This window comes from Pleurodeles waltl, chromosome 4_1, assembly GCF_031143425.1.
Source record: "Pleurodeles waltl isolate 20211129_DDA chromosome 4_1, aPleWal1.hap1.20221129, whole genome shotgun sequence".
NCBI lineage: Eukaryota > Metazoa > Chordata > Amphibia > Caudata > Salamandridae > Pleurodeles > Pleurodeles waltl.
The window spans coordinates 485,811,816-485,955,994 of NC_090442.1; positions in this window are offsets into that span (position 1 = coordinate 485,811,816).

Sequence of the window (144,179 nt, forward strand, 5' to 3'; positions counted from 1 at the left end):
CTTGAGAAAAATAGGCAGAGTTGCTGGTGCTGGTCACGTTCGGTTGTGGACGGGCACAGCTAGGCTTTGCGTCCCTGGCATGTGCACTACTTAAATAATATGAGACTCAAAAAAGCAAGTGTGCCAACAACCAAAAGTGGCTGCTCTTAATGGAACTCCTATGACGCAAGAAAAGGAGTTCCAGAAAAGAGGCCCAGGCGATGAAAAAGATTCAGCCATTGAACAGACTCATAAAAGTTTCCCACCAGATAAAATTCAGGCTCCCCCACATTCACATAAAAACACAGCTAAAACCAGAAGAATTAAAGCAATGTGTTATATAGCCAGGATTAACTGCTGCGCATCCATGGCATGTGCACCACTCAAATATTATGAGACCTAAAAAAAGCTAAGTCGCTAACAAACAAAAATGGCTGCTCTAAATGAATCTCCCTAATACAAGAAATGGAGTTTGGGTAAAGTGGCTTGTGCGATGTAAAAAATTCAACTATTGCACAGACTCATAAAAGTTTCCCTCAAGATAAAATTCATCTTCCCCCACATTCACATAAAAACACAGCTAAAACCAGAAGAGTTAAAGCAATGCATCATATAGCCAGGACTAACCACTGCACGTTCGCATCATGTGCACCATTTAAATAAAATGAGACCCAAATAAAGCTACTGCACCAACAAGCAAAAATGGCCACTCTCAATGGAACTTCTGTGATGCAAGAAAGGGAGTTAGGGTAAAGTGACTTGTGCAATGTAAACAATTAAATTATTGCAAAGACTCATATATGTTTCCCTCAAGATAAAATTCAGGCTCGTCCCACATTCACATAAAAGCATAGCCAAAACCAGAAGAATTAAAGCAATGCATCATATAGCCTGGACTAACCGATGCTTGTCCACGGCATGTGCACCACCTAAATAATATGAGACACCAAAAAAGCTAGGGCACCAACAACCAAAAATAGTCACTGTGAATGGAACTCCCATGATACAAGAAACTGAGTTTGGATGAAGTGACTTGCGCGATGCAAAAAAATCAATTATTGCACAGACTCATAAAAGTTTCCCTCAAGTTAAAATTCAGGCTCCCCCACATTCACAGAAACACACAGTTAAAACCAGAATAATTAAAGCAATGCGTAATATTGCCAGGACAAATCCCCCATCTCTCTACCCAGACATCTGTCGGCCCACACAATTGCAGATTAGAAATTTACTGCAAAGTTCCATGCAACTTGGCAGCTATCCACCATAAATAAGCATACATTAGTGTCTTCCCTGGCTGTGTTGCCCATGCTTTGGTTTGGTACATCTGGGTAATATTGCATCCAGCTACCCCATACCCTATGTTTTTACAGCCACAATGTACATGTCCATGACCCACCTCTATTCTTGTATTGTTGGGCACTCCTGTCGTCCCCTCCTCCCCAGCCCCAGTGTTTAGCTATGTCCCTTTTGGCCACAATGAGGCCAAGGTTGCAAAGTAGTAGCTGGGCTCGTGGAAGATCTTTATCATTTATCATTTATCAATTATAATTATTATTATTATTATTATTATTATTATTATTATTATTATTGTTATTATTTCTATTATTATCATTAGTAATAATAATATAATTATTACATTTAATATTATTTTGCCAACAAATGGAAGCCAAGATCTTGTCATGGTGAAATGTTGCATAAATGCTCCTTGTAAATGCAGAAACAAGGCAATATTTACAAGGCTCATGGTGCAGGGCAGAAATATGACGTATCTGCAAGATACAGCACATTTCTGTCCTCTCCCCCTGTGCTGGCACACACATTGCTGCCATGTACCAATGCAGGCACCCTTGCAGCATGGTGCAAGGGTGCCTGCATTGTGGAGAAGATTGTTTTTATGCAGGAAACTATACCTTCCTGTACAAAAACAATCAATGGAGGTGATTTCCTCCTTCTACTTGTGCTGCAGCAGCACAGATTGAAAGAGGAGAAAACGGGGAGAAATAAAGATAGTTCTCCCCGTTGCGTCACTCTTGCACCACTCCTGTAGCACAGGGTTTTGTTGCATTCCCAGGTTTACAAAACCTTGTAAATTTGTGAATGCGTCAAAATCCATGGATGTTGTGTGGGAACAGCCATGCAACACCTATGCAAACACCTCCCTGATAGTAAGTAAGGCAACGCAGCGACTTGCACTGTGTCGCCTTACTCCATATCTACAAGGCCATAAAAAGCCATGCAAAGTGGCTTTGCATGGCATTGTAGATATGGGTCAGCAGCCTGCACTGCTGGTGAGTCACAAACATGTGATGCACTGGCCGCTCGTAAATATGGGCAAGAATGTCATCGCCCCATTGAAGGCACTGATGCTTTGATAGTGGTCCATGTTTGATATACCGATTCAGAAATGTTGTTTGGGAGGTTATTTCTTTTGTTTCCTGTTCAGAACTGCCTGAATTCCCTGTCACTCTTGAGCAGGAAAAATGGACAGTGAAATATCCACCCTTAAATGTGCAGATGTTCTGAGACAGATTGATGACCAATTGACCAGTTGCGGGCAGTCTGTCCCTCAAAGGTTTCCATTGGCAAAGGCAGGTGAGGTATCTATCTGCAGAAACCTGGCACTGTGCCTTCCTCTAAAAGCGAAGAGCAAACCACAAGTTTGTCAGATGAGACCTCCCCTACATTTTGATGGATGCCCCACATTTGTCAAACCCAGACACCCAGAATATTTCTTTCTCTGTCTGTATTCTCTTGTAAAGTATGTGACCAACAGTGATCTGGTACATTAAACTGTTTTGAAAGGTAAATGCAGGCAAAGCTCGATTGTAGCTGCTGCAGGTTCTGCTTCCCCAAGCAATATGATCTTCTAGATTTATTCAATATGTAAGAGGTAAATTACCACCTGCCGTACATTATAAAGATATTGTAAGTCTCAGAGGAGTTGCATCACTCTATACATCTTGAAAGCTTTGTGTGTAGCTCTTTCATATGAAAGAGAGAGCATGCTTGTAAACATGAAGAATACAAGTAAAACCTTTAGTACAATTTTAAATACATCAAAAACCTCTTGAATAATTGTTGCAAAAAAATATTAGAAACAGTTCAATACAAGTCAGTTAAAGCAAAAACTGCAATAACTTTTGTGTAGAAACATGCAGAACGATTCTAACTATACCTTTTCTGTAATTATCTAAGGAGTACCAAAATTAAACATTTTCTTTTTGGTTGTCACTGAAATACATGAGAAGGAAGTAGTGCTTTGTTTTGTTCCTTTCTTCAAACAGCTGCTTTAATTATGGTCCATGACCGGACCTGCATTTCACCTTGGCTTCTGGCTTTGGCAGCAGGCATTGTGTGGAGTCAGAAGTGGACTGCAATAATATTACATTGCTTTATAATCGGCATTTGGATAGATCACAAGCCGCCAGTTGGAAGGAAATTTGAGGCAGGCATTTATACATGGATTGCAGAATCCCAGTTACAGTGTAGCAAGAGCCACTAGCAGCAAACACTTGCATTTCAGTTTGTTAGGTAGTACAAGCAATTGCATGGGATTCTAAATGCACAACTTTCCAATTCATAATGCACTCAGGCTGCAAACAATAATCACAGTAATTCTAGCTAATCTACTGGAAGTACCTGGGCCTATCTGCAGGTACCTGATCAGGACTGCTGCAAGCTCATACTACTGATAATAAAGTGACATGTAGATCTCCATCAACTTTTTCCATCAACATAACATAATGTAGCCCAGCATAACATAAAGGCTACTTAAAATGACATCCAGCATAGCATACCTATTTTAATAAGGATTTTCCAATAAAATCATGGCTGGTATTCATAGGGTCATTGGACGTCTCAGGACCAAGGAATTATGAAAGTACAACTTTTGATATTCTTTGTGTGGGGCAGTGATTCAGCAGCTACTGGAAAATGGGCTCCCCCTTTCACATCATATGCTGGGTGAGGTTTTTACAGGTTTTGGCTGCCATGTAAGAGAGTACTCTATCGCCTGTCTAGATCATATAGATACATGGGGGTGGGGGTTAATGCAAATGATGGATAGCAGAGGTCCATTATTGTTTGTTGAAAACATAGATGGTGTGTGAGCTAGGGAGCGACCGGGTAGTATGGTGCTTTGTAGGTGTTGCAGAGCATATTGAACTGAATGGGGAGATATTGTATTTCAAGGAGGCGAGAGGTGATGTAATAGTCAGGCACTGCAGTGCATGATAGTTTGACACATGATGCAGTTGTGCAGAGATGATGTGGTAGAGGGCATTGGTCTGCTAGAGTCTTCATGTGATTATGGCTTGGGAATGGTGTCACAGGTGTTAAGAGGGAGCCAGAAGAAGAGAAGTCTGACTATGCAACATACGTGAAAGCAGGTGGAGGTGAAACAGGGATTTTTGAAGTGTTAGAGTGAGCTAAGTGACCAGGCGGATAGCCAGGTGTCTGGGATGGTCAGAGGGTGAGGTGTTTGGGCCTAGTCGTGTGGGCAACCAGGGTAGGCACATGTTGTACATTATCCTCACTAACATCTAGTGAGGTTCAGCATGACCCATTAATCTAATATACGGGTAGGTATGCTGGCCAATAGCATAAAGTAACAAATGTTGTTGGTGTTTTGTCTTCTGAGAGTCAGTGTATGATGTGGGTGTCATCAGTGTGTGAGATTGAGTAGAGTCCCTTGGTCTGAATGATGATTGCCTGAGCAGTCATGTACAAGTGCAACAGAGGGTGACTGATTGAAGAGAGTAGCGGGACTCTGCAGATTATTATCTTTGGTTCTGAGGAAATGGAGTGAGATTGAGCTGTTGCAGATTTCCAAGTGTGACGGTGGCCATCCCCTTCAGAGATGGCTGTCTGTGTTTACTGTTCTAGACTCTGAGATGAATGAGTGTGCTAGGAGAATACAGGATTCCCTCCAAAAATGTAAGTATTTTATAAACATGTCCTTACTCTTTCCTGCAGTGTATGAAAGGTTGCTTGCTGTGTAGAGTTGTGTGAAAGTGTACCTAATATGACCCCTAGGCCTCATGTTTTTGTACAATTCCATTCAAGACAGTATATTAAGGCACATTGGTGTTCACAGGAAAGGCCTCATCTAGTGCTGCAATCCCTGCTGAGGATTCTGAGAACCCCCCTAGTTGAATTTCAACAGCGAGTGGATGGAGTCAAGAAGTGAGTGGCTGATGAGGTGCCGATGGGGATGAAGACCGCTCTAGAAGGAGTCCTGTTGGACCTGGCCCTTTTGCAGGATTATCCCCAAACCTTTTTCCTTTTACCTCCTATTTTGTCAGACCTGTTCCTGTTGGCTTTAGGAATCGGGGCACTTTCGCACTGCTAGCCAGTGATAAAGTGCATATGCTCTCTGTCTAAAATGCATTGGTGATTGGTTTCTCCTTGATTGGCATATCTGATTTACTAATATGTCCCTAGTGTAGTGCACCAGGTGTGCCAGGGCCTGTAAATCAAATGCTACTAATGGGCCTGTTGCACTGAGTGTGCCACCCACATGAGTAGCCCTACTAACATGTCTCAGGCCTGCCACTGCAGGAACTGTCTGTACAGTTTTAAACTGCTGTGACAACCTGACAAGTGTCCCCACTTGAAAGATCCAAACCTTCCTTTTTATTACTTATAAGTCACCCTTAAGGTGGCCCCAAGGCAGCCCCATAGGCAGGGTGCAGTGGGTTTGAGAAGTTGGACATGTGCAGGTGTGTTTTACATTTCCTTATAGTTCAATACTGCTAACTTAGTTTTTCCTGATTGCAAAACCTATCTCTCCTATAGGGTAACAAGGGGACTGCCTTGAAATACCCTCTAAGTGTAATTTCTCATGGGGAGTAGATAGATATATAAAGTCTCTGAACTCACAACTTAAAAATACATCTTTTGGTGAACTTTTAGAAAGTGCACACTTTTCTTGCTTAACCATTCCGTGCCTCTGCCTGTCTACTCAATACACGTCTGGGTCAGGATGACAGTTGGGCTGTTTCTACATTTACTCTAGAAAGTCACAAAAAGAAAGCTGAGGTGCATATCCTGATGGCCCATCACCAGGCTGATGGGTCTTCCTGTGCTAGAGTGGTGGAAGGAACTGACATTTGCACCTGAGTAGGAATGTCTGTGTTTGTCCTCACAGAAAGCAGTCTCCAGCGCCCTGGAGTGGGTTTGGGGCCAGGGGAGGGAAAGGCAGGCTCTTGTGCCTTTCAAAAACTTCTCTTTGAAGTTTGCCTACTTCAACGAAAGAAATGGGTGCAAGTACTGGCCCAAAGACACCACATAGCTAGAATCTTTCTGGACTGAGGAAATTCTGCCAGAAAGAAGAGCTGGATTCTGTTAGAGAGACTGCCACTCTGCCTGTTGCTTTCTTGTATTGGCCTGCTGCTTCTGTACTGGGAGTGAAAAGAGTGGGCTTGGCTTTCGGTATCCTGCTTCCAAAGGTTCTCCAAGGGCTTGGACCTGTTAAGGAGTCTCAGGGACATCAAAGACTTCACCTGCCAGCGTCTGGGCTCTCTTGCTCAAAGTCCTAACTTGCCAAGTGGTACCAATCCAGTTCTTGGGCCCTTGGTAATGAGTTCCGGTGCAACAAGGAAGAAACTAGTGCATCAACTTTCAGAACAACTTCAGAACCGGCGCTGCTCTCTGGCTCCGCACTGCTGCCTGCACTTGAGCCGTGGTCCCCGCTGAGTGAAACACTTGTTCTAAGCTACCAAGGGGGTGAGCAGGGTTTATCTTAGCTGTGTGACTCCCTTCGCCTGACTAGAATGAGGGTCTCTACTTGTACAGGGTGCAAATCACTGTCAACTAGAAACCCAATTCCCAACAAGTCTGTAGATGAATGAGCCCTAATAAGGATATGACTAAGGCTATTACATACACCTACACTTGACTCCGTTCGATTGATGAGTCCTTAGCTGACATCACTTGAACATCTGCACATTATGCACCAGATGATGGTTGATGTGCCAAATGCATCAAGAATTTAGGTATGCTAACATCACCACAGATGTAAACATGAATATATCCTGTGGGCCTGTTTACATTGCCCCTACATTCACAATTACATGACTCCTTGTCAATTCTAAATTAATCTGTGACCATGTTCTGTTGTGTTGGCACACTGACTGTAAATTGGTTGCAGGTGATTGATACCCCCCAAAAAAATCATCACAATGTTACAAATCACTTAGATCGCACACAAACATCAATCAGCTACATCCATGTATTTATTACACTTACTGGTTGCATTGGGGTCCCAGAATGTCAGCTTCACCCTGGTTGAATAGGAGATGTCCACCTAGCAGACAAAGATTTGGACACTGCATTATAAATAGTCCAGATACACATGGTCCAAATTTCATAATAAATACTATGTCATCCCAGTATTTAAGATATCTTCAACACTCTTGACATATGTATACATTGTATTAATATGGGATGCTGCTAGTCACCTTACAGGACATGAGCTGGCTGGACGTTGAAGTTGAGAGGTATCTATCATCATGTGCCTGAACAATTCCTAAGGCATGAGATGTTTTGTACTGCTGGTCCGCATCATATTTTCCCCCCTTGCACCATGACACATAGGTGACACCATTGGCCCTAGCAGACTGAAGTAGTGCTTTGAAAGGACAGGTGTACACCATATGTGACATTGTAAGGGCCATATCAGAGTTAACATGGCACTGGTGCACATAGTGCTGAATAGCAGCAAAGCATGCTACCTTGCAACATGATGCAAGGGTGGATGCCTTGTAAGCAGATTTGTTTTCTTTTGTCCTGTAGGAGCCACAATACTGCACCTTTACATTTGTCTGAGGCATAGTAATCTATGTATGTGTAATGCACAATGCTACACACAAGTAATGTTTAACATAAATGGAGATTGAAGATATATTTCCTGCTGAGCCCTCAGCTGTGGAGCTGTGGCATGTTTTAAGCATTCCCTTGTCATTCATGTATGTTAAATCAGGGAATGCTCCTAGTTCCATCCATGCTCAATGTATACAACTACCCAAAAAAGCTATTTACTCTGCATTGCTTTATGCTGACCTTATGTAGCTAGTCGAGGCACACAAATTGCCCTTAAAAAATTTCACTTAATTCATTGCACTGCACGTTGCAAGTTGCATGTTGCAATGTAAAACTACATTTCAATTTTACATCACTGCCATAGCTACGTTACTAAATGCAGATGGTACATAAATACATACATATGGGCTCTCCGATCTCCAGTCCATGCAAGTCTACCAGGTCATCCTCCTGTGACACTACGGCAGCCCAACAATGTTTAATTTGGGTGACTGGGCAATCCACTCCAAAATATTTCATCAAATGCCAGTGCACACACTCCAACCTGTCCTTCCAGAACTTGGTAGGGTAACATTGGCTAACCCTATCCCCAGAGGCCAGCATCCTGGGCAGGTAGTGATAGATTAGCCATAGGAGGCCCCCAAACCTTCCTCTGAACAATTCTTACCCCTACCCCTTCCAAACATGTCCTTTTCCCTCCCTGTCATCCAACACCCCAAAAAAAACCTTAAACTTATATCTACCCATAATTTATAAAACCACTTAAAAGATGTGCACCCAAGAATAGAAAGTCAAATATTAATGCACTACAATACAAAAAAACACACAAGACAGGGACAGATCAGACACCGACAAGACCAAAAATCACTCCAAACCTCCAGACACTCTCAAAAACGCCTCCAACACTCAACTCAAACTAACATACTTTAAGAGAAAGTAAATCTAACTTTCACACTTACTAGTATGCAGCCTGCCACACCTGTTGCATAATTTCCTGGTTGTGTCTAGCACTTTTCAGACATTTGCATCAATTATTCTGACACATTGCTAAACAAATGGACATTGTGTGATGGATACACTGCGCAGTAGCACTTCTGCAGTTTAGTTAGTTGCGTGCAATGTGTGGGTCTGGAGCTGCGCAACAGGTGCAAATGCACTGGATCTACAAATAAAAGGATACTTTCTGCTTGACCAAACACCTTAGGACCACTTCCTTAGATCCTGGACTGGTGTGGCCAAACTTGGCAAGTCAGAGTGACAGAAGGCAGTATCTAGGTGTTGAAGCAGGGTAGTTTGTAGTCTTTCATGTTCCTGACACTTAGAGGCCTATTTACAAGCAGAGTAGCATTGCTCTTGCACAGCTGAAGGTGGTCCAATAGCAACACAAGTCCTAAAAGAGATTTATGAAGGCACACAAGACCACTTTGCATGGCCCTGAGGGGTGCCATAAATCTGGAGTAAAGCAACACAGTGCAAATTGTCTTACTCTGCTCTGGGAGGGCATTCCATGGGTGTTGCATGTGTGTTCCCAGGAAACCCCCATAGTATTAGATGCATTCCCACATTACCCATAACTGCTAGACCTGTGAATGGGCAAGAAAGATACACTTTTCCAGGAGAGGTGTATTAATGAGTAATAAATGTTATTATCCTCGTTACTTTCTGTTTCAAAGTGTGCTAAAGTCAGCCACATACATAGGTCAAGGAATATGCCTATCAGGATTGTATATTTGCTTGAAGGTACCCCCTCATGCACAAAAAGCATTCCTGCATCCAAAAAAAGCACCTTTGCACCTTGGTGCAAGGGTGTCTGGGTTGGCACTATGCAGCCATATTGGCACAAGCACTGGGGAAAAAGCAGGAATATGCCATAATATTTCAAATATGGCACATTCCTGACATTTCTGACATTTCCCTGTCATGCAGTGCAGCACAGCAAGGTGACTTGCTGCAGTGTGTGATGATACTTATTAATTTACACCACTTTTTAGCTCTACACTACTTTTGAACTGTTTTAGAGTGTGTCATGTAGAACACCAACTACCAGCAGACACACACATTACCCATGTGCACACTGTTTTACATTTCAGACTATGTGCTGTGTGTGTCTTGCACAGGCACGTGCGTTCTGCACATGTTTTTTGTTATGCTCACATTTCCTGAATAACCTGCTGTTGGGCAGGAGTGAGTGTAATACACAGCAACAGATCTTTTGAAGAGGTGCGTGAGCCAGTAGGCTTCACTGCAGTGATCCAGGGTTGAATGCTGATTTACACTACTACTGTTCACTATACAACATGCTCCTATCCCCACTTTAGCTCTGCCTTAATCCTGTCAAAGGCAGCAGCATACATCTATTATGAGGGACTATGGGTGTGGACTATGTGTGAACTGTGTGTGTGATATGTTTCCTAGTTTAGAAGTGAGTCACTTGCAACCATATTGAGATCTATGGGTTGAAATAGTGACAGTAAGTTTGCCAGTCACTAATTCATTTGACATGATTTGAACTATGATGTGCTTGGTTGCGTACATATTATGCCAGGCCCTTACAAAGTTTGTTATAAATTTGCAGGTCCAGGTGCTTATTAAAAGTTACCATTGTTTGTCATCTGAAATGGATGCTTTGGTTTGAATAATCATCATTCAGGTATTATGTTTACACATGGCAAGTTGTCTACATGTGCTTAGACTTACACAGAGGAATGGAAAGGTGAGATTATTCAGCATGAGGTCCAATTATGTTTTGAAGAATGAATTGCGCCCAGACACCTGTTCAGTAATGCTTATGTCAGTAAATGTATGCATGTGTAATATCTGTTTTGAAGATTCTGTCCTTATTGACCTTGACTCTTACAGTTTTTATCATTTGTATGTAGATTTGTTCTTGTTTATTGAGTTGTTATACCCTTCCATCATCACAATATGACCTAGGTTTGTTCCTACTGTATGACTTCTGGATTGACCTATGCGAGCAATGTGTGTCAATATTTTTGATTAGATGAGATGCTGCAAATGTAGGCAACTTATTACATGTATGTACTCATCTATTAAATTGGTGGAGAATGTTAATATGCCTTATTATGAATGAGAATAATGAGACTTTGAATGCTGTAATGGCTGGTGCACACCTGCCATTTACTCTTTTAGTTTGACTCGTGCACCTAGATTACACATTGTTCTTTTTTTAACCAGCACTTTCAGTCCAACATAGTCATTGATGTTTTGGGGTCCATTCACATTTGTGGTCTTCAGAAAATCATTAGGCAACAAATATACTGGTATCCAAAGTTGACATATAATCCCACCTTGATACACCATCGAGTACACACATCCCACAAAATTTAGATGTTGTTCCCTTCGTGTTGACTTCTGAAGAATTGTGGGGCCCACGTTTTTTAATTTGCTGTGACTTTAATTACACTATCTGTGATTCTGGCAGCACACACAGTATGAGAGTTTCTAGCACCTATCACTGTGTATTTTAACATCCTTTCATTTCTGAATCTGTGAGGTAATCACACATTTAGAGTCCATTGGTTATATGTTTGTGTCACATACTACTGCTAAGTGCACATCACACACAATCCAAACACAAACACACAGAAGGGTATTCAGACATTCATTTAAATTTAGGTGAACTATTGATTAATCTGCTTTCTTTACCAATGAGTAGTCTATTCCCATAACAACATTCTCAAACTGCTCATTGATGAGCCTGTGGTAGAATATGTAGACCTCATGTGCACTTCCAGAGTATTTTGCCAGAATGTTGATGGGGAGTCCCTGATGGTCCACTGTTGCCTGAGCATTAATGGAATACTGATGTTTGTGGTTCCTGTAGAGGTGTGCTGTGTGTGCAGGGGGCACAAATTGCATATGTGTGCCATCAATAGCACTAACTACATAGGGGAATCCTGCTATGTTATAAAACACTTGCTTGGTCTTCAGCTGCTGTTCATTAGTTTTCAGGAAGAGTAGTTACTGTTGGGTCAGTTTGATTATGGCATCCAAAACAGAAGGGAAAAAGGCAGATACCGCACCCTGTGATTTACCCGCCAATCTTGTGGCTGTAGTTTGGAATGATCCAGAGGGCAAGATGTGTAGCACAGTCATCAATTTGACATGTGCATGAATGGTATGGCTCCTTGTAGCTGCTTTCTGAAGACTTGGCCCTATAATCTATAGCAAGTCCCTGATGGACTCCCTCTTCAACCTGTAAAACTGGATAACCACCTCCTTGAGGTCAATGAGGGGTATGCACTGCTGTAACTCATGCCCCCTCCTCACTTCGCTGCTTATGTGGTGTTCTCTTTGCTACTCCTAGTTGCAGTATGATGACTTCATGGTGTAGTTGAGCTTGCCAAAGTGTTTTGCAATGTTCAGGTTTTTATGCCAGTGTGTCATTTCCTATGCCTGGTTTGCCCATGCACAGTTATTTTGGTAATTTCAGGCTTTTTATTGCACTTGCTTAAGAAGTATGATACAGTGGTAAACCCCAAAATAACACTGTGTTGTAGTTACATCAGATTTTGCGGGGTAATGTCTATATTGCATATATACTGCATGCAAATGTTGCGTGACGTAGCTGTGTTCAGTGCAGCTTTTCCCCATGCAACACTTGAAAGACGAGGCATTTTTGCAAATGGGTAATTTTACAAATATGACTTAATACTTGCACTGCTGTTGCATCACAATTTGTGACCAACTGCCGGAATAAGCCGCTCATAATTATGCCCTAAAGTGCTGGGGACCTACCGCTCTACTCAGAAGCCCGCTTTTCAGTCCTGTTGTATGCTAGTGTACCAAATACCAAGGCTGTGTAGTCTTCTTTACACCTCCTGGCTCTTTAATCAACAACCAGACACTCCTGCACTTCTATCTCACTCTTGCAGGTGCCTGCTTTCACTTTTTGTCATGTTTTTTTCCATATTTCTCCTGCTCCTTCTTTCTCCTGATGTGATTTCACACTCTTGCTCTAGGTCAAAGTCTGATGAGGAAAATTAAATGCTGGTCTCCAAAATGAATGCTGGTAGGCTCCACCGGTTCAAATTAAGGCTTGAGCCAAAGCCTCTGCTGAAAAGTGCGCCCTATTATGAAGAATGCACTGCCCTTATGGCAGCCAGAACATGCGCTGCCTTGGAAGCAGCACATTCAAGTGAAATATGGAGCAGCTGTTAAAAAGCTGCTCTGTGTTTCTGTGTGCCCGCGGAAATCCGACTGCACTTTCAAAAGGGATTAGAGATCCCCTTGCAAGTGATGCAATGAGTGACTGCACGCGACGCCTGCAGGAGGCTTCTGCGCCCGTGTCTGTAAGCAAATTGATTCCCTCCTTAGAATGCCCTCTGAGGATACCACTGGCGCTACATGTGCACTAGCACTATCAGTATTACAGAAGGGGCCACTCTTGCATCTGCAGCACCTTCGGTTTTACCAAAGTGCCCCTGGGGCGCACTAAGCAGGAACATATGACCGTTGCACCTCCTGGGCACATTCGGTAATATGGCCCCTGGTGCGCCACTGGGACTGAAGCCATACTGTAAATGAGGACTATGGTGCTTTACAGGTAGATGAACGCACACGCTCAAACACACTCCATTTAATAATGCTTAATTGAATTGAAGCAGAAACTATATTTTGGTTTGTCCTTGGATGTGCTTCACATTTCTCAACAAAATGTAGCGTCTCTCTGATGGAAACGCCCAGTTCACTACATCCTGTAACTCAGTACCTTACTATACACAAAGCAGTCAAAAGACAAACAGATCTAAAATGACTTTGAACTGTTTCCTCTTTCTTGGTATCTCAAGGGAAAATCAGATATAACATAAAACAAACTCTAGAAACGTTTTGATTTCCTAATCTGAGTCATAGCTCGGCATGATTGCCCTGCAATGACTCTGTTATTTCAGTGACAGGGAGCCCAGAGGGCTCTGTTATGCATGAAACATAAGGGATGCATTGTTCTTGAGGGAGAGGGGCATTTAGTCATGCGGTACAACAAAACGTGTAAATGTTGCATGATTAATTTCTCTCATCTCTTCTTTTTTAACGTCCTTGCTCGTGTGTTTGGCATGTCTCGACAATGGTCCAACAAAATTAGCCGCTCATGCTTTTCAACCCTGAAGACGTCATAGGATGTTCTTCCGAATTTTTAATCTGATAACACAAGAAGTATCATTAGATGCTAGACCCTGCTACCATTACAATATCAAGATCGAGGATGTGGAATGAATGAAAAAGTGTACTACCCCTAATTCTCCTCACATTATCCTCACATATAGCGCCAGATTAATTGCCCAAAGTAAGGCTTCAAATCTAGGCCTAAATTTATCAAATTGCAACACAATGCAGCAAGACACTTTGGTGCGCTGTGCTGCATGACAGGGAGTTGGAATGCACTGTATTTAACATTCTATGGCGCATTCCTGTCCTCTCCTTGTGCTGGCGCACAATGTGCAACATGGTGCAAAGTTGCCTGCATTGTAGGCAGGATTGTTTTTGTACACCAAGGGACATCTTCCTGCACAAAAACAATCCTCTGAGGCTTTTTCTTCTTTCTATGAGTGCTGAAGAATGCAGCACACACAGAAGGAGAAAAGAAATGGGGAGAAAAACATGTCTCCTTTCTATGCCTTCCCTGGGAGGGTATAGCTTTTTGATCCAAGTGGGGGATGCGTGGGAACAACCACGCTCCAATCAAGATACGCCTCCCTGGATCAGAGTAATGCAAGGAAGCAACTTGCCAGCGACTTGCACTCCAGATTTACCAAGCACCCAAGGGCCAAGCAAGATAGCCTTGTGTTGCTTGATGAATCTGCCTTTATGATTCAGCCAAAGTGACTTGTCTAGCTTAGTCTGGATATCGCTAAGCTCTGTAAGAAGATGCAGTGCTGTAGGATTGGTCTCATTGTGGGTCATATTTAACACTACCCTCTGGGGCTGTACTCTATTACGTTGTGATTTGGCCTTAATTCTACACAGGTACAAATTGAGAAGGCATTTTGCTTTTTCAGGGGCTACTTCTTGGGATAAGTACAATCTATCTGCGCCTACTGCATGTGGTGACCCGGCTGATGTCTTGGAGCCAACGGCGGTCATGTGCTAATACCACTGTGTAGTGCTTATGGGATGCTAGTGTTGGGTGCACACTAGACTTCATTAGAGCAGACTGTGCTTTGGAAATAGATGGATGCAGTAGCATCTCTGGCAACCAGAGAATGTATGAATCCATGAAAACACACAACTTAGACATCATTGTAGGCCTTGAGGGGATTCCCACTGAGATGTCTTGTGGTTTTCTTTGTGACGGGTGTCTCTGAGTTAGAGCACAGTTCAGAAAAGTCTTTGAAGCAAGGTGTGGTACTGATTCCCAATGGGGGTATGGATGTGAAAAGTCCTTAGGGTGTGTTGTGGCGCTTGATCCTGTTGGATGCGAGAGTTCTTTGGAATTATCTGTGGCTCTTGATCCTGCTCGGGGTTCTGGTGCAGCTGCTGAGAATGTGATGGTCCACTGTAGAGGTGGTGCACCTAACGGCTTGACTGCAGACTTCTTGGGCAAGAGGTATGTTTGGTCGTTATAAAAGAAAAAAACATTGCATATCTGTATGTTGCCAGTTAATCCTTAAGAATTTCTGTGTGTTCCATGAATTTTGGTGAGGCACCAGATGGTATCACCAAATAGGAATACCTTGTTCTGGAAGAAATAGGTTATTTTTATAAGCATTTCATTTTTACACATCATAGGGTCTCCCCACCTCTGGGGTCTCCTTGTATCAGTGCTTAACCAAGTATAGTTTTAGTTAGTGCTATGTTGCTGTTGCCTGGCTGTCAGCACCCTGGTGAGTACAAGGGGGGTGTCATTGGTGCAGGGCGGTGTTTCTAGCCTACACACATGGGGGGATGTTAAAGAGGCAGTCATGCGTGTGTTGTGAGTATTATGTGGTCTGCGCTACCTCGAGCGTATGGGGAGGCTGGTCTCCCAACATTGGAGGACAGCTTTGTTTTGAAACAAAAATGGGGACCTCCATTTGGGTATGGGGCCGCTGAGGATAGTAGTGCTGCTGGGACTATGTGTCAAAGACATTCCTGTCATATTTGTTTGTGAGTTTGAGGACCTGGGGTGCCTGCCTTTTAAGCACCGGTTGGGGAGCTGCCCTGCCCTTCTCCATCAGACTGCCCTCCTCCTGGGTGTGGCCGGCTACCCCAGGGACCTTCGGCAGAGTGGGCGTCTGGGGTCCGTTGGGCACCTTAAATGGCAAACTGTGGTGAGGCTTCCTGATCGACAGCCACACAGCAGCCCTAGATGGCACACTCTAGTGAAGACACCCAGTTGACAGACACACAACAACCCTGAGTTTTCCCCGAAAGCAAGTAAAGGTTTTAAATCCCTGATATTTCCTCATATTTCTTTGAGTTTTACTGAAATGAATTCTTTTAAGGTGCGCTTGAAATGTATACTTTGTGCCAGGGGTGCTAAGGCTTACTGTGCATTTGTGCTCTGCGTCTGTTTGAAGGCATTGCTTTCCCAAGCCGAAACCCCTTCCTGCTGTGCCAATCCTTGTTGGGCTGGGTTCCCAGGCTGTGGCTGCTGATGCTATGCACTGCTCCAACGACCTGACCCCTGTTGTGGCGGTGCAGCAGTGGACTGACATTCTTGCAGCTGGATATACGGTGTGGCTAGGTTTTCCTGAGCTTCATTATGTGGGTGGGATTTCTGTGGGGCCGGGACTGTGCTCATCAACTTCTGTGTGTGGTGTGGCCTTAATCGGCACCTGTCGGCTACGTAGTCCATCCTATGGCAATAGTATGTATAGCGTTTGACTGCTGCCAGCCACCTTGGTTTCCATCACAGTAGCCATTTTGGAATCCTGTGGGGTCCTGCAGTGGAGTGCCCTTCATAACTGGTGCCATTCGCATGCTTGTGGCTAATGTGGCCCCTTCAAGGGTCGTCTTCTTTAGCTCACGTTGGATCAACTTAGTGTTGTCCCTCTGGGCCTGTTCCTGCTTCTTCTTATCCTTTTTCTGTTTTCTCTTGTCAAAGTACTGTATGTGCGCTCGTATCTCTCACTAGGGTTTAGTGTCTAGCCCTACTACAGTGTCCAAACCGATTTGTATTTCAGTGGGCAGCCCCTTCTTGAGGATGTTGTAGAAGAAAATTACTTGAGGACCCGTTTCTATCCACGGCTGTCCTGTCTCCTGTCCCCACCATTCTTTCATCCTGTCTAGGAAGCCTACTATGACCTCCCCAGATTTCATGGTCAGTCAGGGAATATTTCCCTCAGGGCCATCCATATCTGGTGCCTGCATGAATTAAATGCTCCGAGTTGGTCAGCATAACAAGTAGGATGTGGGTGCGGGCAAGCACCTAGTTGGTCTGCTCACCGATAATGCTGCTTAGAAGACTCTTGACATTGCCTTTTGCTAGAGTGAGCTAAGATGTATTCTTCTTGAAGCATGAGATCCATTTCCCGTCCCCGTCCAACAAAGGCAGAAGCTTGGCTCTCAGGCCCTCTTTATCCATCTGAGTCCATGGCACATAGATGATCACTGACATGCCCTTCTGTAGTAGTGGGCATATCCTTGTTTTGGGCATCTCCTCTCATTTTCCATCTATGTAGTGTTCTCATCTCCTCAGACATTCCCTCATGTAAGGGAAGTTTTTCCTGGGATCTCCCCCTCTGTGCTGGATGCAGTCCTTGGCAATTGCTATTTCCCATGGTTAGAAGGATCACTACTCCAGCCAGAGCCTATCGTATCACTTCTCACTGTTCAGCGGGCTAGTAGGTGGCAAAAGGGTAGGGTGAATATTTCACCTTCCTCCTGAGCTACTATGTCCTTTGGGGCTGGTTTACTTTTCCTGTGTTTTCTGGGGGAGTAGCATACATCTTTGTTGCTGCTTTCCTCATGCACATACCGACGGGCCATCTTGGTGCTTAAGCTCAGTCCTCACTACGCTGCCTTGGTCCCTAATTTTCTGGTCAGCACCTTTTCTTCACTGGGTCTCGGGGGAGGCACAGAGCCAGTCAAAAGCTTCCCTTCTGATTCTATCTCAGATTCCTCCATGACTGGGGCTCTGTACCTACTCATGCTTTCCTTATGTGGAGAGCGAGCTACTATACTCTCACGCTGAGCTTCCAGGGTGCTCTCTCTCTCTCCCTTCTCAGTTCATACCTTTCCTCTGACTCCCATCTAGATTGTCTCCTTCGTTCTGAGCTGTGCGCTGTTCTTCTAAGTCAAGACTCGTTTATCTGAGCATACCCTGTGGCTCACTGCCAGATCTCTCAGGACTGAGAACTCTTCCCTCAATGTCTCTAGCAGTCTTGCTGTCCAAGACACCTAGAAATTCCACTTTCACTCGCATTTGCTCCCTGGAACCAGCAGGGGTGAGTGATTTGGTTGAGTTTTTATCTACATTTCTGTGTTTTGTGATCTCATTGACTGCCTTCTTGTACTGTATTCATTGAATTATGTGTTTGTTTCACAGTTATTTGTAGTTATTTTCTATCTAGTGTTAATCACATGCTGATGAAGCATTGAACCGGCAACAGTGATTGTTTGTTCTATGTAAGCTTGGGGGGTTCTTCTAGTTATTACCATTTTCTTTGGTGGTTTATGTTGCTGTCCATTTTGTATTCCGTTAGAGCTGTACTTGAACAACAAAATCATGGCCATGCTTTTGTTAGCTTGTTCTGAATCTTTGTTTGGCTTGGTGTTAATCATACTTTTGACGTTTGGTCTGTCATTTTTGCTTCTGGGTAATCTACGATTTTACTAACTGGTTCTCTTGAGGTCTTTTGTTTCCCTGTCTCCTACTGTTCAACATGACGTTAGTTTGTTGTATGTCCATTGTTCTTCAGGTTGGTTCTCTTGAAATATTAAGAATTTCTTTCATTTGTCTGCATTGTGGTTCAGTCATGATTGTACAATTTAATACATGTTAACTGTGCATTTTTTTGGAGCAAGGCATTGGGAGAGATATTTTGAGCCTGATTGCACCGTCTTTGAAAATTTAATATCACTATGAAGGATTGGTTAAACATTCCTTCCAAGGACCCAATGTGCTTAGTTTAATGGAGAGCAGTAATGGTGATTCGATAAAAATGACAGCAGATTTAACATCAACTTCTGCTCACAGAAATTCTGTCAATTTCGAATATTAGAAATGGCAGACTCCGACATCTAGTCCACCAATCTTCAAAGTTAACTGTGCTAAAATTGTTGACTAGTCAAGCACCCTGATCTAGACTAGTTGACCTGCCTACATATCTGAAGGAGCTTCCACTAAGAAAGACATCCTTGACAAGGTTTCTAAGTGAAAAACTTTGGAGAAAAGACAACTTCTCTCAAAAGTTACACCTGCTTTGAGGAGGCATATATTTTGGGTGAAAAGCCCTGCCTACCATTTTTTAGTAAACAGAGTTGTGCATCAAAATCCATGCAAGCTTCCACCTATGTCCTTGACATAACATTTTGCTCTGGAAAATAAATCCAAATTCTATACTTTGCACCGGTTTGCATAACTTTGTAAGTCAAATCCAGGGCAAAATGTTAGTAAATGTGGGCCCTGGCAATTACTGGATATCTGTGCTCATTTTTCATTGATTTAAATAGGCGCACCAGGATTCAAACTAGAATGAGGCCAAGGGTATCAAGTAATGGTCTGTGGTCTGATCTTTCTGTGGGATTTTAGTCTGATGCCACATCGCATCTCACTTCTGTTATGGAGCCTATTACAACACATAGGCGCTATAAAAAACAAATACATGTGGGTTGCAGTGTGCTAATGTTCGCAAATACTTCTATGTGGATTAAATTTCGAGGGCTTCACAGAGCTTTTGAAAGGTGGGATATTATTATCGCAAAAGTTTTTTAGCAGATTTGAAACCGTCTGAGATGTCATCTCTCTCTCCGGAGCTACTTTTGTAAGTGAGTTTTCACTTTTACATTTCATGCCTGTTTGAGAAACCCGTCCGCTACTCTGAGAGATTCTCTTAGCGAGCTGAGTCAAATGTTTTCCTTTTACTCGCTATTACACGAAGCTCACGCTTTAGGCAGTTACGCCTGGAATCCAAACTTGTTTTCATATTTTCACAAGGTGAATTTAAATAAGTCCTTAAATATATATCTTTAATTGTTATTGCGATTTCAAAGCAGCATTCCTGCACGCCCCTACATGCAATTATTTAGTTCTTCCGAAAAAACTGAACATTTACCAAGGTGACATGAAAGTTTTGATCTGCCTGCATGGCTTCTGTTATAAACTGGGGGACTTATTTACAACTTTTTGGTGTGGGGTAGCACAGCAAGGCTTCTCACTGAGCTGCCCTGCTTCAAAAGAAAAGGGGCAGGAATGTCCTGTATCTATGAAGTACGGCGCATTCATGTTGTCTTCCACTGCCCTGGCTCGCAATTGGCTGTCTAGCTCTAACGCAGTCACCCTTGCACCATGGTGCAAGGGTGTCTGCATTGTAGGAATGATTGTTTTTGTGCAGAAAGGGACAATCAATGGAGGTGTTTTCCTTCATCTATGTATGCTGCAGAATGCATCAAACAAAGAGGAAAGAACAAGGTGAAATAAAGTTATTTCTCTTCGTTATGCCTCCCCTGGGTAGGTGTAGGCTTTTGACACATTCCCAGGTTTACAAATCCTTGTAAATCTGTGAATACATCAAAATTCATGGCTGTTGTGTGCGAACACCCACCGCAATCCATGGAATGCCCCTTTGATGTAGAGTAAGGCAACTCAGCAACTTGCTCTGCTTTACCTTACTCCAAAGTGGCTTTTCATGGCCTTGCAGATATGGGTTTGCAGCAAAATGATGCACTGGTGGTGCAAGCTGCTTGTAAATATGACCCTGGGTCTCTAGTTGGTAGAGGCATGCACCCTATCCATGTAGGGAGTCAGATACACAACCTAAATTAACCTGTGCTGACCCTCCGGTAGCTTGTCACAGAGCACTAAAGCTTAACGAAGAGGCAATGTGTAAAGTATTTGTGCAACACACACACAGTAACACAATGAAAACACCACAAAAAGAACTCCACACCTGTTTAGAAAAATAGAGAGTATTATCTAAGTAAAACGAGACCACATCAACAAAAATTAAATCAGTAGAAGTTGAGATATGATTTTTTAAAGATTAAAGGTAAAATAATGCTTAGAAGTCACTAGCGGTCAAAAGGTTACCCGAGGTCGCGAGGTACCGGTGCAAATCCAAATTTCAGTTTGAATGTGATGGAGGGTAGGCTGGCTACAGAACCCATGCAGGTTGCGCTGAAACAGTATCTTTGGTGGACCAAAGTGTCATTGTCAAGAGCACAATGCGTTGAGTCCTGCGTCAGCGCCGAACTCCACTTAAGTGGATGAGATGTGTCGGCATCGAGCTGTGCAGAGTGTTGTCAGGACAGGCAGGCTGTGAATCCACTATCATTGAACACCCTCTGGAGAGATAGGGTGGAATATTTCCCGTACTCGAGGTGTTGCATTGATTTTTGCAGAATTCAGCTGCAGAACCCACTTCTAAGTCCCAGGACTGGAAGGGGCCCCTTAGACAAGGGTAGGACTCATAGATGGCAGAGTCCATCAGCACCAGGAGAGTTACAAGCAGTCTTTGATGTCCCTGTGACTGCAGAAGAACAGGGGTGAAGTCAGCAATCCCTTGGAGACACTCTCGGTCAGCAAGATGGGTCCAGTTCTCAAGAGGAGAGTTACAAGCAGTCTTTGATGTCCCTGTGACTGCAGAAGAACAGGGGTGAAGTCAGCAATCCCTTGGTGACACTCTCGGTCAGCAAGATGGGTCCAGTTCTTGTCCTCAGCAGGGCAGAGATTAGCAGAGCAGCTTAGCAATGTAGAGAAGCAGTTCCTTGGAACAGTCAGTCCAGGCACACTGGCAGTCCTTATAGCACAGCAGTCCTTACTCCAACAGAGTTTTTCCCAAGCCCAGCAGTGATCTGGTTTCAGGGTGTCAGATCCCCAGTACTTAATCCCAAAAGTGCCTTTGATGTGGGTGATAACTTCAAAGGATCTCTCTGCAGTGCCCATTCCAGCCCTGGCTCCAGACTATCAGTTGGAGGAAACATCACAAAATAAAATGATGAACGGAGTGTTGAAACTTTCCAGTCACAGATCTGGGTTTAATCCATTGTGATTGTGCTTGCCACATCAACCCAGTTTGGACCCAGCCATATGCAAATCAATCTTGAGCCCGAACTACCAAGCTAGGTCCTCCCTGGACAGAATTCCAGCATCCTGGGACCAGTTTCAGGTTATAACCTTTCATCAGGGAGGCTAGCTTGAATCCAGTACAGCAATCATTTGTGGGTAATCAGCCCTTTGTGTAGGGATCAGGCCACTACCCTCTGGAGTGTAAGTGTGAGCCCATTCCCCGACCCGGAAAGACCCATCTGCATGCAGATGAATGCAGATGCAGCTGAGTGTCCTGTGTTGTGGGTATCTGAAGGGAATGCACAAAAGTAGTTGTTACCCAGAACAGACGTGTATTGAAGACAGGCTGTCAGGCACACAGAGTAGTGAGAGCAGAAAAATTTCCACTTTCTAAAAATGACATTTATAAAATAGTAACGATAAATCCCACTTTACAAGTAAAGAAGGTTTCTCATTACCATTCCAATGATATGAAACATGAATCAGCTACTTCTTACTGATCAGGAGTTACAGCTTAAAAGTATCTTAAGGAATTCCCAGTGCCGGCGTATGAGAAGAGCAGGCGTCATAGTAATCAAAAACAACCTTAGAATTATTTTACCACCAGGATATGTAAAACTTAAAACTACATGTCATGTCTTTTACTTACAAGGCACCCTGCCCCATGGGCTACCTACCGCCTACCTTACTGGTGACTTATATGTAAGAAAAGGGGAGTTTATTGCTTGGCAGGAGGCTTGGGTGAGCCGCTTGCTACGGTTGCTGCTTCTCTTCAGCAGCCAACTGTCTTGTTATTGGGAACGGACTTGGTTGTTTTCTGGCATTCTGGAGGGGAAGAGGAAAACGCGAGTAGGAGCAAACTCTGGCAGGTTGTTCCTTTTTTTTTTTTTTTTCTCTCCTCTGTTTAGCACGGAGTGGTTTCCCTTGGGAGAGGCTTTTTTGACTTATTAGAGCTTGGACTCTCAAAATTTGCATACTTGTATACTGTTTTCCGGGCGCTACCAATAAGTGTTTTTTTTTTCTTTTTTTCCCCGGAATACACTGGGGAAATATAGACCAACATAGAGTTGTGTTGTTCATTAAGCTTATAGACTCAAAGATTTTGGGAAATAGTCTTTTTCTCTCAGCTATAGCCGGTTGGGCTTGAGAACATTATGCTGGGTTGATGAGTTAAAAGAACATATTTTGCTACTTGGTTGCCTCATTACTGCATTTCACCCCTGCCGTATTGTCTTTCCCGGCCTAGGTCGGGAAATAAAAAATAAATTAAAAAAACGGCGAATAAGAAGGGGGAGTCATGCGCTTCGGCGAGAGGTGGTGAGGTGGTGGGCTGGAAACAGGTATCAAACTCCAGTATCTGGGCAGAAGCGGTGAGAGGTGTGCGACGTGGGAGATCTTACACCTCTCGCTGTTCTCTTCGTGGGGGCCTACCGGAGACTCCGGGGTTTTCAACTAGGAGAAATTTAAATGGAAGTTTGGTAAGAGGAGATCGCGACAGTATCGGAGCCTCACGGTGTATGTCTCCAATTAAACGTCGCCCCAGGGGTGTACGGGCAGAAGTTAAAGACTTGGTTGGTGTGAAGAAAGGTAAGCCTGGCCCCCTGGGTGTGAGTATTAAGCCTCAGCCATCAGAGACCGTAGCAGCAGCTATAGTAAATTCTGGATCAGAGACTCGCGGCGAGGGCTTAGTAAGGGGGATTGATCATACAGTGTCACACTTGGAGCTGCCCCAACCCTCCCTAGAGGAAGTTCGAATTGAGCCTTTGGGAAAGAATGAGTCTTTGATCACAAGGTATTTCCGGACCACAACTCTTCCACCGCAAGATATGGCAAATGCCCAACCGATCTTAGGCGATTTAGGGGCATCAAATCTAGCTGTATGCTCGGTTCAAAATCCATTAGTTAAGGAACTAGAAGGGCAGAGAGAGGACTCTACCATTACACTAGCCTTATTGGAAGCACAGGGTAATCCTCCTAGTGGATCAGTGACTTACGGTATGGACGTACAGGCTTTGTTAATCTCCCTCACTAAAGAGATTAGGGAGAAATTTGAGATCTCAGAGAATAATCAAACTAGGATTCGGGAAGCCTGTGAAGTTTTGGAAAGCAAAATTAATTTGTTAACAGATCGGTTGGGTAAGCTGGAGGCTGTGGTGGAGGCCCAGGAGGAGCGGGTGTTAGCACAATCCAAGGATATTTTACAATTAAAACGTGGAGAAAAGATGTTACAGGATAAGCTAGAGACATTGGAAAACAACATGAGGAGAAACAATATTAGGCTTTTGGGAGTCCCTGAGGGAATGGAAGGGGAAGAAATTAAGGGCTACGTTTTCGCTCTAATTAAGGAGGTTATCCCGAACATAGCAGTGCTTAATTTGGAAGAGGATATTCAAAGAGTCCATCGGGACCCGTTCAGGAAAATTACCGGAAGGAAAAACCCCAGGAGGATTTTGATAAATTTCAACACATACTCTATCAAGGAAAGAATTTTGTCTGAAGCCCTTAAAGTTGGTGTTTTCTCCAAGGGAGATTGGTCCTTCAGGATAAGATCAGATGTGTCCAAAGCAACGTTAGACAGGCAGTGGAAATTGGGAAATTTTATGAGGGAGCTTCGCTCTCTTGGGGCTACGGTTCAATTAAGGTTCCCCGGCTGCTCTTCGCGTCATGTGGAAGAATAAAATGTATAACATGAGAGATCTGGGGGAGGTTAGTGCATTTATAGACCAGATTAAGGCGTCTCAATGAGATCTAGTGGAAAGTCCCGTCCGACGGGGAGTTCGAATTGAGGATAACAGGATGGTTATCCTAGTAGAAACAGGGAGGGAGGCTGTAAAACTACACTTGGATATCAGGGTTGTAAGTAAGGGTATTAGGAGTACAATCAATCGCGCTTTACTCCTAGATGACTCAATAGTAGAAGTGTTAAAAAAAGATACAAGAGACTTTTTCTACTTAAATCAAGGAACAGCAAGTTTATGGTGTGTTTGGGATGCGTTTAAGGCCTATATTAGAGGGAGGCTTGTGAGCCTGGCAATATATAAGCATCGTGAAGGAAGGGAAAAGCTGGGAGATATGGAATCATCATTAAAAACTCTTCAAGTTTTAATGCATAATGCACGACTAGAAGGGAAGGACGATCTATTAGAGGAGTTGATACGCCAAGAGGAAAAGGTTTGGATTAACTTAGATGCCTTTTTGGAGAAGCGCAATAGGTTAAAGTGGAAAAGTAGTCGATATGCACACTATGAATATGGAGAAGGCTGTAGTAAACTGTTAGCTTGGAAGGTTAAGTCGGACCTTTCTAAAAGGCATATTTTATCGGTTAAATCTGATCTTACGAACCAGATCTGTGTGGAGCAAGAAGAGATTGAGGGGGCATTTGTATCCTTTTTTCAAGAAATGTATTCAGAAAACCTGGTTAATTCAGAGGAGTCGATCAGCGCATTCTTGGAAAAAGCACATCTCCCAGTTTTAGAGGAATCAGAAAAGCTTTCATTGAATTGTAAGATAAATGAGGCTGAGCTTGTTGAAGGCATAAAGGCTTTGAAAAAAGGAAAGGCAGTTGGCCCAGATAACCTACCTAATGAACTATATAAGGTTTTGGGGGAAGAACTTATTCCATTTTTATTAGAATTATTCAACTCTATGCTGGTAGAAGGGGCACAGATACCTAAATCCTGGAGAGAAGCGATAATTTGTTTATTGTTAAAGCCAGGTAAGGACTCAATGTTTTGTTCATCCTATAGACCCATCTCCTTGTTGAATGCAGATTACAAACTGTATACAGGGATTTTATCTAGGAGACTGGGGAAAGCTATAGGTAATCTGATTCACCTGGATCAAAAGGATTTTATGAAGGGGAGGCAACCCCATGAGGTAACTCACGAGTTATTCGCTGCAGTAGTCCTGGCGGAAAAAGAGAAGGCTCCATTAGCGATTTTGACTTTTGATGCAGCGAAAGCTTTTGATCGTGTCAATTGGTCTTTCTTAAGGGCTGTGTTGGAAAAAGGGGGCTTGGGAATTCCTTTTGTTAGGGCTGTTAGGGAATTGTATAGATGCCCCTCTGCGAGAGTCTTGGTTAATGGCCAACTATAACAGGAATTCAGGATCTGGCGGGGCACGCGACAGGGGTGTCCTCTATCTCCCTTGCTTTTCAATTTATATATTGAACCTTTGGCAATTTTACTGCGGTCTTGTAAGGACATTTCCCCATTTCGGATCGGGGGCTGGGAAAAAAAAGTAGCGTTATACTTGGATGATCTTATGTTATACACTAGCGATGTCAGGTCTACTCTACCTATGGTCAATACACTGATGGAGCAATTTGGTAGATTTTCCGGTTACAGTATAAACACAGAAAAGACGGAAATTATGTGTTGGAACTTGGCTTATGCTTCTCCCTTAGTTAAACAAGAGATCAAATACTTGGGAATCCGATTAACAACTGATCTTAATGAGGTAGCTAAATTACATTTTGACATAACTTACAGGGAAACCAAAAAATTGCTAAAGGCGTGGGCTGCTCTTCCACTTTCTATAATCGGAAGATCTAATATTTTGAAGATGTGCATCCTCCCAAAATTCACCTTTTTATTTAACACAATTCCACTAGAGTTTAAGAGGAGCTGGTTTAAAAAACTACAGGGAGATTTATTCTCGTTTGTATGGGCCTCTAAGGGAGTAAGGATTTCGTGGAAAAAGATGAGTAGAAAGAAAGAGTGGGGGGGTATAGCGTCTCCGGATTTTTTTTAGGTATTATTTGGCTTTTCAACTAAAAAATACCAGAATGTTATTGAACAAGAAGTCAGAGTATGATCTGGCCTGGAGAGCTTTAACGGCACATCTTGAGGAAGGAGCAGACCATTTCTTATATACATTTGGACACCCAAAGTACTTTAAGAAGGTACGTTTAAAGCTCCCCAGACAGGCATGTAATGTTTGGATGTATTTTCGGAGGGTGTTAGAGATACCTTATTTTTGTAGTTCTGCTCCAATTTGGGATTCACCCGGTACCCCTGATTGTCTTATTGACAAACTGTCAATTCCTTTGAGAACGAGTGGGATGGTAAGTTGGGGTCAGATTATAGAGGGATCGGAATTGTTAAGCTGGTCTGCATTTCAGGAGGGTACTGAAGGGACAGTTTCTAAATTCAAGTATCTCCAGATTTCTAGTTGGGTGAAATCTCGACGAACAGGAGAAGTAGGGAGGAGTTTATGGGAAGGGAAATTAAACCAGAAAGTCATTAAAAAAGAAGTTGCTTTGTGGTATCATGCTTTGTTGGAAACAGCAGAGGATGGTGCATCCCTTCCCTTGTTGAAGTGGGGGGGGGATTTTTCCAACCCTAGAAGTTACAGCATTGTGGCAAAGGTCTTGTTCAGAACTGTGGTTTACTATTAAACCTGCAGGGTTGAAGAAAAACCATTTGTTTACACTCCACAGGGTTTATTGGACACCGGCTAGATTAACAGCTATTGGGAAAGTTAAGAAAAACTGTCCGAGGTGTGGGGAAGACAAGCAGATGATGTTCACATGTTTTGGCAATGTTCAAGGTTGTTGAAATATTGGGAGGATATAGGAAGCATCCTAAAGGTAATCTTTAATGTAAACTTAAAAATACATTTTTCTATGGTGGTGTTTGGGGTTTGTGAACAGGGTATAAATTATCAGAGAATGTCAGTACATCAGGAGCACTTGTTGTTTGCACTAATGCTTTTAGCTAGATGAGAAATATGTCGTAAATGGGTTGATCCTCTCCCCCCCCTTGTTCAGGATTGGCAGACATCTGTAAATCGACTGTGCAAAATGGAACAACAAGGCCCTTTCTCTAGAAGAGACAATTTTTGGGTGGACTGGGAAAATGTTTATCAATAGTTCATCAAATTTGTGTTTTGTAGGTTCTTTGTTTGGTCTCCTCCTCTTGATACTTAAGTCCAATGATTAGAACTCCCCTCATCCTTTTGGGTGCTGCTTTGGTTACAATCAGGTCTCGAAGAAAATAATAAGACTTGGTTGATGGCATGCGATTGGGAAAAGAGCAGTGAGTAGAACAGGTGGGGCGGCCCAATAGAGGTGTGGACCGCATACCTGGAGACATACTTATTACTCGCCGTGACCATTGCCTTTTCCTTTCAACCAAAGCGTGGGTGACGAAATGAGGACAAAAAAATTAAAAAAATAAAAATAAAAAATAAATGTTTTGTCAGGTGGTTATTAAGTGTAGTAAATCTATACTTAACCAACATTAAATTACCTTCTCAATATTGTGGTAGTCAGGGTTTTGGCCACAACATTTTGGCATGTAGGTCAATGCAATCTTAAGTTTTTTTGGGGCCCAGGGCAAGACATGTTTTGGGATCCACTATTCAGAACAAATTTAGATTTGTTACCCATTGCTATCTAATCCATGCAGTAATAATGCCAAACAATATTGAATTGCACATGAGACTGAAAACTCAAGCTACTTGGTATCTCCCAGCCAATGAGTATCAAATGAAAGCTTGAACTAGCATTGACCAAGTCTTTTCTTTATAAGCTTGGGTTTAGTTTTGTTTGTCTTTCAACAATACTGTACTTGTAACTGTAATCGTAATTCACTGTATAATAAGGCTATTGCTCCTACTTTAGGAATGACATGGTAAGGAATACTTAGTGTATGTATAGTGACCAGTGCATAGTTTTAAAAAGGGGTATGTGCAAATTGAACTTGGAATTATAGTCTAATTTTAAACTTTTCAAGGCAAAACTGTAATTGTAATGTATTTATCGTATAGTAGTAATGACAAATAAATTACCCTTGGCATTCTCATTGTAGCTGGGAAAATCAGTGCATTGCTATGAGGGTTTTCACTATTACATTATTTGAAATTTGTTAATTTTCATCTTAATATTTTCCCCTGCTTTGCCTTGTAATATTCAAAGGTAGGTAGAGAGGAAGAGAGAGCTAGAGACATGGAGCAGAAAATGAAGAGAGCGGGAACGTGGAGTACATGAAGGTGTGAGGCCTGAGAGAAAAAAAAGAGGTACGATAGAAAGAGAGCTGAGTTTGAGACAGATAGAAACACTGAAGGGCAGAGGTAAACAGGTAAAGAGGAAAAGCAGAGAGAGAAATATAGAGAGGTAATGTAACACAGGAGAGGTGAGGTGGAGAGAAGGGCAATATGAGAAGTGAGGTTTAAAAAGGAAAGTGAGGTAGAGAGAGTAGTAAGAGAGGGAAAGGCAGAGACGAGTGAAGGGTAGAAAAAAGATGATGAATAGAGAAAATAGATGAATCAGAGAAAGGGGTCTGGTTGAGAAATAGTTGGGGTTTATGCAGTGATAGAAAGCAGTTGAGGTAGAGAGAGGTAGAAACCATGACATAAGTTAGAAATGTGTATAAATGAAGTGCTATAGAGACTTGAGATTGAGAGGGTGAGTTGAACTAGAGAATGAGGTACAGACAGAAAGGAGGTAATGATAAAAATGAGGTAGAAGACATGAGTAAGTGACAAAAGAGTAAGTTGGTGAGAGAGATATGTGGAAGAAGGAACAAAGGGAAACAAGAAAGGGAAGGAAGAGAGGCCAGGTAGTAAGGTAAATTAGAAGATAACAGTGAGAAACAGATGTAGGTTAGTGAGGTAGATATCAGAAAAGAATGAGGCAGGCAAAGGCGATAAAGTAGAGAGTGGTGAGGTAGAGAGAATGATCTGAGAGAAGTATAGAGGGGTGAATTAGTGAAAGGTAAAGAAAGGTGAAATGGAGAAAGGAGATGTAGATGGAGAAGCGATATAGAGCAGCGATGCATGTTAGTGAGATGGAAACACAGCAGTGTATTGTAGAGAGATAGGTGAGGTAGAGGAAGGAGGTGGATTGGTATAGATGTAAAGGTAGGCACATACAGTGGTAGAGAGTGAGGTTAGGTCATGAGGGACAGATAGATAAAGGTCAGCTAGGGAGGGACAGGTATATTGACAAAGAGGTGAGGAAGAGATGAACAGAAGTCAGATTATTTAGAGAGAGTGGTGGTATACATAGAGAAGGGGTTGCCAACATTTTCTGTGACAAGAGCTACTTTTTTAGCAATGGAAAAAGTCCTGAGCCAGTGACTTTGAAGACTGTTACAGCAATTACCACATCTGAGACAATCACAGTAGTGGATACACCAGGGCACTCTATTGGGCAGATGCTAATATTTTGATGTCTGAAAACAAAATGTCTTAAAGTCCAAAACAAATTTTCAGCTCTTTGAACCGGTAGTTCAGGCTGAGTTGTGGAGATGTATAGATTTTAGTATTTCCTTTCTGCCATTAGTCACTTACTGCTGTGGCTGGTATTTCATTAGGCATACTGAGGCATTTTATTAGGAAAAACCTTTTCCTGACAAGCTGTTAGTAACTCTGTCCATGCGAGGGGTGACTTGTGTCCTACTACAAAACTGATTTTTAAATATCTTCTAGCCAACATATTGCATCCAGAATATAGAGTACTATAATTTGGCAAAAGTAAGTATATGAAGTTAAGAATGTTCTTAACACCACATCTATTTATCTTGACCATATAAATACCTTCACAATACTTAGATGGGGAGCTTAGAATAGTAAATCTATCCTTATATATATATATATATATATATATATATATATATATATATATATATATATATATATATACCTCTATGATACTGTATTATTTTATATTCCGAATGTAATATTTAGGCTTTGCTCAATATTGTGGCATACATCTGAGTGACCACTACTAGTAATCCTGCAAGTTGTAGCCACCTTCTCATCCCCTCTCTCAATTGCAAGCCTTTTATCCCTATTCTAAGTATTCTCAAGGATTGTTAGGGCAGCCCACAAGAAGCTGATCTTTTTTGCTATTTTAAAATGGTTGACTGAACCTACCAGACGTGGGTCCTCAGGTGCTTAGTGGAACTAAAATCTTGCATGCCTTGCATGGCCCTACTTGGCTTGATTAATCGTAAGAGTAATGCAAGGCAGCACAAATTGCTACTTTGCATTACTTTGTGGCAGGGAGGCATTTGATAGGTGGAGTGTGGGTTTTCCCAAGCATCTACCCATTGATTTTGATGCATTACCAGATTTCCCATTAGTGGCAGACCTGGGAATGTGTCAAAACGCCATACCTCTCTAGGTGAGGCTTAATGAGGAGGAATATCTTTATTTCTCCTTGCTTTTCCTCTTTTCATGTGTACTGCATTTTGCAGCACACATGGAAAGAGGAAAATGGCTCTCAGGATTGTTTTTGTGCAGGAAGGCGTACCTTCCTCCACAAAAGCAATCCTGCCTACAACACAGGCTCCTTTGCTTCATGACACAAGGGTGTCCGTGTTTGGCGCTAGGCAGCCAAAAGTGCGCCAGCACTAGGAAAGGACATGAATGCATCTTATAATAGTAAATATGGTGCATTCCTGCTCTTTCATGCAACACAGCAAGGTGGCTTGCTGCGTTGGGCTGTGTGAAAGAGTGATAAATCTGCCTCTAAATCTTCAACGTATACTTAGGATGGGCTTTGCCTTCTCCCCACAGATGTATTACCCTCTGAAACTCATGCTATTGGTTCTTTAGTATTATTGCTCCTCCATTGCATTACTAGCTTCATTGCATTACTAGCATTAGGGACTAATTGACATCTAAAAATACACCAAATCATCACACAATAAGTTCTTTATCAGTTAGGTGGCTCATGTAAAGAAAGATTTTTTTTTTTTTTTTTTTGTTCATTGTAGCAGGTGTTAAAACAATTTAGTCAAGTTTTCAGAACGTAGTACGGACCTAATGGCTTTGCTGGTGCTTGTTTTACCTGGTTGTGAACACTACTTCCCATTATTGAAGTACTCTTGGGGCACTGTAGGACTTAGGGGCTCCTTATGAAGACAGTGGGATTCCCCGCCGTGTTTATGCTGGTGGTCTAAACATAGACTGCCAGCCCCTAGAAGACCCCGCTGGCCCTATAATATACATTCCACTGGGCTCGCGGGCGGAAACAGTGTTTCCGCCCGCCAGCCCAGCGGAATGCTGGGCCAGGACATTGCCGACGCTCCACATGGAGCTGTCGTCAATGCCGGAATGCAGCGGGTTCAGCAGCACCCGTCGTGCATATCACTGCCTGTAAATCGGACAGTGGCCTGCGTGACGGGGCTGTGCATGGGGACCCCTGCACTGCCCATGCCAGAACAAGGGTTCTCTATCCTGAGGGTGGTGCTGCTTGCAGCGCTGCCCTGTCGGATAGAGAAATCCGCCATCGTCAGGCTGCCTGTCGGCGGAAGCCTGGCGGTGGCGGAGGGCCACCTGTGGCGGTCTTCCCTTGGTTGTTATATGGCGGTCCAGACTGCCACGCCGGTGGCGGTAATTTCCCTTAATGAGGCCCTTAGCTTTTAAACCTTTAAATTACTTTAGCATGTGGTGTATGCATGGTCAAGATGGAAGGATCAACAGTGAGAAAAATGGAAATTCTTGGCCTCATTCCCATGGCCATATGTATTTGTAACTTTTGCTTACACAGGAAAGTAATTTATGTGAGCAAACCAACTTTTATAATTCCCTAAAAGTTGCTTGTCCTTCATGGAGGTTTCTATAGAATATGTCTCGTACAGTGGGAGGAGAATGGGAGTTTCAGGGAGGGAGTGCCTTGGAAGTTTGTAGCCACCCAATAAATAAGCATGTTTATAAGTATTCACAAACTCTTCTCCAAACCCTATTCTGCCCAGTAAAAGATCAGAAATTTACACTTTTAGTTTTGCCTAAGGCAAGAGTCAATCCATTTCTACAGCATGAAGGACAAGGGAATGCTGCAATGATTGGTGGGGTGTAATTTGCTGTGTTTCAGGGCAAAATATGGACAAAAATGTTTTAGCAACTTTTTGAAAGTGTAAAGATGGACTTAGCTTGAAGCAATAGAACTTGGTTCTGTTTTTATGACATAATTAGAAAAATGTTTGCTACATTTGATTTTGTAAAAGTGTTCAGAGACTAGGAGTTCTTGCTAACTTTTCTAAAATACACATAACATTAATCCTAAGAAAAATATTGTGTTATCTATGTTTATATATTTAGCAATAGTTCAACAATGAGCAATACAACTTTAGAAATGTGCAAATGGCTGGTTAGGGATAGTTTCAATTCAAGGAAGAAACCTTCAGTTTAAAGTATGGCTAAGAAGAGGAAAATGGGAAGGGATGGATTCAACACAGCTCAGTGTAAGCACAGAGAGTTGAGGATTTCATGGTGGTTGGCAGGGAGGGAAACTGAAGGGTGGAGAAGGGAAGTCCCATTTAGCCTGTATTGGCCTCACACAAAAGAGGACAAGAAAGATTTTTCCAGGGGAATTCAGGGCAAGGTATTTGTAGAACAGAGGATCTGAAGGCTACATAGATTCAAGGGTAGGAGTAAATGTGAGTATATGGAGGAGGGATAGGTAAAACCTCAGGCTGGGGTCCTGGCTGCGATAGGGGTGTTGTGGGGCAGATGGACACAATGCCCAAAGGTGGGGAGTGGGAAAGTTGGATCAGGAGTGAGGAATGATGTAGCAGTGCAAGTGAAGGGAGCATTAAGAATTGGAGCTGATCTAGGGCATTGTGGAAGCACAGATGGATCACCCATTGCCTATGATTTTGAGGACTTTGGTTGCAAGGAATAAGGACGGATGTAGGAAAGAGGTGATTGAGGTATGAAGACAGAAGAAAGATGCGGAGAAAAGAGTGAATAAAAGTTTCCATGGGCAGATTACCTTTTCAAGGATGCAATGTGAGGCTTTAATCCCCTAGCAAGTGAGGACTAGAGGTCTCCATGACCACTATAATGCTTGGTGTTATGTGGTGGGTATGGTTCAAATATAGGTGCAAGTAGATAGCTATATTATTGTGTAATAAATGTTCCTTTTCTCAAACATTGTTCCTCTCCCTCGAAAAGAGCTTGTCTCCATCTATTCAGTCCCTATGCTGCCCACCACTACAATGTCCAGCTTCTCTCTACACTTCCTGTCCAGTCCCTGCCCAGGAAGTGATGTCCTGTGTTTTGCCTATGGACCTGAAAGGACTTTGTACTTCAGGTCCTGATGTTTTAATGACATAACAATAAGCTGCTTGCTATAAAAGGATTTGAAAGAAAAATGTTGAACTTAACTGTTTGTCCATGTTATCCTTATTACCGGTGCAGTGTGAATAAAAAAAAACATATTTGAGTATAAGAGCACATATGTGTACCTGAAAAAGAAGACTCGTGGAAAATCAGTCAAGTGAAAATGTGCAAACTGAAAGTGTGCTCTGACAAAAATGCTACACATAATATATTGAAAGCCATACTTGATATATCTACTCAATACAAACAAAGAGAGTGATTGGTGTTTCAATACTCATAGGGAAAACTCAGATTTATTTGGATAAGAGACTTATTAAGTACTGGATGGATATAAGGAAGAAGTAGTGGTATTTTAATGAGCACTGTTTGCCTAAAGTTTTGCTTGGAGGTACAAAGGTAGAAAAGATATGTTAGGTCACGTTTGGGGCATGGGGGCATCTGTGGTCATTATGACAAATGGCACTGTCAGGTTAGCTCAAAAGGAGGGTGATTGCAAAAGCAAGTGAGGAAGGGTACATGCTAGGATACATTGCATGAACAAGTCATTGAGTTAAGGGAATCAGACAAATACACCATCCCACAAAGTTAGGTCAGGGTGCTGAGGACCAGTTAGTTCTGATGAGTACTTTAGAAAAGCTAGGTCCCTTCCCTCTGCACAGTTACGGATCTTTAAGCTCATAGCCACCGTTAACATTAATGTATTGCAAAAGTAATTGGTAGGTAATATGACATTGTGGATAAAGCCAATTTTCTGGAGTGTGATTTTGTACAGGTTTATTCAGGAACCTCTTCAGGGCATCAGGTAAATTGCTATGAAAATGTCTCTGTGATATACATTTGGATTTGTCTTTTTGCCTGTATGCCTCTACCCCTGCATATAGAATGAGTCTGATTGGGCAGTGATATATTAAGATGTATTATAAATTACATTTAACACCATATTTACCTACTAAACAACTGAAGTGATGTTCTAATACTTTAAATAATAAACACACAAAAGTAATATAAAAACAATAGACCAACATAGATACAAAACCATAAAAAAATGTAATAAAAATATATATACACTTAAAATATATATTCTTAGTCTATAGAAATATATGTTACAGTTAATATAATTGTTAATTAACATCTCCCGAATAAGGAAAACAACCGAACAAAATTCTAAATAAACACAAACTAACCTGTAAAATTAGACATAAAATAAAGTAGCCAGCAGAACACATACTAATTTAATAAGCACTATAAGAAGAGAAGATGCTATAAATAGATGAAACCAAAACGCCAAAGGATTTGCTGGATTCCACATTGAATTTCCAGGAGCTACTCTGCACAATACCACCCATTTACATCACAAAGTAAGAAAGGTAAATCCATTAACTAAACCCAAACTAATTGCCTAATGATTAACATAAAATAAACTGTTAAAATAAATATGTTTCTTTAGAGGTCCAAACTTTAACTACCATTGCAAGATTACAAACAAGAACGCCATCGTGCTCACCACAACACCAACATCCCAAACTACAAATTTGACAGTCTGAAAAAGTAAATATATATAGTTACATGTAGAAGAACTCAAAAGCCCTAAATGTTAACAAAAACTACCAAAGATCACTAAAACTAATGTAACTTTGTTTTAAACATAATATCAAATGTAATCTTATCTAATAGAGAAAAAAAGCAACACCTGACCCACCTCTCAACTGAACTTAATAGAAGAGGAAAAAGGAGCACACTAGAAGGACAGCAACTAGTAAGCATAGAATGTGAGAAACACAAATGCATGTAAAAATGTTAGCTGTTAATATAAAACATTTTAAACATAAGCTCTAGGCAATACATATATACCTCTAACACCAACAGATACAATGTCAAGAACAGTCCGTAAATCATCTTCTAGAAAGGCAAAAAATGATCATTGCACATGGGATATGCATACAGCCGGGAGAGCACAAGGACAAGAGTATACATTGGGAATCTACTAAATACCCTGCTAATGTTTGTTATGGGAGGGGCACAGCTAGAAATGATGTGGTAATTAATGTTAGAGGAACACACATCCCCCAAATATAACATAGATAGAAGTAAGATGTGTTTTAAGACCTCAAAGAAGCACACACTAGCTCCCACATAAGGACATTGATTTCAAGTACAGGGCTATATTTCGCTCTCTGTGAACACCCATGTTTTAACATTTATAAAAATTACGAGTTGTGTGATAGTTATCAAACCCTCACAGTTTTCTCCTGATAAATTACAGAAAGTCCAACCTGCCAAAATGTATTATGGGAAATGACCCAAACAAAAGCAAAACAAGTGTAATTCTGTGTGTTACCTATCGATGGTATGCCTCATTTATAAGTGAAAAAGTCAGAATGGGAAGTGCTAACTCACTCTGGGCCTAATAACGAGTGGGTCAGTGTATTCAGACCCTCTGTGTAAAACCCCTGTTTATGCAGATTGGGAATGTGAGTTGGAAGATATTTAACACATCTGATAAGTATTGCATGGGTTGAATACCCCAACCTTTGTTACGTTTCGGCAGGTCAAACCTTCAGAAATATAAAAGGGGGATGCATGCAGTATTTCCTGTATCGTGTAAATTTTGGTACATTAAATACCAACATCTGCTTGTTATCCCCGACAAACTTGTGACAGGTGCTACTTCTCACACTAGAAAATAACATACTGTTAGAAATGGGGTCTCTAGTTGCCAGTTGGTTTGCACCCTATCCAATAAGGGACCCTCACTCTAGTCAGGATTAGGGAGATACCCAGCTCAGATAACCCCTGCTCACACCCTTGGTAGCTTTGCACAAGCAGTCAGGCTTCTCTCAGAAGCAATGTCTAAAGCATTTGCGCATACCACACAGTAATGCAGAGGAAACACGACAAAAGGACACCACAACAGTTTAGAAAAATAGCCAATATTTAGCTATGTAAAACAAGACCAAAACGACAAAAATCCAACATACACAAGTAAAGATATGAATTTTTTAATTAAAGAGAGTCTCAATCCATAGAAATCAATGGATGCATTGTTTTTACACAAAGTACCTGGTACGCAACAAAAATAAAGCCGAATGGGCGAGTGTGCATCAGAAAAGTAAGCAATGCGTCAATTTCTGACTCACAAGAGAAGCCATGCGTCTATTCCATTCTGGACGAGCGGGCGATGCGTTATTTTTCTCTCCAGCAGAAGAACAATGTGTCGATTTCTGGATGAGCAGCCTGAGTCCGTGCAGGTTCACTGTGGTTTTTTCACCCCATAATGATGCGCGCGAAATCCTGATGCACAATAGTGAAAAGCCACACTACCTGGGTGATGAGTCGATTTCTGCAGTCGCAAGCGTGGTTTGCATCAATTTTCCTGCCACGATGCAGGTGCTGCATCGATTTTTTAGCCGGGAACCAGGTGCTGCCTCAATTTTCCCCCCGCTCCACTCCAGTGCATGGATTTCAGCCTTAGTTTCACCAGCTTCTTGTTTCATGGGCCCAGGTGACTGGATAGGGCACCACTTGGCAGATTAGGAGTCTCAGCAAGAGAGTCCAGGTGCTGGCAGAGGAAGTCTTTGATGGCCCTGAGACTTCAAAAGAAGGGGCAGGCTCAGTCCAAGCCCTTAGAGACACTTCACAAGCAGGAAAACACAGCAAAGTCTAGTCTTTGTCCTCTCTAAGGTAGAAGCAGTAATTGGAAGCCAGCCCAGCAAAACACATTCACAGTCAAAGGGCAGTACTCCTCCTCTCGCTCTTCTTCTTGGCAGAGGTTCCTCTTGATACAGAAGTAATCTAAAAGTCTGAGGTCTTGGGTCCAATACTTATATCAGTCCTGGCATTTGAGTAGGCAAACTTCAAAGGAAAGTCTCTGTTGTTCACAAAATCCTGCCCTACCCTGGGAGACACATCAGGATATGCAGGCTACACCCCAGCTCCCTTTGTGTTACTGTCTAGAGGGAATACACAAACATCCCAACTGTCAGCCTGACCTAGACGTAGATTCCACAGGCAGGCAGATGCACAGAATTGGCACTTTCTAGAAGTGGCATTTTCAAACAGACAATCTAAACACCAACTCTACCAAAATATGTATTTTTAAATTGTAAGTTCAGAGACCGCAAACTCCAAATCTCTATCTGCTGCCATTGGGAAATTGCACTTAAAATATATTTAAAGGCAATCCCAATGTTGACCTATGGGAGAGGTAGGCCTTACAATAGTGAAAAACAAATTTGGCAGTATTTCATTATCAGGACATGTAAACACAACAGCACATGTCCCACCTTTTTAATACACTGCACCCTGCCCATGGGGCTACCTAGGGCCTACCTTAGGGGTGACTTATATGTACAAAAAGGGAAGGTTTGGACCTGGCAAGTGGGTACACTGACCCCGACAGGGAATCCACAAACAGGCAGAGTCACAGAATGGTTTAAGCAAGAAAATGCCTACATTCTAAAAGTGGCATTTTCAAACTAACAATCTAAAAACCAACTTCACCAAAAGATGTATTTTACAATTGTGAGTTCAGAGATCCCAAACTCCTCATTTCCATCTGCTCTCAAAGGAAATCTGCACTTTAATAATATTTAAAGGCAGCCCCCATGTTAATCTATGAGATAGATAGTCATTGCAACACTGATAACCAAATTTAGCAGTATTTCACTGTTAGGACATGTAAAACACATCAGTACATGTCCCACCTTTAACATACACTGCACTCTATCCATGGGCCTACCTAAGGCCTACCTTAGGGGTGCTTTACATATATGAAAAGGGAAGGTTTAGGCCTGGCAAGTGGGTATTGGTTTAAGACTGTACCCACAGACACTGCAATGGCAGGTCTGAGACATGTTTACAGGTCTACTTCTGGGTGGCACAACCAGTGCTGCAGGCCCATTAGTAGTATTTGATTTTTACAGGCCCTGGGTACCTCTTACTAGTAAATCAAATATGTCAATCATGGATAAACAAATTACACATACATTTTACATAGGAACACTTGCACTTTAGCGCTGGTTAGCAGTGGTAAAGTTCCCAGAGTATCACAAAAAGCAAAGACAGAGTCCAGCACACATCAACGACCTGGGAAGTAGAGGCAAAAAGTTAGGGGAGACCAATTCCAAGGAAGCCAAGTCTAACAGCTACTCATATGGGTGGCACAATCAGTGCTGCAGGCCCACTAGTAGTATTTGATCTACAGGCCCTGGGCACCTTTAGTGAACTTTATTATGGGCTTCCTAGTAAATAAAATATGTCAGTCATGGATAAACCAATCACCAATGCAATTTACACAGAGAGCATATGCACTTTAGCACTGGTTAGCAGTGGTAAAGTGCCCAGAGTCCTAAAGCCAACAGAAACTGCCCAGAAAAAATAGGAGGAAGGAGGCAAAAGGGATGACCCCGCAAAAACGGTCAGGTCCAATACGTACTCTGTGGTATAGTTATTTATCAGGTTCGATTAAAAAGCACCTATATTCTTAAAAAGGGACTTTGCAGTACTGGTATTTACCGTCTGCGTTAAATACCTCACCTATTCTGTCTTAGTTATAATGAGGGCCAGAATCTTAAAAATTATAATCCCAAAGTTCCTGAGCACACCACAGTGCAAATACCAGGAATCTCCAATTTAGAATAATAGCACAAACCAAAAAGGCCACAAGAGAAACGTCTTCTGCCCCTAGAGGATTCTAAGTCATAGGCATTCTTGAACATGTAATTGCTACAGATACTGAAGAACCCTGTCTCCAATACAACATAATAATAATGACAGGAGAATAATATTATGTTACCTCATCCAACTAAGCAAAACCCAAATGTGGATGATGTATGGCACTTTTTTGAATCATGCCCTCACACTGATATACACCCTACATGGTAAATATCTCAAGAGTAACATACACCTAATTTAGACTCAGCTTTCCAACAAGCAACGTCCTACCTACCGCAAACTACTAGGACAAAGTAAAATATAAACTAACAACTACTACCAACAAAACTTCATAATTTATTATGAGCAAGCAATGATACCATTTTTAAAAAATACCTTCAAACAGCCATGTAAGGCTGCTATTAACATTTTACCCAAAGTGTTTGAAGACACCCCCAAAAGACTGCACTAAATGTAGAATATGTAACAACATCCAATTTGCTCATATAATAAAGAAATTAATAGCCCTAGCATATTTAACAGTCACATAAGTAACTAACCACCACAACCCATAGAATTCCCCTAGTATCAAACCCATGACTAAAATCTAATGGCCTGATTTACTGTTTGGCGGACGGGTTACTCTGTCACAAACATGAGGGATATCCCGTCCACTGTACTATGATATCCATAGACTATAATGGGATTGTAGTACGGTGGACAGGATATCCCTCACGTTTGTGACGGATTTACTTCCTCCGCCAAACTCTAAATCAGGCCCTGAGTCCTCAAATACATTATTTGGAAGACACTTGGGTTGGCAGACTGCACCATTCTGGCCACAGACATGAACCCAAGTTTCAAATAGCATGCTGGCATGTCTGTGAGAGCACCATGGCCCAACAAGACCAAAAAAACAACGCAGTGGAAAGATGATACAACGCCTTCCGAGATACATTTGGCCCAAGTCATTCAACCCTATACTAATTCTTACAAATCCTACAAAAAGAACAAAGCTCCCAATAGATCAATCTATTACTCCCAAATTAAGGGTCTGATTACGTCCTTGGCGGATGGGGTAGTCTGTCACAAATATGACGGATATCCCACCCGCTGATTTACAAGTTCAATAGGATATAATAGAACTTGTAATAGAATTTCAAATGTTCAAAATGATTCAATGTAGAGTAAAACTCCTCCTAAACGATGAGACATCCACTACTTCGAAAGTATAGCAAGAACAATAATATACACCATCTAACAACCCAACTAATACTCACATCCACCATAAAACACAAAAATGAATACAATATATTTTATTATATTATTTAAATTATCCTTATTCTTTTAACTTCACACTTTATAAATAAATACATAGAATACAACACAATAACAAACAATTGAAAACATCCAGAGAGAGCAGTTACCATGATATAAAAATGCATATAACACACACCATTTTATCAAAATGACAGAGTAATAAGACTACAATCATAGCAAACACCTCCCACGCAAAATGGAAAAAATAAAATCAACTTACAATCTGAAACTGAAGTCCATGATACTTGTCCTATCTACCAAAAACAAATCCACAAAAGTAGAGAAAAATAAACCCAAGAAGTAAATACACGTCACATACTAAACAAAGGCCTACCTCTCTTTAATGTGTAAATACGAACACGACCTAACATGCATCTACACTACCACAACAAATCAATAGACTATTCTAAACTAACTTACCCTACCCACAACCACCAAGAAAACCCTAAGTAATGACAGAAAAGTGGTCTTACCTTTTTCATAGACCAGCAACAGGGAACCGCAACTGCCAGGAACCAAGTCGCCTAACAATGATGTTAATTAGGTAAAAACATATTGTTAGCAGTAAAATAATGGCCACTAAATGAAAAAAAAAAATCAAACTAAATTATGTTGGAGAAAATGTTGAAAATTAGAGGGGTCACATTTATTGTTCCAACTCCAATCTAAACCATTTTGGGGAATGTTGTGGGTATTAAAAGGGGTTGGATTTTGCATTCCAATTCCAATCTAGGCCACTTTGGGGAAGGTGATGGACACTGAAGAGATCAGATTTAATATTTTACTCCAATCTAAATCACTTTGTGGAACAAGTTGGACACTAAATGGGTCAATTGTATTATTCCCACTCCAATGTAAATCATTCTGAGCAGGTGTTGGACAGGAAAGGTGGCAGATTTGTTATTTCAACTGGAATCTAAAACACTTTGGGAAACTTACTGTGCACTAAAAGAGTCAAATCCCCACTTCAAACCAAACTATTATTAGAAAGGACTTGGACACTGAAAGGACTGGATTTACTATTCCCACTCCAATCTCAGCCACTTTGTATATGAATGTATTGGATACTGCAGGGTCAACATGAATATTTCCACTCCAATATCAACTGTTTTGGGAAAGGTGTTGGACTCTAAAGGGTTCATATTTATTATTCCCCCTCCACTTTAACCACTTTGAAACCACTTTGGGGAATGTGTTGGACAGTAAAGGGTTAGAATTCCTATTCCCACTCCAATCTTAACCACTTACAATGGTACCCTTGGACACTAAGGTGATCACAATTACTGTTGCCACTTGAATATAACTCTATTGGGTAAGGTGCGGGGTATTGAAAGGGTAAGATTTACCATCCCTACTCCAATCTAAGCTACATTGTGGAATGCGTTGCACACTAAAGGGGTCAAAATGACTATTCCCACTCCAATCTAAAACATTTTGTGGAAGGTGTTGGAGAATGAAGGGGTCAAATGTACGATTTCCACTCCAATCTAAGAAGCTTTGTGGAATGTATTGGACACTAACAGGGCCAAATGACTATTCCCACTCCAATGTAAACCATTATGGGGTAGTGTTGGACACTGAAGGGTTCAGATTTATTTACTGTAGGAAAGTGCCTATGTATGGTCACCACCCACTTTTGCCCCAAAACTGATGAGTTTGACTCTGTTAGTGCACTGGAAGCCTGCTAACCAGGCCCCAGTGCCTGTGCCCTCTCCCTAAATTGCTTCGTTAACATGGTGATTCTCTCCTTGGCAAAACATGACCCCTTTATAAGACCCTAGTAAATGGTAACAAGTGTACCCAGGGAAAAAGTGGTAAAGAGGTCCCCAGGGATGCAGCACGAGTATGTGCCACCCTGGGTGACCAACAAAAATTGCTGGTGGCAGGCCTGCCATTGCAGACTGCCAGAGTGGTTCAAACTGCTCGAGTTTGACAGTGCCCTCACCAAGAGTGGCATAGTCCCATGCACCGCCTTACATATATGTTAGACACCCCTAAGGAAGGCCTCTGCAATCCAAGAGGCATGGTGCATTATATTTGAGGAGCAGACATATAAGTACAAGCTCTATAGCGTCCTTCCCAATAAGGTAAACTATATGTGCGGGCCAGTCCATTGGACAACATGGCACTTAAGCCCGGGCACACCCGGGCTGCTAGCTCCATTATGGTACCACTAAGATATGTCAAGTTTGGTGTCAAACAACCTGCTTTTCCTCACCCAACATGAATCTGGTGTTGAGGGATGCCACCAAGACAGGCTTCTAACCTCCTGACAGGCAGCCTGGGTGCTCCCAGAGGTCAAGAACAAAGGTTGAGGCAGGAAGGAGGTCACTCCTCCGGCCACCCAGCTGGGCTAGTGGATGAAGCCTACAGGGTGGTGAGCTTCAAAGGCTTTATTACCCATGATAGCCATCTGTGCCATCCCCCAGAGGGTGAAACATCTCCACCCCTGTCTACAGGCACATTTGCTCATGGGTAGGTGGGAAATTAGTTATACAGGACTGTGCACACCCCAGCAGGCTGACCAAACTTCTAGGGTGAGCAGCCCGGTCTAAGCACTAAATGTTGATTTCTGCCATCTCAGTAGGGGCAGAATAGAGGGTTCTGGGTAGCTAACGTCTCACCAGATGTGGTCACCTCAGAGGCGGATTAGTGGTAGGAGCTAGCTGCCAATTGGACACTACTCTCCACACCCCTAACTCCCTTAAATCCAGGTTTTAAGGGACACCCCTGACACCATAACCTCAGCTCTGATCAACTAACTTCAAAGAATGATAAGGAGAAGCTCTGCATCACCGACAACCGTACTCTGTCCACTGCACCAAGGGAAAAGAGGGATACTCTGTCCATGCGGCAACTAACTGGGAACTGTGTGATCAACTCTCATCCTTGATTGAAACTTGTCACTTCCAACGAGAGGGGCACATGTGGCAGCCAGAAGCTCCCTGAGCTTCCCCTGGACTGGTGGCACCAGTGTCCTGCAAATTGCAAATAAAAAAACTCACAGAACCCAATGTTTTGCTGGCCATCAAGCCCGCCATTGGATTATTGAAAGCCAGGTGGTCCATTGTCTTCTGAGTGTTGCAGTCTCACCTGCCACCAAATTCCAGGCCACTACGCCGCTCTTTCAGACCCTGGGAAGTTCCCAAAGGATTCTTGCACCCTTACTGCTGCCAAGGCTTGTTGGTTGCCAGACCGGTAACTAACCCCTACACTTGACGCTGCAGGTGCAAGGCACTGTGTGCAACCTGCATCTGACATCTGCAACCCAGCCGAGATTTTTCATCCCTTTGTCAGCACCATTGTGTAAGCGGTAAAACAATCCCCAGCGTGAGTTCCATTCCGCACCACGGACATCCAGGACAGCTCTGCACCCGGACTCCACAGACCAGGTAGAAGTGAAATGACTGCTGTGGCCTCGTCCCAGGACCAGCACAACATTAACCCTGCAAGGGTTCTCTGCAGCTAGACCTCCAAGTGTTTATTTGTCAGCAGTAGCCCCCTGTCATTGACAACAATGCAAGTCCTATTCAGCACCACGGACAGCCAGAAGAACTCTACACATGGATGCCATGGGCCAGGTAAAACTGCACTGAATGTCGGTATCTGGTCTTCGGGACTGCACAACCTTAACCCTTTAAAGCTTTCATGCAACTCGCTTTCTAAGTGCATTTTTGCAACCAGTGATACTTCTCCCATAGACTTCGATGCAACATTTAAATGCTATATCCGCTGTGATTTAATATTGCTTCTAAAGTCAATAACTCCAGTCATACTGATTGAATTCTGTTAGTTTAGGTGTCTAAATTAAGACAAAAATAAGCTAATATTTTATAAGTAGATGTCAGATTTCATTTGAGTCATGTCAATTACTTATCGTCCATGTTTGTGCTGTGAAATGCTTAACACATGTTCCTCTAACTAAAGCCTGACTTCACTTTGCCACACAACCATGACTGAGCCAAAGATTTATTAGTGTGAATCCAAGGGCCATCTTGTGAGATTATTACATGGTGAAGCACAGACCCCCATCACACACAATACTCCACTTTTCTACATTGGTGTTTCAGCTGTGGGATCTTGAACTTGTGTTTCACAGTACCACTTGGTCATACGTGTATTTTGCGTGAGAAATCTGTTGCTTGGATGACAATTTACCTTAAAAAACACAAAAGATAAGAGGCGTCTACCAAAAAGTAATGGTTCATTTAATTAAACATTAGGGCCCTCATTATGAACACAGCGGTAAACACTGTCGACCGCCATGGCGACGGCGAACAGAAGACCGCCATTGGCCGTGAGCAGAAACCCGCCATATAATGATGCAAAAATCAGAATCCGACAAAAATCACCCTGCCACCAGTCACCACCAGGACCTTGTCGACGGAAATTCTGGACCTCCCATCCCACCACTGCCGAGCACACAATCACCCCGCCCTTCAAATAATGAAGCAGAAATCACCGCAGCCGTCAGTGGAAGCCAAACGACCATTGGCGGTGCAGACCGCCACGGGCGGCAAGTGGACCCAATAGCAAGAAATGCATACATTGGATAAGTCTGAAACCTACACAGCTGACACACATCCACAACACTATAAAAAACTCAGAGACACACCCCACAATCCTTTTCAATGAAAGTAGACCAACTAATACAGAGAACACCAGAAGCAGACACAGAACACCACAATCCACAATACTTACACCCAACCACACAAGAGCACCCTCACCCGGATCCACACAAGACACCATTTACAACACTCACCATGGCACCCCCCAAACACCCACGCTTCACAGAAAGGGAGCTAAGGACCATGATGGACGAGATCCTGAAGGTGGAGCCACAACTATTCGGGGCACAGGTCCAGCACACACCCATCTCCAGGAAGATGGAGCTATGGCAGAAAATAGTCAATAGGGTCAATGCAGTGGGACACTATCCACGCACCAGGGACAACATCCGCAAGAGGTGGAACGACGTGTGTGGGAAGGTCAGGTCCATGGCATCCAGGTACCACATTGCAGTCCAGAGGCTTGGGGGAGGACCTCCACCAATACCACCTGACTACACTGACTGGGAGGAAAAGGTACTGGCCATCCTGCACCCTGAGGGACTCACTGGACTCACTGGATTAATAGATTCGGGTAAGTCATCTACAATTACCCCCATATCCATCACACCTGGAATGCATGCACCACGCCACCCCTCCAACTACCACCAGGACCACAACCCCACCCAGGCAACAAGCACTTAATCCATTCCCCCTGCATGCCCACAAACCCACTAACAGGCCCACATCCCATCCTCTGTGCACTGCCACCCACCCCTGCAAGGAAACACAATGGCCTCCAGCACCCAGAATGCACCTCCACATCCAAAGCAAAAAGCAATGCTAACCTCACCAAAGCATCCTGCATGACCCCAAAGTGTGTAACCTGCACAAAAACGCCCAGGCCTGTGCACCCAATCCGATCATGCTAATGTAACAGACCTCCCAACAGGCACCACCACCCATGCCACCCTGATGGACAGGACAAGGAGTGGCAGTGGCCCACAGGGAGACAGAGGCACCTCCCAGGACACTGGGGATGGAACCCTGGACACTGACGATCACCCTAGCCCCTCACACAGTCCTGGCTGTCACCATCCAGCAGCCCCACCCAGGATACCACTGACACCCCAACTGCCAAGCCAACAACATCAGCCCAGGGCAACCGTCCCCACACCTGTGTGTCCAGGCCACAGACTGGTGGAACACATGGACATAGGCCACAGTCACACCCTACCAACAGGCAGGAAGATGATGGCCCCAGTACAAGTGGTACTGCCAGACCTGTGCAGGGGACACAGGCACAGGGGGCTAGGCCCAATGGGAGGGCATCAGTTGTCCAGGGGGGAGGCCACAGTATGGATGCTGCAGCCCATGACGTGATCTCTGAGGTCCTGGGAGCATATCACCATGCCGAGGACAGATTGGCCCAGATAGTATCCAGCCTGGAGCAGAGTCAGAGGATGCAGCAAACACACCACCAAGAGGCCATGGAGCACTGGAAACTGCACAATGCCACAATAGCCAGCATAATAGGTGTGCTGCTGCAGCTTGTACCAACACAGCCTGAGGCCCACGCAGACTAGGAAGCCCCCACTACAGCCCAGGATACAGACCAAAAACAACAGCATCAGAACAACTTCACATGTACCACCCTCTCAGGACACACAGGGGACATGCATCATCACAGCAGGTTCCCAAATGGACCCTCAGGCCCAGATATGGCAGAGGAACACCTGCCAAGAGCAAGGCCCCCTCTTAGAAGTGACTCTGCCAGAAAATGTCCTCCAAGTGTCCCATTGAATCAACCACCAAACAGTGCTACAAATACTACAAACTCATGTAAGCATGGATGGACCTACCACTACTGCCAACAATGCTGCAACCATGTTGCCATATTGGACAACCACCATTGGCCCACTCCCATCATTGTAATCTGCACGATTTAATCTCTGCACCAAATAAAACACCTTTTTACCTGTTCCAATGTCCCCTGTCATTAAGTTGTTCAAACAAAGTGAAGTATGGATGCAACTGTTTGATAACTCTTTTATTGGTATCTGAGTAGCAGGAAAAGCACCACACGCCTTACATGTTGTAGTGCCTGCATATGTGTTGAAATATATGACTATATTGTAATCTGTCCTATGCAGACCTGGTTACAGTGGCAATGAGTATTGACCCAACACCCCCCTAGATGACAAAGCACACTGACAATATGCTGCACAGACAGCAATCTCATCCAATTGTCCCACAGAGTTACTGGAAGTAGAGTTTTATCAGCTGGGTCCTGGAATTTACATCTTCCCTCTCCTCCTCATCACTATCACTCTCATCTCCTCTCTGAGAGAGGCTGGTCTGGATATACAGCACCCTCCTCCTCCAAGAGGGGGATCGAATTTCTCACAGCCACGTTGTGCAGCATGCAGCAGGCCACCACTGTTCTACACACCTTTTCAGGCCTATAGGCCAGCGAACCGCCAGAGATATGTAGGCAACTAAATCTAGCCTTCAGGAGACCTATTGTGCGCTCTATTATCCTCCTAGTAGGTCCATGGGCCCAATTTAATTCCTCTCTGCATCTGTTCCAGGATTCCTCATTGGTGTCAGGAGCCAACGCAAGTTGGGATAACCAGAATCACCTAGAAAAAGGTGCAAAACAGAACTTTTGTTGACAAGCCCCAGAGGCAGACAGCCTGGCTGTCTGCTATGTGGCAATAACTGACCAAAACACCTAGCTATGATCCACCCTCTGTCCTCTTTTAGTTGTTCCTTCTGGTGTGGCACACTAATGTTCCTCAGAACAAAGAAATCATGGACTTATCCAGGGAACATGGCATTCACATGTCTCATGTACTGGTCTGCAGTACACACCAATTGAATGTTCATGGAATGAAAGTTCTTCCTGTTTCTGTACACCTGTTCACTGACTCTTGGGGGGAAGATAGCTTTGTGGGTTCCATCGATGGCACCTATCACATGGGGTATGTTGGCAAAGGCATAGAAGTCCGACTTGATGGCAGGGAGGTCAGCACTTTGGGGAAACCTCACATAGGACAGTAGGTGTCGTACAAATGCATCCAGGAATCTTGACAGTATAATGCTAAACACTGGCTGTGAAAAACCTGCATGGATGCCCACTGTCACTTGAAAAGAGCCCGTGACCAGGAAATGGAGTGCAGAGAGCACCTGCAGTTCTATCGGGATGACATGCTGATTACGATTACCCGTGTCAGTGCAGGATCCAGTAATGCACAAAGTTCAAGAATAGTTGCACAAGTGAGTCTGTAATTGATAATGATGTGACACTCCACCATAGACCTCAAATCTACAAGTGGTCTGTACACGTATGGGGCCCTCCCTCACCACAAGGGTCTGTACCTAGGAGGAGTTGAAAACACATTTGAGGAACACACATACATCTGCACACATTGTTTTACATTCAGCACTGCTGGCATGATTGTCGACGACAATAATGCATAGTGTGTGTGACATTACAGCAACATGACCACAATGAGATATCAGGGCTGTTCAGGTGAGGTAATGTTTACTGTCACATGCCTATGGGTTTTTAGGGAACAATAGGGCCTGCATTGTGCAGATGAAAGTTTTACAACTATGTAGTTATGGCCAAAATGTCTGCCCCCTCGAATCCTGAACTGTCATTGTGGAAGTGACCTAATACCGCTAGCGGTTGACGTAATAGCGTAAGGCGGTGTTTACCGCTGTGCTCAAATTAACTGGTTAACATGGATTTCAATGGGGAATCTTAGGGTAACATGATTGCCGCCGGCGGTGACGGTGCGTACGCAAACTCGTCATCCCAACTTCACTTGAATCCCTGATCTCGTGCAAGCAGGTACTCCACTGAGTGTACTGCTGTGTCCTGCCTCCGGTCATGGAAATGGCACGTGTTGCAGAGGAAAGGGCCCCAGCCTTCACCCAAGAGGAATTGGAGAGGCTTGTGGATGGGGTACTGCCCCTGTAAGCCAAGCTCTAAGGACGGCCAGGGGTACAGGTGAGTAGAAGTATTGGGGGCCATGGATGTGTGTAGTGGTTGGTGTTGGCTGCATACATGTGTGCACTTGTGACACTGGATGGTCCTGGGTTCATGACATGCTGCATGTGTGTGTGCGGTTAGTCAGTTTGAACTGTCCGTCCCATAGTGGACATATAGCCAGCTTTATATGATTGGCCAGTGGCTGACCTCTGTGTTACTTTTCTGTGTGTCCCTTATAGGTAAGCGCCCACCAGAAGAGGAGACTTTGGCATGCCATTGCCAAGGAGGTGCGGACCCTGGGGCTCTACAACCGGCGGAGCACCCACTGCAGGAAGAGGTGGGAGGACCTGCGGCACTGGGCGTGAAAGATCTGCGAGGCCCAGCTGGGGAAGTCCTCCCAACGGGGAAGGGGTGCCCGTCGGGCACTGACCCCCCCTTATGCAACGCATCCTGGTGGTGACATACCTGGACCTGGATGGGCGCTTGAAGGCTGCACAGCAGTCACAAGGGGGTGAGTACACATGCCATTTTTTGAACCCTTGATGGGAGTGTGTGTGTGCATTCATATTTATACTGTCTAGTTTCAGGGACTGTGACTGATGTCCATCTACATGATGGCCCTCGTGGGGAGTAGGGATGTTTTGGTCAAGTCCACAATACGTCAGGTCCTTAAGTTAGTTGGGTGATGGCTGTAGAGCAGGGTTCTGACCACAAGTCAGGGGCATAGCCATGTGTATAGCAGTCAGTGCTGTCTGTTGGTGGGTGTTCTGGGTGGGTGTATTTGTGAACCACTATTGTACCTCCATTCCACAATTTACAATTTGTCTCCTGTTTTGTCTCCCATCCCTGTTCTCTTCTGTTGTCTGTGTACATCAGCATCATCTGGCGAGGGTGCTGAGGCACCGGCAAGTAGGGATGCAGTGGCCCACGGATCCTCAGAGGCAGAGTCGTCTGACACCAAGGGGACCAGTGGGTTGGAGGGCGAGGAGAGTACCACGGGGAGGAAACTACCACTGGAGGTAGTGACACTGATACCTTCTCCGATGGGAGCTTCCTGGCGGTAGCGGACCCTAGTGGGCCCACCCCTACTGTGTCATCTTCTGCCACTCCCATACTATCACCACCCTCCCAGTTGCTCCCCACCGAGCTGCCCGTGCCTGCTCACCCAGAAGGGTGTCTCCTTTGCCCCAGGCACCTCTTCCTCTGCCGCAGTCAGCCCTGCTACCCTCATGGAGGAGGCTATTGACCTCCTGAGGACTATCTTTGTAGGGCAGACAGCCATTGTCAATGCCATTCCAGGGGCTAGCATCAGAGATGCAGCAGACCAGTGCCTCTCTAGATGGCATTCACAGTGCCATGTCTGCCCTACAGAGATCTTTTCAGGCTCTGGCCTCCTCTTGGACAGCAGCCAGTGTCCCTTGTCATTCCGTCCACCCTCCAACCACCTCCCCCCCTTCCAGCACCCCACTCCCTTCACCAGTCCAAAGCACACACTCTGACACACAGGCACACACCTCAACACACAAGAAGCACACTTCAAAACACAAGCACCACACATCCCACCACAAGCATACACACAGCCAACATACACATGCACACACAACAACATCCACTTCCCCCCGTGTGTCCACCTCTCCTGCCTCCCTGTATGTCATCACTACATGCACACCCCAAGGCACTGCACCCTCATTCATAGTTGCTGACCCTATTCCTGCGGTCACCACAATAGCACACATCCATTCATGCACCTCAGACACCACGCCTGCACTCACCACACCGACTTTAGTTGACACATACAGCACACTCACCAGACTTGCAGACACCCAGACAACATCCATTTACACTGGCAGCCTGTCTTGTCCCACTGTGTCCACCCCCCCTCCTCCCAGGACACTCAAATGCACCAAAACACACACCCATCACACATCCACCACACCTCAGCATACTGTCCAGTCACCTGCACCCACATCACACACACCTACACCTCTTACGACCACTCCCTCTCCCTCCACTCCCACTCCTTCCTCCAGGTCCACCCCCATTGCACCTAAGAAACTTTTCTCTCCTGTGTTGACCTATTCCAACCCACTGGCCCACCCCATCTCATCCCTAAACGTGCTCACCTCCTTGCCCTGTCCACTCCTCCAACGTGACAGCCCGCCCCTATCTGCCCTTCACATTCCCGTGCCCCTTCACCAGAGAGGAAGAAGCCCGTGCTGAACCAGGTCCATCTGCCACCTCCCGGCCCAAGACCACTCCCCCACCTTCCAAGGGCAAAACCAAACCCCCTCCACCTGCAAAACAAAAATCTAAGCCACCCCCCGGTCGTAAATCAAGCCCCTGTTCCCTGTGGTGCCTGGATGCCCTATTGTTGCCCCTTTGAGGTGGAGCACTTGTGGAAGTCAAGTTGGGGCCATTGTGGCCCATCGGACTTATTTTCAAAAGGACTGGCAATTGGCTTTCTATGCACTTCGGTTGCTCTGTGAGCATAATAAAGGTTACTGTGTCACCTGTGTTGTTAGAGGCACACTCTGGATCCGTGGTCTCTCGTTTCATTGTTTGTGGGTGTGGGGCACATGTATGTACTTTGTGCAGGTTGGATTTGCCTTGTGTCAGGTAAGTACCTCTTGCTGTGGGGGTATGGCTTGTGCTGCTGTGAAGGGTTGTGGGAGCATTGCAGGGTGGGTGGAGTGGGTGGGTATGTAACTGTTCCCTTTCTTGCCTTGTTTCGTAGGTTGTGGTACTTACCGTTTTCATCTTCGTCGGCAGTCTCGGTCGTGGAGGTTTATGGCAAGGAGCAGGGCTGGCATGATCTGCAGCTTTCTATCCATGTCTGCTTCGGCGTGTCATATGAGCCTCCGGTGAGTGTTTCCTTATATTTGGTTTGTTTCCGCCTAGCTTTGCGTGGCAGTGGTTCCCGCCCCGGAACTGATGGCGGTCTAGTGCTACATTATTTGATGGGCGGGTAGGGCGTTTCCGTCGGCCTGTGGGAAGGCTCTGCCATCGTGGTCGGCACTGCTCTGCTGGCGGTGAGTGGTTTTCAGGATGCCTGTGTTTCAGCTGGTTCATTATTTGGCGGTATGGACCGCACATCTGTTGGTGGTTGTTACCGCCACCGCCGGCGGTGCGGTGTTTACCGCTGTGTTCATAATGAGGGCCTATGTCTGGGAGAGCAGCTACAGAACCGGGGTCTGAGGACTGTCTCTCAACATACATTAGGTTGAAGCAGGTTTTAATAAATTTCTGTGAGTGCCATAAAAAAAATATTTAAAACTGCTTTCTTGGTAAAAATGGGAACAGTTGACATGGAGTCATTAATATAGGGGGTCATTCCTACCCTGGCGGTCATAGACCGCCAGGGTAGGTGACGGAGGAAGCACCGGCAACAGGCTGGCGGTGCTTCCGGGGGCATTCTGACTGCGGCGGTAAAGCCGCAGTCAGAAAAGGGAAGCCGGCGGTTTACCGCCGGCTTCCCGCTGCCCCAGGGAATCCTCCACGGCGGCGCGGATTCCGACCCCCTTCCCGCCAGCCTGGTTCTGGCGGTTTTCACCGCCAGAACCTGGCTGGCGGGAACGGGTGTCGTGGGGCCCCTCAGGGCCCCTGCAGTGCCCATGCCACTGGCATGGGCACTGCAGGGGCCCCCTAACAGGGCCCCACATTGATTTTCAGTGTCTGCGTGGCAGACACTGAAAATCGCTACGGGTGCAACTGCACCCGTCGCACACCAGCAACTCCGCCGGCTCCATTCGGAGCCGGCTTCCTCGTTGCTGGTGCTTTCCCGCTGGGCGGGCGGCCTTTTGGCGGTCGCCCGCCCGCCCAGCGGGAAAGTCAGAATCACCGTGGTGGTCATTTGACCGCGCTGCGGTGTTCTGGCGGGGGAACTTTGGCGGGCGGCGTCCGCCGCCCGCCGAAGTTACAATGACCCCCATAGTTCTGATAGTAAATGCAGGTGGACACAATTCGGACCAGCTGGTATGTGTTCAGATGTCTGGCACGAGGGGCGCGTGGTCTCTGTGTGTGCTGTGTTATGATTGGTTGTGTTCCTAACTACATGGGGCATCTAACTTTATAGTGTTTTTGGAATGCATGCATCCCTCTGGCCATGTGTGTTTACTGGGGCCAATCTCCGGGGACCATTGTTGTGTTGCTATGCCTATCTGAGGGATCTGATCTAAGATCTAATCTGGTAGTGGGAAATATATACATGGGGTTACTAGATCTAATGAGCTCAACGTTATTTACAGATGGATCAAAATAAACATTTAACAAACATCAATTCATATGAGGAACCATAACCTAGGAAAAAGTGCAATTGTTATCTCAAAACAACTTGAAATTTGGCATCAAAATAGCGAGCCTTACTTTGGCATCAAATAACAATTTGTAAGAATCAGTAATATCTTAATAGCACATTAATGGCCAGATGATCAAAAACTCTCTTCTGCAATTACCTAACTGCGAAAAATTGCAAATCGTGATTAGGTAAACGCAACATGGAATGATCATACCTAAATGCGCCCCTAATTGCGACTCACTAGTTATGCGACTTGCACCTAGGTGACTAGCAAATAGCGATTACCAAAATTGCAAATGGATTCGCAATTTGCGATTCCATAATAGCAAATTGTATCACAATTTGCACACGCTCCCTTAAATACAGAGAAGTGCTTCCAGGGTCAGCCCCAAACCAGGAAGTGCCCAGAATTTCCACACTGTGCAGCCCACTGAGAGGAGGTGGAACAGACCGCTGCTGAGAGTGACAGTATAGAGCCAAGGAGAGCACAACCCCCACTAAAAATGGCAAGCCAGGAGTCAGAAAAGGGGGCTGGGGGCAAAAAGAGGAAACTAAACCTTTACAGGCAAAGAGCTAGAAATACTTACTGAGGAATGTTGTGACCATCATGAGCAGCTATTCGGCAAGGCCTCAATGACTGTCCCTGAGACTCAAAAAAAGAAAAATCCGGCTGGAAATGCAGGTCAGAATCAATTCCGCTAGAGTAACAAAGAGGTCTTGTCATCTAGGTTCTCATTATCCTAATGAGACTACTGGATTCGAGAGGCAGAATAGCTTGTACTGTGGTGGACTGAGTCTGAACCTACTACAGGTGACACCTTCAGCCTAATCTGGATTTTGTTCTGGCTAACTAGCACTGCCTCATCTCCACCCTAGAGCAGGGATGATTGGGCAACCGAGCGCATGACACAATTGACTCCTCAGGGAAATCGTGGTCACTCAGATCTCATCCGTTCTTCTCAGTTACATTAGTCTCACATACGCAAGGACAATCAGAGGCAGAGTATAGTTCAATAAGGTTTTATTGAAGTAACTGCATCTTAGATAATAAAGCATGTATTGCAATAACTAGAATGATGAACCATGACAGGATTAAAATTGTGACAGGGAGAGTGAAACATAGAAATAACGCTACCATATTGTCACTAAAATCTGTAAGAATAGCTCCCACCTAAGTTATGTTAGAGCACAGCATGTTAAGCTCTAATTCTGCCCTTCAGGTTCTCCTGGGAAGACATCATCCCTCATACCTGAGCAAGAGGCCTGTAGTCTACATAAGCAGCTGCAGCAAACCACTCAGCAATCAGCACACGGTCGTGGTCATCAGGCTGGAATCTCCATCTACTATACATGGGTCAAAGTAGTGTTTTTATAATAAAACAGCTGATGTTCCAAGAAAGGACCCCCACGTAAGAGTGTGTATGTTTCTGTGAACATTAGAGACAAAGCACACACTTTTGCCAGCAACCTATCTTACTGCAGCCTTTAGAAAAGCACAGAGTTGTCTTGTTTAAGAACACAGTGCTGGCCTAGACAAACAACAGTTAGATAGAGAAAATAAAACAATGCCTCAAATGTGGCTATTGTTAAAATAATAAAAGTGAAGATCTAAAATAACGTGTATGAATCTATAACTAAAAATGGCTACACAACAGTCTGTGGTTGAAAGCCACAAACAATTTTATGACCTCATGTCCAGAACAAAGGAGAAGGTGGCTGCGTGCTTGGCCGAGAGTTGTGTCACAGGAGAAAGGCCAAGCACAATACCACCACCCACAGCCATGGAGGCCCTAATAGAAGGCACCATTGAGCCAGAGGAAGTTGGAGGATTCAGGCATATAGACACCTCAACAGCAGGACCTAACCCAGGTAAGTGCAGCATATCCCTGTAACAATGTAACATGTCTACAGGCACACGTTTAGTTAAGATTTACTACAACCATACAAGTGCATACTGCTACATGTACATTGGACACAGTTCAATATGCTTTCAATTTTAATGTGTATTAACAGTAAACAAATGTCATGCAGAGACAAATCAAAATCCACTAAAACAATAATTGTAACTTTATTCTGCTCCACAAACACCGGTGCACAGCACACAGAGGGGGCTGACCAGATGACGGTGGCACTACTCTTAAGGATGAGGAGGACAATCAATAGCACACATACTGTGCATCTCCACCATCAGAAGGGCACACCAGTAGTTCTGCATGTACACCACAGCATATATCTGAGGTGGTGAGATGATGCCAGCAGTGCATTCTGGGACACGGCAGGCCATGATGCAGGCCAATACCTGTTGCACAGGCAATCCCCTCCAGTCCACAAACTGGTGACATTGAGCAGGTGTTTGGAGGATTAGAAAAATCCATGTTGCATGTTCATCGCCTGCAACAAAAACAGTTACAAATCATGAATAGAAGGTTACAGACTATGCAACAAACAATGTCATAGGATTGGCCAATGTATCCAGACAGTTGGCAGGAAATCAGGATCACATGGACACGAAGATGGACTTCATGAAAGCTGCAATTGAACAGTTGTGTGTCCAATTTGCTACCTGTGACACCAACCACAAGCGCAAGGAGAGGCACCTAGCTACCAAACTGGACACACTAAGTCGCTCAATTAGGAGATTGGCACATGCCACGCCTACCCTATGCAGGAGGACTGTTAACTTCCAAGTAGAATTGGAGCACCTCAGTGGTGATGTTGCAAGAGGATTACAGCTCCTGACATCAGCCATGGAGATATTGAAAACTGAGCGCATAGCAGGCAGCATAGAAGGTGAGGGTCAGGGGAGGGAGGACCATTCTAGCATCAGTAGCGTGTCTACCATGGATAACACAACACAAAGATGCAGCAGCCACTTACATGCTGAGGCACATGAGAAAAGAACACCATCAATCCACAGGGGCAGAAAGTAATGAAGATGTAAAATCAGTGTGTTACCCATATGTTGCAATGGCCATTTCTGGTGAATTAACCAGCATTTTGTACCACACTATTGTTTTTTTTTTTAATGATGCAATTAGCATACATATCAGTCAATAAAGTCAGAAGTTTCCAAGCATCACCACCTGTCTGGTTTTTTGTTTACACGATCAAATTCATGGATAAATTTAAAGTTCATTTAATTTATATAAAATTTAGGGATAATTGTTGTCAATGTGGTGCCGTCCCAATCGTCCCTCCACTGCCCTCCTGTCCTCTGCACCTTGCTGCCTTGGAGGTGCGATATCATCATCTTCTGAGTCAAGGTATGCTGCTGTGATGTGTAGTCCTCTCCTGGTAGCAATATTGTGCAGATTGTACAAGTTCCTATGATTTTGCTAGCTGTTTCTGGTGAGTACTGTAGTGCATTCCCACTCTTGTGCAAACACCGAACTCTGTTTTTCAACAGGCTCAAATGTCTGCTCAATTATCCCTCTTGTGCGTTTATGTGCCACATTGTAGCGCTGCTCAATAGGTTTACTTGATGAGAGATATGGTGTTAGTATCCAGGGTCTCAAACCATATGCACTATGACCTGTGGAAAGACATACACCAGTGGCGGCTGGTGACATTTAAAAGTGGTGAGGCACAAAAGTTTGAGATGAGTGCCCTGATGAGTGCCCTGTGGCGGGTGAGTATAGCAAGCGAACCGGAGTGCCAAAAGGAGGGTTCCGAGGAGTTTCCCCCCCAGGGAAATTTTGAAAAAATAGTGGGAAATGGTGTATTTTCAAGCACATTTGAGAAAGCAAGAAGGTTAATAAAGCAATTGTGACTAATGTTCCTTGTGCACTCCACCCTGCTTCTTAAAATACCCTAACCTGGTATATAAACTCAACATTTCAAGGCAGAATCTGGAAACATTGGCTGAAAAAGTGCTGGGATGTATAGTGGGATAGCAACTGACACTTTATCATCCAGTTCCTAACAGGTATGGGAATGACTTGCTTAATGTCACACAACGCTCAGTTTTAATGTTGCTGTTTTGGTTCTGATGCAAACTCTTGGTAAAATATCTATTCCTCCCTCCCCTCAATTGGTTGTATCTAATATGTGGGTGCCTGGGCCAGATCATACAGTGCTAAAGGATGGATCATGGTGTTAGAGTTGCTGTCTCTTTTCTAAGGGGGCCAACCATTAGTGATGCTCGGACCTCTTACCATAATCTGCAATGCTCTAGTCTCTAAATCGCAGACTTCCGCATCAGAATTGTTCCTAATGAGGCTTCAGCCTCAGAGCTTAGACCACCTTAACTAAAACCAAAAACATTACACTGCAGAACAATTGTTTCTTCCTATTCTTGCATCTATATTGTGAAAACCTTGAAGCAACCAATGATTACTTTGTGCTGTGGTATTAGCAAACAGCAAATGTTCACCTGCAACACCCATATTATTGGTAATACATGTAATACGATTAGGTGTCATGCTATCAGCAGTATGGATACAAAATCAAAACTATAACAACAAAATATAGTGGTAATGTGGCTTCACCGCGCATTGACACCACCCAATTTGTAGCAGTGCGCTATAAAAATGCAAAGTCCAAATGCACGTAGGCATATCATAGCAGTTCATTAAAGAGAGAATACAGTCATGAAACTACCAAACTAAAAGACGCAAACATTGTCACCAACAGAGTCGAAATTCTTGCAAGTTTGGACAATTCAATTCAGCGAGGCCTGTGGTCCCGTGGAAAGTTCTAAGAAGGAAGAATTCCCGCAAAGCATAAAGAAATTGTGTGAGTGAAACTTAAAGAAGTTGGAGAATAGGAGTTTAAGTAATGTTTACTTTCTTAGGGAATTTTAACTTAGCAATGTACATGCATCTTGTGACACAGCCCAGCAAATGCGCTCCCAGGCTACTGTGCGGTAGTATGCAGCCGTTTTAACCCTCCCTCCCCCAAGTAAAATAGAGAAATACAATCTGCCTGTTCGATAGTTCACCAGTCAGTGAGACCAAGTGGAGTCGAACTGCAGACAGTGACACTTACCTACCCAAGTCAAAAAGGAAGATCTTCCTGGAGTCATTCTGAAGTCATCCGATGACTTCAGCTAAGCTATTCCTGTAATTATCCAGTGAAGTCATCCCAAACCATCCTGAAGTATGCCTATAGGGCGAAATATTTAAATGAGATGACTCCAAAGTAATCACAATAACTACTCCAGGATGGTCTTCTGATTACTTCTTTAGAAAATGTGTGATTATCTGAATGGGCTGAGGTAGATTAATCTGATTGTTGGTTTGAGCACAACAATCCCCTTCCTGATTGGCCAAAACGGCTTGAATGCGGGCGGGCTTTGACAAGGTTGGTTGCCGGACAGCCCTTGTAAATTGTTCTCAACAATCTTTATTGCATACTTATTGCAAACAGGCAAACAATCATGCAGCTCCGAACGGAGCAAAGAATGGAAGGCAAAAACTCTCCTATAGAGGAACATATTTCTACTACAGTGAAAATCTTCCTACGCTGACGTTTGGTATATGTTTTAGTGTTGTAATAGTGTTGACAAAGGGACTGCCCGTTAAGTAGATGGGGGCCACAGTTCTCAGGTGTCATTGAACAACAAACTGCATCCTGGGAGTTATAGTTAGGCTTTAATAAATCACCATACATTGCACACGGAGTAACGCTCTCTCTCCAAGTTGGAGACTTGATTTTTAAGCTAACGATGTTATTTTGTCTTTTTCCCGCTTGGAATGCCTCCCATTCCAAGGCAAGTAAATGGCGAAATCAAATTCACACACAAGACAACCCTCTCAATTTAGACTGTATACTTCCTAAGCGTTATATATACATACAATTACTTGACCAGAGCTTCCGACTTTGGAACTGCCTGGTGTCTGCTCACTATCCTCTGATTCCCTTTATATCCCCATGAATAAATAACAAACAAAAAAACATCAATATTGCTTTGCATAATATAATCTAGCGCTCATGCAAAGCTGTCTAACGCCTTTTGATCAAACTCACAGCGCATAATAACTGCAGAAAAAGCCGTTCTGATGAAGCATAGTCCGCAAACTGAGCATTTAACTTTCACTTTCCACTAAATCGGATGAAACTAATGTGGAATCACTTCAAGGTATGTTTTGTTGCTTTTCTGCTTTTCAAAAACGTTCAGTAAAACAAAAAAGAATACCAAGGTCTAAACAAAGCAACCCCCATTTGATTGGTTTGCCAGGAGGAATAGAACTACTTTGAATGATGGGTAGTCCCCATTCATCTCGACCATTCTTACCTGTGACCATGCACAGTTTGATGTGTCTTACCACTGCCTTCACTAACTGTTATTTCTGGAGTAAATGTATCTTCAATCACCTTCTGTCTAAGATTTAGCCATAGTGTATCTAACGATCAACTGAATCAGAAGTATAAGTTTTCCCAGTGCCTTATTTAAATAATTTTCTAATTTCCCTCCCATTTCAGCTTTTTCGCTAATCTCAGTCATCTTTCTGATTTATTGATCAGTATTCAGGCTCAAATGTCGAAATCTCTTGCATCGTTTTAACCCAAACAATTAAAATGTCCCTCTATACTAACTTTAATAACACAGCCCAAATCCTAAAGGTGGCTGTTGAATATATATTTCAGCACGCATTCCGCGCTCCAACGCTGCAAATCACGCTCAAAATCATGCGTTAATCATGCTCAAACAGAAACCTTTTCTCCTGTAAGTGTTGTGAAAATGATATTTTGTGCAGGCCCCTCATGATACTCCCACTGCACATTCAAAAGACGCAGAGCCAGTGCTTAATTTGAGCAGGTGGTTGCCTGGGGGGGAGGTCACAGGGATTTATTTTTGAAGGCCGGCACTTATTATTCTGTATCAGGCAATTATTGCGAGCAAAAAAAGACACGTATGGTACGATGGAGCAAAGAAAGACAGAAAAGCCTTACTACGGGTGAAAGCAGAAAGATGCAAGAGTGATCTGAAGGTGCAGGGTGTGGCTGTAATTGGATTAAAGAGGCCTGAGGTGGCTTTGCAATTACACTGCTTCAATATTCCGTGCTCGCACTTTTAAATGCAGCAGCTGCGTGTTTCAGAGGAGAGCTTTGGGCACCGGCACGTTTTTATTTACAAATTAACCACTGGTCTTACAGTATGTGTGCACTGTACTCCGAGCTCCACATGTTATAAAGCTGCTGCTAGTAAATCAGAGAAAAGTTTGTGTGCTCTTCATGTTGTGCACAGTCGCCTGTGAGAGCAGCTGCTTATACATTTGAAGCCATCGAAAGTGCCGCATTTGTTGTTCTGAGGGCTAAAGTAATTCATCTGTGTAACCTTCTCACACTGTCTGTGTTCTAAGATAGTGACCTAGTAAATTTGAAGGCTGCAGATAAATCTCAGCAGCTGACATTCAACTCCTGATTTACAGAAGTGAAAGGATGTGTGGCGTTGTGGGCAGTGCTTGGAAATCAGGAACCAGGTTCGAGTCTCAGTTTCGCTCAACACCCTGTGATGATGAGCACATCACTTAATTTCTCTTAACAAATAAATGAATGCGTCTTTGTGTAATTTAATTGGTTCTCAAGTAAAGCGCTCCAATATCTTTGGGTCGACTACAAAATGAGGATTTGATTATAATATGTACTGATGTGTCACTGATAGTTATAACAACAGTATTGATTAAATGTCACACATTTTGCCATCAAGACTTTCAAAAGGTTTGCAACATTGAACAGAATGTTTACCCTTTCTGTTTCCCAGGAGCAAGCTTTTTTATAAATACACATTTCTATTTTATCAACTTCAGAAAAATTAAGGACTGGGTCGTTTTTCCAGACTTTAAATATATATTTAAATTCCAGGAAACAGACCTAGTCGATAATCCTTCTGAGGCTGATAAAATGTATATTTAAATTTCAGAAAAACAGACGTCGTCCTTAATCCTTCTGAGGCCGATAAAAAAGAAATGTGCATATATAAAATCAGTGGTTCATATGAAGCAGAAATACTAATTAAACTAAAATTCTACACCTTCTGAAAAGTCATAAAAGCAATATATACATATATATATATATATATATATATATATATATATATATATAAATATATATGTATGTATATATATATAAAGACAGAGAGAGAGTGTGCATGTTTAGAAAAATGTATGATAGTTCAGTGGGTTAATGTGCCTGCTGAAGACATCTGGTACTAACAGGCAGCCTGCAGGTTTTAATTCCAGAATAACTGTCTCACCCATTAATCCTTCTGAGATCGGTAATAAAATAACAATCTTTGTTTTAGGTATTAGTCACACCTCTGAATTATAGCGCGTTAAACGTGAGCCTTTACTTTTGTTTAAAAGGCAAAGTTGGTGTGAAACATAGTTCAGGTAACCCAGGGCATACAGGTTGTTACTGCACTCGAAGTGTAATAGATGACATATTTTACCTCGTGTTCTCTGGGGCCAATTTACTGTTAGATGTTAAACTGAATACTGACTACCCTCCTTTAGTATTTGAGGGATAGGATGTCAAAACAGTGTTAGTGCAGTAATCCCTAACCATCCTGCAGTCATCAGGAGCAATCTCTTCTTGTGATGTAATCAGATACCCATCCTGAAATCATCAGGAATAATTTCAATTTGTGAAGTAATCAGGTAGTCATTTTTAAATCATCCTCAAGTCATCAGGCACAATTTTCTAAGCTTTGCTGATGACTTCAAGAGCTTGATGACACCGGATGATGAGAAAATGACTTCTAAGGTAGTTGGATGATCATCAAATGACTCTGGGATGGTTTCTAAAGTAATCCTGTTTGACCTGGGTAGTATTACCTGGCCCTGGAGACCCTTGATTTTCCTGCAAGCGAATGCCAGCTAACAGCAGCTGTATTTCCACTTGATGTAGTGAAAGAGGTGCTCGTGGGAAAAGACGGGCCTCCAGTGCAGCCATCTTTTGGTGCCCTCTGCTTCAGGGTTGGAACATGTGCAGGTACCAATGCCCCGGGTACCTCAGCAGTTTGTCCGCCCTGCCGAGGTAGTTTTAGTCCAAGCGAGACCCATGTTCTCGGGCCTTCCTGCAGTCCAGTGCCAGGTGCACACAGGGTCGTGTCTGGGGTAGAACAGAGGGCATCCAACAAGGGGTGGCACAGAGGGCTTTGGGTGAAATGAGGGCAGTGTGCCCACCTTCCCCTAAAACAGGCATCCTCGGCCCACACAGACTCTCTGGCTGCTCGGACGCCATTGAATGGAAGAATACTTTTTCTATGACTGATGTTTTGATTTCTTGGAACAATGCACAGCTCATGCTGCGATAATCACTTTTATGTACACACCCATCACATATGTAAATGACCGGCAGTGCCTCTGAGGGGTGAAAGAAACAGAATTTAAGAGAAGGAACACTCCCCTAACTAATGCCAACGCTGCTCTCATTCTGTTACCAGGATGAGAGCAGTGATGAGATTGCTTGGAGCGGGCTAGCTCACCACTCATAAGGCGTGGCCCGTCCTTTAGGGTGGAGGGGCCATGCCCCCCCCACCTTTTGCCCCTCATGAAGAGTGGCTGCCAGGCTGAGCAAAGGTCAGCCTGACAGACACTCTTCAAGTTCAGCTTAGGCAGCCAGGAGCGAGACATGCATGATTGGCGCAGACTCCTGGCTGCCTGAGCTGAACTTTGCTGGGCTGAAGAGGTCACAGCTCCTGTGGGCGTGACATCCTCGGGTCGGCAAAGGTGCCTTGAGGCCCTCCCCCGGGTGACGAGGAAAGCATCACTCATTGACTTCGAACTGGGCGTTTCAGGTTTAAGCCCTGAGCGCCCAGGGCGAGTGTCAATCAGTGACACCTCGTCACAGAGTGGGGTGGGATCAGCAGTCTCACTGACCCCATCCCACTCTGTGATGAAGTTGGGACTACTGCCTTCCCTCATTGGCTGACATAAGGTCAGCCAATGAGGGAAGGCAGACAGCAGTACCAACCCTCCTAGTACCTCCGAGCTGAAGGTAAGTGTGTGTGTGATCTTTTGTAATGAATGTTTGGTGCGTGCGTATATGTTTGAATGTTGATGAGTGTTGTTAATGGATGTGCGTGCGTGTGTGTGAAAGAATGAGTGTGAGTGTGCCTCCCGTCCGCCTCCCTCCCTCATAAAACTGCCGGCCGCCACTGCCACTCATCATCACACTAGGGGCCTGTGCTATCTATCCACCCTGCTGTATAACAGCTTGGGTTGGAGAAGTTTAAATTGCGCATGTCAGGCTGGCCGTCACAAGACAGCCGGCCAAAGTAGCATATGTAGTCTAAACTGACATAGCCAGGCACCACTCCTCCCTGCACCCAGGCTGCACTGAAGCAATGGCCCCGCCCCACACGTGCCCTCACACTCAGCTCCGGTGGCTGGCAGAGCAGAAAATAAAATGGTAATAAAATCACTTTATTGCCACTTTATTTTTTGCTTTTGCTATGCCAACAACAGGTGAGGGGGGTGGCGACGCTCCTCCACCCAACTGGAGAAACCGCTGCTGACATACACGTGAGTGTCCAGTCACAATATTTACACATGTAGTATGCTGCATTACCTAATAGGTATCCATCATCAAACTCCACATGTTCTAGCTGTCGGGAGATGCCACTGTGCCTGAACACAAATGAATCATGTGTGCTTCTGGGACACTGGTATACAAGGTCAGTGATGATGTGGTGTGCATCACACACCACTTGTATGTTAAGTGAATGTGTGTTTTTTCGGTTTTGGAATATGTATTCCTGGTGCAATGGGGGACTGATGGTGATAATGATTTTCCATCCACATGCCCTATCACATGTGGAAAATTGGGGATATGATAAAAATCCAATTTTGTGGATTGTATTTCATGGGCATGTCTGGATAGATATATGTATTCTTTGATATGTATTAACATGACATTGAGGAAAGCACAAAAAAAGTGACAAGGCACTGTAACACACACCACTACCACCAGCAATGACAGAGATGACCAGATGCTAACAAGTGTAGTTAGCACAAAACCTTTACATGTGTAAGCATGGCATTACTGTGCAGTGTGTTGCTTTCAAGGTGCTGTCTTAGGAGTGTAAACAGATTGAGTATTACAGCACTATTCAGCCTGTATTTGTCATAGATTTCCTCCACTATCTGGTTGAAGATGGTCACCCTGACTCTGTATATTCTCTCATTCTTCCTCCTTCTCAGCTGAGCCAAAATCCTCATTCCCTTTGCTATCACGTACAAAGTCGCCATTTTGTAAGAACCCAGATGCATTTTGGGCCTTTTTTCATAGGTTGCAGTCAGTTACCACCTGATCTGACTTGGTGCAAAATTGCGTGTGTAAAATTGTGACTGATTCCTCATTCGCTATTTGCAAATGTATTGAACATCCAATTTACAACTCGCTATTTGGTATTTCTAAATAGCGAGCTGCAAAAATAGGTCGCAAAATTTAGGAAGTTGCAAAACATTCGCTTCACAATTACCCGATTATGAATGTGTTTCAGACATTCTGTTTCTGTTGTTTAGCTGCCCCAAACCACTTTGCGACTGGTTTGAGAGTCGCTAACGCTTCAATCATCAGACCCTAAGTCATCGACAAAACACAATACTTAGGGCAAAACACAATTACATAAATTTGCTGATACAGCACATTAGGTCACAAACACAACACTAAAGACAAAACACAATCATATTAATTCACCAGCATCACAATGTCAAAACAGCACTCTTTCAATTGGCATAAAGAAAAGCTGACAAGGCACAAAAAAGGGAATGGCCTGACAGAAATCCCTTAGCCTGCTCCTAGCACATGTTATCCAGTGACCAGAGGAAGCTCTGTGTAGTGCCCGGAACTAAGGGGCATATTTATACTCTGTTTGCGCCGAATGTGCGTCAACATTTTTGACGCACAATTGGCGCAAACCCTGCCCCATATTTATACTTTGATGTCCGACCCCGCGGGCGTCAAAGTTCCACCATGTGCGTCATTTTTTGGAAGGGGGAACCAGCCTTGCGTTAATTATATCCAAGGTAGGCGTTCCCTTCCAAAAAATGACTTTAAGGCCTGTGCCCCATATTTATATTGTGATGTCATTTTGACGCACAGGAGGGGGCAGGCCTTAAAAAACAGCGCCCAGCCTGATGGGCGCCGTTTTTTAACGCCTGGGTCAGGGCAGGCGTTAAGGGACCTGTGGGCTCAGAAGGAGCCCAGAGGTGCACTCCCATGCCCCCAGGGACACCCCCTGCCACCCTTGCCCACCCCAGGAGGACACCCAAGGATGGAGGGACCCATCCCAGGGAAGTAGAGGTAAGTTGGGGTAAGTATTTTTTTTCGTATTTTTTTTGTGGCATAGGGGGGCCTGATTTGGGCCCCCCTACATGCCACTATGCCCAATGACCATGCCCAGGGGACATATGTCCCCTGGGCATGGCCATTGGGCAAGGGGGCATGACTCCTGTCTTTGCTAAGACAGGAGTCATTTCAATGGGGGTTGGGCGTCAAAAAAAATGGCGCAAATCGGGTTGAGGCCTGAATTTTGCCTCAGACCTGACTTGCCCCATTTTTTGACGCCCAACCTCCATTTCCCCCTACGCCGGCGCTGCCTGGTGTGAGTCATTTTTTTTTACGCACACCAGTCCGCAGCGCCGGCTAACATCATTCAATAAATAAGGCGCCCGCATGGCGCTTTGGAATATGGGCCTAAGTGAGCTTGATAATCTTGCCAATATCAGCTCCAGAGTAAGGATAACAACAATTTATGCAGAGAAAGGAAGAAATAACTTTAACAACCATAGGCCCTTCCTGGCCAGACACAAGCTATGCCTAATCTCCTAGATCTCAGTCATTCTAGTTCCCTAACATCTGAATTGCACCCTATGTCACAGCCAGTGGTCCTGCATACCATCTGTATGCCCAGCGGTCCAAGGGAACATACCTCTCACTTCTTTCAGATGCTAGCAGTGCTAAGAAACCAGTAGCACTGAGTAAACCTCTTTAGCCTAGTGAGGTCCCCATATTACAACCAGAGCCTATGCGTACCATCTGTATCATGCCCAGTGGTACAAATGAAAGACACCTCTTACAACAGAGGTGTTGACCCTCTATCACTCCCAGGGCCTATGCGTACCATCTGTGTCAAGCCCAGTGATCTAAGCAATCAGCAACCCAAAATAACAAAACAAACAATATCTCCTTCCCCGGTGGTGATGATCCACAAAGTTGACTTCCGCAAGTTATGCAGGTATGCTTTTTCCTAGTTTGCCTAACACCAAATGATAGGACGTATGGTCAGATGTGGTCTCTTACCCTTCTGAAGGTGGCTTCAGACAGACCTCCGCCCCACTGATTCAGCAGAACTTTTAATCAATGGTGACATCTGCTCACCTTTTTTTTTTGCCCAAATGTGAATCTGTCTGGGCAGGGTCCCCTTCCTTTGGTCACAATCGGGTCCAAAGTACCAATCAGCTCCTATCTGGCTCTCCAAAATATTGCTTGAATGAGAATTTACCTTAAAAACAAAAGACAAGAGGTGTCTGGCAAAACAGGAATGGTTTGTTTAATTAAACATTATGGCCGGGAGATCAGTTATAGAACCTGGGTCTAAAGACTGTCTCTCAACGTACATCAGATTGAGGCAGGTTTTTATATATTTCTCTGGTTTCCATAAAACAATAAAAAACATTGTTTTTTTTTGTAAACATGTGAACAGTTGTCATGGAGTCATAAATATAGTTCCAGATAGTAAATGCAGGTGGGCCTCAACCTGGCATGGACACAATGTGGGCCAACGAGTGCACGTCCAGATGTCAGGTCTGAGAGGCGCATGGTGCTGAGTGTGCAGTGTGTGCTGTATTCTCATTGACTAAGTGGTCCTAACTACATGCTGCATCTACCTTCACGTTGTTTTTGGGAATGCATGCATTCCTCTGGCCATGTGGGTTTTATTCCGGCCAATCTCCATGGACCATTGTGGTGTTGCTGTGCCTCTCTGGGGGATCTAATGTAAGTATTCCTGTTTGTGCATTTGCCTGCTGGCTAAGTGTTACCCCACCTGTGACCTGTCAGTCATTAACCTCCAGGTTAGATCTCAAGCCTGCAGGACCCTACACCCAGATGTCAGTGTTGATGGAGAGTTCACAATGGGGGAATCTAATAATGGTCATGGAACTTTGTTTGTGTATATAAATGTATTGCTGTACACATCAACATTGATTAAATTAAAATGAACATTACCCTTTCTAGTTGAGTTTTCAACTACATGATCAACCCTACATTTCATGACAGTCACATTGTAGGTAGCTTGTATCCCACTTCCCTAGCTCCTTATACTCTACTGAATTTGGGGACTGCATTTTTACAGCAGGAAACCCCCACTTGCAGAAAACCACACTAAAACAGTAATACAATGAAAACAGGCAAAAATGACAAGCCCAGACTGGTCAGCTACGAGGGAGCTAGGAGAACCAATTTGTGAACCACACCTGCTCAGGGGCACCTCTCTCTCCACGCATGTGTTTTTGTAGTTGGTGCAGTGCTTGAATGGCAAGTGGCAGAGGTCCATTGTCCATATCGTTGCCAAGTATAAAAGTACAGCAAGATGCACCAATCTTCATGCAAATCCCACCCTCCATTGCGGTCATCAGGTCCAACACATACTGATGTTGCATCACCATGATGCGGACGGCTCTCAGTTTTTCCCTGATTGCATTAAGGAACAGGTAATTGCTGTTCATCAGTTTGAGCATTTCCCACCTGCTTATTTGCAACCAATGGGGATTTGCTTTTGTCCTCAAGGTGAAGAAGGGTATGGACCATTCCGCTGATACTTGGGCATCAGTGAACAGTCTAAATTCCTTGGGAATGTCCTTGTACGTAGCCCAGCCAAAATAATCACCAGTTCTTTTCTTTAGAGCCTGATGCAACAGTGTAATTTTCCTCCTCAGTGGGTGTTGGTACAGTTCAGGCAGATCTTCTCAAGGGATGACTAGGGTTAAGATGTGTATGGTGACGAGGTAGCAGAGGCCACACTTTCCAGGGTGAGCTGGTTGTAAGACAAATCGCCACATTGCCAGTAGATGTCCATCAGCGTGGAGGTGCCCCATTGCATGTCTGGAATGTACAGTATTGTGCTGCAGATCATAACCAATGGAATGGTTCATTTACCTCTGAAGCATAAGGAATACAGTGGGAGTTTCTGTACAATTAGAGGTTGGTATTCGAGGCTGGCTCAGTACATGGTGTACAACTATAAGTGAGGCACCCTGCACTGAGCCCAGGCAACCTGTAGTGGTAGAAATAGTGGTTCCAGATAAACAAAGCTCTCATGGTGAAGCTATGGAGAGCAGCTAAGGCTTATCAGAGAGGGTGTAAAGCAATTGCAAATACCACAGAAGTCAGTCAGTATTGTTCAACTAGGAAAGAACCACACCAGTGCTAGAAAAATAATGAATTATTTATTGCAACTCAGGCACTAAACTAACTTTGGTATATCTCCTAACCAGACATATATACATACAAAACTATACTTAGAAATGGGTAAGTAGAAGTAGAAAATAACATGGGGCCCTATAGGGTGGCAAACCATACTAAGAAAATGGGATGAGAAGGTCACTACTAATCATGACTGACACCCAAGGATCTTTGGGACTGTGGAAGTACTAAACCACCAGAGGTAAGTAGCTAGGATGCCCCAGGTGCCTGTATGCAGAGCTGTGACTCCAGGTCAGGTGTCAATAGGATAACATGGGGAAGTCATGGTCAGAGTTTTTATGTTTCAGGATTCTTCCCACAGGATCCAGAGGAAACCCATTATGACAAGGAAAGTTCAAGAGTGCCCCCACCCCTGGATACCCAGAGAAGTGGAGTACCCACATTAGGGAGCCAAGGTAATAGGGGTGAAGTTGTGTCAGAATCTCCTGTTGAAAGGGAATACCTGTGGAGAGAAGGGACAGAGGCCAAGCCACCCGGAGTCGCCCAGGCGATGCAGGAGGGCAATGTCCACCCTTCTTGTGTATACTTCACTGTGGGATGGAGGCCTTGAAGATGCAGCTGTGGAGTCCAGGTGATGCAAATGGATCCCAGGAATCATCCACAAGCTATCCCAGGCTGGTAGTCGAATTGCAGAGGGGCCAGTGGCCAGCAGGTCCGCCAACAAGCCTTGGCAAATGCAACAGATGTATTGCAAGAAGAGTTGTTGAAGTTTGTTCCAACAAGGTCCAAGAGACTCACCCTTTAGAGGAAATCCAGAATCATCCTTCAGCAAGAAGGAGAGCCAGAAGGAATTGATGGAGACCCCACGAGGACCCTCTGGCAGCAGGCACAGGGAGTTGCAGGGAGGCCTCAGCAGCACAAGGAAGATGGATGCCCACGCTTCAGGGCTTGCAGGGAGGACATTAGTCTTGGGGTGTGTGATGCTGGAGGCTGGAGCTTCTTGGAGCTAGGAGGCCTTTAAAAGGAAGAGCCAACAAGCCTTGGTAATGGCAGACAGACATGATGTACAGGGGTTCCATTTCAGTAGCTCCAACAAGAGTTCACTGATTTGTCATTTGCATGAAAGACAGGTCATACCTGGAGAGCCACAGACTGAAACTCCAGGTCTGGGGTCCACTTGTTGTTAACAAAGACAGCCACAGACATGCTAAAGGTCACCCTCGGACCACAGATGGAAGAGGGGGCGGACATGTCTGTGCACTGGTTGGGTCAATTAGCTACCTCCAAGAATCTCTTCCCTGGAAAATCTCAGGGCCAAACATTGTCCTCCCCTAAATCTCCCTTTCTGCACATACAATCAATCAATCAATTACTGCATTTGTAAAGGGCGCTACATACCCGCGAGGGTATCAAGGCGCTGGGGAGGGAGGGGTGCTACTGGTCGAAGAGCCAGGTCTTGAGGAGTCTTCTGAAGGCCAGCAGGTCCTGGGTTTGTCGTAGGATGGTGGGGAGAGTGTTCCAGGTCTTGGCGGCGAGGTAGGAGAAGGATCTGCCGCCGGCTGGGGTTTTTCAGATGCAGGGGACTGTGGTGAGGGCGAGGTTGGCTGAGCGGAGGCTTCGGGTGGGGGTGTGGAAGCTGAGTCGGTTGTTGAGGTAGGTGGGTCCGGTGTTGTGCAGTGCTTTGTGTGCGTGGATCAGGAGCTGGAAGGTGATCCTTTTGTTGACGGGGAGCCAGTGCAGGCCTCTCATGTGGAGTGTGATGTGGCTGCGGCGGGGGACATCGAGGATGAGTCGGGCCGAGGCGTTCTGGATGCGTTGGAGTCATCTCAGGAGCTTATTTGTAATTCCTGAGTAGAGGGCGTTCCCGTAGTCGATTCTGTTGGTGATGAGGGCCTGGTTAATGGTTTTTCTCGTGCCGAGGGGGATCCATTTGAAGATCCTGTGGAGCACACAGAGGGTGTTGAAGCAGGACGCAGAGACGGCGTTGACTTGCCTGGTCATGGAGAGAGTGGAGTCGAGGATGACCCCCAGGTTGCGTGTGTGGTCATTGTGTTCCGGGGCTGTGCCTAGTGACGTGGGCCACCAAGAGTTGTCCCAGGCTGATGGGGTGGGTCCCAGAATGAGGACCTCCATCTTGTCTGAGTTCAGCTTCAGTCTGCTGTGGTTCGGGATCCTGTTGGGGATATGGATGTTGAAAGTTCTTGTTGTGGGTTGTGGCTCTTGATCCTGTAGGATGTGAAAGTTCTTCAGAGTAGTTTGTGGCTCTAGATCCTGCTAGGGGTACTGAGGTGGCTGCTGAGAAGGTGATGGTCTGCTGAAGAGGTGGTGCACTTAGTGGCTCAACTGCAGACCTGTTGGGCAAGAGCTGTGTTTGTTTGTTCCTGCATTGCTGTGAATTTGCTAAGGCACAGGAAGGTGGCCCAACTCTGGATTCTTGGTTAGGAAAAAGTAGTTATTGTTTAGGCACATATTCATTTTTATGGGTTGTTTGGTCTCCCCACTTCCGTGTTTGAATAATTGTATGTCTGAATGGTATGCTTTATGGGGTAATTCTTGTGTATGTGAGAAATTTTACCTTTTAGCTGGTGCTCTGTTGGCAGTACTCTAGTGTGTACATGAGGGTGCCATTGGTGTGGGCGGTGTTTTTGACCTACACATACAGTGGTAAGTAACAGAGGAGACATGTCACACTGATCACTGGTCAGCAATCACAACGTGCCCTGAGGTCATATGTGTACCCATTTAGTCCTGGCATGTGACATGAAGCATGACCCTCTCAAGTGGCGCTGGGTGTCTTGGCTACAATCTTTCTTAGAGGCTTCCTTTGGACTAGCTTTGGGTTTCTTGTTTTATGTGCGTTTCCCTAGAACTCTGATCTTTACTATTGTGAACTAGAGGGGGTTGGAGAGTCTTCCCATGGCCCCCGTGTGCCTCTGATTTGTGGAGTTCGAAATTGGGATTGTTGCTATCTTCAAACAGTATATGAAGCCTTGCGTGTTGCCTGATTGCTAGGTGTGCTGCGAAGGTGAGCACATTTCTGCATACTACTCTGCTCAGAGCTGTGATGGGTGGTTTTGGACTCTCTTCCCTGGCACCCCCTCTCCCTCTGACCATATCTTTTTGAGCATATGGTTCTTGGCTGCCATTGGGAAGCTCTGAGGGAAAAGAGGAGGCAAATATATTGCTGCATGGAGGGTCTAGATTAAGGCCAGGAACACATTGAAGTTTGCCCGGTTTATGGGAATGGACTGGGATGGCTGATTGTCGTGGTGAACCCCCTTTACTCACTCGATGCCATGCAGTGCTCTGCAATCTGTTGGAACTCATGCATGCACTGAAAGGATTATGGAGTCTGTGCTGCCCCAAGTGCACAGGAAGCCTGGCTCCTGACACTGGAGGTCAGCTTTGTTTTGGAACCAAAAGAGGGCCCCCATTTGGCTGGGAGATTCTGGGGGCACTATTGCTGCCGGGAATACATGACAAAGACATTTTGGTCCCGGCTGAGAGCCTGAGAATGGCCACCTTTTGACTTGGTCATTGGAATGTGCCCCAGTTTGGCTTGTGGGTGCGAGGACTTGGGGTGCCTGCCTTTTAAGCACCGGTTGGGTAGCTGCCCTGACCCCCTTTGTCAGTCTGCCCTCCACCCGGGGTGTGGCCAACTGAACCCGCCCTGGGGGGATAAGCATCATGCTTGGGCCTAGGCTACAGCAGGTGCCCGTAATGGCAAACTATCGAGGATACCCAATCAACAGCCGCGCAGCAACCCTAAATGGTGGACGCCAGTGAGGATGCACAATCGACAGCGTCCCTGAGTTTTTCTGAATGCAACTTAAGGTGTAATCCCTGATGTTGTCTTGCTTGCCTTTTTACCACAGTGAATTTTAAGGTGTGTTCAAAATGGATGCTTTGCTTTGAGGATATTATGGTTTTCTGTGCATTTGGGTTTTGCGTATGCCCCAGGCTTTGCTTCCCCAAACAGCTACCCCTCCCTGCCACGACTGTCTTCCATGTCTGTGACTGCTGACACCATGCATTGGTCCAACTACCTGACCCCTGTTGTGGTGGTGTGGCAGTGGTTGACTTCCTTGTGGCTGAATATAAGGTGCAGTCAGGTTTCCTTGGGCCTGACTTTGGGGATGGAATTTTTGCCGGGCCTGACCCGGCTCATTGACTTCTACTTGTGGTGTGCCTTTAGTTGGCATCTGTTGGTCATGTGGCCATTCTCTGACAATAGTAGCATTGTATGGGATTTGGCTGCTGCCAATCTCCCGGGTTTGTATCATTATAGCTATTTTGGAACCCTCTGCTGTCCTGCTGTAGAGCTCCCTTCAGGACTGGTGCCATTTGCATGCTGGTGGCAAACATGGCCCCCCTGAGGGAGGTCTTCCTCAGCTTATGTTGGACCAACTTAGTGGTGTCCCTCTGGGCCTGATCCTGTTTTTCCTTTTCATTTTCCTGTTTTCTTTTGTGAAAATGCAATATGTGTGCTTGTATCTCCTGCCAGGGTTTGGTGTCTAGCCCTACTACATTGTCCAAACCGCTTTGTGTTTCGGTGGGCAGCTCCTTCTTGAGGATATTGTAAAAGAAGGCAAGCAAAGGGCCTTTATTGGTCCATGGCTGTCCTGTTTCCTGTCTCTATTGTTCTATCATCCTGTCTAGAAACTCTGTTATCGTCTCCCCAGGTTTCATGGTTTCTGCCATCAACCATCCTACATCTGGTAGTAAGGGAACATTTCCCTTAGGGCCATCCATATCAGATGTCTGTATGAATTGAATGAGGCCCGTCCTGCTCTGTGTTTGTCAGCGTGATTGCTGGGATGCGGGCTCAGGTGAACACCATGTTAATAGCTCACTGATCATGCTACTTAGCAGACTTTTAACATTGCCTATTGCTAGGGTTATTCCTACGTATTCTTCTCAAAGCATGTGATCCATTTGCTGGCCCCATCCTACAATGGCAGGGGTTTGGCTCTTAGCCCTTCCTTATCCATCTGAGACCATGACACGTAGATGGTACCTGATGTGCCCTTCTGTAGCAGCAAACATATTCTTGTTTTGGGCAGCTCCAATGGTTTCCCCTCGACATAGCGTTCCCATCTCCTCAATCAATTCCTGCATGTAATGGAAGTTCCAATTGGGATCTCCCCTCCATGCTGGATGCAGTCTTCCTCAGCTGCTATGTCCTCTGGTTTGAAGGATCCTCTCTCCGGCAAGGGTCTATCTTATTGATCACTTCTTTCGGTCCAGTGGGCTATAAGGTGGTAAAAGGGCCAGGCGAAGATTTTGCCTTCCTCCAGAGCTACTATATCCCTTAGGATTAGTTTACCTGTCCTGCGTGTTCGGGTGGAGGAGCAGCAGACGTCCTCGTCATCGCTGCTTTCCTTGTGCGCACACAAAGATGCTAAATTAGTCCTCCTGTGTCTGAGTTGAGTTTGCACCAGGCTGCCTAGGTCCCTAATTTCTTGGTCAGACCCTGTCCATTGTTGATGCTCTGGTGAAGCACAGACCCTAGTTGAAAGCTTCCCGTCTGATTCTACCTCAGATTCTTTTGTGACTGAGGCTCAGTTCCTACCCCTGCTCTGCTCAGGAGGAGGGCACTCTCCTCTCCTCTCTGGTTGGGCTTCCAGGGAGCAAGCGCTCTCACTCTCCTTCCTTAGTTCATGTTTTTCCTCTGACTCCCATCTGGCTTGCCTCCGTCGCTTGGAGATATGCGATGTTCTCTTAAGTTAGAACCTGCTCTCAAACATGCTTTCTATGGTTTTCTCTGAGCATACCCTGTGGATCCCTCCTGTTGGCCTGTTGATCCACCATACCTAGACCTATCAGCCAGTTGTCTGGCACGGGCCCCTTGGGCTCCCTCGAATGGCGAATTAATGTATCATAATGCGGGGTAGCAGGCTTCAGGGAGAGCACCTCTATTCCGGCATATGACAGAAGAGGTAAGAGCATGTTACTTGCTGATTGTGGGTCGATGTTATCAGCCTAGGCCTCTTCAAATATGGCCCATACGTCTACTAATGCTTCCTTTTTGTCCTTCTTTTGCTCTTTAGATTGTGTTTGTATGTGTGTTCTCATGTGTTCAATTATGTTGGAGTTAAAGGTTCCCTATTTTGGCCAGGGAAATGCGAGTGCCTTGGTTTGTGCATGCCATTCATGGCAGAACTTGTCAAGCTTTTTAGCCTGTGTGGGGAATTTATTCTGCATATGCTTTAATGGTGTATCCATGATAAATTTGGGTAGTATTTAGGGGATAGTTACTTCCAGCTTTTATGCTTGTAAGGGATTTTAAGTTATACGCATCAAGTTTTCCTGTTTTTCAGAGAATTTTAAGTCTTTTACTCTGGTGGCTGGGAAATATGTACAGGGGGATTACTAGATCTAATCTGGTAGTGGGAAATATCTACATTACTAGATCTAACGAGGTAAATGTTATTCACAGATGCATCAAAATAAACATTTAACAATCACAAACATCAATGCGTATGAAGAACTACAACCTGGGAAAAAGTGGAATTGTTAGCTCAAAACAACTTGAAATTTGGCATCAAATTAGTCAGCCTTACTTTGACATCAAATAGCAATTTGTAAGAATCAGCAATATCTTCCTAGCACAATAAGTTATCAACAAAACACGATACTCAAGGCAAAATACAATTATATAAATGTGCAGATACAGCACATTGGGTCTCCAACAAACACAACACTGAAGGCAAAATGCAGTCATGCTAATTCACCAGTGTCACAATATCAAAATACCCTTTCAACTGGCACGAAGAAAAGCTGACAAGGCACAAAAAATAATAAACCTAATGGCCATGTCAGAAATACCTTAGCACGCTCCTAGCTCATGTTATCCTGGGACCAAGGGAAGCTCTGCTTAGTGCTCTGGACGTAATAAGCCTGATAATCTTGTCGAAATGAGCCCTGGGGTAAGGATAAACAACAATTTATGTGGAGAAAGGAAGGAATACCGTTAACAACCATTGACCCTTCTCAGCCAGACACAAGCTATGCCTATTCTCCTGGATCCCATTTGTCCCCTAGCATCCTAATTACACCCTAAGTCACAATTAGGGGTCCTATGTACCATCTGTGTCTTTAGCCTAGTAAGATTGTGGTGTGGGCTCTATATCACACCCATAGCCTATGAGTACCATCTGTGTCACGCCCAGCGGTCTAAGGGAAGGACACATCCTACCATTGAGGTTTTGATCCTCTATCACACCCAGAGTCTATGCGTACTATCTGTGACATGCCCAGCAGTCTAAGCGATCAGCAACCCAAAATAACAAACCAAAAAACAAACAATATTTACCTTCCCTTATGATCGACAAATGTGACTTCAGCGAGTTATGCAGAGATGCTTTCTCCTAGTTTGCCACATTCTGAATGCTAAGACTAAGGCTCTTATCCTTCTGATGGCGGCTTCAGGATGGACCTCCGCCCCGTGGATTCAGCCGAACTTTCAATCAATTGCGGTATCTACTCTCCTTTCTTGCTATGAAAATTTGAATCTGGGTACCCTTCCTTTGCTCACAGTCAGGTCCAAGGTGCCAATCAGCTCCTACCTGGCTCGCCAAAATGTTGCTCGAATGAGAATTTACCTTAAATAAACAAAAGATAAGAGGCATCTAGCAAAACCCAAACGGTTCATTTAATTAAACATTACGGCTGGGAGAGAAGTTACAGAACTGGGGTCTGAAGACTGTCTCTCAATGTACATCTGTTTGAAGCAGATTTTTATACATTTCTCTAAGTACCGTAAAATAATAAAAAACATTTCTTTCTTGGTAAAAATGCGAACAGTTGTCATAGAGTCATAAATATAGTTCCAGATAGTAAATGCAGGTTGGCCTTGACCTGGCATGGACACAATGTGGGCCAGTGAGTATGTGCCCAGATGTCCTGTCTGGGGTGTGTGTGGCCACTGTGTGTGCTCTGTTCTCAATGGCTAAGTGTTCCTAACTACGTGCAGCCTCTAAATTTATGGTGTTTTTGGGAATGCACGTATACCTCTAGCCATGTGTTTTTTTATTGGGGCCAATCTCTGGGGACCATTGTGGTGCTGCTGCTATCTGTGGTATGTGATCTAAGTTTTACCATTGGTGCATTTGCCTGTCGGCTAAGTGTTACCCCACCTGTGACCTGTCAGTCATTAACCTCAGGCTTAGGTCTCACAGCCTGGCTGACCACGTACCTACGTGCCAGGGTTGATGAAGAGTTCACGACTGGGGAATCTAATAATGATGATGCAACTTTGTGTATATCAATGTATCACTGTGTGTATCAACATCGATTCATCTGATTTTAACAGATCCACTAAATTGACTTGAGAAACAAAAATTATTTTTGATTTTTTTTCTAATTGGCTTGTAAGGGCTCTGCGTAGACCCCTCCTTCCCCAATCCATTAGACAATAAATAGGCCTAGTGAGTTAGGAATTCTTTCCTTAAATGTTTTTCCAAATGTTTAATAAGGTTCCAACTCTTAGGTTAAACAGCACAATGGACACTGACACAAGTCTGGACCTATGTATCCTGCTAGCCCTCAGAATCAGTGATCTGAGAATGTCTGTGCAAAGCTAGAGGAATTGGCTATAGAGCTACAGCCAAAAGCAAGGGCCTCAACCTCTATCAAGAATACAGGGTCGAGAAAGAGGCATCTTCCTCAGAAGTTGAACCTGTAGAGGTGGAGGAAGATGATCTTGCCCCAGAAAATGAAGGGGAAGACGGTAAGGACCACAGTTCTCAATCCTTCCCCAGACCCCCTTCAACTGTGGGAGGTGACAAACGTCACACTAGTAGGCCCCACACTGGTCAGAGGGTAGGAATCCTAGAGGAAGAATTGGATTTCATCTCCTTAGAGAAGAGAAACTTGAACTCGAGAAGCGGAGACTAGCCGTAGAGGAAAGTAGGGCTACGTTGGTGGCAAAGATGGCAGCAGCAACAACAGGGAGAAGGATGAATCGTTTGACCCAAAAATCCCCAAAGGGATTTTCCCTAGATATAGTGATGGGGATGACATTGACTAATGGTCTGTAGCCCTTGAGAGGGCTTGCAGAATGAGGAAGGTAGCATTTCATCACTGGGGCTCTCTACTTTGGGAGTTATTCTCAGTTAAGGGCAGAGATGGACTTCTGACCATTTCTGAGGAGGTGGCTGAGTCCTACACACATATGAAGGACACTCCCAGACTGAGGAGTACAGTCTGAAGATAAGGGACACCCAGAAAGGTCAAAACCAGACCTGGGTAGACTTTGTGACTGTTCAGTAGAAGCACTAGGTGGCTGGGTTAAAAGCAATAAGGTGGAACTTATGATGGGTTTTACAATTTGATCAATCAAGAGCACATCCTAACTAATTGCACCATAGAGAAATTGTGTCAGCATCTAGTAGGTTCTGAGTTGTCTTCTCCCAGAGAGTTGGGGAAAATAGCTGACAAATGGGTCAGATCCAGGGTCCCTAAAAAGGCCCAAGGTGGCGGTGGCCATAAGAAAGGTTCACAGGCTTCCCAGCAGGGGGAAGAGGTGAACAAGGATAACGATAAAATAAGGAATTCTCTAAAGGGCCACAAAATACTTCTGAGGAGGGTGGGCCCGACACTTCTCATAATACAGAGGAAGGGTGTAGCAGGGTAGAAACTGGGACCCAAAGAAAGCTTCTGGATTGTGCCATGACTGTCATCAGACAGGTCATAAAAAGGGAGATGGAGCATGCTCCAAACATTTCCCTAGTGGTGGACAATCCCAAGGGTTTGCTAGCATAGGAGTGAGGATGACAGTGTACTCTGGAGGGGCCAGAGTTACACAGAAGCTACCTTGTAGTCTGTGAATGAGGTGGATATTGAGACCGTAGCTGCCTTACCTTCAAACATGAAGAAGTACAGACAATGTCCAAAGATCAAGGAGACTGAGGTAGAGGCTCTGAGAGATACAGGTGCCAGTGTCACTATGGTGGCTGCTAGATTGGTTTCCCCAGACCAAATGTTCCCTGGTGTCAGTCACCAGGTTACCAATGTGGGCAATGAAACTAAGCTACATCCCATGGGGAGGGGTTATTGGGCCAAAAGAAAGTGGTCAAGTCCACTGCCATCCTAGTGGAGTGTCTGTTGGGAAATGATCTAGAGACTACTGTTGGGGCAGAAGTAAAAAGAAAGGCTGATTGAGAAATGCTGGGTCTCCCTGCATGCGTGTGTTTCTCTACCAGAGCACAAGCAGCATATCAGGGTAAAGGAGGGGTTCGGATCCTGGAAAGGGAGATCAAGTAGACCCTAACAACAGAAAGGGCAAGAAGACCGCTAAGGCAGCTTTGAAGAGGTCACAGGACAATTAGGAGACTTCTGCAGAGGGAGGTGCCCTGGTGCCTGAGGAGGGAACTGCAGCTGAGGAAACCTGGCCAGACCCTGCAGAACTTCTCAGTGCAGGGGCACCCTTCATAAAGGACCTATGCCACTGGCAAAGAGACTGTCCTTCACTTGAGGGACTTAGGTAGCGAGCTGCTAGGCAAGAGGAGTGATGTCAGTGGTACCCACAGGGTCTACTGGGAGGATGGGCTTCTGTACGCTGAGGCCAGAGACCCCAAACCAGGGACATCCAGTAGAGTGGTAGCCCCCCGAAAGCACAGAGAGTTGATCCTCACATTGACCCATGACAACCCCTTAGCTGGACATCTAGGACAAACCAAAACATGGGACAGGTTGGTTGCCCATTTTTATTGGTCCCAGATGTGTGAGAAAGAAAAGGAATTTTGTCACTCCTGTGTGGCCTACCAAGCCAGTGGCAAGACAGACACATGCCCAAAGGCTTCCCTAATGCCACTACCTGTGGTTGGGACAACTTTTGTCTTGGTGGTAGTGGACAATGCCACTAAGTACCCAGAAGAAGAGTTTGAGGCCTGCCAGGAGCTTATCAAGCACAGGTAGGACCAGAAGTCAGCACTCCAATACCAGATTTGGCATGGGGGACAATTCCATGATCTTAGGCATGTTACATGGACATATTCAGAGCTACCATTGTGAAGCTACGTATAGGTATTGACCTATATGTAGTGCACACGTGTAATGGTGTCCCCGCATTCACAAAGTTCGGGGAAATTGCCCTGAACTATGGGGGGGCACCTTGGCTAGTGCCGAGGTGCCCTCACACTTAGTAACTTTGCACCTAACCTTCACAAAGTGAGGGTTAGACATATAGGTGACTTATAAGTTACTTAAGTGCAGTGTGAAATGGCTGTGAAATAACGTGGGCTTTATTTCACTCAGGCTGCAGTGGCAGTCCTGTGTAAGAATGGTCTGAGCTCCCTATGGGTGGCAAAAGAAATGCTGCAGCCCATAGGGATCTCCTGGAACCCCAATACCCTTGGTACCTAGGCACAACATACTAGAGATTTATGAGGGTGCTCCAGTGTGCCAATCAAAATTGGTTTTAAAGACAGAGAGAGCATAAACTCTGAAGTTCTGGTTAGCAGATCCTCAGTGACACAGTTAGGCACCACACAGGGAACACAGTTAGGCCACAACTATGAGCACTGGGGTCCTGGCTAGTAGGATCCCAGTAAGACAGGCAAAAACAAACTGACACACAAGTAAAAATGGGGGTAACATGCCAGGCAAGATGGTACTTTCCTACACTAAGCCCCACATTCAATGCTGCAGGTTCAGGGCACACTGTGCAACCTGCATCTGACACCTGTACCCGAGCCACAGCTGAGATTTTGCATCCCTTTTGTCAGCACCATCATGTAATCAGTAAAAACTGAACCAGCGTGAGTCCTGTTTCCGCACATGGTTAGCTGGGACAACTCTGCACCCGGACCAATGGACCAGGTAGGAGTGAACTGACTGCTGTGGCTGATTCCCAGGACCCACACAACCTTAACCCTTTAAGTATTACCTGCAGCTTGACCTCCAAGTAGTCATTTGTCACCAGTGGCTTGCAATTGACTTTAACAGGAGTACCATTCACTACCATGGACAGCCAGGACAACTCTGCACCCGGACGCCATCGGCCAGGTAAAGCTGCACTTACTGTTGTGATCTTGTCATAGGGACTGCACAACCTTAACCATATGAAGGTTCTACGCAACACGCTTTTTAAGTGCATTTTTGCAGCTGTGATATTTCTCCCATAGACTTCAATGCAACGTTTAAATGCCAGTTCTACTGTGATTTAATATTGCTTCTAAAATCTATAACTCTGGTTATAGTGATTCAATTCTGTTTATTTTGGTGTCTAAATTAAGATAAAAATAAGTTCTGTTTTTATAAATTAGTGTCAGATTTCTTTCGAGTCGTGTCAGTTGCTTATCGTCCATGTTTATGCAGTGGAAACCTTAACATATTCATCTAAGAAAAGCCTGACTGCTCTTTGCCACACTACCAGGACTGAGCTAAGGATTTACAAGTGTGAATCCAAGGGCGATCTCCGGAATATTGTGAGAGTATTACATGGTGAAGACTAAGCCCCACACCACATAATACTCCACTACCCTAAATTTATTATTCTCACTCCAATCTAAACCACTTTGGGGAATGCATTGAACAATAAAGGAGTCAGAATTACTATCTCCATTCCAATCTAAACCATTTTGGGGAAGGTGTTGAAAGGTATAGGGGTCAGCTGGACTATTCCTACTCCAAGTTGAACCACCCTGGGGAATGTGTTCAGCACTGAATGGGTCACAAAAACTGCTCCCACTCCAAAAGAAATAATTTTGTGGAAAGCATTATGCATTAAAATAATCTAATCTACTACTCCAGCTACATTCTAAACTATTTTATAGGCAGTGTAAACTACTAAAGGTATCATATTTACATTTCTAACCCCAAAAGGAATAAATAAATATATATGTATATATATATATATATATATATATATATATATATATATAACAATAAGAAACCTATACTATTCACACAAACACATGAAATTCCATTAAATATTATGCTTTACAAACAGTGCACATTAATCAAAATATATACAAATGCAATGTAAATAAAAACAGAAATAAGCAATTTATAATAAAATACAAATTAAAAATACATTTTTATTATGATTTTTTATTACAAAATACCTACAATTTTAAAAAATAATTTGCAAAATGATTAAGATTGTCTAGGGAGACTAAGCCACTAAAGGTGGGCAATTTGTTTTCAATCTGTAGTAAGCATATGAAAAATTACCTGGGACTCAACAGTGGGCACTGCAAATCTCAAGGTGGGGAGTTGGGGCGGGCTGGGGAATCAAAATAAATAAAAAAAAAATGGACCTTTCCCGACGCTGCTGGCTGCCTCGTTTTCGCTCCTCTTCTTTCCTGATGGCGTCCCCGCAGTCCCTGGGACATCAGCACAGGCTCCCCACGCAATCCTGGTGCTGCTCTTCTGCCATACCTAGCATCAGAGCAGTGCCAGGATTGTTCTAAGTTGTTTGGTCTGCTGCTCAGACAGTGCATTGGAGTCTGACCATGCATGTCATGCCTAAGATGGCTGGCCAAACGAACATTTGCACTTACTCCACTCCGCCTTCCCCCTCCCATGGCTTAGCCCCGGCCCTCTACACACATGCTGGCTGAGCCAGCAGCAGAAAAATAAAATGATAGTAAAAGTTTGTTTTATTTTTCAGCTGCTGGTTCTTAGCCAGGGGTGCGATGCTCCTTTGCCCTTGCGAAGGAGCCGCCCCTGCTGGGATTGAAAAGGGGGAAGGGGGGAATGTGGGTGAAATGCCTTGCAAACCATGAATTCCTTGTTCAGTACATTGAGTAATGCACAGAACGAGGAATTCTTGTGTCCCCTAGCGCTATCATAGAAGGACAATGTAGTTACCTTAATGGTAATTACATTAAGTTAATTTTTATGGCTGACTCCTGACAGTTCTCTTTAAAGTGTCATTCCCAGTAGAAGCTTGTGTATGGTGCATGTGTACCAGGAGAACCCTGCAGACAGGTATGAGACACAGACTTCCCTGCTTGGGGAAGTTGATTTGAAGTGCACAGTCAGGGGTCTGATCAAAGTATTTACCTTTCTACAGTTATCATTAAGTTATTTACATTGCCCTTCCTCTCACAGTAGTAAAAGCAACTGTGGTTTTGAATTTGTTTTCTGCTCACAAAGCAGAGATTCAGCTCAAATTCAGCTCCGCGGGCAGAATAATTGCGACAAAATTTCAGCATTTCACCTGTGCAGGAATTTCACCTATCACTGTAAGGCACCACCTCTGTGTTTTTTTATGTTGTACCAGGGCCAATCAAAACATATTGCACTGGTTTTGTCAAGCAGACCCATTTTACAGGAAGCCCTCATAATGCACAGTACACACACTTTCACTCTGTAGTGAAGGGTCAGGGCACTAAATTTAAGCAGAACTTTGCTTAAGTGGGGCTGATAGACACCTTAATCTTGAACAAGTAAAAAGCCCGTTTATGACTATCACTCTGAAAACACATTGGGCCTGATTCACAAGTAAACTTACTAGGAGTAAAGTTAGACTTTTGGTTTAACTTCACCTTTGTGAATTGGGCCCATGGTATGCTGGCACCACTGCTTAATGTATTCGTCCCAGGATACAGACAATAACCTTGTGCTGTCTCAAGGTTACTTTTGTGTACACCTATAAACCACAGAGCTAAGCTCTTAGGGCCTTATTTATACTTTTTTTTGCGCAGAATTGCCGTCATTTCTTGACGCAAAATCGGTGCAAACCTACAAAATACAATTTACTTTAGTAGCTACATTAATTATTATTCACATGAGCTTCTTCTGCATTGAAGGCTCTAAAAAGATAAAGAATTAGTGTAGGGGACAAAGTTAGCAGAATATAGCTGGCCTTTCTTCCAACAGATCTCTCTTCCCACATCTATGATCTGAAGGCAGTTCACTATAAATGCAGAGTCCACAGGTAAGACATATTGAGAGTCCCTACATCCAATGAAATAAGATATCAAGAACCCTTCACAATGAATGAAGATTGTACAGGTAGGATAAATATAAAAAAAGTCCCTGCACCCAATGAACGTGTACTTTCAGATAACAAGAATTAAACTTGTGCTCTTAATAAATGTTTCATACAAGAACTACTAGCTGATATTCCATCCAGGACATGGAAATTATGCTTTCTATGGAAGATTCTGCAACCTAATTTCCAACACATGGCCTGTAATAAACTGCAAGAGGCTGTAATGTGTATTTTCATGTTCACCCATGACACACAGTATCAGTAATCGGGTCATCAATAGAACATTAGAGTGTTTCAATATCAGAAACTAAACACTGCCTTACTATAACTCGGTAATTTAATTGCTGGTCCTTCTACGCACCCACTTTTGCCATTATTCTGTTTGTGGCACTTTGCTATCCATGTCATGCATGTATTTTCATTTACTTACTTTGAGCAGAGTGTCTGGATTGTGATGTGACCTGTTGAATATTTAGACCAACTCACCGTGCCTTATCTTGCTTGAAAGCACCAATCTACCTACCAAACATCTAACCCTGTTGGTACCACTCCTTAGGAAGACAGTCATTCTTGAATATTTGGAAGAAGAAAACTGTCAAATAACTTTCTGGGGTAAACAACTTAAAAGAAGGAAGTTCTGGCCTATTTTTGCCAATCAGCTTTAGTGCAGAACACGTTTGCCAATCCAACAACCAATTTGGGACAGACTTTGGGGGTTATTCTAACTTTGGAGGAGTGTTAATCCATCCCAAAAGTGACGGAAAAGTGACGGATATACCACCAGCCGTATTACGAGTTCCATAGGATATAATGGACTCGTAATACGGCTGGTGGTAAATCCGTCACTTTTCCGTCACTTTTGGGACGGATTAACACCTCCTCCAAAGTTAGAATAACCCCCTTTGTCTTCAGAGAGATACTATTTGAAAGGCATCCAATGTTTTCGTTTCAACACCACCTAGCATCAGTTGGCCAAGTACAAACTGTACAAACTCTTGTGGCATCCCCAGATGGGAAACCTTTTGCAATCCCTGACAGGCTTTGGAGATAAAGGAACAGAAAGGAAGAAGAATTGGGAGCTGTGCTGGCTTTCGTTTTTGTCTTTAAGCAGAATCTATACTCCTTTCTGCAATCTACATCTATTATAAAGAAGTTGGAGATCGGTCAAGATTAGGGGCCTCCTTATGAGTAGTGACGGTCTATAGGCCTCCAGATTGGTAGTGACAGTCAGACCGCCGTACTCCTGACAGTCAGACTGCCAAATTACGACTATGGCGATCAGACCGCCACCTCAGCCAGGGACATGGTTCCTGGCAGGGTGTTGTCGGTTCGAGTCTTGGTCAGCCACGACGATGCTGAATTCAGAACCGCCATGCTGATCACGCATTCAGTTCCTGCTAGCCTTTTCATGGCTGGGACCCCGCCATGAAAAGGCTGGTGGAAAGCCAGTGATGCGAGCCACAGGGCTATGTCAGACAGTGTGTATTCCAAAAGTGTTGTGGGCACCCCCTGTGTGGTGACATTGGCCTCAGCTCCATGAGATTTCTGAGGTTTCCACCGGTCAGTCCAGTTGAAACCTTGTAATCGGCCTGAGGGGGAGACTGCCACCTCCGTCACGGTCTCTCTCCATGGGGCTGGCAGGCTGACAGTCAGCCCCCAACCTCGTATTGAGGCCCTAAGTCTAACATCAGCTTTTGGATTATTGTTTATACTTGTACTCAGCCATGGCTCCCATACTTTCAAAAAACGCATGTGCCATATGAAATGGGGGTTATCTTTGTATCTTTTACATGGATGTTAATAGGAAAACTATGTACTAAAAGCTGTTTTTTCATTGACCAGTTAATATAATGATATATTGCTTCTAGTATTTCACTGGGATATTTTAATAATGGCATGGCTACCACTCATCTCTCCAAAACACATAGGATGTGATTGTGCCATGTCTTTACAAATTATCTGATCTTAATCTACTGCTTATTTCTGTCCAACATACTGAGCAATTTACAGAGGACACATTCTATTTGCCGCGTGTACTGTTTATATACAGGGCAGACATCTTGGATGCTCTCCATGTTACCTTAGATCACTGCTGTTGCCCTAAATTTTACACACAATTCAATTCAAGAATGTGGTGACTGCAGACCACTGTACACGAAAGCTAGTAAATCCACACCATGAGGCTTACAAAACTAGATGTATTTGCAGTCGTGGCTCGCGCAACAGTGAAGGGGCCAGGCGGCATGCGTGGGGAAGGAGGGGGGAATTAAATAAAAAATAAAAAGTAAAAAACTTACCTGGGCCGCCGCCTTCAGAACCGCACTGCTCCTCACCTCTGCCTTCAGGCACAGGCTTCCAGCCTGCCCTGTGCCAATCCTGACGCTGCTCAGAGTAGCATTAGGATTGGCTGGGAGCGCCTAGCCAGGGTGCTCCCAGGCAGACTGGGAGCCTGTGCAGGCTCTCGAGCCCTGTGCGCATGTGTGTTTGGCCAGCCCGAGGCAGCCGGCCAAACATACATGTGCTCTGAGGGGGAGTGCTGAGCACTCCCTTTCATTGCTCTTCACCCTGTGCCACCCCCTTCTTACCCATAAACAATAATAAACAAAGTTTATTATCGTTTTTGTGGAAAAGGTTTGCAGCTGCTGCTGCGGGCATTGGGGCGACCCTCCTCCACCTTTATGGAGGAGCTGCCCCTGTGTATTTGTTTTATTTTGGGAATTAAAAACGACATGTGAGGTGACGTCAGTAAATCAAACACAGTTGCAGCTTTTCAAGCATATTTTTGGAAAACCTTCGAAAATATGCATTTGTGACCATGTAGAAGCATTGTTGCATATGTCATTGTATACAGAGCACAGTCCCTCACGGTAAAATGCAAATATTTTTTAATTGTGTTTTCTCCATGACAAAAGTATTTTTCCCTGTTTAGAACCCCCAACACCACCACCAGTTCTTGGCGTATCCCTTTCCAGTAATACCCTGGAAAGGTATTTTCTCCTGTAATTGAAATGAGTAAATCTCTGACCATTTATAGGAATGAGAATGAGTCATAAAAAGTTTAGAAGCTCCAAGTTTCCAGGATACCGCATCTTGGAATGCCCACTCTCCACCCTTTAAGTGGGATTTACTCATGCACAATATTTCTCCATCATGGGTATTATTGCGCAGCAGTAAATTGATGTTGCACTAACCTTTTGAATAGCCTTACGCAGTTAAACACACAGTAATATTAGACAGTAACGGGGCTTCTGTATTAATAAAAGATCAGCGATTAACTTGAGTAGTCGGCACTTTAGTAAAATCTCTTCCCGCTCCCACCCGGGAGGTTTACATTCCACAGCTTCCTCAGATTAGCCTCAGCAGTTTCACCGGGCCTATGCAGCCTTTCAAATGTGTCCCTGGCTCAAAGCACCCATTAGACTTTAAATGGTGAACACAGCTTAAGATGATTTCCTTTGCTCCTGCACTGCGCTGATTCAAGATAAATTGTGGTCTTGATGCGGGTGGCAGCTATCGTATTTCTTCCCCAGTTGCATTGGGGCTCCTGGCTCTATGTGAGATTTGTTTCATTTTCCAATGATTCTCTGCTGCTTCGTGAGGGGTTTAAATGAGTTATAAGTAACTAGTTTTAGGCTCATTACTGCCCAACACATACTTTATCTCATCTCTTACTGTACACTTTTTCTTTTTTCCCTACATGTTTTCTATTCTTATTATTTAGGCAGAATGTTTTCTCTCCACTTTCTGTCTAATCAAGCTAATCCATGAAATTACCACCAAGGAACACCAGATGGTAAGTGCCCAGGCCGTCACAGGAGTGCAATTTGCACTTAACTACTATTGGTAGTTTGCAGAACAATAGGACTAAATACAATTTGTGCACCTTTTATCACTGGCTTCGTGGACTAAACAAGGCAAAATATGGTTATGTCTGGGCTTGCAATCAGTGGGGTCACAACCTGAGTCTTGGCACAAACTTTTGCGTAGAGTATACAACCTGTACCAGAGTGAGAAGCTGTGACATACCCATGCTGGAGGTAGCTCAGGGAAATAAAACTCCAGTACTTTCAACAGCAGTATGCAGTGTCCAGAAACAACCAAAAGACCAATCATGTAAGACGCCGCACGCAGTATTTCATTCCACCAGACTCAATTCAAAGGTCTACTGATTTTATCTGAAAAACTTCATATGGGATCTTCATTAGGTATTCTAAAATCTGATTGTCCTGAGGATGGTCTTGCAGACTTAGTACATTTGCGACCAAAACGTTGACACCATGTCCTGCTTTATCCAAATACAACTACTGGATCTTCATCATCATATTGATTCATCATGTGTGGTGAACTGTCTACTTTGACATTAAGGCTCATATTTCTACTTTTTTACCGCCACATTTGCATCATTTTTTGACGCAAAAGCAGCGCAAACTTACAAAATACAATTATATTTTGTGAGTTTGCGCTGATTTTGTGTAAAAAAACGACGCAAATGAGGTGCTAAAAAAGTATAAATATGGGCCTAAATCTCTTATTTATGTAATTATTCAACCATGTTTCACAAGATTAATGTTGTTATGGAAATATATGATTTGTACCCTTCACAACCTTATCTATTGAATACAGACATTTTTGTCTAAATTTACTCTAGTATGCACCCTTGTTCTTTTTCTTTTGCTTGTTTCTTTCCCTGCCATTTTTTTAGACTACTACTTTGTTATGAATTGTGTATTCAGCGAAGTTATGTTGACTCTACATTGCTACCTGTTGAGACAAATAGCTAAATAGAATATATGAAATACTTTCTCTACATAAGTGATTCCCTTGTTAGCTCATTACCTTTCAACATAGTTTATACCCATGCTCGTAAGGGTCTATTGGGTTACCATCTTCCTTAATGTATTTTTTCAGAAGCATTCTGTTAGCTAGTGAATAGCTACTTGTTATGTATTAGACAAATGATAGAGAGGTTCTCATCAGTAAGAGAGGAAGATGCCAGGAAGTGTGACTTGTGGGAAGAGCTGTCTAAACCACAAGATTCTGTCCAGTCATAGCCTGAGTAATATGGGTTTTTACCCCCCACCCCCCACCCAAGCACAGAAGAAAGTGATTGGTTCAAGAAAGTGGGAGTGAACTGAAATGCCACAGCTAATATTTTGTTGAATTACATCAGTGTGTGTTCCCCTTAGACTGGAGGAGGACTGCCCTGCTTACTGTCTCACACACTTTTTGCATCAGAGAATGCTCACTGACTTCTAATGAGAAAATCTTTCTCACCTCTGCAAATCTCCACAATTTGAGTGCTAAAGCTTCATGCCTATACATTCATTTTCTCTCATTAGATAACCTTAATTTGGTTTTCTGAAGCTGACACCTTACCTTATTTGTATAAACTAAATGCCTTTCTCAATCTCACTTTTCTTAATTTAGATTGGAGACTATACTTTATGGAACACACTTGTTGCATATTCTGCATCCTATTTGTATTTCTTGCTAATGTTCTTTTTGTGAAGTATCAACTTCTAGATTATTTCAATTTATAATAATGATGTCTAAACTTTGAATACTTAATTAACTAGCTCTCTTATGGATTAATTTGTTAATACATTTCTTTTAAATTCACTTCAATATTGCTTGTCGTTTCCTGTGAAGACCAAATTGGTCTTCACTCTCTATGGAAATTAATGTAAATTATAGCTTCTTATCTACTCTCCTCATCAACTACCAAATGTCCATCTGACCAGTGGTGGGATTTGCATGATGATTATACCCGATGTTTGATGTTTTATACCCCTGCCTAGCAGCCCTCTGTGGAGATTCATTTAGCGTTTCTCTTTTCGGACTCCAGGTCATGTTACCTATGGAGCCATAAAAAAATGTGTTTGTGCTTGATCTGTGTAGATTCAGGCTTCTGAAAGATACCATCAGGTAGAATCCCAGAGAAAAGGAATAGCATAGCTAAATCTGAGGAGGAGTAGCTGAGCTCCTAAACAGTCAACCTTTTTTATCACAGACTCACTAACTAGAACATTCTCTCTTGAGGCAGACCTGAAGCCCAGCAGTCTCCTGACTAATCACTATTGTATGCAATACACACTGATACCCAGATCATCCCAGGCAACATCACCTGCTTCCCTATTACGGCTGGGTCTTTTACTGCTAAACTAGCCCATTTAGGTCATGACCTGCCAACAACAGTGCCACTAGAACTCGGCCATAAAGGGTACTCTCATTTTCCTAATTTGGAGTCAGGGTCACTTTTTCTTTTACTCTGTAATGAGGGATTTCACAACTGGCAGGGACAGTCCACAGTCATCTTTTGATTGCACCCTTCAGTGCTAGTGGAACGTCTTTGGCGGTTTTCAAGGACCAAGAGGAAATCCTTGTGAACCTTCTTGAAAGCTGCAAGTATTCGTATCCTGTATCACATCTAAAGGGGTGGGCATTTCAGGGTAGCATGAGCAAGAGAGAGTATACTCTGAACCAAGACCTTGGACTTTGTTCGTGGAGACCCAGAAGTGCTGAGTATCAGAGGGAAGAGTGCTAGATAGGAATTCGAGACAAATATTGCTTGTGAGAGAAGGAAACCCAAGACAAAAAAATCACCTTGAACAGCTGGGTTTCCTGAAATGAGAGAGGCAGTGGACATGGATCTTGACTGACAGAAAAGTGTGCACATACCAAAACTGTTGATTCTGTCTAGGGAGAAGGAAGCATATAGGGAGGAGACTGTTGCATTAGGTAGGTTGTACAGAATGAGGGAGCTGACAAGGGTGTTGAAAAATAGAAGAAAACACAGGGGCAGATTTAAGAGCCCCTAGCGCCTCCTTGCACCACATTAGCATCATTGTTTTGATGCTAATGTGGCCCAATGAGGCCAAATTTGTCACGCCAAATTTACAAAGTGGTGCAATGCAATCATTGCGTCACTTTGTAACCCTTTGCTATATTTTATGCCTGTGCTAGGCATAATGTATGCAAAGGGCGCGTTCCCCATTAAGGGTGCTGAAAAAAAAGGTGCAAAGAAATCTAAGAAATTTCTGTGCATCATTTTTTTGGCACTTTTAATGCCTGTTTAGAGCAGGCGTTAAAAGGAGGCTCCCTTCGGTTTCAATGGGCCCCTGGGTTCTTTGCAGGATTAGCGTCAGAATTTTTTAGGCTGATCCTGCCAAGCGCTGAACTAGCATCATAAATTCTGATGCTAGTTCCCTCACAACTGCCATGGTGTGCTGTATATTAAATATGGCGCACACATGGTGTCGTTAGGTGGAGTGCAAGAAAAGTGGCGCTGCACTAGGTGCAGCACCATTTTTCATAAATCTGCCCATGGTGTCAGACAGATGATATGTTTAGGAAATGGAGGCCATTGCTAATATTTGGTGAAATGGATGAAGGACAAAAGATGGATTTGGTTGTGACTGATGTCAAGTTTATAGGAGTGAAGGACTATCCATTGATAGATGGCTTTGAATAAGTCTACTATTTTTGCTGATACTGGGAGTTGATAGTGGAGAGTCAGAAAAAGTTACTGCTGTAATCATATAGGTGATAACACATGATGAGATGATATCACAGAGATAAGTGATGTAGAGTGAGGAGAGTTCTGAGGATCAATCATTGTGGCAGCAGAACAAAATTACTGATGGCTAGAACCAGAAAAATTGCTTTCTGTTACAAAAGTTGTGTTTAGGATCATACTAAATGGGATGTATATTATTTTCAAAGCATATAATGATCAGAGTAGTGTAAACAGTACTATAGGCCTCTTTGACAGATGTATTTGCCACATCACAGAATGAGAGGGTGGAGTTTGGTCAAGATTTGCAATGTTCTTCAACAAGGCCCCATTCATATGAACTGGATATGTAAGATCCATTAATGCACAAAGTAGAGTGGGACAGGTACATGTTAAGGGTTTCGGAGGCCCCAGGACAAACATAATTTGGGGCCCCTGCTTGGAACAACTCTGAATTTATTGTACATTTTTGGGTTATTCACGACCTCAGTAACTATGGTGTGATAATTTGCAACCCTCTTTTTTGGCCAGCCCACATCTGGGCACAATCCTGCAAAAAACTGTTTCTCTCTGACTGGCCAGCACCAAAGAAGCAGAAAAACCAAGCAGCATATTTATGAGAAGGTTTGCATTGTTCTTGCACCACACAACATGGTGTATGAGTGACGCAAGCCCAAAATTAAAGTTATCAAACAATGCAGGGCCACCTTGCATGGTTTTGAGTGACTTAATACATCCAGAGCAAGGCAACACAGTGCAAATCACTGTGCTGCCTTATTCTGCCCCAGGGAGGCGTTCCATGGGTGTTCCCTGGGTGTGCAATGCAACATCAATGGATTTTGACGCATTCCCAAATTTACTAACAATGATAGACCTAGAAATGTGCTAAAAAGGCTGCTTCTTCCCAGGTAAGGCATAACGAGTAGTTATGTTTATTTCTCCTTGTTATTTCCTCTTTCTATGTGTGCAGCATTCTGCAGCACACATAGAAAGAAGAAAATGCCTCAGGGGATTGTTTTTTGTGCAGGAAGGTACCCCTTGTTTCGCAAAAACAATCCTTCTTACAATTCAAGCACGGTGCATTCATGTCCTGCAGTGCTGCGCAGCAAGGTGACTTGCTGTGCTGCATGACTTTCCCACAAATATGACCCTCAATGACTAGTGGCATGAACAGGCCTGCTATATATGGTGCAGTGAACTGGTTACTAATTTTTTGGGCCTATAAATATGGAGGGTACATGTTTAATGCAGTCCAGTCCCTGTTGTGCGAGGAACAGGGATTATGAGTCAGGTGGCACCAGTGCTTAATTTGTGCTTGTTGTTTCGGGTGCTGAGCACCAGCACTTATTTTTGAGGACTGGCGCTTATCCTTCTGCCTCAAGCATTTACTGCGAGCAAAAGACACATATGTGAAAGACGGAGGAAGATAAAAACGAAAAAGCGTCACAAAGGGAGAAAGTAGAAAGCTACAAGAGTGGGCTACAGGTGCAGTGAGTGGCTGTACGTGGATTGAAGAGGTCGGAGATGGCTTCAGGATTACGCTGCCTCAGTATTCTGTGCTCCCACATTTAATTGCAGCAGCCACGTGTAAGAGGAGGGCTTTGGGCACCGGCACATTTTTATTGACAAATTAAGCATTGGGTGGCACTATGGTCTGATTGCACTGACCCAGCACTGGCTCTACATTGATTGTGCAGTCAAGAAGAGAGCATAGAATGTTGCCTCGCAGAGCACACTGACCTACCATGGGGCCTTATATCGGGTCAAGCAGTCTCCAGTTGGCCTGCACCAGAAAAGCATTAAGACTAGTTATCCGACCAAGCCTTCTACCCACAATATGCTGTGTAGTTTGTTTGTTACCATCATTCAGGCACACGGTGCTGATAGGTGCTTTTGTTTACCAACTCACATGGTGCAACAGTGCGACACATTATATATTCTCCTATCACAGTCACCTGGTGAGCAACCAATACCGTATGATGACAGGGAAAACAAGCTGAAAACCACTGGAATTAGTGGATTTTCAGCTCGTTTTCCAGGGCTTTGGACTGCCTACGTCCTTTCAGAGGTGTGCAAACATCCCAAGACATCTGCAACAGCCTCAGAAAGTTTTTTCTTCTCTTTTTGGGAGGTGAAGGAGGCTTGGGGCGGGGTAGGGACAAAGGTTCCTCTTAGATACTTCTCTGTACAAGGCCCTGCCCCTCTTCAGACCCACCCCCTCTTCACACAGTGAATTTTTGTTCAAGTTGGCAGGTCTGCTGCACTGCTTTTGCTGCGTGGGACTAGTATTCAGAGTCCAGTGGCACTAGGCTGTGATTGCACCAGTCTGGCAGTAGCTGCAAAAGAACAATGCGTTCACAAAGGGAGCACATAATGACAATCATTACTCCACAGTAATACAACCTTCCTAAAGGCAAGAGCTTGTACACTGGGCTGGACCTATGCACTTTGAAATCTTAAATGCTTGCCAAACCTAACCAGATACTAATAGGTATTTTTCCTTAACCATCACTATCTCTCAGGTCTCAGATAGGGACCCGACTGGATGGGCAGCCTGGGCTGGATTGAAAAGCAAAGTAAGTGAACTAATTATTTTATATCTATACAGTCTAGGACTGTCACAAAAGCCTAAAGAGGGGGCCCCTTGAAAGAGGGGGCCCTGGGCCACAGCCCGTACTGCCTATGCCTTAAAAAGGCTCTACGATGAGAGGATCTGTGCATGGAGATGGGTTGGGGAAGGGAAGGAAGAAGGACCATAGGGGTGTACATCTGTGCTAAAGAGAGGGCAATTGCATAGCAAACGGCCTTTCAACAATTGACGTCTCCAGAAGACCCACCTCACAAATGCCCTCTTTCATTAAAACACAGCACCCATAATCCATCAATCAGTTTAATAACACAGATGCACAAACTTGGGTTGTAAAAAGTTCCTGCTCATGAACTAAGTTACTGGATGTGTGCAGTCTTCTCCCTAAAAAGGGGCAGACATTAGGATCAGCAGGCTTGTCTCTCGATCATACTGACTATGTCAAGAAAGATGCCAGTTGCAGTTGGAAAAGGTCCTAGTAGGACTAAGCTGGTGTGTCTGATCATCAATACAGCATTCCTGTGACCTTGATGTTGCCAACCGATTTCCAGAGTTGGCTTCTGGGGGCCGAAAGATGTATGCCTTGGGTTTTGTTGAAGATGAAGGTCCTCTAGGGTGTACACCTACAGTAAAGAAAGAAGGCATTAGCACAATACCAACAAACACCGCCTCCAATCAACTTACATCACAAATGTACTTTTTTGGTAAAACAGCAACCGCAATGCCTGAATCATTTTCAAAAAACACAGATACATGTTCTTGTACTATTTAAACTTTCCACCGATGAACTAGATACTAGCTGTGTGCGAATCTCCATCTAGGAAGGTGCAGATGCTGTGGTTAGGGAAGAATACCTAATAGTCTTGTCTCTCAACCTCCTTGACTCTCTCAAAAACATTAAAGGTAGAAAAAAGGGTTGCGTACATCTAACTTGGAGGGACAGACACCATCTTTGGCACCGTCATGTGACCTTCATATTCAAGGTCAGCTAGTGCCCAGTACAGGCTTCAGTGGCAGGATGGGCTATACTCTGCAGATAAGTCTGGAAAAGATAGAAAAAAGTACTTTTTAGGATTATAGAAAAGAGACAATGGTATAACAAAATACTTTTTAACAAATACAGCAACCTACTTTAAATGTATCTTTTTGTTGAAACACAGTATTCGCAATGTCTAAAACTAATTTTAAAAACAGAGATGCACCATGTTGTGCTACGTTACATTCCTTGTAGTTGAAGGACAGAAGCTGCGTCATCTGTGGCAGATCTAGCATTGCATCTTGTTGATGCACAGCGGTCGAACCAGAGTTATTTACACCTCCATGCACACATTTTAGATTGGTTGGGCAAGCGGCCATAGAGGGAAGGAGAAACAGTTTTATTTTTTCGACCATCTATTGCACCCTCCTTTTAATCAGGTCAACATAGTCAATGGGTTGTAGTTCACATTTTGTTTCTGAAGAAACACTCTGAGATGATTTCATAAAATAAATGATGCAAACGTCACCAACACAAATTCATGAAAATTGTTTTCTGCCCATGACAGGCAAAAACATTAGCAGACTAGCAATGCTATTATTACACGTACTGTATGGCAATGCCCTCTTGCATAGCTCATTAGATCATGCAGCCCTGCCCTGAGTTCCACTAGCAGCATTTCTCTTTTTGACAGCCACAACACTCAAGTGCCGACAGGCACAACAATCAAGCGTGGTCGATGCACTGAGTACCTTCTATATAGTGGCATGAGACATAGAGCAATGCTCTGTGATCTGGAGAGCCAATAAAGACCGCATTGACTGAAGCTTTCTGAAGTCACCTTCATGACAGCATAAATTAATTAACCTTTATGAAGGTTTGCATTGGCTCTCATAACACTGATGCAATTGTTGGCGCATCGGTCCTTAATAAGTAAACTTACAAGGGGACGCGTATAGGTCGATTAACCTTTTGATTCGTATAGGGTGTTCTTACCATAACTTCGACAGAATCAGTAATCAACATACAGTTATCAATAACCATTAGTCAAACCAATAAATCATCGGAGTCAGTAATATTCACACACACCATGACTCCTCAGCCATGAATAACCACACCTTTAGGTATAAATTTAGTAAGTTTATTCCCTATTCGTTAACAATACCAAGCCAGGAATCTTAATTCATCTCAATTCAAATTGGACACACATTTTAATATACTCACTAATAAGCAAGTTGCAAAAGATGTGATCTGATCAAAGCTTGAATCAAAAGACATTCTAAGGCATCAACACAGCATATTAGTAAAACCCAATTCAACAAAGCTATCATATCCATCAAGTTCAGCAAGATAGTCCGTCAACCATTGTCTCTGTAATTTGTCAGTTGTCATGAGAGTAACCTCAACTAACACGGATTAGCATCAGCATATGGGGCTTCATGCAAAACAATTTAGAACACAAATTTGGAAAACATCTACCTAAAGAAAGTATTAAGTCAGCGCAGTTGGTACTTAGAAAGAAAAGGCATAAAAAATGCAATTCAGTCATTGTCATATCTACCTATCCACGGTATGGGTCAGCAAGCATCATCAGTCTTCGTCCTCAGGTCATCAGTCGATCAGCAAAACATCAGGCTCTCAAAGAGTATGAGCCCAATGACAGAATCTCAAATCTCTTCTTCTCAATATCGCAGTAAATCTGAATAAGTCTGCCTAGAATCTCCTCAAATCTGAAATCTGGTCTCTTCTGTCATGTTGTTATATCAAAGTCCCCCAAACCATCCCCCAATTTCCAATTGGTCAATTAATCGTAAGTTATTTCTCTACCTAATAACTTCCCTTTATAAAATCTATGAATTCTAATATTTCACAGTTCACATGTCGTTGATTGGTCTGCTTTACAATGTTCTCATCATCTGGCTTGTCAAGTATCAATTTTGTTGCATCTTCATCTCCAGTCAGTGTCTTCATTGTTCGCGTCCTGGGAAAGAACCCTTGTGCATTTTACACACATTTTGTTACTTTACGAGAGACCTCATCTCCTGTCGGTTAGTTCCCATAGAAAGCTTCTGCTAAGCATTTTATTAAAACAATGAGCATTTCACAGTTAGTTTACTCTCTCCGCATTTTTCATTAAACGCTAAGAAATACAGCTTCTGTAGGAGGCCTGGCAAAACTAGGCCAAGACACTCGCTAAGTTAAGGCCTTCAATTAATAAACAAGAGCATGATTCATAACCCTTATTATGACATATTACTACATTAACCTAATACATTTTCAATATTTCATATGGATTAATCATAATTCTAGTACATTTCGTGAACACTGGTGGCCATTCTTCGAGGTCACAATTTCAAACGCGCACATTATTTTTCTATGTTATTCATTTTTCTACATAAGTCATTAATCGATATACACAAACATTCATTAAAAATTTCTAATTAAGACATCTGCGTTAGCAATCCCTCCTCTAATAAATAAATATGTCATCACACAAATTTACCACCCACAATTTCACAATTCTATTTCTTCAACATTTTGTCTCCTCCTTGAATTTTCCCTAAAGATTCTTTCTCTACAGTATTTCTTTCTTCCCTCCTCTGATTATTTTTAGACCTTTTTAATTTAATTCTTTTGCATAATTTACCTAATCCCCATATTCCTAAAGAACAAACTATGACAATTAATATTCCCTGTATGGTTTTCAACAGCACCCCATTCCAAATACTACTTAGCCAATTTCCCACTGAAGCAAACCCCTTACCAACCTTTTTCCAAACACCTGATTCTTTCAACTCCTTCAAATCACTACTTGTGTAAGTCAGATTAGTAAGTAAGTCTCTTATCTCTTTACTGTTGTTAGAAATGTACAAGCAGCAATGCCTAGAGTTAATCATTTTACAGACTCTGCCATTTTTCGCTAAACGAATATCTAAAGCAAGACGATTTTGAAGAGTCATAGCTCTATTTGCAGCCAATTCAGTATCTATCAGGAGTATAGCCCCTGAAAAATGTGTCAGCATGTTATCCACGATAGTAGACAACTTTCGAATCTTGATTGAATTCAGGATGACTCCCACTGAAGGAATCACGCCACCAAATATATCTCCACTATTACAGAAGAGGTTTCCCTCCTCTGTCTCTTACTATGTAATTCTGTCAATTTCGGAAACTTTTTCAAATCCTCCATCTGGTAAATCTTTGGGAATACTATCCCCAAATAGCATGTCCCATTCCATCCTCTTCGAAGACGGTAATAAGTATTTACATCCACAAATATAGTAGATCCCCGGAAACGCAGCAGGGTCTTGCCCATTCAACATAAATGTCCATTTACTGTGAAACAAAAACACATGCCTACATTCACTTTTACCCACAATAAAGTATCAGTGCATGATTTAGGTCTATATATGCAAAGTTTCCCTACGTGTAATGCATCTAAAGCTAATTTCCTTTGCATTTTAATTGCAGTGTAAGCATTATCATTTTGATAAGTTATTTTCTCTAATCCTTTTTCTTATCTCTCCTTAAGTGCCTTTCTCCTGTATCAGTGTGATCTAAGAAGCTCTTCTCTAAAGGTGTAAGCAAGCATTTGAGATTATTCTTATCAGCATAAGCGGTCCCAACTGTTAGTGTAGGTTCAAAGAATCCTCTAACTAATTCCATGTTATTATCCTTAGCTACTCTACTCAAATACCTAATAATAGGAACAAACGAAAACACAACATCATGATTAGAGTAAAAATATTGAATGTACTCTTGATTATAGAATCTTGTTAGTAACAGACTACAACTTATCCCATATGTTAGGGGAAGACATATGGTAAGTGACTCCTTCCTCGACTGATGAAGGAATCTGCATACACACAAGACAATCCTTTGCATCCATCGTCTCAACATACTCACTCAATAAGCGATAGAAAACATTAGAAGAAAGCCCTCCTTGAACATTAGTAAAGTCTTGCAAATACTTCTCATCTAACTTAAATATTTCTAAGGCCGTTAACGTAGTAGTCTCAAAAGCAGAAGTATGGTTGTCTCCTTTTGCGTCAAGAACAGCCATACCCACAATCAACACTATAAACAATATCCCACACATAATTGCCAAACCAATGCTCATATATTTACAGTGTTGAACATCTCTAATTTGCTTATCTACATCAGGAATGATCTGTAAAGAATCAGAAAGCAGAAGTAACTTTAGAAAAGTGCAGCAAAATCAAAAATAAACAATTCTTTTAGCAGTTCAGTTTCACTTCCAGGAACCCTTCTCCTTGTCAAATTCGGTTAGCAGCTTTGTCAAAATCAGTTTCAAATGTCAAATCAAGTTATCAAAGTCTTATCCAGTTATTTCATCAGTCTCTTTCTCAAAAAATATTTCTCAGATTGTTTCAACAGTTCAGTTCATCAATCGTCTTCAGGTCACTTCAAAATACTGACTCAGAACTTCCCTATCAAAACAAAAGGACATAAACTCGTGTTGCCATTCATTTGTAGTTGCATATGCCCATTCAGGACCTGCATATCTTTGACTTGCTATTCTTTTCCTTTTCAACTTTCGATCACCATTCAACTCTCCTTTACTTAATTCCTCCTTTCTCGTATTGTCTACTTCTTCCTCTATTGTTTGATCGACAATCACCTCTTTCCTTTTCTCCACTTGCAAATTCGTCCACTTACATCCTTTTCGTGTACCTTCTGTTAGTATTCTCTTCAGGATTGGACTTGCATCCCTTTCCTTCCCTGTGGTGTTTTCTCTTGATGGACCTGCAACAGGTTCAGGAGGAGTCAGATTACCTTGACTTTGATCCCGCTCAACTCCCTCCCTCCTTGGTCTGTCACTTGTTCTGTTTGTCTCTCAGAATTGTCTGCTTCTGGGTGAGCCCTCTCAGTACTTGACTCTCCTGCTGGTTCAGTTGCGATAGGTTCCTCTGCACCCTCCTGGAGGTCTTCACTTTTGTCTCTCACAGGGGTGGTAGAACCGTCCTCAACGAGCTCAGGTTCAGCTTCAGTTCTTTCTTGCTCCTTTTCTGGTTCTGGTGCTGTAATTTGTCTCACAGTTGTTGGTACTCTCAACACCGCTTCTTCATGATCCAGTGGACAGGCCACTTTCTTTGTGTGACTCGCGTGAATCCAGTTTGGGATCCCTGCATACTTCACAGCTGTCGTAGTCGTTAAGATCACCTGGTATGGTTCCCACCAACGAGGCTCCAAACACGTCTTGCGTACGTGCTTGTGAACAACAACCCAGTCACCGGGCCTCAGGTTGTGCCCTGCATCGTGGATTGGCAGCAGTGTGGTGGCTTCCACCTGTTGAGAGAAAGAGCGAGCCACATCAGCCAGACCTGTGCAGTAGTCCAACACCATATCCTCTGTTATGTTGACAAGTACATTGGCTGGAACTGCTGGCAACCTAATTGCTCTGCCCATAAGAATCTCGTGGGGCGACAATCCTGTCTTCCTCTCAGGTGTGTTTCACATTGACATCAATACCAAAGGAAATGCATGTGGCCATATCAGGTTTCTGGCTGCACACATATTTGCAATTCGTGACTTCAAGGTACCATTCATCTGTTCCACTTGTCCTGATGCTTCAGGGCGGTAACTACAATGCAACTTCTGCTCAATATTCAATGATGCACACAGTAGTTTAATCACTTCATTATTGAAGTGCGTTCCCCTATCTGATTCTAAAGAGGTCGAAAATCCAAAACGTGGTATCAGTTCCCTAAGCAACAATTTTGCTACTGTGAGGCTATCATTTCTCCTTGTAGGGTAAGCGTCAATCCAGTGACTAAAAATGCACACAATCACAAACACATATTTCAGACCTCCACATGCAGGCATCTCAATGAAATCCAATTGCATTCTGCTGAATGGACCTCCTGCTCTTTCAGTGTGATTCAAATTCACCACAGTCCCTTTCCCCGCATTTAATTGCTGACAAATGACACATCGATGGCATACTGCTTCAGCTGTCTGTCTAAACTTGGGATTAAACCAGTCAATTTTGAAAAGACGTACCATGGCATCCCTCCCAATGTGTACCTGACCACGATAGTACCTCGCCATGTGGGACAACAAGCGATTTGGCAAAACCATCTGACCCTCCTCAGATACCCACAACTCATCCTGTCTTTAAACACATTTCATTTTGCTCCATGCTCGTTTTTCTTCTTTATCGACATTACTCTGCAAAGTTTTTAACTCTTCTAATGTGTCAATCACTTTTGATGCAAAGCTCGTACATATAGGGCCTGATTCTGACCCCGGCGGTAAGGAACCGCCGGGGCCAGGGTCGGCGGGAGCACCGCCAACAGGCTGGCGGTGCCCCGCAGGGCATTCTGACTGCGGCAGTTTTGCCGCGGTCAGAAGTGGAAAACCGGCTGTCTCCCGCCGGTTTTCTGCTGCCCATTAGAATCCTCCATGGCGGCGCAGCTCGCTGTGCCGCCATGGGGATTCTGACAGCCCATACCGCCATCCTGTTCCTGGCGGTTCTCCCGCCAGGAACAGGATGGCGGTATGGGTTGTCATGGGGCCCCTGGGGGCCCCTGCAGTGCCCATGCCAATGGCATGGGCACTGCAGGGGCCCCCGTAAGAGGGCCCCACAAGGAATTTCCCTGTCTGCATTGCAGACAGTGAAATTCGCGACGGGTGCAACTGCACCCGTCGCACCTTCCCACTCCGCCGGCTCAATTCTGAGCCGGCGTCCTCATGGGAAGGGAGTTTTACACTGGGCTGGCGGACGGCCTTTTGGCGGTCGCCCGCCAGCCCACTGTAAAACACAGAATAGCCGCAGCGGTCTTCCGACCGCGGTGCGGTATTCTGGAGGGGGGAAGTCTGGCGGGCGGCCTCCGCCACCCGCCAGACTTAGAATGAGGCCCATAGTGTCTTCTTCAGTCATCAATTCCCCCTTGTCTTTGAACGATATACAGTTCAATGTGCAAAACCTTGCGACTTGATACGCATATCCGTTTCCCAAGGACACGTAGTCCTGTGACTTTAGATGTGCACTGCCCTTCACCATGGCAATCTCTTCAGGCAGTTGAATTGCATATAACAACCCCTTTATTCTTTCTCCATTCCTCACTGGTGACCCAGTAGAGGTCAGGAAACCTCTCTGCGACCACAATTGACCAAAATCATGAACTATTCCGAATCCGTATTGGCTATCTGTGTAGATGGTGACTCTCAATCGGGCAGAAACATGGCACGCCCTAATAAGAGCAACCAATTCCGCTACCTGAGCAGAATAGACTCAGCGAAGCCAGGAAGCTTCTAAGGTACCTGTAATTGTGCACACTGCATATCCTGCTCTCAGTGTCCCTGTACTGTCTCTCAGACAAGAACCATCTACATAAACAATTTGGTCATTTTCTTCCAATCGGGTATCTCTAATGTCAGGTCTTGGTTTCATGCACAACTCAGTTACTTCGAGACAATCGTGTTCGACATCTTCCTCTTTCTCAATCTCAGTAGTATCACTTGGAAGTAAAGTTGCCGGGTTCAGCACTGTACATCTTTTCAGTGTCACATTTGGAGCACCCAATGCTTGTCTCATATCTTGTCAGTCTAGCACCAGTCAAGTATTGAGTTTTCGTCCTTGTCACTAAAATCTCAATCGAGTGAGGGACCATTACAGTCAGGGGATATCCCATCACTACTCCTTCACACTGTGAAAGGTTCTGACCAACTGCGGCAACTGTGGGCAAACAACCTGGTAAGGATCCTTCAACTGGGTCCAAGGTAGCTGAAAAATATGCAACTAGGCGATGAGCATCTCCATGGACCTGCGTCAATACAGACAATGAACATGTATCACGCTCATGACAAAACAATGTGAATGGCTTTGTGTAGTCAGGCATGCCCAACGCTGGAACTCTGCACAAACTCTCCCTCAATTCAGTGAATGGTTTAATCTGATCTTCATCTAATGCTATGGGGTCTGTAACATCCTTATGGGTCAACTTCTGCAATGGTTTAGAGATTTCCACAAAATTAGGAATCCATTGGCAACAATAACCCACCATTCCCAAGAACATCCTAACATCCCTCTGTGAAGTCGGGGGGTTCATCTGCAGTATCATTGTGATCCTTTCTCTGGATATTCTCCTCAATCCTTTTTTCAATCTGGTGACCCAAATACTTCACTTCCTTCTGGCAGTACTACAACTTCAGTGGTGACAATTTATAACCAAACTTTCCCAAATGATTCAATAGGGCAATCGAGTCATACTTACACTCAACACAACACTTACACAAGATCTGATTAAAACAAGGATGGTGACTCCGTGTACCCTTGAGGAAGTCTATATAAGCAGTAGACTTGATCTAGGAATTTGAAACTGAAGAGAAATTGACTATCCTCATGAAGAGGCACAGAAAAGAACGCTTGTGACAAATCAACCACCGTGAACCACTCTGCATTGCATGGAATCTGGAACATTATTACAGCTGGATTGGGCACTATGGGACAACATTTGACCACAGTGTCATTTATTTTTCTCATATCCTGAACAATTCGAACTTTTCCACATGGCTTCTTCAAACCCATTATCAGTGAATTACATGGACTCCTCAACATTTCCTTCAAAACTCCCTGCTTCACAAAATCCGCAATTATCTGCGCCACCTTTATCAGTACATCTTGTGTCATACTATACTGGGGAAGCTGCGGAAACTCTGCATTCGTCTTTAAAGTGACCATAATCGGCTCCATTCCTTTGATTAAACCCACTTCTTTCCCTGTCAAATCCCACACATTTTCTTGAACCATTCCCTGCAAATCAGAATGCAGCTCTTTTACTATGAACATCGGGAAAAATTCAATCAAGGGATACTCTACATTGCTAGTCTCACACTTAGGTTCTGGAGCTGGATCTTCCTCATCATCGCTATTTGTCTGGATCTCAATTCCATCGGTTGAACAAGTAATCAGACACCCAGTTTTACACAATAAGTCCCTTCCCAGTAGGGATAATGGACTCGATTCACAAACTACAAACTTATGCAGTCCCTGGAAATTGCCAATCTCAACTTGCACTGGATCTGTAATTGGGTTTGTCAAATACTGATTCGCTACTCCTACAACCTGAACTGTCATTCCTGAAAGGGGCAAATTTGGAACTCCTGCACTTCTTACTGTAGAGCGTGTAGTTCCTGTGTCTACCAAAAATGAGAATATATGACCCATAACCTTGCCTCTCACATAGGATCCTCTCTGGTCCACTTCTAAGGAAGCTGCAAGCACACATGGCTCGTCATCCAAACTATCATTCACCCAGTCACCAATTATTTCTTTCTCACTGTGTAATTGGAATTAGTGTACTGCATAACTACTTCTGTCTTGTCTCTGACCTGTGACCTGTTGAGTAAGCATCATCTGTTGCTGCTCCATCGGGGCTTGAGGTATCTGCATTTGCTGTCTAGGTATCATGGGAACCTGCTGCTTCATTGGCTGCAACTGCGACACTTGTGCACAGGGCATTTCCACCTGTTGCATAGGTTGAAAATTCTGCATTTGAGTCACATTATTGTGGAAACTTGGATTAGGACCCCTCAATCTCAGTCCTCTCATAGTCTGAAATGCATTGACATCATTATTTTGATGAACAACACCCTCTTGCACCATCGTCGGACACTCCCACTTCCAGTATCCCACAACCCCGCAAATGTGACACGGCAATAACTTCTTGATTTCTTGCACATCGCTCTGAACCACTACAGTATTCAAATCCGGACCACGAATCATATTGCCTCTGCGACCTCTACCTCTCATTTGACGCTGGAACATGACATTTCCCTGCTGCTGTGGCATCTGTTGCACAAAAGTCCCCTGTACTCCTGTTTGAGCTGCCTTAATCTGCATCACCATTGCCTTCTCTTTTAACTTTTTCTGCTTCAACTCAGTGTCGTCACTACAGTATTTCGCATACTGCAACACCTCATCAATCGGCTTCGCCTGCCAGCAAATCAAATGACTTTTAATCATCTGACCTATCTCAGGTCTCAGTCCCTCCACAATCCTAAACACGAAATGCAGCATGTCTTTTGGCTCAATCGTTTCCTTGCCACTGTACTCCTTGAACTCTTTCAACAACCTCTCATAATATGCATGTATTGACTCCTTCACCTCCTGCACTGTCCTGTCAATTCTCTGCCAATAAATGTTTTTGGGTGAAATCTTTGTCTTCAGAAACTCGATCACCTTATAATAATGTTTCATTACCTCAGGAGATGGTGCCCCTTTATTCTTATCCCTCTCTGGCTCACTTGTCGGCCTATCCACAGCTCTCTTACACTTACAAGTCTGCCGGAACCACTATCTCCAATAATGTATTCAAATCTTCCCACAAACATTTTGAGAGCTTCACAAACCTGTCTGTCTGCTGATACCACTCCACTGGCTTTTCCCTCAATTTTGGAGAATCGTTTGTGAATGACAGAATATCACTCCTATGCCAAGGAACATGAACAAGCTGTCGCCCTGAGATCTCTCTCATCTGTAAAATCTTTACTGGATCCTTGCGCTGTTGTACATTCTCAGGTAGAGAATCCCATTTCTTTTTATCCTTCTTCTTTGCCCAGCTGCCTTCCCACTTCTCTAATGCTCCCCAAACATGAGCACTCTGCAGTAATTCTTTAAGGTGTGCCTTCATTCTGACTGACCTCATGTTTTACAAAATCCTTTTCCTCAAAATCCAATCTGTAGCATCTCTTTAGATGTTTTGTCTTCTCAATTTCTAAACCATGCTTCTCTGCCAAGTCTGCTAATCTCTGATGTACCTTGCTCACTTCTCTTGTAATTCTCAGGCATAAGTGTCTCAACTATGCCTCTGTATAAGACTCTAATCTATTCACCCCCATTGTTCCCTCAACCAGTTCATTCGCTTCCATGCTTAGTCTGACACAATTGATCTGCTTTTCACCCTTGGAAACATTCTGCGGAGTATTCAGCTTGTCCAATCATTCGGTTAGCTGCTGAGCTGTCAGTCCTTGCAACTAAATACTACCTGCGTTCATCGGTGGTACCTGTTTTGCCACTGCACTTGATGCCTGTGGTGTCAATAATTTCAAGCTCTGACCTGCAGTAGGTCCATTTACAGTGTCTGGAAGTGCAACGAGTGGACTGAGATCTAACAATGATCTTGACCCATCAAAAATCTGACCCATAGAAGAGACTACCTGCACTTGTTAATTTGGTCCCCTCCTCATTAGACTCTGGGACATCTCCCCTTGCTTACTCACGTCTGGTTTCTTCTGTGCAAATATTGGTACAGCTGGACCAACAGTAATCAGCAGCGATATTGCATCTGGGGCTGCTCTAGCCCCCGAAGATTGTGGGAGAGTAATTCCCATGATCTGATTCATAGTTGGTGTCAAGTCCGACTGTTTCCCTGTCATTGGTGTAAACCTCGGCATCCCCCGGCAGCTGTACCTGGGGCAACAAAGTCCGAGTCGGCTCAGTCTGAACCAACAGTGGGCTTGGAACCACTTGCTCCGTAGATGCCACTAAGTTCGAAGTTGTCTCTAAGACAGGCACCTCGGGGTAGATTCTCAGTATAGGTGGAGGATGAATCTGTGCCTGAACTACTGGAGTAATCAACACATTAGGTCCTTGCATTACACCCTGCGTCTGACTAGTATTAACCTGTATCGGACTCACTGTCCCCATTGCCTGTGCCTGGGCTGTTGGATCAGCACTAATACTTGGACCATCATCATGCACCGCATACGGTGGTGGCCGATCTCTCAGTATCTGTGTAACAAGATCCTCAGTATCTAAGTCCTCCTCTACTATAGAAGGATTTCTTGATTCCTTACTCTCAGACAAACCCTTATTAGACTTTCTTGCTGTGTTCTTTCCTTTCGTCTCATCTTCCTCTGTAATTGCTGGAAACAACTGCTAGCGTGCCTGGCCCTTAGTAAGTGAACTTACAAGGGGACACGTATAGGCAGATGAACCTTTTGGATCGCATGGAGTATCCTAGCTAGTAGTAATCGGAGAACATCAAATATTAATGTAATCAATCAATAACCACTAAGAGAATCATTAAACATGAGACAATACATCAACATTTCATGAATAACCACAACTCAATTATACATTTTATCAAGTTTATTTCCCTATTGGTTACAATACTAAGACATCAGGTTAGATCAAACCTTATTCAATCGGCTCAAAGTTAACTCATTAATGACCACCAATAACATAATCTAATCAGACCTTGAGAAAACATATGCTCTAATGCTTCAGCATAAGCCAACAAAGATGAATATGTCGACATTAATAGCAGAGTTCAGCAATCAGTTTGTCAATCATTTGTCATTGTCAGCATCACCCAAAGAAACCCTACCTAACGTAAATTAGCATTTAGCATGTGGGACTTCATGCAAAAACAGTTTAGAACATGAATTTGGAAAACATCTAGCTAGTTGATAACCTATAAAAACAGTGCAGTTGGTACCTAGAAAGAAAAGGCACAGTAGTTAATCAGTCACATTGTCATAGCTACCTATCCACGAAATGGATCAGCAGCAAAGTCAGTCTTCGTCTTCAGGTCATCAATCGATCAGCAATGCATCAGGCACTCAAGAGCATGAGCCCAATGACAAAAATCTCGAATCGTGTCTTCTGACATCATCAATTCTCTCCTTGCATCTCTCTCAATTCTCCCGCATCTGAAGTTTTAGCCCCTTGTCATGACTTTTTATTAGAGTTTTTCAGTCCATCCCCCTAATTCCTAATTGGTCAATTGATCAGCAGTTGTGACTCTATCCTATAATATTAATTTAGCAAATCTATGAATTCTAATATTTCTCCGTTCTCAATTCATTGGTTGGTTCACTATACGATGTCCTCATCATCCGGCTCATCAAGTATAGAAAATGTTGCATTTTCTTCTCCAGTCAGTGTCTTTATTGTTTGAGTCCTGGGAAAGTACATTGAGTCTGCCTTACACCAAACTGTAAATTTTTAGTTTCATCATCTCCTGTCCATCTGTACATTGCAGAAAACTCTAGCAAAGCAAATTTTATTAAACAGCAAACGATTCACCGTCAGTTCAATGCACCAGCAACTTCTAGATTGTGCTTTATTAATTCGGCTCCTGCATGAGGCCTGGAAAGATTAGGCCACAACTTCGGCTAAGTTAACTCTACAATATAATGCAAAACATAGGTTATACATCTCAATATGACACATTACTATATTATTATTATACATTTTCATTATTCCATGCATTTTTAATCTTTTTAGTACAAGTTTGTATAAGTAGCTGTCATTCCCCGTGGGCACATTTTCAAACGTGCACATACATTTTTCTACGTTTAGCTTTCTTGTTAGTTAAAACATGTATACGTTCATTAATAATTTCTAATTAGCATATCTGCTTCAACAGTCCCTCCTCTGATTACTAAATATGTAATCACACCTTTCTTTCCCCATCATTTCACAATTCTGTTTCTGCTATATTTTGTCTTCTTCTCAAATCTTCCCTATAAATTCTTTCCCTGTTTGGTTCTTCCCTCCTTTGATTATTTTTAGATCTTTTCAATTTTATCTTTAGACATAATTTACATGAACCCCATATCCCTAATATGCAAGCAATCACAATTAATATGGATGTATGTTGGAACGACGCCTGCCGGAACAACGACTGCCTGAACAACGAGGTCGGAACAACGACCTCGTTGTTACCACTAATGCCTTTACCACGAATGCCTTAACAACGATTTTTCGTTGTAAAGGCATTCCTGGTAAAGGCATTAGTGATAGGCATCCATTGTTCCTGCATGCGTCCCCACTGGACCCCCACCCCCCCAACTAAAAATTACCGTGACCCCCCCTAAAACTACCCCCACCCCACACCTTTGCCCCTAAAACTACCCCGCCGCCCACCCCGCCCCTAAAACTGACCCCCACCCTACCCCCAAAACCTAAAACAACCCCAACCCCCACCCCATCCCTGAAACCTAAAGTATCCCCACCACTACAACTACTCTGAGCCCCCCACCCTGCCTCTAAACCTAAAGCCCCAATCCCCCACCCCGCCCCTAAAATTATCCGACCCCCAACCCACCCCTAAAACCTAATACCCCAACGCCCCACCCGCCCCTAAAACTGACCCCCACCCTACCCCCAAAACCTAAAACAACCCCAACCCCCACCCCTGAAACCTAAAGTACCCCCACCCCTAAAGCTACTCCGAGCTCCCCACCCTGCCCCTAAACCTAAACTCCCCCAATTCCCCACCCCGCCCCTAAAATTACCCGACCCCCCAACCTACCCCAAAAACCTAAAACCCCAACCCCCCACACCCGCCCCCAAACCAGAAAATACCCCGACCCCCCACCCCCGGCCCTAAACCTAAAACCCCGACCCCCACCCTGCCCCCCAAACCAGAAAATACCCCGACCCCCCACCCCTGGCCCTAAACCTTAAACCCTGACCCCCCACCCCGCCCCCAAACCAGAAAATACCCCGACCCCCCACCCCCGGCCCTAAACCTTAAACCCCGACCCCCCACCCCGCCCCCAAACCAGAAAATACTCCTACCTCCCACCCACGGCCCTAAACCTTAAACCCAAACCCCCCACCCCCAGCCCCAAACCAGAAAATACCCCGACCCCCCACCCCCGGCCCTAAACCTTAAACCCCGCCTCCCCACCCTCGCCCCCAAACCAGAAAATACCCCAACCCAGCCACCCCCGCCCTAAACCTAAAACCCTGACCCCCTACCCCACCCCCCAAACCAGAAAATACCCTGACCCCCCCCACCCCTGGCCCTAAACCTTAAACCCCGATCCCCCACCCCCAAATCAGAAAAATACCCCAACCCCCACCCCACCCCACCCCCCAAACCAGAAAATACCCGACCCCGGACCCTAAACCTTAAACCCCGACCCCCACCCCCTGGCCCCAAACCAGAAAATACCACAACCCCCCACCCCACACCCGCACCCCAAACCAGAAAATACCCCGACCTCCCCCCCAAAAACTATAACCCCGACCCCCCGCCCCACTTACCTGAGTCGTCGCCTTGTCGTCCTCCTCAGCCGACTCCCTTGTTTGTGCCTTAACCATGCATGTGCGTTGTTCAGCACATGCGTGGTTAAGGCACAAAACAACAAAGTCGTGGTTAACGAAAGCGTTGTTCCGCTTTCGTTAACCAGGACTTCGTTGTTTAGGAGTCGGCGTTGAGGGCGTTTCCCCAATTAATATTCCCTGTATGATTTTTAATAATACCCCATTCCAAATTTGACTAAGCCAATTTACCACTGAAGCAAATCCTTTTCCAACCTTTTCCCAAACACATGGTTCTTTCAATTCTTTGAAATCCTTACTTGAGTTTGTCAGATTAGTGAGTAAGGGGGTGATTCTGATTCCGGCGGGCGGCGGAGGCCGCCCGCCGGAATTCCGCCCCCATTATACCGCTCCGCGGTCAGAAGACCGCAGAGGGTATTATGAGTTTTTCCCTGGGCTGGCGGGCGGTCTCCAAAAGACCGCCCGCCAGCCCAGGGAAAAACTCCCTTCCCACGAGGATGCCGGCTCGTAATCGAGCCGGCGGAGTGGGAAGGTGCGACGGGTGCAGTGGCACCCGTCGCGTATTTCAGTGTCTGCAAGGCAGACACTGAAATACTTTGCGGGGCCCTCTTACGGGGGCCCGCGGCACCCCCTACCGCCATCCTGTTCCTGGCGGGCGAACCGCCAGGAACAGGATGGCGGTAGGGGGTGTCAGAATCCCCCATGGCGGCGCAGCAAGCTGCGCCGCCATGGGGGATTCTAAGGGCAGCGGTAAACCGGCGGGAGACCGCCGGTTTACCCTTTCTGACCGTGGCCAAAGCGCCGCGGTCAGAATGCCCTGCGGGGCACCGCCGGCCTGTCGGCGGTGCTCCCGCCGACCCTCGCCCCGGCGGTCGAAGACCGCCGGGGTTAGAATCAGGGCCTAAGTCTCTTATCTCCCTATCATTGTCCAGAATATAGGAACAACAATGCCTAGCATTAATCATCTCACAGAGTCCGCCAGCTTTCGCTAAAAGAATGTCTGAAGCAAGGCGATTTTGAAGCGTAATAGCTCTATCCGTGGTTAATTCAGTATCTATCAGAAGTATTGCCCCTGTAAAATTCGTCAGCATGTTATCCACAATAGTAGTCAACTTTCATATCTTGATCGATTTTAGAATGACTCCCACTGAAGGAATCCCTGCACCAAAGATATCTGCCACAATTGCAGAAGACGTTTCCCTCCTCTGCCGCTTATGATGTAATTCAGTCAATTTTGGAAACTTCTTTAAGTCATCTATCTGGTAAATTTTAGGGAAAACTATCACCAAATAACATGTCCCATTCCATCCTTTTGGAAGACGGTAATAAGCATTTAGTCCACAAATATAATAAATCCCAGGAATTGCAGGGTCCTGTCCATTCAACATAAAAGTCCACTTACTCTGAAACAAAAACACATGCCCACATTCACTCGTTCACACAAAAAAAGTGTCAGTGTGTGATTATGGCCTATATACACATAGCTTCCCTACGTGTAATGCATCTAATGCTAATTTCCCTTGCGTTTTAATACCAGTCTAAGCATAATCGTTCTTGTAAGTCCTCTTCTCTAAGCCCTTCTCTAATTTATCGTTTAGTGCTTTTCTCCTATCATCAGTATGCCCTATGAAGCTTTTCTCTAAAGGTGTAAGCAAGCATGTTAGATTGTTACAATGCACATAGGCTGTCCCAAATGTTAATGTAGGCTCAAAGAATCCTCTAACTAGCACTATATCATGCTCTCTAGCTACTTTACTTAGATGTCTAATAATAGGAACAAACGAAAACACAACATCATGGTTGGAATAAAAATATTGTATATACTCTTGGTTATAAAACCTTCTTAGTAGCAAACTACAGCTTATTCCTTCGGTTAGCGGAAGACTATAGTATGTAATCCCTTCTTCTACTGATGAAGGAATTTGCGTACACACAAGACAATTCCTCGCATCCATTGTCTCAACATACTCACTCAATAAGTGATAGAAAACATTAGAAGAAAGCTCTCTTTGTGCATTAGTATAATCATGCAAGTACTTCTCATCTACCTTAAACCTCTCTAAAGCTGATAGAGAAGTAGTTTTCAGGAGCAGAAGTAAAACTAGCTCTTTTCATTTCATGAACAGACATTCCCACAATCATCACTATAAACAAGATTCCACACATAACTGCCAATCTAACACTCATGTATCTACAGCGCCAAGCAATTCTATCTTGATTATTTAGCTCAGCCATGATCTGTAAAGAATCAGAAAACAGAAATAACTCTTACATAAAGTGCAGAAAAATAAAAAATAAAGAAATAATTCTTCTTTCACAGTTCAGTTTCACAACCAGGAATCCTTTTCCCTTGTCAAATCAAATAGCAATTTGTCACATCCGGTTTTCAGTGTCAAATCAGGTTATCAATGTCCCTTTCAGTTTTATTTTCGAACAGTCTCTTTCTTAGGTTTTTCAGATTAGCTCAACAATTCAGCTTCCTCGATCACCTTCAAGTTACATCAAAATACTGACTCGGAACTTCTCTATCAAAACAAAAAGACATAAACTCGTGTTGCCGTTCATTGGTAGTTGCATGCGCCCATTCAGGACCTGCGTATCGTCGACTTGCTATTCTCTTTCTTTTCAACCTTCGATCACCACTTAGTTCTTCACTCAATTCTTCTTTTCTCGTAGTATCCACTTCTTCCTCTATTGTTTCATTTATGACAAGTTTCTTTTTCTTCCCTTTCTGCGACTCAGGCCAATTATATCCTTTTCTTGTTCCTTCTGTTAATATTCTTCTCAAGATTGGACTCTTCTCCTTCTCTTTCTCTATGGTGTTTTCTCTTGATCGACCTGCAATGGGCTCAGGAGGTGTCAGATCACTTTGACTTTGATCCATCTCAACTCTTTCCCCCTCTTGGTCTGGCACTTGTTCTGTCTGCTTTTCAGCACCGTCTACTTCTGAGAGAACCTCTGCTGAGTTAGGCTCTCCTGCTGTATCCGTCGAGATTGGTTCCTCTGGACCTTCCAGTAATTCTTCACTCCTATCTCTTACAGGGGTAATAGGACCATTTTCCACAGGTTCTGGTTCAACTTCAGGCTCTATTGGCTCTTTTTCCGGTTCAGGTGCAGCAACATGTTTCGCTATTGTTGGTGATTTCAACCACATGTCTTCATGATCCTGTGGACATACCACTCTCTTTGTATGGCTCGCGTGTATCCAGTTTGGGAGTCCTGCACACTTCACAGCTGTCGAAGTTGTTAACACCACCGGATAAGGACCCCTCCAACGCAGCTCCAAACAAGTCTTGCGAACATGCTTTCTGACAACGACCCAGTCACTGGCTCTCAGATTGTGCCTTCGATCGTGGATGGGTGGAAGGGTGGTGGCCTGCACCTGCTGAGAGAAAGAGCGAACCACATCAGCCAGACCCTTGCAGTAGTCCAACACCATATCATCTGTAATGTTTACAAGTGCATTGGCTGGAGTTGCTGGCAATCTCATTGCTCTGCCCATGAGGATCTCATGGGGCGACAGCCCTGTCTTCCTGTCAGGTGTGTTTCTCATTGATCAACACCAAAGGCAATGCATCTGGCCATTTCAGATTCGTAGCTGCACACATTTTTGCAATTCTTGATTCCAAGGTACCATTCATCTGCTCCACCAGTCCTGATGCTTCAGGAGGTAACTACAATGCAACTTTTGCTCAATGTTTAGTGCTGCACATAAAAGTTTAATCACCTCGTTATTGAAGTAAGTTCCCCTATCTGATTCTAAAGAGATCGGAAACCTGAAACGTGGTATCAACTCCCTTCTTGTAGGGTATGCTTCAATCAAGTGACTAAAGACACACACACTATCACCAACATGTACTTCAAACCTCCACACACAGGCATCTCTTTTTTTTATTTTATTTTAAATTATTTTTATACAGCAGGTGATACTTACATTACATACATGTAACTTCAACTTACAACATTGCCTTATGCATTGGTATTTAAAGAAATCTACTTAAAGCATAGAATTGAATTTTCAAATTTTTTTCCCTAAAATTAAATTGGTTGAATCTCCTTCCTCTACTTTTGCTTCTCTCCACCTAATCTTCCGGTGCATTACTCATTTTGGCCCAGATCGCATGATATCTTTGCATGGCTCCTATCCGCTGAGCGTACAATTTTTCTCTAACCCTTGTAATCTCCATTATCACCTCCCATGATGCATAAGTCGGAGGAATTGGTGATTTCCATGCTTGTAGGATAAGCGATAAAGCTATCATCGAGCCTACAAAAATCATTTGTCTGGATGCGGTGGTAAGATTGTGTTCTGCATAATACCCCAAATCGCCACCACTGGGTTAGGGGTAATCACGTAGCCTATCCAGGAGCTTAGCCTCTGGAAAATCTGCTCCCAGTATCTTGCCAGCAATATACAAGAAAAGCACATATGCATCCAATCTCCCTTAGAATTGTGACAGCGTGGACAGGCACCTGATGTCTCAGGATGCATGCCTCTTATTACAACGGGGGTATAATACAACAGCCACTTTGAAAATAAAGTAATCCCTTCAAAATTGGCCCCTCTCAGTGCTTTGTACGACGCCTCGTTATGTTTTCTCCACTGCTGTATTTCTATCTTGCATCCTGTCATTTTATCAATTCGGGCCAAAAGCTGGGTAATTGGCTTTGTTGCCCCTGCATCCTGAAGTAATTTATACCATTTTCCAATGCCGAATTGGTTATCATAAAAGGCCTGGGCGATGGGTTTATTCACACAGTTCAGTGGCCATTGCACTAAACGCAAGGAGTGTTGAATTTGACAATATGAAAATTTTAAATTCTCTGGAATATCACTTACACCCACTACGCACTGTGCCCATGATTTCAAACGATCCACTAAAAAAAAACCTCTAAAGTCGTGAAGCCCAGTGATTCCCATTGCAGTATATTGCTTTGACTTATTTCCACTCCTGAACACCCAATATCCCTTACTTGTAGGAATGAAAATGCCTTATCAATTTGGTATTTACGCTTTAACTGTACTTTGGTTGCTTGAATCATAACCGGTAGTTTGTACCTGACCCTTTTTGGTAGACGAGCGAATTTAAAAAAACCTGCAGGATGAACATTAATTTCAAGCATCATCTGATTGAAATTGAACTTACATTTTAACTTTTGCACTACTCTCGACAAATACAACTGTTGCATAGTAAGCTAGAATATTAGGGAGAGCTAAACCTCCATCTTCCACTGCCAAGGATAGCTTGGCCAATTGGAGCAGCAGCTTCTTCTGATTCCACATGAATTGTCTAATCAATACGTTTAGATTGTCGAAAAACTTTTTCGGAACTCACAGAATTACACTTGGAAAAACAAATAATAGTAGAGGAAGGATCAACATTTTAACCAAAGCGGTCCTTCCTATAATAGTCATAGGAGTCTCCTGACATTTGCATAGCAATCCTTGAATTTTTAAAAATATATTCATGTGATTCAGCTGAAACAAATCTGCCGAACTCGGAGATACATATATGCCAAGGTATCTAATGGGATGGGAGGCTGAAGATGCAACACGAACACCCTGCGGCAGAACCGATAACTCAACGTTGTACAGCAAAGCCTCTGATTTAGCTTGATTCATTTTGTAGACCCCTAGCTCGGAGAATGCCCTAATCTTTGCAAATGCTCTATCGAGATTCTGCTGTTCCACCCTAAGATACAATGTCATATCGTCCACAAATAATTTTACTTTGGGCGCTAATGGTAGAGGGGGTTTCATATTTAAATCTTGATGAATCGCTGCAGCTAAAGGCTCAATAAACAGAGCAAATAAAACTGGAGAGAGGGGACAGCCCTGTTGCATGCCTCGTGTAATTTGTACTGAACCTACTACCTGAGCATTAACTGAAATTTTTGCTTGAGCCCCTTTATACAGAGTCCGTATAATCTCAATGAATTTCCCCGGAAAGCCAAACTTTGCGAGCACCGAGAATAACACTCGCCATTGAACTAGGTCGTCGTCGAGCATGATAATTACAGCCGGATGAGAGCTATGTGAAAGATAATCTATGGCCTGTACTAGGAAATTTGTATTTGTGGACAATAGCCTAAATTGCAGAAATCCACACTGGTCCTCATGTACCAATATTTGAGCTACCTGCGCAACGCTGCCAGGATCTTAGTAAACAATTTGTAGTCCTGATTTAACAAACTAATTGGACGATATGAGCCAGGATATTCCGGTGGTTTGTCTTTTTTAATAAAACTAACCACCGTTGCGCTAGAAAATTCGGAAGGAATCTCTGCTCCTTCCAGTATTGCATTGAATAAATTAGTTAATATAGCAACTATTTGGTCTTCCAGAATTTTGTAAACTTCTGCCGGAAGGCCATCTTCACCTGAAGCTTTACCATTGGAAGCATCCCTTATTACTTTACTAACTTCTTGGGAAGTAAATGGGGACAATAAAAAACTTCTGTGCCTCTACATGCAGCCTTGGTAAAGAAACTGTATCTAGATATTGATGGATTTATAGATCATTTACTTGTACTTTCTCTGTATATAATTTGGAATAATGTAAAAAAAAAATGTTTTCGATCTCTTCGGAATGTGTGACCATCTTAGCTTGTTCTTCATCGAAGATGGCTTTTATTAAGCTAGTCCTAGCCCGCTTTTTAATTGACCAGGCTAAAAATCTTCCTGCATGCTCACTTTCTTCGTCTTGATGTTGATAACTTGTATGGCTATTGAGTATTTCCTTAGATAAAAAAAATTCTCTTAGATTAGCCTGGGCCCTTGCTAACCCTTGTGATGTCTCCAAACTAGGAGATTGCTTTTTAGGGTCGAGCCTGCGTCGCATGCGCTTTCGCATGCGCTTGCACATGCGTTTCACTAAGCGAGGCGCTTTAGGAATTAAAAAGGGCTCGGAGCCCTGTCCACGTCACGTCAGTGTCTTTCATTGGCTCGTGGGCTTGCCTGTTAGAATCTGCTTGATTTCATTAGTGCAAGGCATGCGTACATCATGCCTTTTCCGGTGGATAGCCCTCCTCGAGCGCATCGACTAAATACAGAAAAAACATGCGAGGCTCGCTGTTCCGGCTCGTGGACTACTTTTTCTCTATTTCCCCAGCACGATCTTGCTTGTTATCCATTTAGGAACACGTCAGCGTGCTCTCTGACTTCTGAAGGATAATGGCAGATTGAGACGGCTGTGGGAAATGGCGTTAATTATTGGATTTGAACATATTATGATGAAACTGCTTACAGTTTAACTGCTCCCAGCGTGGCATACATTATAATTATTCATAAGTGTGCCGACAAGATCTCAAAGCGCTTTTTTTGTCACAAGTACTTAACTCGTTGGGTTCAACATATTAAAACAAATGTTATGCAGAGTCGGTACCATTGACAGGAAACTGCTACGCAGCTGTTTGATCTTTCAGTGAACTCTCATAATAGAGTAACAGGTTATAAGACAATATTGTACTGCTTCACCTTCATCAAACAGATACTTTAAGGTACTAGGTCATGATAAAGTAATGACTTTGTTTCTATTTGAAAAGTCATTAGGTGCAGACGTAGCTGAATCTTTCAAGGCCATATGTGACCATTAAACTCACGTTACATTACGGTACATTAGGGTGCGCACTCAAAATATGGCGCACACCGTGTCACATGACTGCTGGTTTAACCTTTCACCTGAAGCTCACATAATCCTGTTTTTCGCCAGAGTTCGGGTGCAAAAGAGAGGCAAACACCTTATTGTAACTTAATTGCTCTGCCCATAGTGACTATAGCTCAAGCACTCACTCAGTAATATGAAGCAGTGATTCACTTTTTTTCAAGCTGTGCACTCAGCACCTCATATCCTAATTTGGAGACGTTTCCATTTAAGAGTGTGTGCTTTAGACACTGCAATGTCTTATAAGCAGGTGACAGGTCTGCCATGGACACATGTTCATCATACGCCCTACCGTCGAGTTACTGTATGTGCTGTAGACAGTGCCATTTAATTTAAACATGCCCCCTGACCCTCTTCTGTGCCGTGTATAACATTATGGCCCTCATTCTGACCTTGGCGGTCGGCGGAGAGGCGGCGGTCGGACCGCGAACAGACCGGTGGTCGGAAAAATGGCATTCTGACCGCGGCGGTCACCGCCGCGATCGACCGCCACTTCCCCACTCCGACCGCCACGGCGGCATGACCGCCGGGCTGGAGTTTGAGCACTCCGGCCCGGCGGTCGTCCCAAGACCGCCAACGGTATCATGACCCTGCCTACCGCCGCGGTTTCTGGCAGTCGGGAACCGCCATGCGAACCATGGCGGTAAGCACTATCGGGGCCAGGGAATTCCTTCCCTGGCACTGATAGGGGTCTCCCCCACCCCCCACTACCCACCCGAGTCCTCCCCCCACACCCTCCACCCCCCTGCCACCCCCCAGAGGTGGTACGAACCCCCTCCCCACCCCCACCCCGACATGCACATACATGCACCCCGACATGCACACACCCCCAACATGCACATATACATACCCCCTACACACACATACACAACGGGGACACATACCCGCACACATACATGCAGACATGCGCACCTGCCGAACAGCACACATTACCCATAGACACAGCAGCACCCCCCGCCCGCATACACGCACTCACACACCCCCTCTACACACTCACACGCACACCCCCATGCACGCCCACATCACACAACACCCCCCTCCCTCTCCCCTCACTTACCTTGTGCGTTGGTCCTCCGGGAGGCGACGGGAGCCATGGGGAGGTGACCGCCAACAGAACACCGCCAACAGAAGACCGCCACACAGATATGTGGGTCGTAATTCTGTGGGCGGTGTTCTGCTGGCGTGGCGCTGGAGGTTGACCAGTCTCCACTTTTCCGCCGACCGCCAGTGTGGCTGCTGGCGGTTTCCCGGCGGAACGCTCCCAGCGGTCGGAATGCGCACAGCGGCATACCGCCGCGGTCGGCGGTCTTCACCGCGGCGGTAACTCGGCGGTCTCGCGAAAAGACCGCCAAGGTCAGAATGAGGGCCTATATGTCCCCTATGTTTCCAAAAACAAAAGAGTTATGGTTTTGGGCCGGGTGTGCAGCAGGGTATTGGATAGCAGGTGATGGGAGGCGGGAGAGGTGGCAGGCATGAAAACCGGAAGTAGACATCAGAATCCAGATCTAAGATGCCCATTTCCACCCCTGCAGGAAATTGCAGTAGAGTTATTTGTGCTGCAGCAAATATGCCAACCTCTTAATGGATGGTCTTTTATAGAACACACATTCATGTCCACAACAAAAAAGGTAGAATTTTCTACTGGTGTAAAGTTTTTACTTGAAAACGATAGAACAACGCATGGCACTCAGCAGTCAAACCACTCTATTAATCTTCCAAAGGTAGAAAGCAAATTATATATGTAATTAAAAAATTACAAACATGACAACAAAATTCGCAATATATTTTTCAGTCCTTATCTTTCACATAGGAGACTTTTCCTGAAAGAAAAAATCTCCAAAGAAAATAAAACGCTACTATCTCCAAGCTTTACATTTTCATACTAATTGCAGAATACATTTATCAGTGACCTATAGCACCAAAGCAACACATATTCAATGTTATATTTCCTTAACCATATTTTATAAACCTAAACAATACAAATACACATTTTCTGAAAGAACATTCTTCTATTTCACGAACATTCAGATTCAGAAATTAAACACCTTCTGAAATTAGGAGCTGTATAATTGAGGTCACTCACCAGTGTGACTCAATCCTTTTTCGGTCGAGTGCGCAAGCGCTCTGCCCTGTTGTAATCTATCTGTGGGCTTTTAACCACACCCACCGCACGCCCATCACTATCACTCCTTCATGGGCTTGCCTTTCAAAAATCCTTTGTTATCAGTTGGTAAATGCTTTATGTTTGTCCCTCCTTGAGGGAGTTTTGCTACCGCCTTCGCCATCGACCCTGTTACACGGATAACTGCACATTTGCCGATACATTTGACTGTGAGTGATCTTCTTTTCGCTTTGCGTCTCTCCTTCGTGCTCACGCTCATGGCGGCCATGGCGTTTTGAATTGGCTCACTTATGTCAACTGTTTTACTTTTTATTTTCAATTTATGTGGCAGGAAAAGTCCAGTTAGGAATTTACAACGCTGATAGCTCTTACTTGAACAAATGCGAGACCCATTGCACAGCAAATGCTTGTTTCTAAGTGCCTTCTCTAGCTCATGTTGCAGTTTAAAGCTTTTCTCACAAGCTATTTTTCCTAAATGGGCTTTGAAGGAGATTGCCTCCCCTCGTATGAAGGCCTTTGTGGCCCCCAAAATATAAAAAGCAGGGGTGGATCCCTTATTTATTCTCAGAAAATCAGTCACTAACACTTTAAGGCTGGTTACCCAGTCTTGCTCTACCAAAAGAGATCTATCCAGGTGCCATTGAGAATGGCAATGCTGATTAGCCGAGTCCTTAAGGTCGTCAAGGTCGACCCAAGGGACGGTGTGGTCTGAAAATGAATTTGCAAGTATTCCTGTTCGATGCCATTTTAATGTAAATGAGACTAGAATGAAATCAATTCTTGATGCCGTATTATACCTTTTGGAGTAACACGTATACTCTTTGGCATCAATATGGTCAGCCCGCCATACATCTACCAAGGCTAACTCTTGCATTAGTTTTGCAAGAAATCGAGAAGTTTTTGGTTTCTTCTGTTCTTTGATCTTCCGTGATGAATCCCATAGAGTATTTAACATAAAGTTAAAGTCCCCACCTACTATAAAATACCCTTGAAGAATGGAAAGATGCGTATATAGTGTCTGCATTGGCTTTATATCATCCTCTATCGGGCCATAATAGCTCACAAAATGGCACTCTTTATTTGACATTATAGTGGAGACTATTATCCATCTTGCCTGTGGGTCGCAGACAACTCTATCAATTTTCCCTTCAAATTTTCTTGAAAACAAGATTGCCACACCCCGTACTGCAGCATCTGCTGAAGCATAAAAGGATTGGCATTGTATGGCGGAAGTCTAGGTAACTTGGAGTTGAGCTTCAAATGTGTCTCCTGTAACAGAAGCACTTGAACCTGAGCTGTTCCCAGCCAACTAATCGCAGCACAAAATTTCATATTATTATTAGCCCCGTTCAAATTACAGAAGGCTACTCTTAAATTAGATCCCATCCTTACACAAGATGCTGATTCTTCCTGCCATACCCCATTGCGTTTGTCCTGCTAGATTAATTAAACTTCTGCTGTCCTCAAACAAAAAATTAAGTTGAATAGCTATCACCTGCATTTTTTGTTCCAACTCCCTCCTAAACCCCCTCCCCTCTAAAGAACTCCCCCCTAAGATCCCCCCCTGCCCCGACTGATCCAACCCGTCATGAACCCATCGGACACTATACCACCCGCTCCCCATACCCAAAGAACCCAATAATGGAGTGCATTGACGTGGCACCCCTAATACCTTAACCTCCGAGACCAGCAAGGCGGAGTAACAGCACTGACATCGAGAAACAAATACTAACCTCCCCTAATCAACAAATACCTCAATCGGCATTATTACTTCTTCCCCCGCTCCCCTTGCCTCCCTCTCACTTCTATGCATTTCATACCCCCTGGACCTCTTTCGAGGTCCTTTTTCCTTCTGCCCTAGGTTCTCTGAAAACATATGGATACAAATTTCTGCTGGACCATGAAACGTAAATGAAACGTAAATGTGCAAATAAAACAATAACAAATGGCCTGAACAACGGCACATAGGGGGTCATTCCGACCCCGGCGGTCATTGACCGCCGGGGCCGGGGTCGGCGGGAGCACTGCCAACAGGCTGGCGGTGCCCTGCAGGGCATTCTGACTGTGGCGGTTTGGCCGCGGTCAGAACAGGAATACCGGCGGTCTCCCGCCGGTTTTCCGCTGCCCTGAGGGGTGTCGTGGGGCCCCTGGGGGCCCCTGCAGTGCCCATGCCAATGGCATGGGCACTGCAGGGGCCCCCGTAAGCGGGCCCCACTTTGAATTTCAGTGTCTGCATAGCAGACACTGAAATTCGCGACGGGTGCTACTGCACCCGTCGCACCCTTCCCACTCCGCCGGCTCCATTCGGAGCCGGCTTCCTCGTGGGAAGGGGTTTCCCGCTGGGCTGGCGGGCGGCCTTCTGGCGGTCGCCCGCCAGCCCAGCGAGAAACACAGAATGGCCGCCGCGGTCTTTAGACCGCAGTGCGGTCATTCGGCGGTTCCCGCCAGGCGGGCGCCTCCCGCCGCCCGCCGGGGTCTGAATGACCCCTATAATGTACAAAGAATGCTGTAGTCCTCTAGATATGGTCTAGCATAGTAAACGTAGGACCTTCTACTCTTATTACCCAACTCCTTGTCTTTTTCCATACTCCAGAAAGTTCCTTGCTTCCTGGACATTTTGGAAAACTTTTGCTTGACCCTTATAGAGTACTTTCAGTTTTGTCAGTTGTACTATACCTGCCGGGGCCCCCAAGCTCTTGAAACCATCGATTAGTCCGACAAACTCCCGACGCCGGTGGGCTGCTGCCACTGACATGTCTGAAAACACCCGAAAGGGAAGGCTCGAGGTATCATTCAGCTTAAATTCACGTACGTTCCTGGCTTGAGAAAGAATTTGTTCCTTTATTCTAAAGTCAACGAAATTTACCAAAATGGTGCGTGGATACTTTGTATTAGCAGGACCGACAAAGGGTATCCTATGGGTCCTCATGATAGATAAATCCCCTTCTGATTTTGCCCAGTCTGGAAGAATAGTTTTACAAATAAGTTCAGACACCACCTTGGTTACCGATGAGCCCGCTTCCATCTCCTCCGGAACCCCTACAAATCTAAGGTTGGAACGGCGTGATCTGTTTTCCATCTCATCCAACTTCATTTGAAGATTTTCTAATTCAGATTGAACCTGAGATGTTGTTGACTCAACTTGATTTTTAGCATCCACTAATTCCGAGACCCTCTGTTCGACCTGTGATACTCTAGTCAAGAGAAGAGTTAAATGAGTATTAAGTTGACTCAGCTGATCTTTTGTCTCCCTACGAGTTTCTTCCTGAGAAAGTTTTATGGCTCGAAGTTCCACTAAGATCTGTGCCATTACCTCCTCCATTGTTGCAGTGATATTTGTAGCGGCTTTATTCACTGAAATGAGGGGGCTTTGCAAGGAACTGGATGGCGTAGTATTGGCTGGTAGGCTCTCTGCGGTTAGATTAAGTACCGTTAGACCACTCGACACCCTAACAGGAGCAATGACGGGAGGTGTTGCAATCTTATTTACAGTTCCTTCTCCTGGCAGAGTAATTTTCTCAAGTCCTCCCACTTTTAATGAACCACCTTCAGTCGCTTTAAGTGATTCTTTCACATTGCTGGTAGTATTTGAAAAAAGCGGGTAGGAAAGTTTCGGAAAGGATTTCCCCTTGTGTTCAGGGGGTAACATTGAGCGAGGAGGAGGGGGAACGTCTGGTGCTGCTAGAGATGGTGGTGGGGAGGTAGTCGCTTCTGTCGAATCGTCTTGAAAATGCAAATCAGCGGACCACGCCGCTGCTTGTGCAGAGTCATCCACTGTGCCGGGCCCAAGCATACCAGAGAGGCCTAGTAGAGAAGGTGCAAAGTCCTGGTTCACAGTGGAGACTGTAAAGGAGCCTAATCCATCTATCTGTTGAGAGCTATGTCTATATCTGCCAAAGGCCGGAGTCTTAGATTTTGCTCCTTTCGGATTCTTTGGTGCAGCTCGTGCTTTGAAGCCTCCGTCCCGGGTCATACATTTCGTGACAGCTGAGAGAGGCCCTATGGTAGAAATAAGGCCAAGCGTGACTGAAGTGGGGTGAGGCTAAAAGGGGGGGCGATAGGGCTATAGAGGGGGCAGCTGAATAAATAGCTGGACGCCCTGAGTTAAGGATATAGAAGCCAAGTAAAGGGAATGACAGCGGGGGTGGCAGGGAAATCTCCAGGGGAGAGCAGCCGCATCCACATAAACACTTCCGATGCACTCCCTAGATCCCTGTGCAATAGGCCTGGCTGAGCTCCGGCTCTATCCACTGATTGAAATAGCCAGCATCCTTGCAGAAATTAAAAGCTTCTTCTTTTTTTTTTTTACCCCCTTCCCGAACAGACTTGCTGCTGAAATCTTTCAACATTATTGATTTATAGGGGTCATCCTGATTGAAAAAGCATAGTAGTGACCAGTTTGTGCTATGCACCTGCTGGTCTCCTTTACCCCCTCCCTTCTGCCAGGGTCCACTTATTCACGCTGCCTCTCTTACAGTGTTCTCTTTTTTTATTTTTTATTACTCCTTACTTCAATGCCAGGTAGATTGCCACATTAGCCACCTCCTCACACCGGCCTCTTACAAGTTCCTATGCTGCCACCCCCCTCCGCCTGAAAGATATTGTCCTGCACGCAAATACTCCAAAACTCCAATCCTCCACTTACTGTATGAAAGACAAAGTTGAAGATTTGTCTCCCTCCTCTCTCCTCTCCTCTCATCTCCGCTCATCCTCGCCTTGCTTGTGAGCTCTTGAATAATTTAGCCGAGCGGTGAATAGGGGGCTGCTTTCCTGGACTGTTGCGGTTGTTAAGAAGATGCAGTCCAGAGCCCCCATAGCACGCTGAAGTGTATTCCTCACGCGTCTTCGGGAAACTCCAATTCCTCGGAGGAATCTCCTCTCCGAAAGCCGTCAGATCTATGGAGGAGGGAGTGGGGACATCGACGAACGTTCCGACATTCGCCGCTCGCTGCTCGGTTCAATGCGGCACGATCTCCTACACGTCTCGTCCTGCCGCCATTGCTGCTTGACGCAAGGTCTCAGTTGCGGTCATGGAGCATGACGGGAGCTCCACGTGACCTCCTCAGGCATCACCTCTCTTTGTGTGCCCACACACAGGCATATCAATGAAATTCAATTGCATTCTGCTGAAAGGACCTCCTGCTCTTCCAATGTGGCTCAAATTCACCACTGTCTCTTTTCCCACATTTAGCTGCTGAGAAATTATACAGTAATGACATACTGCCTCTGCTGCCTGCCTCAATTTAGGATTAAACCAGTCGATCTTCAACAATCTAACCATGGCATCCCTCCCAATGTGTGGCTGGCCATGATAATACCTGGCCATTTGCGACAATAAACTATTGGGCAGGACCATCTGACCCTCCTCAGAAACCCAAATCTCATCAGGACGTTGGACACATTTCAATTTAACCCAAAGACATTTCTCTTCCTTGTCAACATTACTTTGCAATGTTTTCAACTCTTCCCGAGTATCAATCACTTTCAATGCAAAACATGTACATGTGTTATCTTCTTCTGACATTAATTCCCTTTTGTCTTTGAACGATATACAGTTCAATGCGCAAAACCTTGCGACTTGATCCGCATATCCATTTTCCAATGAGATGTAATCCTGTGTCTTTTGCTGTGCACTGCATTTCACCACAGCAATTTCTTCAGGTAACTTTATCGCATACAACTCTTTTATCTTGTCGCCATTTCTGATTGGTGTACCAGTAGAGGTCAGGAAACCTCTTTGCGACCACAATTGACCAAAATCATGAACAATTCCAAATCCATATTGGCTGTCAGTATAGATTGTGACTCTCAGTCTCGCAGAAACATGGCATGCTCTACTAAGAGCTACCAATTCTGCTACTTGTGCAGAATATACACCTCAAAGCCAAGAAGCTTCTAATGTACCTGTGATTGTGCATACAGCATATCCTGCTCTCAATGTCCCTGTACCATCTCTGAGACATGAGCCATCAACAAAGACAATTTGGTTGTTTTCTTCCAATCGAGTATCTCTGATATCAGACCTTGGTTTTGTACACAGTTCAGTTACCTCAAGACAATCATGCTCAATGTCTTCCTCTTCTTCTATCTCAACAGTATCACTCGGAAGTAATGTTGCCAGGTTCAGCACTCTACACCTTTTCAGTGTTACACTTGGAGCACCTAGAATGCTTGTATCATACCTTGTCAATCTGGCACCAGTCAAATAATGTGTTTTCGTCCTTGTCAGTAAGATCTCAACAGAATGAGGAACCATTACCGTCAAAGGGTATCCCATCATTACTCCCTCACATTGAGAGAGACTTTGACCAACTGTGGCAACAGCATGCAGACAACCTGGTAAAGCTGCTGCGACTGGGTCCAAGGTAGCTGAAAAATAGGCTACTGGGCGATAAGCACCTCCATGGACCTGTGTCAAAACAGACAAAGAACAAGCATCATGTTCATGGCAAAACAATGTGAATGGCTTCGTGTAATCAGGCATTCCCAACGCTGGAGCTCTGCACAAACTCTCTCTCAGCTCTGTGAACGCTTTTATCTGATCCTCATCTAAAGTCAAGGGGTCAGTGCCAGTTGCTGCAATGGTTTGGCAATCTCAGCAAAATTTGGAATCCACTGATGACAATAACCTACCTTTCCCAAAAACATTCTGACATCTCTCTGTAAAGTCGGAGGACTTCTCTGCAATATCATTGCAATCCGCTCTCTGGAGATTCTCCTTGACCCTTTTTCAATCTGGTGTCCCAAGTATTTCACTGATTTCTGAAAGTACTGCAATTTCAAAGGTGACACTTTGGCCCTGATTATGACCTTGGCGGACGGCGGAGGCCGTCCGCCAAGGTACCGCCGCCAAATAACCGCACCGCGGTCAGAAGACCGCGGCGGCCATTCAGACATTTCCTCTGGGCCGGCGGGCGCTCTCCAAAAGAGCGCCCGCCGGCCCAGAGGAAATGCCCCTGCAACGAGGACGCCGGCTCAGAATTGAGCCGGCGTAGTTGCAGGGGTGCGACGGGTGCAGTTGCACCCGTCGCGTATTAGCAGACACTGAAATACTTTGCGGGCCCTCTTACGGGGGCCCCGCGGCACCCCCTACCGCCATCCTGTTCCTGGCGGGAGACCCGCCAGGAACAGGATGGCGGTAGGGGGTGTCAGAATCCCCATGGCTGCGGAGCACGCTCCGCAGCCATGGAGGATTCTGTAGGGCAGTGGTAAACCGGCGGGAGACCGCCGGTTTACCCTTTCTGACCGCGGCTGAACCGCCACGTCAGAATGCCCTCGGGAGCACCGCCAGCCTGTTGGCGGTGCTCCCGTGGTCGGTGACCCTGGCGGTCACCGGCCGCCAGGGTCAGAATGACCCCCTTTATGTCCACATTTCCCCAGAGATTCAACAGGGCACTCGAGTCGTACTTACCCTCGTCCCTTGTCTTGTTTGCAATTAGCAAATCATCAATGTACTGTACTAGAGTCGATTGGTACGGTAACTCCAAGTACTCCTTTTCAAGCTCTGATTGAACAAAGACGGTGACTCAGTATACCCTAGTGGAAGCTGGCACCAGCTGTAGCCTCTCTCTAGGAATTTAAAACTAAAAAGAAACTGACTATCCTCATGAAGAGGCACAGAAAATAAATCTTGTGACAAGTCAACCACTGGAAGTGGGAGTTGATGGTGCAGGATGGTGTTGTTCAGCAAAGTGGTGATGTCAACACATTTCAAACTGTGAAAGTCCCTATAACGAGAGGATTTAATCTGAATTTTCAGAATTAAGTGCATAATTTTCAACCAATGCAGCAGGTGCAAGTGATGCGTGCACAAGAGACACAGTTGCAACCAATGCAGCAGCAGGTTCCTATGGTACCTATACAGCAAATGAAGATACCTCAACCCCGATGAAACAGCAACAGATGATGCTTACTCAGCAGGTCACATGTCAGAGACAAGACAGAAGTAATGACACAGTACACCAATTCCCATTACATAATGAAAATGAAATAAACGATGAATGGATGAGTTTTAGTTCGGGTGAAGAGCCATGTATGCTTGCAGCATTCTTAGAGGTAGAACAGAGAGGCCGTTTTGTGAAGGGAAGGCTGATGGGTCACAGAGTCTCATTCTCAGTGGACACAGGAGCTACACGCTCTACAGTGAGAAGTGCAGAAGTCCCAAATTTACCTCTTTCGGGCAGAACTGTTCAGGTTGTGGGAGTAGCAAACAGACAGTTGACAAATCCGATCACAGATCGAGCACAGGTTGAGATTGGCAACTTCCAGGGACTGCATAAGTTTGTAGTTTGTGATTCTAGTCCAGTATCCCTATTGGGAAGGGTTTTGTTGTGCAAGACCAGATGTTCGATTAGTTGTTCGACTGCTGGAATAGAGGTTCAGACTAATAGCGTTGATGAGGAAGAACAGACTCCTGAAACTGAGAATTAAACTATTAATGAAGAGAACCCGTTGATTGAGTTTTTCCCGATGTTTACTGTGAAAGAATTACATGCAGATTTGCAGGGAACAGTACAGGAAAATGTGTGGGATCTGACAGGTAAAGAAGTGGGTTTAATCAAGGGATTGGAGCCAATTAAGATTACTTTGAAGCCGAATGTAGTGTTTCCGCAGCTTCCACAGTATAACATGGCACAGGATGTTGTTATGCCATTAATTGTGTGTGACCAATGACTTTGTGTTTCACCACTGCACATATTAGTTGTTCAATGTTCATCAGTAGCACATTACATTCTGTATTCAGTTTAGCTGCCTATTGGCTTTAACGTGGAGTTCGACATTGCAGTTGAGACATTGCAGATGAGCTGTGTTTTTCCACATGACAGACCAAGCTGTGTTTAATGTGATAAGAGAGCGTATATTTTGTGTTTACCTGTAAAAGATTACACTGAGCACACAGTTGAGAATGTTATATTCAGACCGCTTTTGCAAGGTACGATGTGTAAAATTAATTCAGGCAAGGCAGAGGTGCTGTTGCAAAATGTGCAGTTTCTGGGAATTCAGTGGAATCCAGAAAATAAACAAATGTTGTCACAGCTAAAACAAAAGATTTTAGAGTTTCTTACTATTTGCACTAAGCAAGAGACACCGAGTTTCACAAGCTTGTTTGATTTTTGGAAACAATATAGCCCTCATCTGAGTAAAATCTTAACACTTTGGTACAAAGTAACCAGGAAAAAACATGAGTGTAAATGGAGTGAGAAGCAGCTGAGCGCTTTTGATTTGGCAAATTAAATAATTCAACAGACTTTAGATTTGTGCGCAGTGCAAGAGGGAAATACTGATTTACGTGTAAATCAGGAACAGGGGAGGACAAGGGTGCCCCTGGAACTTTGGATTAGAAATCTGTCTGACTTTGTGGAGCGCTGTACTCCTTTTGAAAAACAGCTTTTGACTTGTTATTGGGCTCTAGTGAACACTGAGCAAATGACATTAAATGATAATGCAATTCTGAAACCTGAACTGCCAATCATGCAGTGGGTGATGAGTTCACCTAAATCTCACAGTATAAAACAGGCACAAGCGGCTAGTATCATACACTGGATCTGGTACATACAAGACAGGGCTCGAGTCACTGCAGCCCTACATGAACAGGTGTCACAAGCCCCTTTTCAGGATGAGGAGAGGGTGCAGGGAGTACCACAGGTAAAAGAGTCACCAGTGAAATTGAGTGCACCATTTGAATTTATGTCCCCTGAGGATAAATAGCGTGTTTGTTTGACTACTGATTCATTGAAATGCATGAGTACTAAAAGACAATGGAAAGCAGTGTTATACAATCCAGTTACTGAACAGTTGTTGCCTACCACAGGAGACGGAAAAAGTAACCAATATGCAGAGTTGTACAATGTGTGTCAGACCTTAAAGCAAGAGCTGCTTGAGATGTGTCATTTTTACACTAATTCTTGGTTCACTGCCAATGGATTAGCCGTTTGGTTTTCCACATGGCTTCTACATAACTGGTTCAATTCCCTTGCAGATGTTTAAGCCACAATTTCAGAGACAGAAGTGTCAACCCAGAATTCTGACTTGGTGGGGATGACTAAGTGGGTGCACCAGAAATGTGGACATCTGGGAGAAAAAGCCACTTAAGGGTCACATGGGGATTCAACCCACACTTTAGCACTGAGTTTTTTATCTGCTGCACTACAGCTTCCCTTTCCTTGCACTGTCAGAAGGGCTGGGGCAGACTCCTTCCTTACCAAACCTCCATTCACTGCACTTATGACAAGTTGGGCAATTCTGTCTCCGATCTGTATGAATGAATCAGATTCTCTTCTAGTTATCAGCATCATTTTGATTTCTCCTTGGAAATCTGCAGCAATCACTCCCCCTAAAACCTGATCAATTTGCCATATCTGTCCTGGTAATTTTCCTCTCCCCAACTGATCTTTGACTGTTTGTGGGACAGATCTCTGTTGTGTGTGCTGACAAATAGGACATAGCAAAATCACAGTTTGTATCAAATCTAAGGGAATGTGCATCTCTCCAATCTCTGCCTACCTGTAAGTGGCTTTTTCTCCCAGATGTCCACATTTCTGGTGCACCCACTTAGTCATCCCCACCAAGTCAGAATTCTGGGTTGACACTTCTGTCTCTGAAATTGTGGCTTTAACATCTGCAAGGGAATTGAACCAGTTATGTACAAGCCATGTGGAAAACCAAAGGGCTAATCCATTGGCAGTGAACCAAGAATCAGTGTAAAAATGACACATCTCAAGCAGCTCTTGCTTTAAAGTCTGACACACATTGTACAACTCTGCATATTGGTTACTTTTTCCTTCTCCTGTGGTAGGCAACAACTTTTCAGTAACTGGATTGTATAACACTGCTTCCCATTGTCTTTTAGTACTCATGCATTTCAATGAATCAGTAGTCAAACAAACATGCTATTTATCCTCAGGGGACACGAATTCAAATGGTGCACTCAATTTCACTGGTGACTCTTTTACCTGTGGTACCCCCTGCACCCTCTCCTCATCCTGAAAAGGGGCTTGTGACACCTGTTCATGTAGGGCTGCAGTGACTCGAGCCCTGTCTTGTATGTACCAGATCCAGTGTATGATACTAGCCGCTTGTGCCTGTTTTATACTGTGAGATTTAGGTGAACTCATCACCCACTGCATGATTGGCAGTTCAGGTTTCAGAATTACATTATCATTTAATGTCATTTGCTCAGTATTCACTAGAGCCCAATAACAAGTCAAAAGCTGTTTTTCAAAAGGAGTACAGCGCTCCACAAAGTCAGACAATTTTCTCATCCAAAGTTCCAGGGGCACCCATGTCCTCCCCTGTTCCTGATATACATGTAAATCAGTATTTCCCTCTTGCACTGCGCACAAATCTAAAGTCTGTTGAATTATTTAATTTGCCAAATCAAAAGCGCTCAGCTGCTTCTCACTCCATTTACACTCATGTTTTTTCCTGGTTACTTTGTACCAAAGTGTTAAGATTTTACTCAGATGAGGGCTATATTGTTTCCAAAAATCAAACAAGCTTGTGAAACTCGGTGTCTCTTGCTTAGTGCAAATAGTAAGAAACTCTAAAATCTTTTGTTTTAGCTGTGACAACATTTGTCTATTTTCTGGATTCCACTGAATTCCCAGAAACTGCACATTTTGCAACAGCACCTCTGCCTTGCCTGAATTAATTTTACACATCGTACCTTGCAAAAGCGGTCTGAATATAACATTCTCAACTTTGTGCTCAGTGTAATCTTTTAAGGAATGGACTTCAACTGTCAACAACCATGGGCTGCTCTGCACATGGAGATCTGCGCTCTGCTCAAGAGGCTCACACTGGCCCCCGCCTTTTTTAACCTCCTCCTTACTGGAATGGGAAAAGGCAGTTTCTCCTGCAACAGCTTTATAGATTTCAGTTTTATCTTGCAACAATTTGTTCTGGCTTAGTTGCTCACGTAAATTCTTATTCTCATGTTCTAACTGCCTACATCTCTACATGCATTTTTCTGTAATTAGACAAAAGTATCCAAACCCTTTTGTCAAGAACAAAAGGGACATCATTTCTTTCAAAGAGCACATTTTGCAAATATGAAAACACTTTTGCTTTATCAAAGCACTCATCCCAAGACTCACAAAGTCCTGATAAACAAGAAAACATGTTTCTCATAACACCATAAGGCAGTTTAACATCACATGCATTTTCAAACATGGTCTGCCGTGCTTCTTTAATTTTCTAAACAACAAAAACAATTACACTTTTAAATCACGCACCTCCAATCTCCAATTCGACTCCCAGACTGACGACTAATGCCAAAATGTTTTGCTTTCCTTATCTTATGACCGAGCTGAAAAACCGTCTCTGGAATGCACTTCTTAGTTTAAAGAAGACATTTATTATTATTACTTCACCACGAGGTTCCTGAGAGACTAGTAGGTTGGAAGCACACGTTTAAAAGTAGTCGCAGCAATGAAAGCAAAATATATCAAAGTACTTCTCAATTGCAATGTACACAGCAAATACATTTGATTATATTATAGCATAACTTTAAAGCAAAGAATAAAAGTCAAAATGTCATCACCGTAGGGCCTATCACTGCTCGTCATCCTTCTCATGCCTGCAAGTTGATGACTCCTGTTCAACTGCGAGAATGAGATTTTCCACCCAAACGGGAGGCCAGGCAGCTGACGTACGCTCCTGACTGAAGTCCTGGAAAATTCCCCTTGCTGCTGCCCAGGGACACTGTTAAAAAGCCTGCTAACAGGCCCCTTAGTCTAAACATGCTGGCTCAGTGGGGGAACCGAACAAGAGTTTGGAGAGTGGCCAAGTCTCCAAACTTCGCAAGTTCCCAGGCTGGTTTGAGAGGTAAACACAAAATATACGCTCTCTTATCACATTAAACACAGCTTGGTCTGTCATGTGGAAAAACACAGCTCATCTGCAATGTCTCAACTGCAATGTCGAACTCCACGTTAAAGCCAATAGGCAGCTAAACTGAATACAGATTGTAATGTGCTACTGATGAACATTGAACAACTAATATGTGCAGTGGTGAAACACAAAGTCATTGGTCAAACACAATTAATGGCATAACAACATCCTGTGCCATGTTATACTGTGGAAGCTGCGGAAACACTACATTCGGCTTCAAAGTAATCTTAATTGGCTCCAATCCCTTGATTAAACCTACTTCTTTACCTGTCAGATCCCACACATTTTCCTGTACTGTACCCTGCAAATCTGCATGTAATTCTTTCACAGTAAACATCGGGAAAAACTAAATCAACGGGTACTCTTCATTAATGGTTTAAATCTCAGTTTCAGGAGTCTGTTCTTCCTCATCAACGCTATTAGTCTGAACCTCTATTCCAGCAGTCGAACAACTAATTGAACATCTGGTCTTGCACAACAAATCCCTTCCCAATAGGGATACTGGACTCGAATCACAAACTACAAACTTATGCAGTCCCTGGAAGTTGCCAATCTCAACCTGTGCTCGATCTGTGATCGGATTTGTCAACTGTCTGTTTGCTACTCCCACAACCTGAACAGTTCTGCCCGAAAGAGGTAAATTCAGGACTTCTGCACTTCTCAATGTAGAGCGTGTAGCTCCTGTGTCCACTGAGAATGAGACTCTGTGACCCATCACCCTTCCCTTCATAAAACGTCCTCTCTGTTCTACCTCTAAGAATGCTGCAAGCATACATGGCTCTTCACCCGAACTAAAACTCATCCATTCATCATTTATTTCATTTTCATTATGTAATGGGAATTGGTGTACTGTGTCATTACTTCTGTCTTGTCTCTGACTTGTGACCTGCTGAGTAAGCATCATCTGTTGCTGTTTCATCGGGGTTGAGGTATCTGCATTTGCTGTATAGGTACCATAGGAACCTGCTGATGCATTGGTTGCAACTGTGTCTCTTGTGCACGCAGCACTTTCACCTGCTGCATTGGTTGAAAATGATGCACTTAATTCAGAAAATTCAGATTAAGTCCTCTCGTTATAGGGACTTTCACAGTTTGAAATGTGTTGACATCACCACTTTGCTGAACAACACCTTCCTGCACCATCAACTCCCGCTTCCAGTGTCCCATGTTTCCGCACAGATGACATGGTAACATCTTTTTCATCCCTTGCACATCATTCTGAACCACTAAAGTACTCAAATCCGGACCACGATTCATGTTGACTCCACAGCCCCTACCTCTTACCTGAGGTTGGAACATGACAGTTCCCTGCTGCTGTGGTATCTGTTGCACTAAAGCTCCCTGCACTTCTGTCTGCGCTGCCTTAATTTGCATCACCATCGCTTTCTCCTTCAACTTTTTCTGCTTCAATTCAATCTCATCACTACAGTATTTTGCATACTGCAATACCTCATGAATCTGCTTCGCTTGCCAACAAATCAAATGACTCTTAATCAGATGACCTATTTCAGGTCTCAATCCTTCCATGAACCTGTACACGAAGTGCAACATGTCTTTCGGCTCAATTGCTTCTTTACCACTTTACTTGAACGCCTTCAGCAATCTCTCATAATAGGTATGTATTGATTCTTTTACTTCCTGCACTGTCCTGTCAATTCTCTGCCAATCAATATTTTTTAGGCAAGTTCTCATCTTCAGAAACTCAATCACCTTATAATAATGTTTCATCACTTCAGGTGATGGTGCACCTGTGACTCTATCCCTTTCCGGTTCACTAATCGGCCAATCCACTGCTCTCTTGCACTCAACCCACAAGTCAGCTGGAACTACTGTTTCAAAGTATTCAAATCTTCCCACAGACATCTAGAAAGCTTCACAAATCTATCTGTCTGCTGGTACCACTCAACTGGTTTCTCTCTCAGTTTTGGAAAATCATTTGTGAATGACTAAATATCACTCTTGTGCCAAGGAACGTGAACAAATTGCCCTCTTGGAATTTCCCTCTTTGTCAATATCTTTACTGGATCCTTTTCTTTCTGAACACCTTCTGATCCTTCTTGTGAATCTCGTTTCCATTTATCCTTCTTCTATGCCCATCTGCCTTCCCACTTTTCGAATGTGCCCCAAATCTGAGCACTCTGCAATAATTCTCTAAGACGCACTTTCATCCCTGCTGACCTCAAGTGTTCAAAGTCCTTTGCCTCAAAATCTAACCTGGAACTCCTCTTCAAGTGCTTCGTTTTCTTAATCTCTATGTCATGTTTGTCTGCCAGATCTGCCAATTTCTGATGTATCTTACCCACCTCTCTCGTAATCCTCGGACACAAATACCTCAGCTCCTCTTCTGTATAGGATTCTAATCGATTCACTCCCATTGTTCCATTAACTAGCTCAGTTATTTCTGTGGCTAGTCTTACAGGATCAATCTGCTCTTCACCATCGGATGCATTTCGAGGTGTATTCAAACTATCCAACCACTCTTTCAATTGCTGTGCTGTCAATAACTGTAATGAGATATTACTCGCATTTGGCATTGACACCTGTTGTACCACTGCACCTGGAGTTTGTGGTGTCAAAAGCTTCAAGCTCTGACTTACAATTGGGCCATTTACCGCATCTGGAAGTGCAACAAGTGGACTAAGATCCATTAACAGTCTAGATCCATCAAAGGTCTGACCCATAGACGATATCACCTGCACATGATCACTCACCCCCCTCCTCACGAGGCTCTGTGACATTTCACCCTGTTCTCCTGCAATCATTTTCTTTTGCGCAAACAATGGTACCACTGGACCAACAGTAATCAGCAGCAATATTGCATCTGGTGCTGCTCTGACACTCGCATTTTGCGGAAGGGCTACTCCCATACTCTGATTCATCCCTGGTGTCACATCTGACTGTGTCCCTATCATTGCCCTGAAATTCAGCAAACCCTGTGTCTGTGCCTGAGGCAACAACATTGGAGTCGGCTCAGTCTGAACTAGCATTGGGCTCGGAACCACTTGCTCCGACGGCACCAAGTTCGGAGTTGTCTCAAGAATTGGTACATCTGGATACATTCTCTGTATCAATGGTGGGTGCATCTGCGCTTGGACCACCGAAGTAGTTGCTGCATTAGGAGTACTCTGTACTACCCCTTGTACCTGCCCATTATTTGTCTGCACTGCTCCCACTTTTCCCGTCACTTGTGTTGGAGCAGTCGGAACAGGACCAATACTTGGACCCCCTTCAGGCGTCGCATGTGGCGGAGGTCGATCCCTCAATATCTGTGTAATAAGATCCTCAACATCTGAATCTTCTTCGTCTACATAAGTCTTTTTCTTCTTTTTATCTCCTAAACTTTTATCACTCTTGCCAGCATGCTCTTTTTCTTCTGACTCATCTTCCTCTGCAATGGCAGGAAACAACCTAACACCATGTAACGTTGTCATTCTCCACTTCTTCTGTTCCCAATCCCACCTTGCTTCTGCCAAGGAGTTTTCTACCTTCCTTATTATCCTTTGGAACTTTATCTCTTGCTGCTGTCTGGCTACAAGCTCTCAAACTGTGCTGGTCTCGGAAGTGGTTTCGTCTCATTTAATGTCATTTGCAACTTATCCAAAATTCTCAAATTAAACATTCCATTCTCTGAAAACGCTAAAGAACCATGTTTCTGTGTCAATTTTCATCACTGCTTTATCCAAAGACATGGCGCAACACCACGCCCCTACACTTCAAAATTTTCCAGTGGGGTAGTCTCCCCAACTGTCGCCTTAATGTAGGAATCACCCTTCATGGCACTTTTGAAAGCTTTGGAAAATTGTCATCTTCTCTTGTTGTATATATTTCGACCCAATAAGGAAATGACTTTTGCTCCCAAGATTCCCTTCACCCACCTTCTCAACCAATTGCCTCTTACGGATGGCTGCCAATCCGCTTGCGACTCTTCTAACTAACCAGCGCGGCTCACTCTGATGTCACATTCACACACTGCGGCTGACAAAGTCTTGCGGCTTGTCCTCCTGGCCTTCGATTCACACAAACTAATGCAAATTATTGTGAGCACTAACCAAAAACCAATAACCAAAAACAAACCTGCTGGATTACTACAGGAAGGTACACAATCGCTTCAGAGACCTTACGGATTTTCACCGATGGCCCTTTCGCTCGTGCAGCTATTCCTCTTTCTCCGTCTCCCACAAATGCAAGCAAAGTTTGACCCGCAAGTTTCACTCTCAACTGATCAATGGGTCTGTCCTGGTGCACATAGGACTCGTCAAATCTCAGTCAAAAATTTCTCTCACTCACTTAGCATACACACCGACCTGTTGACCACGCCCGATCAACCTACTAAACCAGACAGATTACAACATATAACCAAGTGTCTCATACACTTTTTCAATACACTACGGAGTCTTAGACCACGCAGGGTCCGTACATCAACAACCATGTGGACAATTTTTCAGCACAAAGTGCCACACACATATGAAGTTCAAGGACTTCCCTACTCTCATACTGCAGAGCTCGCACACGCCTACTAAAACTTCGTATGGAGTACACAAACTCCCTAAATTCCCTCACATACGTCACAATTCACCTGCGATTTGCATAAGCTGTGCAAGCGCAACTTATCTCTCTCACTCTATCACTGGAACGCCGGAAACATACCCAACACTACTAGCAGGATCCAGGATCTGGGAAAGTAATTTCTGTGCTTAGGGGAACATCAGTCTCTCTACAAATGCCATTTTGAAAAACAAAATCCAAATTTCAATAATACTGAATTCTCGAACGGATCAATCTTCAAACTATTACCATAACTAGTAACACCTGTCCATCAGTCTACTAGCACAACTGTCAATACCTGTCACTTTATATCGAAAACCTATGACAAGTCCCTATAGAAACTAACCATCAGTCTGCTACCATAACTGTTAGCGCGTCGGTCCTCAATAAGTAAACTTACAAGGGGACGTGTATAGGTCGATGAACCTTTTGATTCGTATAGGGTGTTCTTACCATAGCTTCGACACAGAATCAGTAATCAACACACAACAATCAATAACCATTAGTCAAACCAATAAATTATCAGAGTCAGTAATTTTCACACACACCATGACTCTTCCGCCATGAATAACCACACCTTTAGGTATACGTTCAGTAAGTTTATTCCCTATTCGATAACAATACTAAGTCAGGAATCTTAATTCATCTGAACTCAAATTGGAAACAAATTTTAATATACTCATTAATCAGCAAGTTGCAAAAGATGTGATCTGATCAAAGCTTGAATCAAAAGACATTCTAAGGCATCAACACAGCACATTAGTAAAACCCAATTCAGCAAAGCTATAGCATCCATCAAGTTCAGCAAGATAGTCCATCAACCATTGTCTCTGTAATTTGTCAGTTGTCATGAGAGTAACCTCAAGTAACACAGATTAGCATCAGCATGCGGGGCTTCATGCAAAACAATTTAGAACACAAATTTGGAAAACATCTACCTAAAGAAAGTACTAAGTCAGCACAGTTGGTACTTAGAAAGAAAAGGCATAAAAATGCAATTCAGCCGTTGTCATATCTACCTATCCACGGTATGGCGTCAGCAAGCAGAATCAGTTTTCGTCCTCAGGTCATCAGTCGATCAGCAAAACATCAGGCTCTCAAAGAGTATGAGCCCAATGACAGAATCTCGAATCTCTTCTTCTCAATATTGCAGTAAATCTGAATAAGTCTGCCTAGAATCTCCTCAATTCTGAAATCTGGTCTCCTCTGTCACATTGTTATATCAAAGTCACCCAAACAATCCCCCAATTTCCAATTGGTCAATTAATCGTACGTTATTACTCTACCCAATAATGTCCCTTTACCAAATCTATGAATTCTAATATTTCATAGTTCACATGTTGTTTATTGGTCTGCTTTACGATGTTCTCATCATCCGGCTTGTCAGATATCAATTTAGTTGCATCTTCGTCTCCAGTCAGGGTCTTCATTGTACGCATCCTGGGAAAGAACCCTTTGCACCTTTTACACACATTTAGTTACTTTACGAGAGACCTCATGTCCTGTCCGTCGGTTCCCATAGAAAGCTTCTGCTAAGCATTTTATTAAAACAATGAGCATTTCACAGTTAGTTCACTCTGTCAGCATTTTTCATTAAACGCTAAGAAATACAGCTTCTACATGAGGCCTGGCAAAACTAGGCCAAGACACTCGCTAAGTTGAGGCCTACAATTAAAAAACAAGAGCATGATTCATAACCCTTATTATAACATATTACTACATTAACTTAATACATTTTCAGTATTTCATATGGATTAATCATAATTTTAGTACATTCTTCGAGGTCACAATTTCAAACATGCACATTATTTTACTCTGTTATTCATTTTTCTACATCAGTTATTATTCTAAATACATAAACATTCATGAAAAATTTCTAATTAAGACATCTGCGTTAGCACATTCTTCAGCCCAAGTGAACCCCTCTTTATCTGAGAGTGAATACTGTCATCTCATGAAGTTAATAAGAACTGGCAATTGTGGCAACAACTGATTCTAGTAGAGTGAGCAAGCCTTCTTACCTGTTGCTCTGAGTGAAAGTACTACCTGCCTTCCTATCTTGGTTAAAAAGTTCTGCCAGGTCCTTTTAATCAGTCCCTTTACTCAATCCTTTCGAGACATGAATGACGCAAGAAACTTTACTTTGTTTGACCTAGTCAGATTGGGTATAGGATGTGTATGTGCTGCTTTGTGGGGTCTTTTACTTCATTATGGGTGGTGGTATTCTTGGGCCAGCATTGCCCCAGATGAAAGCTGTGGGAAAGAACAGAGGTCTCTCTGTGACAACTCTTGACACTGATTTGCTATAGAGTGTGGGCACACTAATAGCATAGACACAAAGGGTATGCAGAGATCCTAGAACTGCAGAGGCCACAGGCAATAGAGAGTTGCCTACAAGGAATAAGAACTAACTGAAAATGAAGCTATATGTATACCAGTGACTGAAAGTTACACCTTGACAGTAGTCAAGTGCAGATGATGCCCCAGTTTTTGAGCCTCCCTGCAGGGAACGTCACCCTTGCAGATATTATACCTGACACAGATATAATGTGGCGCAAGGGTTTACAAACTGGCTCAATGGTGACATTGTGCCAGTTTGTAAATACGGTGCCGGTGGGGGCTGTTTTGCGCCGTAGTAGCATAAAATAAATGAGAATACGGCAGTGCAAGGGGCTTCTAAATGAGCTCCTACATTATTTCGACTTAAGTCAAATCACTGACTGGGCCTTGATTTATTAACTGTTATAATCTTATTGAAGTCTGAATTTCTAGATTGTAGCACCTCCCTGCGTAAGTCTTGGATTTAGCTACCTTAACCCCTCTACTGCCAGGCCTTTGCCCCACAGGTGCCAGGTCGTTTTTTAGCTATTTGGGGAGGTTCGCACTTAGGCCCTCTAAATTCTTGTCCACATAAGCTACCCACGCCAAATTTACGTCTTTTTTCCCCAACATCCTAGGGATCCTAGCGGTACCCAGAGTTTGTGGATTTCCCTGGAGGAGACCAAGAAATTAGCAAAAATTACAGCAAAAAATGTGTTTTTCTAAAAAAAATAGGAAAATGGGCTACAGAATAAAGCCTGTGGTTTTTCCCTTGAAAATGGCATCAACAAAGAGTTTGCGGTTCTAAAATCACCACCTTCCCAGCTTTCAGGTACAGGCAGACTTGAATCAGAAACCAAATTTTTCAACACAATGTTGGCATTTTTCTGGGACATACTCCATTTTGATTATTTTTTGTGCTTTCAGCCTCCTTCCAGTTAGTGACATAAATGGGTGTGAAACCAATGCTGGATCCTGGACCGCTAAACATTTCTGAAAGTAGACAGAATTATGAATTCAGCAAAGGGTCATTTGTGTAGATCCTTCAAGGTTTTCCTACAGAAAGTAACAGCTAAAATAAAACAAATATTGAAATTGAGGTGAAAAAGAGCCATTTCTGTCCTTCTTTTCTTCTATAACTTTTTCCATCTAAAGCAGATGTTTGAAAACAATATACCATTACGTCTGCTGGACTCTTCTGGTTGTGGGGATATATAGAGCTTGTAGGTTCCTCAAGAACCCTAGGTACCCAGAGCCAATAAATAAGCTGCACCTTGCAATGGGTTTTCATTGTATACTGGGTGTACAGCAATTCATTTGGTGAAATATAAAGAGTGAAAAATAGGTATCAAGGAGACCTGTGTATTTCCAAAATGGGTGCAAGATAAGGTTTTGAGAAGCACATCTCTGAATTCTGTGGTCCCCATACTAGCATGTGAATTACAGGGCATTTCTCAAATTGACGTCTTTTTTACACACTGTCTTACATTTGGAAGGAAAACATGTAGAGAAAGACAAGGGGCAATAACACTTGCTCTTCAGTTCTGTATTCCCCCAAGTCTCCCAATAAAAATGGTACCTCACCTGTGTGGGTAGGCCTAGTGCCCGCGACAGGAAATGCAACATGGACACATCACATTTTTACATTGAAATCTGATGAGTTTTTGGGAAAGTGCTAAGCTGTGGATTTTGGCCTCTTGCTCAGCCGGCACCTAGGGGAACCTACCAAACCTGTGCATTTTTTAAAACTAGATACCTAGGGAAATCCAGGATGGGGTGATTTGTGGGGCTCTCACCAGAATCTGTTACCCAGACTCCTTTGCAAACCTCAAAATTAGGCAAAAAACACTTTTCCTCACATTTCAGGGATAGAAAGTTTAGGAATCTGAGAGGAGCCACAAATTTCCTTCCACCCAGCATTTCCCCAAATCTCCCAATAAAAATGGTACCTCACTTGTGTGGGTAGGTGTAGTGCCTGCAACAGGAAACGCCCCAAAATGCAACATGGGCACATCACATTTTTACATTGACAACTGATGTGTTTTTTGGAAAGTGCCTAGCTTTGGATTTTGGTCTCTAGCTCAGCCGACACCTAATAAAACCTACCAAACCTGTGCATTTTTGAAAACTAGATACTTAGGGGAATCCAGGATGGGGTAACTTGCACTCTCATCATGTTCTGTTTCCCAGGATCCTTTGCAAACCTCAACATGTGGCAAAAAAACAACTTTTTCCTCACATTTTGGGTGCTAGAATGTTCTGGAATCTAAGAGGAGCCACAAATGTTCTTCCATCATCATTCCCCCAAGTCTCCTGATAAAAATGCTACCTCACTTGTGTGGGCAGGCCTAGTGCCCTCGACAGGAATGCCCCAAAACACAATGTGGACACATCACATTTTCCAAAGAAAACTGACCTGTTTTTTGCAAAGTGCCTAGCTCTGGATTTTGGCCTCTAGCTCATCCAGCACCTAGGAAAATCTAGCAAACCTGGACATTTCTGAAAACTAGACACCTGGGGGAACCGAGGATGGGGTAACTTGTGGCACTGTCACCAGGTTCTGTTACCCAGAATCCTTAGCAAACCTCCAAATTTGACAAAAAAAACGTTTTTTTCTCACATTTCGGTGCTGCAAAGTTCTGGAGTCTGAGAGGAGCCACTAACTTTCTTCTACCCAGCGTTTCCCCAGGTCTTCCGATACAAATGGTACCTCACTTATATGGGTAGACCTAGTGCCCGCGACAGGAAATGCCCCAAAACAGTATGTGGACACATTAAAATTATCAAATACAAAACTACCTGTTTTTGCGGGGTAACTGTGTTTTTGGTCCAGTGCTCAGCAGCCATCTAGCGAAACCTACCAAACCCAAACATTTCTGAAAACTAGACACCCGCGGGAGTCCAGGGAGATGTGACGTGCGTGGATCCCCCTGTGTTTTCTTACCCTGAATCTTCAGCAAACCTCAAATTTAGCTAAAAATTCACATTGTTTCCACATTTCTGTATGGAATCACTGCACTGGAACAAATTTCCTACCATCCAACATTCCCCTCAGTCTCCCAGTAAATACGATACCTCACTTGTATAAGTGGGCCCAGTGCGTGTGACAGGGAAGAGCCAAAAAGATGTAAAAAATGAGGGGGAACCAAAGCGGGCCCAAAAGGGCAGTTTGAAAAAAAGTTTTTAGGTTGTCAAGAGGGGCAGAATTTTGTATTGGTATAGATGCGACAATGCTGGGTGGTAAGAATTTTGTGGATTCCTGCAGATTCCAGAAGGTTCCATCACAAAAATGTGTGAAAAATGTGTGATTTCAAGCAAAGTTGGAGTTTTGCACGGCATTGTGGGTAAGAAAATAGTGCGGGGTGCATGTGAAGAACACCGCCCTAGACTCACCCAGAGGTATAGTTTTCAGATGTGTCTAGGTCTCATAGATTTTCCTACATGGCAGCATCCCAATGTCCAAAAAGTGAAACCCTCATCATTCCAAGTGGGACGATTTTGAGAGTTAGACATGCTATCATGGCCCAAATGTAAAACCTAAACCCAAAATAATCAAATGTCCTCTTGCTTGCTGTGGAATAAGATATTTTAGTGTGCGGGGGAGAGCTGAAAGACTGTGAACCCTTCAGTTGGGGTGGGGGCATAACCATGCCCATACTAGTTGGTAGCCCCACCCCACTATTTTTTTTAATTTTTATAATGCCCTGGCATCTTGTAGGCTTTGTGCCCCCCCGGGGAGTAGATCGGGGATATTTGCCCCATCTGCCCACCGGTGGGCAGAACAAATTTGTCCCCATTTATTTGGGGTGGGGGTATGGCCATACCCCATCCTCTTTCTTTGAAAAAAATATTCCCTGGTGGGCTTTCTGCCCCTCTTGGGGCAGATGGGCCTTACAAAAATAGGCTAATCTGCCCCCACTGGAGGCAGAAATGGCCAACAGTAATGTTCCCCCACGGGGAACAACCCTTGCCCAAGGGGCTGCCACCCCAAATCAAAACACACACACCAAGCCCTGGTGCCTAAGTGTTTTCTGCCCCTCCAAGGGAGACAGAAATGGACTAAAACAAATTTGTCCCCCAGGGGAGCCACCCTTGCCTAAGGGATTGCTCCCCATCTGTAAAAATCAAAATAGACTGGTCTGCCTCCAATGTGGGCAGAAATGTCCTAAAATAAAATTGCCCCACAGGGGAGCGACCCTTGACTAAGAGGTCCCTCCCCTTGCGTGAAGATTGACCTGAAAAAAAATCTCTGGTGTCTAGTGGTTTCTGACCCCCTTGGGGACAGATTGGCCTAATAAAAAGAGGCCGATCTTCCCCAAAGGAGGGCAGAAATGGCC